General features: G+C 39.2%; 2 protein-coding genes across 5 annotated transcripts; both read right to left on the reverse strand.

Moving 5' to 3' along the window:
• Positions 1-3,020: 3,020 nt before the first annotated feature.
• Positions 3,021-45,158, reverse strand: cuedc1b (CUE domain containing 1b). Of its 3 annotated transcripts, XM_061925503.1 has the most exons (12): positions 44,908-45,158; positions 44,709-44,813; positions 39,754-40,293; positions 39,396-39,523; positions 32,095-32,221; positions 30,655-30,916; positions 28,002-28,064; positions 21,284-21,364; positions 21,083-21,176; positions 20,788-20,846; positions 12,081-12,150; positions 3,021-5,108 (listed from the first exon to the last, which is right to left on the reverse strand). In XM_061925503.1, coding segments are annotated over exons 3-12 (1,188 nt in total). In that variant the 5' UTR covers positions 40,057-40,293; positions 44,709-44,813; positions 44,908-45,158; the 3' UTR covers positions 3,021-5,107. The 3 variants fall into 3 exon arrangements, with proteins under 3 accessions (XP_061781487.1, XP_061781485.1, XP_061781486.1); XM_061925501.2 differs by lacking the exons at positions 44,709-44,813; positions 44,908-45,158 and adding an exon at positions 41,894-43,515; XM_061925502.1 differs by lacking the exons at positions 44,709-44,813; positions 44,908-45,158 and adding an exon at positions 42,184-42,207.
• A 519-nt stretch (positions 45,159-45,677) lies between these two features.
• Positions 45,678-90,896, reverse strand: akap1b (A kinase (PRKA) anchor protein 1b). Of its 2 annotated transcripts, none has more exons than XM_061925504.1 (11): positions 90,721-90,896; positions 84,066-85,531; positions 78,731-78,852; positions 73,186-73,312; positions 72,920-73,047; positions 68,091-68,268; positions 66,278-66,428; positions 61,653-61,720; positions 61,493-61,566; positions 61,350-61,415; positions 45,678-48,501 (listed from the first exon to the last, which is right to left on the reverse strand). In XM_061925504.1, exons 2-11 carry the CDS (start codon positions 85,510-85,512, stop codon positions 48,439-48,441), a joined length of 2,424 nt encoding a protein of 807 aa, XP_061781488.1. In that variant the 5' UTR covers positions 85,513-85,531; positions 90,721-90,896; the 3' UTR covers positions 45,678-48,438. The 2 variants fall into 2 exon arrangements, with proteins under 2 accessions (XP_061781488.1, XP_061781489.1); XM_061925505.1 differs by lacking the exon at positions 45,678-48,501 and adding an exon at positions 48,572-49,144.
• Positions 90,897-119,995: the final 29,099 nt, after the last annotated feature.

Here is a 119,995-nt window from a genome sequence, read left to right on the forward strand (position 1 = left end):
TAGTGCATCTGCCTCACAATACGAAGGTCCTGAGTAGTCTTGGGTTCAATTCCGGGCTCGGGATCTTTCTGTATGGAGTTTGCATGTCCTCCCCGTGACTGCGTGGGTTCCCTCCGGGTACTCCGGCTTCCTCCCACTTCCAAAGACATGCACCTGGGGATAAGTTGATTGGCAACACTAAATTGGCCCTAGTGTGTGAATGTGAGTGTGAATGTTGTCTGTCTATCTGTGTTGGCCCTGCGATGAGGTGGCGACTTGTCCAGGGTGTACCCCGCCTTCCGCCCGATTGTAGCTGAGATAGGCTCCAGCGCCCCCCGCGACCCCAAAGGGAATAAGCGGTAGAAAATGGATGGATGGATGGATATTCCATACTGCCACTTTTAAAACCTGATTATACTGACGTTTGTTTTTTATCATAATGGAAAGTTGAATACATTTAGTAAGAAAAGACGGCATATTAAATACAGGCTTTCACGGACCACATTGAGTTTGACACCTGTGCTTTTTTTTTTTGGTCTTCCCCATGATTAGCTAAATCTGTGTACTGGAGTCTTTCATACAGGTAACAAGTTGGGGAACCAAATACTTTCTTAAGTGACCACTACAACCCCTGAACAAGATTATGGAATCACTAGACTTGGATGATGTTCATTCAATTGTTTAATTTGGTAAAAAAAAAACAACCCAAAGACATCTTACAAGAGGTCTATGGAAAAAACAATCAGATGTCAACTTTCTGGCATTAAGAAACACTAAAAAAAAATCAAGAAAATAAATTGTGGTAGTCAGTAACGATTTAATTTTTAGATCAAGCAGAGGAAAAAAAAGGTTATCACTCAATTCTAAGGAAATAAATATGGAATCATCAAACCGTCTCACATTCTAGTACTTTGGTGCACCACCTCTGGCTTGTAGAACAGCTTGCATGCAGTCTCTGAGGCATAGACTTAATAGGGAACTGTACTTTAACCTGTATATGTAATGTAGTAACCGGCACATATATTTACGTTTTTTGCTCATTTTAAGTGTGTGGCGTATTAATTTCACAAACGCATCACGTTTGCTTTTCCCTTTAACAACTACTACTACTACTCATGCAGACTTCATGAAAGCAACAAAAAAAAAAAACCCGGCTAAAAATAGTGTTTGTGTTTGCGATTACAAGAACAAATATTGCAGATACTTCGTTAATATTCAGGTCCAAGATCTACAGTAAATGAGTATTGTTGGCAGTTATGAATGTTTTTTAGAGGACTGTGTGGCGGAATAGTGCACTCCCATTAGATCGTACAATGGGATTTTACGACTTAGAATGCATAACAAAAGGAAAAACATATGTGTTCTTGTCTTACAAGGGGATTGTGAATGATAGGTAAAATTAAAAAAAAAGTGCAATCCCCCTTTAAAGAGTGCCAAAGAGTACTATTCATCAATCCTGCTGCAACTTATTTTTCCTGATTGCTGTTGTCAGATCAGCTTGGCAGGTTTGAGTTTTGTCATGGACCATTTTCTTCAATTTCCATCACAGATTTTCAATTGGATTGAGATCCGGACTATATGCAGGCCATGACATTGGCCTCAAGTTTACGTTTTTGCTCCATGCATTATCAACTTGAAACTGATGTCATCACCCCCAAAGTGTCCAAAATGTCACTGTAAACTTATGTACTTATTGAAGATGTAATGACAGCCATCCCCACAGTGACTTTACGTAACATGCAGCTCCATGTAATCAATGACTGTGGAAATGTGTGTTTTCTTCAGGCAGTCGTCTTCATAAATCTTAGTAAAAAACCTAAATATGACTTTCATGCAGTCACCCATGGTCCACAATTGTGTTATGTTAGCCCAGTATAACCTTGTTTTTACTGTTTCGATATAAATGACGGCTTTTGTTGAGCTTTTCTGTAATTCAATTCCATTTCCTTTAGGCAGTTTCTTAGTTTGGTCACAGATGGTGACTCCAGTTTCTGCCTATGTGTTCTACATTTGTTTTGTTGTGCAGTGTCTGTTTTCAAGACATAATGCTTTAAGTTTTTGGTCTTGACACTTTGTTTTTCTTGGTCTACCAGTATGCTTGCTTTTGAAAGTCTCCCAATGGTGTTTGTACTTGGTCCAAATCCAGGGTTGCATTTCTGTGGTATCAGATTAATAGAAAATATTACATTTATTTCAATTCTATATCAATTCATAATTTACAAAAATAGATTTTAAATACTCACTAAGCATATATGTCATCAGCCAAAAGGGTCTTTTGTAACCTGTTTTAAAAAGGTTTTATTATAATTTTCATACCAAATAATTGCAAGAATCTGTTTCAATCGAGAATTGATTCTGAATCAAATCGCCGCCCCAAGAATCAAGAGTTTGACAGTGCAGTGCTGTCCCAAATCGAAAACTGTTGTGGCGTACTTACCCGCTGCTTCTTCTTCTGTTCACTACTTTCCGCAAGGTAGTCTCTCCTCTTCCCCGACATAGCGAAGAGAGACCCAATGGGAATGATGCCAGGAAGGCATCCCAGCTCTGCTGGAGCAGGGTCTTGGGGAGTGCTGTGACCAGAGGGCCTGGATCTCTGCGTGGTAGGTGTTCATCACTGCACACACTCACCATTTCGGTCTTTTTGAGTGCAACATCCAGCTACTGACAGTGTACGCTGCATTTTCCATACACTTAAGCACTCAAAAAGTGTAAGTATGAAAGTGTGTAAATTGAGACACAAGCTTGGAGCTTTACACATCTTCACACACCAAAAAGGACTAAACATGTTTGATAACAAAACTGTCACCTGAATCCATCATCAAGCTTAACCATAGTAGCAAGAGTAAATAATAGCAAAGAATAAAGGTTTTTTGTTTCATAGATAAGAGAGGAAATAAGTGTATAAACCAGGACATTGCCAAAAATATGTCAGCACTGTAAAACCTCATGAGCACCATACTTACAATTTATAAAGTGACACATCAACATTTGACCATTACAACATTCAAACTTTGTTAGTAAGGCTTCAATATTGATGTCTAAACAAACCAACAGAAAAAACTATTCACTAGCTTTAATTGTAAGTTAGGCTACAATATTGCTTTCCAAACAAACCATCAGAAAAACAATCAACAGGATACATTTCAACTCGGGATGGTCCAATCCGATACTCTGGGTTGGTATAATCAATTTTACTGCATTTGATATCCCCTCCAATCTGATTTTAAAAGCCCCAAATATAATATTAATGTTAAATATATGGTACGTTAAGTTGTATCTATTTTTTTTTTTTTTTGCTGTCATTAAGGTATACACCACAGTGAAGTGTGGAGTATCATTGTACACTGAAATTGTAATTACAAAATCCCACTTCAATGTTATTTTGAAAGGTGCTGCTGCACCTGGTGCCCATGTAAAAACGCTATTGAAAGATGTCTCCCTTAACTATGCAGCGCTTTATTAAAACTTAAAAATTTGAGTTTCATTTTCAATAATTTGTTTTTCTTCAGAGGAGCAGAATATTTGTTGCAGTTTGATTATAGAAATGTCTATTTAAAAAAAAGTACTGTACATGCATACAAATCTATTTATATAACAAGAAAGGAGAAACATATCGTAATCGGCATATTCTATGTTGCAATATGGATATCGAGCCATCCCTAATTTTTCAACCGCTTCGAAGATGCTTGTTCAGTTTGCAATCCACCACTAAACTTGTTGCCAAGGTTTAGGATTTACTTCTAGCCGGTTTCAGCTTCAGCGGTCACAACAATCTGATACATGAAAAATATAGTTCTGGACCCACAAATGTTGAAACAAGAAATACAATAAGGGGAACAAAACAAAAACTAAAATCCTTACACGGTTTACTACATAGATTTTCAAGTTTGGGACCATGTGAATTGCCTGGAGGACATGAAACACAATGTGGTAATTTAAGTCAGTCTTGACAGACAACACTGACATAAAAAATACAGTTTTTTTCTGCTTTCCAAGAATGCACTTATCTTACTGTAAAAACAACAACTTATCCATTAGGTTAGCAAGTTTAAAATGATACTTGTATTTATTTTGTCAACCTGATGCACAGCACAACCTCAGGGAGGTCCACCTTACACTTTGAAAACCACTGGTTTAGGATATAGAAATGGGCACTCTCCATGGTTCTGGATTTATAATGCCTTACCTGAGGATGCTTAGTCTAAAACACTCAATAATGCTACTGTACACAACTGGAAAAAATAACCAAAGTACAGTCATAGCTAGTGCTACTGCACCCCGAAAAAGAGGTTTTGAGGAAGCCATACTTGCCAACCTTGAGACCTTCGAATTCGGGAGATGGGGGGAGTGGGGGGGTTGAGGTGGGCGGCGTGTAGCCCGGAAGAGTTAGGGATGCAAGGGATTCTGGGTATTTGTTCTGTTGTGTTTATGTTGTGTTACGGCGCAAATGTTCTCCCGAAATGTGTTTGTCATTCTTGTTTGGTGTGGGTTCACAGTGTGGCGCATATTTGTAACAGTGTTAAAGTTATTTATACGGCCACCCTCAGTGTGACCTGTATGGTTGTTGATCAAGTATGTCTTGCAGTCACTTTTGTGTGCATTCAGAAGCCGTATACAACACGTGACTGGGCCGGCACGCTGTTTGTATGGTGAAAAAACGGACGCGTCCACAGTAGAGGACGCTAAAGGCAGTGCCATCACGGCACGCCCTTAATATTGTTGTCCGGGTGAAAATCGGGAGAAATTCGGGAGAATGGTTGCCCCGGGAGATTTTCGGGAGGGGTACTGAAATTCGGGAGTCTCCCAGAAAAATCGGGAGGGTTGGCAAGTATGGAGGAAGCAGATTATTAAAAAAAAAAGTAAGTCATGACTACAGGAATATATTTTCCTTTACAATTAAAATGGTAAATTGACAATTATAATACATAAATGTTGTAATCATAACAATGTATTGACAGTCCACCTAAAGAAGAAGACTCCACTTCCTGTCCTTTGAATGGAAGGAAGGGGTTCCTAACAAAATGTTGAGCTTTACATTGGCTGGTATTTGGGTGAAGACTTCAAGGCCATCACCAATGGTCATTCAGCTGTCACCAAGGTAACCATGTTAGAATGGCGTATGGCAGGATCTGAAATGCATAAAATCAATTGTTTTTCACTGGATGGCTGGTCCAAAAACAGCAAAAACAAAAACATTGAAACCTGTTTAAGTCAGCCCTCACCTGTCTTATTATAGAAAAAATGTTGACATAAAATTTGAGATCCAACGAGCTAATTCCTTTGAAAAATGTATCCATTTATGGCCCCATATGTTTAATATTGTTAACTTAATTAGCGCTAATCAGCATAAAACGACAACAGCAATTTAACTATGGTCTTGTTAAACAGCATTAAAACGTGCACATTGACTAACAGTGCAAAGTATACTTTAAAATAAAAACATGGCAAAATCAACCAGGATTCTACCACAATAACTATAAAATATGTTTTTAAATATTGATAGCTACCACGAAGAACGAGTTGGTGTATGTGCGACAGCTTTATTTTCATAGTAGTCAAGCCAATAAATTGTTGCAGCAACCTTTACAGACAATAATATAAAATGTATGAAAACAGACACATTTACTCCCCCTTTTTCGTTTTACAAATGTGGGAAAACAATGTCCACAAACTGCAGTAGGTTTATAAATCCTATATTATTCCCAATTCCACCAATATATCTGTACGAAGTCGAATGTACATGTGTAAATATATCCCTTGTTTCGGTTTCAGTTTCGGTTAAATCGCCAACCGCTTATGTTGACATCAGTAAGCCAACGCCAACGGGTTTCACTGTACTCTTAAAGGGGTCATATTATGCAAAACCAACTTTTCTTACCTTTTAGCATCTCTTTTATGTATTTTGGAACCTAATAACTACCGGAAATTTAAAATCAAACCCTGAAGTTTTGATATTTAAGATATTTTGATATTGAAGATATTTATAATACAACCTTGCCTTCAGTTATATTTCCTCCAAACGAGGAAGTGTTTAAATCAACAACAGATGGTGTACCAACGTGACTGTTAAAAGCACTCACTGCTCTCCGAACATTGAACTTACGATGTTGCTGTGCAGACCTTTTTTACTGTGTAGGGGAGTTCACATCAGTAATTATTGCTGCATCAACCAGCATTTATCTGTGCAGATAGACAGTGTAATTATAGTAGCAGGGGATTTTAACCACGCCAACCTGAAATCTGTCCTGCCCAAATTCCACAAATGTGTGAATTTACCCACCAGAGAGAAGAACACTTTAGACCAGGTCTACTGCAACATCTCCAACGCTTACAAAGCCGTCTGCCTCATCTGGGTCTCTCTGACCACCTGTCTCTCTCCCTCATCCCTGCGTATAAACCACTGATCTACCGACAAAAAACAGCTACAAAGTCTGGACTGAGGAAGCCACCTGCACAACTGTTTTGAAGTGACAGATTGGGGGGTTTTTGCAGAGGGATCAGACCTGTACAGACACACATCTGCAGTACTGGACTACAACAATTTCTGTACTGAGAAAGTGACAGAGACAAGAACTGTTGACATGTTCCCCACCAGAAACCGTGGCTTAACAGCGAAGTGAAGACCCTGCTTAAGACGCAGGATACTGCCTTCAGATCTGTGGACCCACAAAATTACAAAGAGGCACGAAAAAGTCTGAGGAAGGGCATTATGAACGCCAAGCGCAGCTACTAGCAGCGCATCAAGGCCCACTTCAATGACAACAACTGCAGAGACATCTAGCAGGGGGTTAAGATTAAGATCCTGACTGGCTACATTAACAACACCACAGCCACGATACCTTCAGACAGCAACCTCCCAGACACACTGAACCAGTTCTTTTCCCGTTTTGACCATCACAACGGGAACCCAGACACTCCCTGCTCCACCAGCGGAAAACAACCTGCTACAGCTCCAGCCACATCAGGTCAAAGCCATCCCGCGCAGGGTCTATGTAAGGAATGTAATGCCTCAGATGGCATCCAGGGGTGGGTGTTCAAGGCTTGCGCAGACCAGTTAGCAGATGTATTCACAAACATCTTCAACCTCTCGCTACAACAGTCTGTGGTTCCCACCTGCCTTAAATCAGCGGTCATCATCACCATACCCAAAAAGAACACAGTAAACTGCCTGAACGACTATCGCCCAGTTGCTCTCACTCCCATCATCACCAAATGCTATGAGAGACTCATTCTCTCCTCCAAGTCTGCCATCTTTGCTGACCTGGATTAATACTAGTTTGCCTACCAGGCAAACAGGTCAACAGAAGACTCTGTCATGATGCCGCTCCACAAAACCCTCACTCACCTGGACCAGAGTAACACCTATGTGAGGATGCTATCCGTGAATCGTTGTAGGACTGATTAAGAACAACGATGAGTCAGCTTACAGGGAGGAGGTCAAACACCTGATTAGTGCTCTCAGAACAACCTGGATCTAAACACAACCAAAACCTAAGACATAGTTGTGGACTTCAGAAAATCCAGGAAGACTGTGCTCCCGACCCTCTCTATTAAAGAAAAGGAGGTTGAGAGGGTGGAAAGCTTCTGGTTTCTTGGATTATACACATCAGTCGACTTCACCTGGTCCACCCACACATCTCATCAGATGAGGAAGGCCCATCAGCGTCTTTACTTCCTCAAAAAGTTAAAGCAGGCTGACCTCCCCCGACCACTGCTGGTCAACTTTTATAGAGATTCCATCGAGTCCATCCTGACCTACTGCTGCACAGTGTGGTTCACTAGCTGCACTGTCAAGGATAAGAAGGACCTGCGGCGGGTGGTGAGGATAGCAGAGAAAATAATCGAGACACCACTGCCCCCTTCTGTGACATTTACACCGGCCGACTCCACAAGAAGGCCAAAAAAATGAGCACTGACCCCACACACCCCAGATATGCCTTGTTCTTCCCCATCCCCTCGAGGTACACTCCCTCAAATCCAGAACCACAAGACTAACAGCTTTTTCCATCAGGCTGTGAAATCCATCCTCCCACCCAAAAACCAACACTGACACGCACGCATGCACGCACACACACACACACCCACCCCGACCCTTCCCCCTTCATTGCACTATGAACCTGAAGCGACTGATCCAGTTTACATCTCGTTGCACTACAATGCACGTTTACACTAGTTTTATTTACTGTGACTTAGTATTTTTGTATTGTTTTTATATTTCTATTGTTGTATTTTCTTGTGTGCCTTGCCTTAATGTGGAGCTGTGACAATGTGACTGTGACAAAGGATTCAATTAAATAAAAAATAAAAAACGGCACATTCTGAAGAGACAGTCAGAAAGCGGCTTAAAGATGGTCTGTATAACAAAATCTATGCAAAATTTTGACCAAAGCACCAACCACCATTAGATGTTAGGAAGTGTTTTAAATGTAAAAAAAACAAACACAATATCCATCCATCCATTTTCTACCGCTTATTCCCTTCGGGGTCGCGGGGGGCGCTGGAGCCTATCTCAGCTACAATCGGGCGGAAGGCGGGGTACACCCTGGACAAGTTGCCACCTCATCGCAGGGCCAACACAGATAGACAGACAACATTCACACTCACATTCACACACTAGGGCCAATTTAGTGTTGCCAATCAACCTATCCCCAGGTGCATGTCTTTGGAGGTGGGAGGAAGCCGGAGTACCCGGAGGGAACCCACGCAGTCACGGGGAGAACATGCAAACTCCACACAGAAAGATCCTGAGCAAACTACTCAGGACCTTCGTATTGTGAGGCAGATGCACTAACCCCTCTTCCACCGTGCTGCCCAAACACAATATGACCCCTTTAAATGTTACATAGTATATAGAGTAACAATGCATGTCTTTGTTCAGCAGGTGGTTTTTTTAAGTGAACATATGAGGTAGATGGCACACCACTCAGAAAAAAAGTTCAAAAATAAATGTGACAATTTTTTTTACGGTTAAGGGTTTTGAGAGATAATCCCAGAATTGTATAGTTAGTTTGCTTTATCCATTCCAAAACCAGTTTTGAGGTGTGTTTGGTCAGGTTGACACCTGACCAAACACACCTCAAAACTGGTTTTGGAATGGACTGTTGTTTTGCTGTTGACTTTGACAGGTTTTTCTCCTTCATGACGTCATCAACTTTATACAGTGCATCATTAGCACTGGCAGTAAAATAGCCCCAAAGAATGATGCAACAACCACCAGGCTCGACAGCTGCTGCAGTTTTCTTTCCTACTTCTTGTCAAAATAGCTCAAGCTTTGTATTGTACATACATACAATGCTTGTCCAGAAGGTATTTGGTTTGTCTGTGTGTGCAGCTGCAAACTTCAGTTGAGTATTATTGAGTTGATTTTGGAGCAGAGCTTGTTTCTTGTTTCTTTTCTTGGTTCTCCCGGAAATCTCCCGGGGCAAATACTCTCCGATTTTCACCCGGACAACAATATTGTGGGCGTGCCGTGATGGCACTGCCTTTATTACCGTCCTCTACAACCTGTCGTCGCGTCCGTTTTTACACCATACTATTTGCGTGCCGGCCCAGTCACATGTTGTATGCGGCCTCTGTTTATACACGTAAGTGACTGCAAGGCATACTTGGTCAAGAGCCATACAGGTCACACTGAGGGTGGCCGTATAAACAACTTTAACACTCTTACTAATATGCGCCACACTGTGAACCCACACCAAACAAGAATGACAAACACATTTCGGGAGAACATCCGCACCGTAACACAACATAAACACAACAGAACAAATACCCAGAATCCCTTGCATCCCTAACTCTTCCGGGCTACATTATACACCCCCGCTACCTCCAAACCCCGCCCCCCCCCAACTCAACCGACGCACGGAGAGGGGGTGGGGAGTGGCTTTGATGTGTGTGGGGCAGGGTTGGGGGGGCGGGGTTTGGTGGTAGCCGGGGTGTATAATGTAGCCCGGAAGAGTTAGGGATGCATGGGATCCTGGGTATTTGTTCTGTTGTGTTTATGTTGTGTTACGGTGCAGATGTTCTCCCGAAATGTGTTTGTCATTCTTGTTTGGTGCGTGTTCACAGTGTGGCGCATATTAGTAAGAGTGTTAAAGTTGTTTATACGGCCACCCTCAGTGTGACCTGTATGGCTGTTGACCAAGTATGCCTTGCAGTCACTCATGTGCGTCTGCAGAAGCCTCATATAACATGTGACTGGGCTGACACGCTGTATGTACAGGTTGTAGAGGGCGCTAAAGGCAGTGCCATCACGGCACGCCCTTATTATTGTTGTTTGGGTGAAAATCAGCAGACATTCGAGAGAATAGTTGCCCTGAAATTCGGTAGTCTCCCGGAAAAATTGGGAAGGTTGGAAAGTATGACGCTGTCAAGCGCCATTCATATAAAACTTGCGGGCCGCACCAACAATACATTTTCATATTAAGGTGCGGCCGGGCCGCGTGTATGAAACCCCTGGTTTATACATAGCACAAAGCAAAAAAAAAACTTTGTATGCAGTGTTATTTCATTTTAAATTTCAAAAGAGTTTTGTGGCTCCCATTGCTTTCTTTAATTTGTGAAACGGGTCAAAATGGCTCTTTGAGTGGTAAAGGTTGCCGACCCCTGTTCTAGAAGGTTCTTCTCTCCACAAAAGAATGCTCTAGCTCAGTGACCATCAGTTTAGATGCCCGGCCAGCTCTTGTAAGAGTCCTGGTGGTTCCAAACTTCTTCCATTTGTGGATGATGAAGGCCACAGGTGCTCATTGTGACTTTCAAATCAGCAGATATTTGTTTTGTGCCTCGAGACCATCCTGTCTCGGCGATCTACAGACAATTCCTTTGACTTCACGCTTGGTGTTTGCTCTGCCATGCACGTGGGACCTTCATGTATAGACAGGTGTGTGCCTTTCCAAATCATCCATCCATTTTCTACCTCTTATTCCCTTTGGGGTCGCTGGAGCCTATCTCAGCTACAATCGGGCGGAAGGCAGGGTACACCCTGGACAAGTCGCCACCTCATCGCAGGGCCAACACAGATAGACAGACAACATTCACACTCACATTCACACACTAGGGCCAATTTAGTGTTTCCAATCAACTTATCCCCAGGTACATGTCTTTGGTGGTGGGAGGAAGCCGGAGTACCCGGAGGGAACCCACGCAGTCACGGGGAGAACATGCAAACTCCACACAGAAAGATCCCGAGCCCAGGATTGAACCCAAGACTACTCAGGACCTTCGTATTGTGAGGCAGATGCACTAACCCCTCTTCCACCGTGCTGCCCCAAATCATGCCTTTCCAAATCATGTTCAATCAAATGAATTTTCCACAGGTGGACGCCAATTAAGCTGTCGGAACATTTCAAGGAGGATCAGTTGAAACAGGATGCACCTGAGCTCACTTTTGAGCTTCATGGCAAAGGCTGTGAATACTAATGTGCATATGATTTCTTAGTATTTTATTTCTAATACATTTCAAAATGCTCTAAAAAACAAAAAACATTTTACATTGTCACTATGGGGTCAAATTTTGAGGACAAAAATGAATACATGCCATTATTGGAATAGAGTTGTAACATAAAATGTGGAAAAAGTGAAGCGCTGTGAATACTTTTTGGATTCACAATTTATGGTTATGTTACCGTAGTATAAATACATTTTTTTCATGTGTTTTATACGTTCTACATTCCTATCAATAGCGCCTGTGCTTCCTCTTCATCCACCGTGTTTGAGGGTTGCAGAAAGAGTGCATAATTTTCCAAAAGTTGCTTGTATTTAGAAAAGGCAAGCACGAGAATAGCTTTCGTGGATGTGGCTATCTTGATTTCTGACCTCGTAACTGCAACGCTCATAATACAGCTGTGACGTAATTCCCAGCTCCGACTTCCAACTTCCGAGGTTAACGGAACACACTAAGTCGCAGTGTCTACGCTTTTGGACATTCCAAATTATATAATTTTGCTATATATTTTCTCCTCGGCCTCATTAAATAGAATATCTGAGAAAAATTTGAAAATGTATCCACGGTGAATTTATTTTATTAGCAACAATGTGGCACCATAGACTGTATGATATAATAAGCTCATTTGCAGCACATTGGATGAGTGGGTAAAGATTCTTACCATGAGTCAGGCTCGCTTTGCTGTTCATTCTCCGATTGAGTGACTGCTCTTCTTGATTGACATTCTTCCTCTGGGCACAGGCATATGAACATTAGGATGTCAATCTCCCATGAATAAAGTGTTATTTGTTCAAGGATGTCACATTTACAAACACAGGTAATAATGAACACAATTTTAAGCAGATGGTTTTAAAATGTTCTGCGCTAAATTTGACATATTTTGATCATTAGATGCTGCACTACAGCGGATAAAACAATGGGATAAACTTGAAATTAGCAATGAACTATTCATAATACCTGACCATTTTTAAGTCACTGATTTTCTTACCTTATTTTGGTTCAATCACAGGGCACAGGATGTGTGAGCTAATCTAATATTTACCCTCTGTGGATTAAAGACAATCCAAAACAAATGTTTGAAAATACAGTCAGGTCCATAAATATTGGGACATCAACACAATTTGAATCTTTTTGGGTCTGCACACTCACATTTAATTTGAGGATATTTACCTACAAATCAGGTGAACGGTGTAGGTCTGGGGTGTCAAACTAATTTAAGCTAAGAAAATCTACTCCCATGCGGGCCGGACTTGTAAAATCATGGCATTAAAACTTACCGGTAAAAATATATAAAGACAACTTCAGATTGTTTTTCTGTGTCTTACTTTAGCCAAAAACAGAACAAGCACATTCAGAAAAAGTACATCTTACAAATAATTCTCTTGGCAAAACACTTCAAGTTACGGTAGTTGAAAATTCTGAGGAAAAAAATTGGTGCACTTTCAAAAACACCATGAAGAGCACAATGAACTTCGACTTTGTTTCAGTGTTTTTACAATGCCAATAAAGGTGCCATATGTAATAATTTCATGTCAAGTCATTAAATGGCCCTGATATGTCAAAAGGCATTGATAAATAATGTTCTTTTCGAATTCCTTTATAACTGATAATGGTAGTTTAGCCGAGATATGCTGATACAGCCCCGAAATCTTGTTATTGTTTTCATTTCAATGTCCCGCCCTCCACAGTTTGACCAATTAGAAAGTCTGTGAGTGTGTCACATCTAGGTTGCCAGTTACGCACCGCCATCTTCGTCTAGCTACTGCCACTGGTAAAGTTACTAAACATGTCAGAACACAGTAAATCTAAAAGGCCTCGTTATGATTCTCAACTTATTTGTGACAAAGCCAGGAACAAAACCAGGATTTGTATCGGGATGCCTTTGAACGATGGAGGCGATTGAAGGCGGAGAAGATTTTTTCCATCTGAAGCCCAACTTGCTAATTTCCTCCTTGATAGGTAAGTCAGGCATTTACATTTTGTTATTACTTGTTATAAATGGAAATTGACATTTGAAATGTAAACTACAGTATATTGTCCAATACAGTCTATGATCTTGTCTAACAAAGCTAGTATGTTTGTGCAACGAATGCTTTGTGTGATGGTGCTTAGCTCCTAGTGTAATGCTTAGCATGCTAGCCTGGTCAATGACACATTGAAATACAGGCTAACGGGGGAAATATATGCCCGTATGTCAATGTGTATTTGAACTGACAGGGCAAAATATATTTTCGACAAATAAAACTGTGGATATGGGTAGAGTCAGTGCCTATTTCGTTCTTAATATGCTGAGGAAATGTGTTCTAACATCATGGCAATGTGAAACATATGGAGACAGCCAAATCACATGATAAAATAATTCTTAATTACCTTGGTAAAATGTCTCCTCTTTAGTTTTGGGCGTAGTAAGCATACTCTACTTATTTTCACCAGTATAACTATTGCTAGCGTTAGTTGTAGTTCGTTTAAGTCTTTGTTTTCTGATAGTACTGACAATACACTGACCTACTCAGTGATAGTACTGACAATACACTGACCTACTCAGTGGCCTAGTAGTTCAAGTGTCCGCCCTGAGATCAGTAGGTTGTGAATTCAAACCCCGGCCGAGTCATACCAAAGACTATAAAAATGGGACCCATTACCTCCCTGCTTGGCACTCAGCATCAAAGGTTGGAATTGGGGGTTAAATCACCAAAAATTATTCCCGGGCGCGGCCACTGCTGCTGCCCACTGCTCCCCTCACCTCCCAGGGGGTGAACAAGGGGATGGGTCAAATGCAGAGGACACATTTCACCACACCTAGTGTGTGTGACAATCATTGGTACTTCAACTTAACTTAATAACCAAATGATTGCCATTTGTTGTGATATTGTACCCAGGCATGACATACTTCTTCCTGAAAATAGCCTAATTTCTGTGTAAAATGTGTTGGTCAGAGATTTGTTATTGACAAAACGCTTGTCTATTCAACTATTATGGTCCCAGCACGTCAATCCCTAGTAAGAGGCAGTGGAAGTTTGAAGTTCCTTGAAATAGCCCAGTCAATCGAGCTGGATCCGGCTGCGTATCTGGCAACCTCATTCAAGGAGAGAGACAGGGGACTACATAATTTTGACCGTGATTGCAGTACCATTTCTGGCCACATTATTACATATAGCTCCTTTAAACTTTAAGCACCTCCTCTTTTGAATACTCATGTTGGCAGTTCATTAAAAACGTTTGGAAAAGCAATCGAGGGTTTCCTCAATCCGCCGCATTAGTGAAATTTGCATACTGCCACAACACATTCATTTATTATCATTCAGATAATACAATTATGTTAACAAATCAGTTATCAAAATGACACCATAGCTGAAACCAAGGTAACATAACTACAAACTTAACCAATGTGAACATAGTATATTGAAATAAATTAGAGCGAACACAATACATGTAGATACACATTTTTACAATGGAGTTCATGGTGCATGTGTTCAACAAATTGAAAACGCTGCATGGATCTCTAACTACAAAGATGATGGTCAGGTTAACTTAAGTCTTTGCATCTTACCGTTTTGTTATTTTATACGTTGAGTGGATAATCTACAATGAAAGAAGATATTGTGCGTCGATACTGCCACCATCTGCTGCCAACCACAACAGGAGTAGCTGATTGCACCTGTGCTGATTGGAGGAGCGGTAGCCGATCCAGAGGGCGCTTAAAGTAAGCTGACACTTCATCTTTAAACACTGTCATGTGTGACTGGGTTACTTTAATTGGTATTGCGACATCCAGTGGACACATTTAGGACAGCAGTTGTTCATAAAAAAAAATGCAATTTATTTAATATTTAGCAAACTGATCTTGCGAGCCACATTAAACCTGTTGGTGGGCCTAATATGGCCCGTGGGCTTACGTTTGACACCCCTGGTGTAGGTATCACAACAGATATGTGCCACCCAGTTTTTCAGGGACCAAAAGTATTTGGACAAATTACCAATCATAAATTAAATTTTCCCTTTTTAACACTATGTTGCAAATCGTTTGCAGTCCATTACAGCATGTAGTCTGGAATGCAAAGAAGTAACTAGACACCGGATTTTATATCTGCTGCAACGGTCTTCTGCAAATCGTTTGCAGTCCATTTACAGCCTATAGTCTAGAATGCAAAGATGTAACTAGACACCGGGTTTCATGTCTGCTGATGCTCTGTCAGACTTCTGCTGCAATGGTCTTCTGTTCTTGCTTGTTCTTGGGACATTTCCTCTTCAATTTGGTATTCAGCAAGTGAAATGCATGCTCAATTAGATGTCGGTCTGGTTAGCATTCCACTGATTTGCCTTAAAAAAACTATTTGGTATTTTCGCCATATGTGTCAGGTCATTTTCCATCTGGACTTTGAAGCACCATCATATGAGTTCTGAAACATTTGGCTGAATATGAGCAGATAATATTGCCCGAAACATTTCAGAATTCATTCTGCTGCTTTTTTCAGCAGTCACTTCATAAATACATATAATACATGGGAACCAATTCCAGTGGCAGCCATACACGCCCACACCATGACACTACCACCACCATGCTTCACATGCAAACAAGTAAATTTTTGTCTTATCTGACCATCGGCTATTGTTTCAGAACTGTAAAGTTTTTTTTAGATGTTTAGCAAACAAATCTGGCCTTCCTGTTTTTTAGGCTCACAAATGCATTAAATCGTGTGGTGAACCCTCTGTGTTCACTATGGTGTAGGGCTGAAACGACGCGTCGACGTCATCGACGTCATCGGTTACGTAAATACGTCGAGGACGTTTTTGTTCGTCGACGCGTCGCATATTTACGTCACACTACCGTCATGGCGGAGCGCAAAGCAGACGATGCGAGCGGTGCGAGCGAGGGGAAAAAAGCACGCCAAAAGTCGTCAAAAGTGTGGGAGTATTTCAATAAACGGCCTAAGAAGAAACGCTACTTTTACTCCGCTACTTTTATCTACATTCAGCTCGCTACTCGCTACTAATTTTTATCGATCTGTTAATGCACGCTTTGTTTGTTTTGGTCTGTCAGACAGACCTTCAAAGTGCCTGCCTTACTGGTGACGTTTCACTTCGTTCCACCAATCAGATGCAGTCACTGGTGACGTTGGACCAATCAAACAGAGCCAGGGGTCACATGACCTGACTTAAACAAGTTGAAACAAGTTATTCGGGTGTTACCATTTCGTGGTCAGTTGTACGGAATATGCACTGTACTGTGCAATCTACTAATAAAAGTTCCAATCAATCAATCAATCAATCAAAAGTGTGAAGGAAAAAAGACCCTTTTTTATTTCAACCGTACACCCCGTCAAAAGCCTAAAGACTGACTGCACAGTTCCTGTCTTCACAATAAAAGTCCCGCTCCATCGCGCCTGCGCTTTCAAAATAAGAGTCTCCGAAAGCCAGCGCAAACAAGCTAGCAAGCTACGGAGTTTGCCGCCAATGTATTTCCTGTAAAGGGTATAAAAACGAATATGGAAGGTGGACAAATAAGATGCCAAAAAACAACCACTTTCATGTGGTATTAGACAGAAAGGAGGAACTTTTTTTCTCCTCCATTTGAAAACGTGGACGTTACCAGCACTACTGTCTGATTACAATCAATGCAAGTTATCAGAATCAGGTAATACACCAACTTATATTCGTGTCTTCATGAAAGAAAGGAATCTATATGTTAAACATGCATGTATAATTATTAAAACACCTTTAACATGTAAACAAAAACGGCAAAATAAATAAATATAAATTATATACTGTATATATCAATGTATGTATATATAATATATATATATATATATATATATATATATATATATATATATATATATATATATATATATATATGTGATATGTGTGTGTATGTTACTCAGTACTTGAGTAGTTTTTTCACAACATACTTTTTACTTTTACTCAAGTAAATATTTGGGTGACTACTCCTTACTTTTACTTGAGTAATAAATCTCTAAAGTAACAGTACTCTTACTTGAGTACAATTTCTGGCTACTCTACCCACCTCTGCTAATAATGTTGTTGTATGCACACTGTGTCGAGCGGAAATGGCCTATCATAGCAGCACAACGGCAGCGTTCTTGCCATCACCATCAACTAGTCAATCGTCCGCGTGAGTATACGTTGTCATCATTACACAAAAACATGAATGTGTCATTTGTATCTGCGTTGTAAATTCATAAACTAAAGCACCGTTTCGCTCTGAGAGGAGCGTTTGGCGTGCCTGTTCAGTGTTTACAAAGACGCGCTCCTCTTTAACGCTAACGTTAATTAGTTGTGCAAATACCTTTTACAACATTAACAGTTACGTATACTATGTACAAACAAACAATTAACTTTCACTTTAATCATACTATCATTGTTGTGTTATTAAGCAAAATAAGCAAAAGTTTTACTTTTGTTGAAATGTTTACACTGTTGTTACAGAATATTTCGTTTTGCACTTTTTTGTATTGGATGTTTATCTTTATTTTTGCACATTTTAGCAAATAAGCAATACTTTTACTTTTGTTGAAATGTTTACACTGTTGTTACAGAATATTTCCGTTTTGCACTTTTTTGAATTGGATGTTTATCTTTATTTTTGCACATTTTAAAGCAAAATAAGCAATACTTTTACTTTTGAAATGCTTATACTATTGCAGAATATTAAGATTTGCACTGGATGTTTACTTTTATATTTGCACATTAAAAAGCAAATAAGCTACTTTTAATTTTGTTAAATGTTAAAAGTTTTAAATGTTTCCATTGTTACAGAATATTTTGTCATGTTGTTGTCAATGTTGACTGAGTGGCCATACTTTTTTTTTTGTAAATAAAAGCCATGCCTTTTGAAAAAACTGGCCTACATTTATTTTTACATCTTCATTTTAACTAAAAAAAATAATCGGTAAAAGGAAAAATAATCTATAGATTAATCGAAAAAAAAAATCTATAGATTAACCGATTAATCGAAAAAAATAATCTATAGATTAATCGATAGAAAAATAATTGTTAGCTGCAGCCTTACTATGGTGTGTTCGCTTGACTGTTGACTCTGATAGACATGCTTGATCTGACCAACTGTTGTGCAGGCTTTTTCTTCACCAGGGAATAATTATTTGCCAGTCAACTGCAGTTGTTTTCTGTGGTCTTCCAGTGTTTTTTGTGTTACTGAGTTCACTGGTGTGTTTGTTCTTTTTAAAAACGTTCCAAACAGTTATTTGGTCACACATAATGTTTTTGCTATCGCTCTGATGGGTTTGTTTTGATTTGTTTTGCCAATGACTGCTTGCTTGACAGCGAAAGCTCTTCGGATTTCATATTGAGAGTTAACAGCAACATATTCCAATTGCAAATAGCACACTTCAAATTAAACCTAGACCTATCATCTGCTCCTTGTACATGTGATACAGAGGTAAAAACACACCTAACCATGGAACAGCTGAGCAGCCAATTGTCTCATTACACATTCCACTGTTCATCTGATTTGGATGTAAATACACTTAAATTAAAGCTGAAAGTAAGCAGTGAAAGCACATCTCATTTGTTTAATTTAAAATCCACTTGGTGGTCAAACCCTGTTTCCATATGAGTTGGGAAATTGTGTTAGATGTAAATATAAACAGAATACAATGATTTGCAAATCATTTTCAACCCATATTCAGTTGAATATGCTACAAAGACAACATATTTGATGTTCAAACTGATAAACATTTTTTTTGTGCAAATAATCATTAACTTTAGAATTTGATGCCAGCAACACGTGACAAAGAAGTTGGAAAAGGTTGCAAAAAATACTGATAAAGTTGAGGAATGCTCATCAAACACTTATTTGGAACATCCCACAGGTGAACAAGCAAATTGGGAACAGGTGGGTGCCATGATTGGGTATAAAAGTAGATTCCATGAAATGCTCAGTCATTCACAAACAAGGATGGGGCGAGGGTCACTACTTTGTCAACAAATGCGTGAGCAAATTGTTGAACAGTTTAAGAAAAACCTTTCTCAACCAGCTATTGCAAGGAATTGAGGGATTTCAACATCTACGGTCCGTAATATCATCAAAGGGTTCAGAGAATCTGGAGAAATCACTGCATGTAAGCAGCTAAGCCTGTGACCTTTGATCCCTCAGGCTGTACTGCATCAACAAGCGACATCAGTGTGTAAAGGATATCACCACATGGGCTCAGGAACACTTAAGAAACCCACTGTCAGTAACTACAGTTGGTCGCTACATCTGTAAGTGCAAGTTAAAACTCTCCTATGCAAGGCAAAAACCGTTTTCAACAACACCCAGAAACGCCGTCGGCTTCGCTGGGCTTGAGCTCATCTAAGATGGACTGATACAAAGTGGAAAAGTGTTCTGTGGTCTGACGAGTCCGCATTTCAAATTGTTTTAGGAAAATGTGGACGTCGTGTCCTCCGGACCAAAGAGGAAAACAACCATCCGGATTGTTATAGACGCAAAGTTGAAAAGCCAGCATCTGTGATGGTATGGGGGTGTATTAGTGCCCAAGACATGGGTAACAAACACATCTGTGAAGGCGCCATTAATGCTGAAAGGTACATACAGGTTTTGGAGCAACATATGTTGCCATCCAAGCAACGTTACCATGGACGCCCCTGCTTATTTCAGCAAGACAATGCCAAGCCACGTGTTACATCAACGTGGCTTCATAGTAAAAGAGTGCAGGTACTAGACTGGCCTGCCTGTAGTCCAGACCTGTCTCCCATTGAAAATGTGTGGCGCATTATGAAGCCTAAAATAACACAACGGAGACCCCCGGACTGTTGAACAACGTAAGCTGTACATCAAGCAAGAATGGGAAAGAATTCCACCTGAGAAGCTTAAAAAATGTGTCTCCTCAGTTCCCAAACGTTTACTGAGTGTTGTTAAAAAGAAAGGCCATGTAACACAGTGGTGAACATGCCCTTTCCCAACTACTTTGGCACGTGTTGCAGCCATGAAATTCTAAGTTAATGATTATTTGCAAAAAAAAAAAAAGTTTATGAGTTTGAACATCAAATATCTTGTCTTTGTAGTGCATTCAATTGAATATGGGTTGAAAAGGATTTGCAAATCATTGTATACCGTTTATATTTATATCTAACACAATTTCTCAACTCATATGGAAACGGGGTTTGTATATAAAACGAAAAAGTTTTTTTTAAATGTGTCAATTTCCCAATATTTATGGAACTGACTATATGTTGCAGTTTACTAGTTCAATACATCACTATTGCTACAGCTTTCCGAATTTATAAATTAAGAGTTTTTTCCGATTATAAAAGGTGGATACCTTCACTAAAAAAATTACAGTAAGAATCACTTAAAAACTTTGTATTATGTGACTTTAATATCTTACCACACGAGTTTCCTTCAACATCGTCAAGGAGATTGGCTGTGGAATTAGCGGTCCCCAATCTGGTAGGCACCTTGATTAAGAAAAGTTAATACTGCAAGAGAAATACTGTTCTTTTATAAGAAGCTTCATTGATGTGAATTACAAAACATGAGACCTAGGCCTACTGACAGGACAGATACGTGGATAAGTAGATCGCAAAGTTTAGAAAACAAACATTTCATTTCGGTATATCAGCTATATAGATAGTATACAGTGCGCCAATATGAGAGGTTTATGTAAGTTACAACAAGGATACGAATGGTGCTTTAGAAGCATTCTCCTTTTTGACTTTCTTCTTTTGGTCTTCTCAGAGAAGGTTTTGGCAATTTCAAACAGCTTCTTTCTTGTGGCTGAAAAAAACCCAGACAAATAATTTGGTTAAATCATTTTAAAAGGCATCAAATGACCATTAAGGCCACTCCATATGTAAATATCTATGAAAAAGCTGTATACGTACATTTGCCCATATGTTTGAGTTTGTCTCTAAACAGTGCATCGTCTGACACAGCCTCCAATGAAGGTGCAGATAATGGTTCTCCTGCAGGAAAGACAACACTGACACACTGTAATCCTACTGTATATACTATAGATATGCAGGCTAGAATACACAGCTACAGATGTTTTTGTCAGAAGTTTACATACACATCATGGGAATAAATATATCTATTCTGGGTCATACATTATTTCTTTGAACTGTTTTTTGTTATTGTGGTGTCCAAGCTGTTTTTTAACAAGGCAGCATACAGAAAAATTGAACAATGCATAGGTGGAGAGATATGCTAAACTAATTGAACAAAACTTACACATTTCAGATTTATGTCATATGTGACGGAGCAAATTAGTGTAATATATCAAATTAATGAATGTATAACATTTTTAGAATATGCAGTCTAAAGAAACAAGCTGCAGGCTATAAATGGACACTGGATCGCATTTTGGACAGCCCTGGATGGAATAATGATACAACATACATTTTCAATAAGGGTGTGATTGGACCTATAGTAATCAAACCATTTAGTTATTTACCTATTTCTATTGAGAATATAAAAAAATCAACCAACTTGGCACATGAAGACAAATTACGTTAAAAAGGATATTAGCTTTGCTGTCCTGTTAAGTACAGCAATACAATTTAAAAAGAGCGTCGGACTCAGTGTGGCTCTGTCTGGATCGCTGCACGAATGTATCAAAGCATTCATTTAGCGTTGAAATGAGGCACCGATAGTTACTTCTTTTTTCAGTCTTCTTACTACTGTGTACGCAGGCACCGGTGCCCTTAAGAAACACAGTTTCAGTACCCATTCCTATTCAGGACACGTTGTTTTGAAACAAATGTTGGTAATTCCTCTAGTGTAAAAAAGCAAAAAAATGTATCTTCTTTGTATCCAAAAAATATCGAATCATAAACTTTGTGCATTGTTGCACTCCTAATATTTATGTAATAAATATTTTTAGCAACTTTATTTAGGGTAACGGGAAGCAGCGGTTACTTTTTACATGTTATCTATCATCCAATTTTGATATAAAAAGTTAGTTTAAGTGTAAAAGCTATATTGTAAATACAATATATACATACGACAGACACATACATAAAAAAAACAACTGTTTCTACGTAATCAGGATGTGCTAAGGCATCATGTCACATATTGAACCCAAGGGTTTCTGCAGGTATCAACAATATTTAAAGCAAATTATAACACATTTCTTTAATGCCCATGTCCTACTGCAGATACAACTTATATATAGTCAAAAGCTTACAATAGTCAGTATTAGGGTTGTACAGGATACCGGTTCAAACAAGGTACAGCGGTACCAAAAAATTAAAAACTGCACTATACTGCCTTTTGAAAATACCGGTACTTTTTAGCATCCAAATGCTGCCGTGCGGCGGTGACATACTGAGGAGAGACCCATGTTGAGTGTGTCAGAGCTCACACACACTAGAGCGCATACAAGCAGAAACAGTGTGGAGAGGAAGATGGCAAAAAACTGCATTTCTACTTATTAATAAAGAGGGTGGATGAGACACAATATGGGGGTGTTTGAGCTTCGAAACTAATGGTAAATGTGACGCATAAAACACAGAAGCTCCGCGCTGCTTTAAATCATGCCTCGCCTCAGTGGCAATACATTTAAACTAAGGTAAACATTTAAATAACAAGCATACAGATGTGCACAGAGTTTAAAGAGTGGCAGGTATTGTTAACAAGCTTCCCTGCTGTGCCGATATAGATACGTGGATGCGCATACAGCTGGTTGGCTTGTGGCCAAATATTAGCGCAGTCAAAACCGCCAGTAGCATAAACTATTGCAAGAAAAAAGTCAGAATTTTGTAACAAGTTCCCACAATTTAATTTGTGTTTAATCTTAAAATAATGCGTGCTTTACTTGTTACATGTGTTATCTGTGTACTTTTAGCCTTAGTATGGTTTTTAGTATTCATACTAACTATTGTATTTCTCATAAAGCACAAACCAAAATCAGCAATCATAAATTTTATAATTTATGTCAATAAAGCTTTCTATTATATTTTAAACTAATCCTAAATTCAGGCAGGCTATATGTAATATGTAAAATTGTAAATTGCTCTTTGAGCGCAGTAGGAAACTTATGTTTAATGTATCATGTGTATATATATATATACCCAAAACCAGTGAAGTTGGCAAATTGTGTAAATCGTAAAAAAAAAAAAAACAGAATACAATGACTTGCAAATCCTTTTCAACTTATATTCAATTGAATATACTGCAAAGACAAGATACTAATCGCTCGAACTGAGAAACTTTGTTATTTTTTGCAAATATTAGCTCATTTGGAATTTGATGCCTGCAACATGTTTCAAAAGGGTGAGGGTCACCACTTTGTGAACAAATGCGTGAGCAAATTATCGAACAGTTTAAGAACAACATTTCTCAACTAGCTATTGCAATAAATTTAGGGATTTCATCATCTACGGTCTGTAATATCATCAAAAGGTTCAGAGAATCTGGAGAAATCACTGCACTAAACAGCAAGGCCTTGACCTTCGATCCCTCAGGGGGTACTGCATCAAAAACCGACATCAGCATGTAAAGGATATCATCACCACATGGGCTCAGGAACACTTCAGAAAACCACTGTCAGTAACTACAGTTGGTCGCTACATCTGTAAATGCAAGTTAAAACTCTACTATGCAGAGCAAAAGCCATTTATCAACAACACCCAGAAACGCCGCCGGCTTTGCTGGGCCTGAACTCATCTAAGATGGACTGGTGCAAAGTGGAAAAGTGTTCTGTGGTCTGACAAGTCTACATTCCAATTTTTTTTTGGAAACTGTGGACTTTGTGTCCTCTGGACCGAAGAGGAAAAGAACCATCCAGACTGTTATAGGCGCAAAGTTCAAAAGACAGCATCTGTGATGGTATGGGGGTGTATTAGTGCCCAAGGCATGGGTAACTTACACATCTGTGAAGGCACCATTAATGCTGAAAGGTTCATACAGGTTTTGGATTAACATATGTTGCCATCCAAGCAACGTCTTTTTCATGGACGCCCCTGCTTATTTCAGCAAGACAATGCCAAGCCACATTCTATATGTGTTACAACAGCGTGGCTTCATAGTAAAAGAGTGTGGGTACTAGACTGGCCTGCCTGTGTAGTCCAGGCCTGTCTCCTATTGAAAATGTGTGACACAATATGAAGCCTAAAATACCACAACAGAGACCCCAGACTGTTGAACAACTTAAGCTGTGTGTATATATATATTATATATATACACACAGAAATATACATACATATATACACATATACAAATATATATACATACACATATACAAATATATATACATACACATATACAAATATATACACATACACATATATACACATACATATATACAAATATATATACATACACATATACATATATACAAATATATATACACATATACATATACCGGTACCTATATATATATATATATATATATATATATATATATATATATATATATATATATATATATATATATATATATATATATATATATATATACATATACACATATATATGTATGTATACATACACATACATATATACAAATATATATAATAATAAATGATAAATGGGTTGTACTTGTATAGCGCTTTTCTACCTTCAAGGTACTCAAAGCGCTTTGACACTACTTCCACATTTTACCCATTCACACACACATTCACACACTGATGGAGGGAGCTGCCATGCAAGGCGCTAACCAGCACCCATCAGGAGCAAGGGTGAAGTGTCTTGCTCAGGACACATACACATATACAAATATATATACATACACATATACCGGTACCTATATATATATATAGACACACACACACACACATATATATATATATATATATATATATATATACATATACACATATATATAAATGATAAATGGGTTGTACTTGTATAGCGCTTTTCTACCTTCAAGGTACTCAAAGCGCTTTGACACTACTTCCACATTTACCCATTCACACACACATTCACACACTGATGGAGGGAGCTGCCATGCAAGGCGCTAACCAGCACCCATCAGGAGCAAGGGTGAAGTGTCTTGCTCAGGACACATACACATATACAAATATATATACATACACATATACCGGTACCTATATATATATATAGACACACACACACACACATATATATATATATATATACATATACACATATATATAAATGATAAATGGGTTGTACTTGTATAGCGCTTTTCTACCTTCAAGGTACTCAAAGCGCTTTGACACTACTTCCACATTTACCCATTCACACACACATTCACACACTGATGGAGGGAGCTGCCATGCAAGGCGCTAACCAGCACCCATCAGGAGCAAGGGTGAAGTGTCTTGCTCAGGACACAACGGACATGACGAGGTTGGTACTAGGTGGGGATTGAACCAGGGACCCTCTTGTCGCGCACGGCCATTCTCCCACTGCGCCACGCCGTCCCATGTATATATACATACACATACATATATATATATATATATACACACACACATACATACATACTTGCATATATATATATATATATACATACACACATATATATACACATTATATATATATATATATATATATATATATACATACATATATACGTATATATATACATACATACATACATATATATACATACTAGAGATGCGCGGTTTGCGGACACAACCGCAGAGTCCGCGGATAAACCACGGGTCGGGCGGGTAAAAATAGATTTTAAATAGATGCGGGCGGGCGGCGGTTGAACCAATTCGGAAATATATATACATAGTTAAATGTTGTTACCCACATACGAAAAACGAGCAGCACTCTTTGAAACAGTCAATTATTCATCAGGCACTGCAGCACAACACAACAGAAGAAGAAGAAAAAAAGAAAAAGATGGCACCGCGTCCCAGCAACAAGTGGCGCAAGTGAGCGCTCCTTCAGCGCAGCAGGGCGCATTTTAGAGGCCAGGCGCTCTCGCATGAATCCTGGCACTGTAGATGCCATTTTATTCCTGCATAGTGCTAACAAAAAAAAAAGTAAGTCGACATACGGTTGGATATGTTAAACGAATTAGTCTACGTTACCTAGGCTATACCAAATAAGCCCATGTCTAACCTATATTGAGTTCGGTCAGCTGAATAATTTTGATGGTTACGTGTTGTTTGGGCGCACTACAATGCAAAGAAATTAAGGCAATTGCGTTGTTTATTGTGTTTTTTTTCTATTCGAGATATACTACTATGTGTGAATAATTATTTGGCCTCGCTTTCAAGTGAAGCGCATCTCCGATTGGCGACAATGTAAGGCTATTTAGCCTGCTCTGTTTGTCGCGACCGTCTATTTTCATTATAATTCAAGTTTGATGATAAAGTGCAGTCTGATGGGTTTGATTTTCCCCCTTCAGCTATTTGCCTTGGCCAATAAGTTGCAGGTAATTTATTATTATTATTTATTTAATTTATTTTTGTTTAAATAGAGATGACATATATATGTTATTGTATAATTTAAGTTTGTGCGCGTGATTGACAGCCTAAGGCTTATGAGGCACATTTTTTTTTTTTTTTTTTTTTCAACTTAAAAACGTATGAGCCTATGCCTACAACATAGGCTATGTGTTTATCTTTATTTTCCTGCCTGTCGTTGACAATGGAGATTGTCTGATATTTTGTCATGGCTGCAGATCAATCAATAAAGGTTCATCTTTGTCGCGAAATTGTTCACTGTTTCACTGTGCACCCCGCCCTCGTCCCTATTTGAGCATTATAACATTAACAAGTTAATATTCATTGAAATAAATTCAGAAATTTTTTTTTACCTAACGAAAATATAGACCTAGTCTTTCTAAAACATGTTTTTAACTTCTTAAAAGCATCGTTCTGCTTGCTGCAACTGCGCACACAAAGTGTGAGGAACGCACTCCTGATCTGAGGGCATTGGCAACAATAGTCAACACTTTCTTAATGGAAATGACAATAATACTATAATAATGATAAATAATATTATCACGCATTAATATCTCTTAGCCACTAATGCGTGGCCAAGAGATATTAATGCGTGGCACGCACTGAATGTCTCTGCTGCATTGGATCAGTCTCCTTTCTTTAACAGGCAAAAGCTTTCTAACCTCACTAATGCCTTGCATCGTCTATATTAGATATATAACAACGGGCGGGTGTCGGGCGGGTGTGGTTTTGATAAAATGTTGTTGGTTCGGGTGGATGGATGACGACTTTTGTGATGCGGTTGCGGATGAAATAATTGCCTATCTGCGCATCTCTAATACATACACACATACATATACACATTATATATGTATATGTATATGTATACACACACACACACACACACACACACACACACACACACACACACACACACACACACACACACACACACACACACACACACACACACACACACACACACACACACACACACACACACACACACACACACACACACACACACACACACACACACACACACACACACACACACACACACACACACACACACACACACACACACACACACACACACACACACACACACACACACACACACACACACACACACACACACACACACACACACACACACACACACTTGTTGATCTCAGAGTCCAAAGACCCAATAACACAGCTTGGCAGAGAAATGTGTGTGACCTTCAGTTCTTACCTGTGCAATTTTCCAAGCTCGATGATCCAAGCTTGATTTGTTTTGATTCGTACTTCAAGCGATCTAGCAGCAGAGAGCAGATGTTACAATCGCTGATGTGATGAACCAATCATTAACATCATTTCTATTGTACAAGGTGGATGTTACCCTTAAGAAAGGTGATCGCCTTCAGTAGTTAACACTTCCAGTTAAGGGGTGTGAACAGGTATTCGTACTAATAAAAATTTGGTTCGGCCCCTGTTTGGTATTACTAGAAACACACTTTTTTAAGCCGGAGAGACAGTGGACTGGACTATACTGATCACCAGTCCATCACAGGGCAGACAGCCTGACACTGAGGGTTAAACTCTCCTCTTGCCTCAATATGTTTTTCTGACCCACATACTACTAACCCAAACCTTGCATTCGTATAGTACAGCGGAACCCGTTCACATCAACAGCTCTCAGTTTGGCTGTTTCAGAACATCGACATAAGCGGTTGTTGACATAACCAAAAACAATCGTGACTTTCTGCCGAGACAATCCAGGGACAAAAAGCGATCCAGTGTTGAGAGTGCTTTTCTGTCGTCTCTTGGCATCCATGATTGGCAGTTCAGCGCAGGGGTGTCAAACTTGTTTTAATTCAGGGCCACATCGCAGTTATGGCTGCCTTTAAAGCCACTTGTAACAGTAAATATATATGAATATTTAAATTGTATAATCGCCTCATGGTATTATTATACAATTGCCGATGCATTTGATTATTATATTTTTCTACGTACAGATTGATAGAAAACCAAGCAGATCCATCCATCCATTTTCTACCGCTTGTCCCTTTTGGGGTCGCGGGGGGTGCTGGAGCCTATCTCAGCTGCATGTTTGGAATATATGTTAATATGATGTTTTTTTGCATGATCAGATTTAACTTTAAAATACACAAAATGTTTGCAGTACATGCAATTATTTTGTCAAAATGAAAAGAACGAATATGTTTAGTAAAATAGAGGCTTGAGTTTGACACATACGGTTGAGCAGTTTCTGCTTAGACATACACACAGGCTTTGGCTGTGGAACACAAATTAAGGACAGCGGCCGCGGGTCATCTGCACCATGTGGGAAAACCGAATTGCTCTGTTTACTGGTTCTAAGTTTGTAGTGGCGCAAAGCACTTAATGTGCCAATAATGTTACCAATACTACAAGACATCAACATATTTTAAAAATGACCCCTGTGGGGTTTCAAATGTCATACCAACACAAGTAGTTGACCATGCATGTTGGTCAGCTTAAGCGGGCACCGTTTTTTTTTTAGTAAATAAGTAAAACATGAAGGACAGGGACTTGACACGAACTGGGTTGTTTTAAACTGGTTCCACAGTAATATGGTAATTTAGTGTAACTTCGGATTGAAATGTATGTCATAGTTGCTAACTAAACTTAAATTAAAAAAAACATTACCTAATTAACAAAATGTGTTCCTAAAAACCATGAACAATATACAGAACAGCCTAGAATGTCCAGCCAGAAGTTGAGTGCCACAAAACTGTTGGTCGTAGCGCTCAGTGACCCTCACATGTCTAGTAATTAGCTTTTTAGAGCCTGAATGTATTTAGAATGTAGTTTTTGTCTTCTAGCTTGGCATTGCAGAAGTGAGCATATTAAGTCAAGGTTGGTGCATGTATCACATTTGTTTGTTGCATCACACATACAGTCGTGCAAACACCAATTTGAGAAGAAACACCCTTATTTACCTCCCCCATATTATACCACTGATTCAGAATAGAGATGTCCGATAATGGCTTTTTTGCCGATATCCGATATTGTCCAACTCTTAATTACCGATTCCAATATCAACCGATACCGATATATATAGTCGTGGAATTAACACATTATTATGCCTAATTTTGTTGTGATGCCCCGCTGGATGCATTAAACAATGTAACAAGGTTTTCCAAAATAAATCAACTGAAGTTATGGAAAAAAATGCCAACATGGCACTGCCATATTTATTATTGAAGTCTCAACGTGCATTGTTTTTTTAACATGCCTCAAAAGAGCAGCTTGGAATTTGGGACATGCTCTCCCTGAGAGAGCATGAGGAGGTTGAGGTGGGCGGGGTTGGGGGGGGCGGAGTTGAGGTGTGAGGGGTGGGGGGTAGCAGGGGGTGTATTATGCAGCGTCCCGGAAGAGTTAGTGCTGCAAGGGGTTCTGGGTATTTGTTCTGTTGTGTTTATGTTGTGTTACGGTGCGGATGTTCTCCCGAAATGTGTTTGTCATTCTTGTTTGGTGTGGGTTCTCTGTGTTGCGCATATTTGTAACAGTGTTAAAGTTGTTTATACGGCCACCCTCAGTGTGACCTGTATGGCTGTTGACCAAGTATGCATTGCATTCACTTGTGTGTGTGAAAAGCCGCAGATATTATGTGACTGGGCCGGCACGCAAAGGCAGTGCCTTTAAGGTTTATTGGCGCTCTGTACTTCTCCCTACGTCCGTGTACACGGCGGCATTTTAAAAAGTCATACATTTTACTTTTTGAAACTGATACCGATAATTCTGAAACCGATACCGATAATTTCTGATATTATATTTTAAAGCATTTATCGGTTGATAATATCGGCAGTCCGATATTATCGGACATCTCTAGTTCAGACACATGAGGCCTAATAAAATCATACCTCTCTCTAAGGCAACAAGAAAGTCCCTGTTTCGCTGCAACTCTCTCATGAACTCCTCATTCTGTAGGAATAGGGCAATGCGCTCATCTTCCAGATACTGCTTTAGTTTCTTGTCTTGCTCTGTAGCTCCTGCTGTGAGACCGAGGCCACCAGTGGTACTTGCAGCTCCAGACTGAGAACTTGACTGGCCCGTCCAGTGGTTGATTGCGACTGAAGATGAGGATGATGAACCAGGCTGGGAGAGATGGCCCCGAGTACTCTGCTATGGACACAACAAGATATACAGTTACACTCAAAATTGTTCAATCATTATAAGTACATTTAATTTGAAACAGAACAGAAATAGTGATTTTTGTCATATCAGATGTTTTAAGCTAATTACTGGGAGTGTATAGAATTTGTAAGCCAATACAATTTACAATGGGTTGAATCATTTTGACCGCAAATGTTTTGGGATCCCAGCAATTGTTAACGTCTACTAACACATACACAAAATCCTCACTCATTCGATCCTTTTTCATAAAACGATTGTCTTCTATTATTATTCAATGAATTAAACACGGGTACGAGTTGAAGAGCTGTAGTGTTGTTTTTGTTTAGATAGCAGTTTTTCACACTATTGCTGTTTAGTTTACTACACCACTGCCACACCAGTGGTGTTGGAAAATAAATAGACCACGTTTTATGAGGAAGAGAATCAATGCCAAATAATTTAGACAGCTGTGTCAGCAAACTATAATACAGACGATATGTACAACATGAGGTTTGCAGGGAGTGTACTTTGGACTTATATTAGTTATAAACAGTACTTATTAGGTGTGCAACGATTATTTAACGTTGTATACACAAATCTGTGATAAAATCAGTCGCAGACAAATATAATGTTATTAGTCAGTAACTATGGAAGTTAATTTGTGTCTTTATTACGAAAGCTTTTTTTTGACACTGAATTTATGCAAGTGATTGTTTTGCGTTTGAGTTTAGATTTTTTTTTATTTTTTTTAATCAAATTATACTGACAATTTCATTGAAAATGAATTCAATGTTTTAAAATTCAGTGTAAAAAATTAATCGGTGTATAGAAATTCAGTGTAAAAAAATGCTGTGTCGAAAAATTTGCTGATTCAAAATGCAAGACTCACTTCCGGTAAATAAAGACAGAAGCAATCAATCCTGTCTCAGAACCAGCCAATGAGGTGTCAAGTTTGAAGTCACGTGACACGGGTCTTGCAAAACATCATAGAGAAAGCAGTTACCTTGGCATAATACAAAATAATTAACATTTCAATGCGGGTCGCTGGATATTTTCAAACTATATAAAGGATTCCAATTTCAATTTCTAGCTAGCTAACAATAGGGAGAAAGAGTTGCGTGAAAAATAGCTTAACTGTGTGCAAGTTTCTAGAATCAACAACATTACCATTGTTTTTTAAAATGTACCTTTATACTTTGTAGTTGTTGAGGCAGGATCCTCAAGAATTCATCTGGGAGATTACCGAGCAAAGGAGGGTTCCAGTTTCTGAAATGTCTGACTTCTTTGTGACCTGAAGGCGACTGGGCTTCAAATCTATTAAGGAGATGAAAATAGCAGGGCACATTCTAAAAAGAACATTTGGCATAATTTAGTATCAGAACATTGAGTTTTTTTTGTGAAAATAAACTTTTTTTCTGTAGCAAATCAGGTTGCCACACTTTTTGTAAAGTTGGGAATATTGCTTTAATAGTGTTAAAGTTTGTAATTTGCACTCAAGTGGTAACATTGGATGCCAACACACCTCATCTCCCTCTCTCTCTCTGTATACATTATGTGTAAAAAATATTTGCATTATGCATTAGATGTTTGATTTGAAATAGAGTTGTTCTCCAAAAATATGAGTCCACTGTTTCTCAAACAGTGGGGTGGGGCGATGAGGTGTCAGGAGGACTTCCAGTATCAAGGATATTTATGAATGCTTGTAACATACACAAACCTCCAGCTAAGTGGCAGCTATGTTTAAATTAATCAACAGGCTGACTAGGAAATATAACAAAGTACACAAGCCTTTGGGTATACCATAAATATTTTACAGTGGAACCTCAATTCACAAACGCCTCTATTTGCGTCCTTTTCGGTTCACGCCAAATATGCCTCAGTGTGCGGACCATGTCTCAGCGTACAAACTTTTCATTCATTCATTCATTTTGCATGCTTGAAGCCATCGGGAGTTGCCAATTTGATGACATCCCTTCCTGTACACGCGAGCACAGCCATTTTGAAGAGGTGGGGCCCCCGACGTCACATCCTGTTTACATCCTGTACACACGGGCGCAGGTCATTTTGAAGATCTTTGACGGCTAGCGGCACTTCTTGAAGAGTTTATTTCCACAATTGTCGTACCTTGCGATGGTCAGAGCAGTGTCAGCCTGTCTTAAGAGATCCCTTTGTGTGATCAGAAAAACTTTAAATGTGTCAAAACTCTTACAGTCTTGCTCTATAGCTTTGGCTTGCTAAAAAGAATAATATTTTTTTAGCTAGTTAGCGTCCGGCTTCCGGCCCCTTTAGTTTGAGAATTTATCAGCAAAGGGGGCTTTGTTCTGCAGCTAAAAAAAAAAAATGCCACAGCTTACCTTTCTTACAGCAAAGGAGAAGGCACTACCCACTACCCAAGCCGATGAAGGATCGCCCCAGACTGCTAGTTTGTGCTAACGCTAACGGTGACTACATAAAGCCAGCGTTTGCTGGTCACTCCGAAACTCCTAGAGTGTTCAACAATGCCACAAATATTCCCCAACACAAGGTAAACTGAATTTCCTTTTTTTGTCCTTTGGTTTTGGGGCACAGCATCGAGGCATTTTTGTGTGTGTGTTGTATTTAAGCATTTTGTAATGTTGTGTTTGGATAAAAAAAAGACATTGTTGAGCCATTACCTCCTTGTTATATTGGTTTGATATATGTGTATATATATATATATATATATGCTAAACTATAATTTTAGAAAACGTCCGTCATCTGTGTGCAGGTTTCTAGAATCAACATTAACATTGGTTTTTTTTTAAATGTACCTATATATATATTATATATATATATATATATATATATATAAATATACACACACACACACACACACACACACAGTTTTTTCTACTAAAATAGGGACTTTTGACGAGGCTAGAACCAATTATTCATGTTTACATGTATTCTTATGGGGAACTCTACTTCACTATACAAACTTTTCGGTTAGCAAACCATGTTCAAGAACCAATGAAGTTCCAATGTAGTTAATGAGGATATAAATACAGTATACTATCCTTAAGTATATTAAGCACTTTATTTGGGGAACAACCAGCCACATACAGAAGTAAATGTTAGTTTCTCAATAGTATTTTTAATTAAGGGAGGAAGCGATTTTATTGTTCCCTTGGAGGGGAATGACAGAAAATTAGGGTTTCAATAATTATCAATTAATCAATTACTTTCATTACAAAAAGCTTCATATTATATTGCAAGGTTTCCCTCAGCGCTTTGTTGTTAAGGCAGCCGCCTTAACAACAAAGAGCCACCCCCTAAACTAACGTCTTAACAAGATCTCCAGCCACATGTGCGCATTTAAAAAACTATCTCTGTCCCCAAGCAAACGCATACACTGAGTGTCATACGCATGCAAAAATACTGGGGGCGCTGTAGCCTAGGACTTAAAACCATTTTAGCCAATCAGAAACATTCAAAACTTCATTTCCGGAGGCGGCATATAGCAAAAATGGCGGGTCACGACAAGAAATAATTATATATGTGGACTGACAGAGGAGTAGAGCTACTTTTAAGCATCGTTTTGGAGTTTAAAGTTAACAAAACTCAACAAAGTGTTGACTGGGAAACTTGCCAGTCCAAGTATGGTGACATTCTTACCCTATTTTTGAAGCGGTACAGACTTGGAGGGACACCTGAGAAATGTCCTCAGCAAAAATGGCGGGTCACGGCAAGAAAGAATTATATATGTGGACTGACAGAGGAGTAGAGCTACTTTTAAGCATCGTTTTGGAGTTTAAAGTTAACAAAACTCAACAAAGTGTTGACTGGGAAACTTGCCAGTCCAAGTATGGTGACATTCTTACCCTATTTTTGAAGCGGTACAGACTTGGAGGGACACCTGAGAAATGTCCTCAGCAAAAATGGCGGGTCACGGCAAGAAATAATTATATATGTGGACTGACAGAGGAGTAGAGCTACTTTTAAGCATCGTTTTGGAGTTTAAAGTTAACAAAACTCAACAAAGTGTTGACTGGGAAACTTGCCAGTCCAAGTATGGTGACATTCTTACCCTATTTTTGAAGCGGTACAGACTTGGAGGGACACCTGAGAAATGTCCTCAGCAAAAATGGCGGGTCACGGCAAGAAATAATTATATATGTGGACTGACAGAGGAGTAGAGCTACTTTTAAGCATCAGTTTGTAGTTTAAAGTTAACAAAACTCAACAAAGTGTTGACTGGGAAACTTGCCAGTCCAAGTATGATGACATTTTTACCCTATTTTTGGAGCGGTACGGACTTGGAGGGACATCTGAGGAATTTCCTCATCGGAAAGAGGACATCACAAAAACAACTATCGGCACTAAATTGAAAGCGATTCGTGGACAGTCAGACAGTACAGACAAGCAGTCGACGCAGGTGGAAGAAGTGGTTACGATAGGGTTGTTTTGCAGTACTTCGAACTATGCGAGCAGATCTGGGGCAGTTCTCCATCAACTACATCCCTTCAATTTGGAATAGAAACATCAGATATTGACACAAGCTCTCACAGGAGTTTGGATTCTCCATTCACCTTGACAGCCTGGTCACAGACAAAGATATGCCAAATGATGTACAAGAGCAGCAAGATTCTAATAGGAGCAATCCACAATCTTCTGTGGTGAAAGAGAGAAGAGCTCTACTTCAGGTATGTGGGCACTAACTTCATTGTTAGGAAGTAATATTGTTAAAAGGCAGATATATGTTGTATATCTGGTCATCGAAATATTTTTATATGAACTGCACTGCAATTACAAATGCTCTCAGCAAAAATACTTGCTTTGGAATCAGAAGTCAAGATGGCAAGCATATATTAACGTTCAGCGGTTTTAGATGTATTTAAATAGGGTTGTATTAAAAATGCTTTGAGTAGTTTCTTGTAAAAAATAATATCGAGCTAAGTAAAACTGCAGTTGCATTAAATATTTATTTCTGTCAAAATTAAAATACCTCGATGAAGTGCTTTATTGACACACATTGTTTCCCGACGATGTTGAGGGCCATTCGACATGTTGTACATAACATGTCACTATCTTACACCTGTGCTAAAGTGGGTTTATCCCAAATAATGTATTCATGATTATTGAATGTTATTTTGTAAAAATCCTTATAAAAATGATTTTTTTTTCACTAGGCAAAACTCAACAGCCACAAGCAGGACAGACTAAAACGAAAACTTCCAATCGAGACAATGTTGCTGGATGCAGTAGAAGAAGACACCCAGATAAAGAAGAGACTTCTGGACATGATGGAGACATCAGAGAAGCGATCGTCTGACAATTTAGACAAACTAACATCAAGCGATGAGGTGGAGACGTGATGGCGATAGGCCTAGTAACACTGTTCCTTACACCCACCCACCCACCCACCCCCTTCCCCGTCCTGCCGCCTGTCCCGGGAGACGCACCCTCCCCCTGAAGAGACACCACCTTAGCTAACAAATTTTCTGGGGGAAACACTATATTATGTTGCTTTTATTATTTCTTTAATGAGTGTAACTAATAAAAATGTATCAAATTTGGACCACACATTTGCTGCAATAGAGCATGTGAGCGGTGGGGTGTGGGGGCTGCAATACAACTATACTGAACAAAAATATCAACGCAACACTTTTGTTTTTGCTCCCATTTTTCATGAATTGAACTCAAAGATCTAAAATGTTTACTATATACAAAGATACCTATTCCTCTCAAATATTGTTCACAAATCTGTCTGAATCTGTGTTTGTGAGCACTTCTTCTTTACCAAGATAATCCATCCCACCTCACAGGTGTGGCAACTCAAGATACTGATTAAATAGCATGATTATTGCACAGGTGTGCCTTAGGCTGCCCACAATAACAGGCCTCGTTGAAATGCGCAGTTTTGCTTTATTGGAGTTCTGGGGGGGTCAGAAGCAGTCAGTAACCGCCATTTGCCTCACACAGTGCAACACATCTCCTTCGCCTAGAGTTAATCAGGTTGTTGATTGTGGCCTGTGGAATGTTGGTCCACTCCTCTTCAATGGTTGTGCGAAGTTGCTGGATGATAGCAGGAACTGAAACGCGCTGTCGTATACGCCGATCCACAGCACCCATAACATGCTCAACATGCTGGGGTGACATGTCCGGTGAGTATGCTGACCAAGCAAAAACTGAGATGTTTTCAGCTTACAGGAATTGTGCACAGATCCTTGCAACATGGGGCCATGCATTGTCATGCTGCAACATTAGGCAATGGTCTCGGCTGAATGGCACAACAATGGGCCTCAGGATCTTGTCACGGTATCTCTGTGCATTCAAAATGTCATCCAAAAAATGCATTTGAGTTCATTATCCATAACATATGCCTGCCCATACCATAACCCCACCATGGGCCACTCGATTCACAACTTTGACTTCAGCAAACTGCTCTCAGACATGATGCCACACACGCTGTCTGCCATCCGCCCTGAACAGTGAAAACTTTGATTCATCCGTGAAGATAACACCTCTCTAATGTGCCAGATGCCATCGAATGTAAGCATTTGCCCACTCAAATCGACCGTATTTTCCGCACTATAAGGCGCACCGGATTATAAGGCGCACCTTCAATGAATGGCATATTTCAAAACTTTGTTCATATATAAGGCGCACAGAATAGACCCTACAGTATAGGCTGGGGTTACGTTATGCATCCATTAGATGGAGCTGCGCTAAAGGGAATGTCAACAAAACAGTCAGATAGGTCAGTCAAACTTTATTAATAGATTACAAACCAGCGTTCTGACAACTCCGTTCACTCCCAAAATGAATAAACAGCTGTTACCCCTGAGGTAAAGTCAGTGACGTGGTATTTAAACATGTAAAGCTCACATTATGAAGATATTCCTCATCCACGAATCCCTCGAATTCTTCTTCTTTAGTGTCCGAATTAAACAGTTGGGCGAATATTGCTGCTCTCTGTTCAACAACCCACTGTTCGAGTTTGTCCTTCAACTGTAGCCATCTCGCTTTGTTCCCTCGGAAACTCTGTTTAGTCTTCTTTACTTGGAGCAGGTCATCTTGTTGCTTCCTCCACTTCCGCACCGTTGATTCGTTTGTTAAATTATCTCGCTGCTGCTCTATTCCCGTGTTCTACTGCGTGACTGATCGTCTTAAGTTTAAACTCTGCGTCGTAAGCGTGTCTCTTAATAAGAGCCATTTTTGGGTTAGAAGCGCTTCTTCTTCTACGGGGGAAAATGAAGTCGGCGGCTGCTTACCATAGAAGAACTTCTTCTACAGGGGAAAATGAAGTCGGCGGCTGCTTACCATAGAAGCGCTTCTTCTACGGGGGAAAATGAAGTCGGCGGCTGCTTACCGTAGAAGAACTTCTTTTTCTACGGTAGAAGAAGAACTTCTTCTTCTACGGGGGAAAATGAAGTCGGCGGCTGCTGACTATAGAAGAAGAACTTCTTCTACGGGGGAAAATGAAGTCGGCGGCTGCTTACCATAGAAGAACTTCTTCTACTACGGGGGAAAATGAAGTTGGCGGCTGCTTACCGTAGTTGCGAGACCTAAACTTTATGAAAATGAAGTTTAGGTTTGTTGTGGTTCAATATTGGTCCATATATAAGGCGCACCGGATTATAAGGCGCACTGTCAGCTTTTGAGAAAATTGGAGGTTTTTAGGTGCGCCTTATAGTGCGGAAAATACGGTACAACAAACTGCAGTCAGGTCGAGACCCTGATGAGGATGACGAGCATGCAGATGAGCTTCCCTGAGACGGTTTCTCACAGGTTGTGCAGAAATTATTCGGTTATGCAAACCAATTGTTACAGCAGCTGTCCGAGTGGCCGGTCCCAGATGATCATGGAGGTGCACCTGCTGGATTTGGAGGTCCTGGGCTAGTGAGGTGACATGTGGTCTGCGGTTGTGAGGCCGGTTGGATGTACTGCCAAATTCTCTGAAACAACTTTGAAGACTGCTTATGGTAGGTAAATGAACATTAAATTCACAGGAAACAGCTCTGGTGGACATTCATGTAGTCAGCATGCCAACTGCACGCTCCCTCAAAACTTGCGACATCTGTGCTGTGTGATAAAACTGCACATTTCAGTGTGGCCTTTTATTGTGGGCAGCCTTAGGCACACCTGTGCAATAATCATGCTGTTTAATCAGCATCTTGATATGCATATTAATTTGTCTACGTCTAATAACCTGGAGGTTGCAATACACATTTTCAACACCTAACACTAGGTTACCGCTTCCCTTTCTTTGTTACAATATTTATTGATCACTCCCTGGTCATAGAAAACCATGGTCAAAATATAACAGTTTTTTTATGAACAGGAAAATACTTAGTTAGAACACAATCCATAAACCCTGTATAATCACTAGTGTAATGTTTTTGTTTGTTTTGTTTTTGGTGTCAACAGTAGCCAGTAACATTTCATACTTCTGTGTCTCTAATTAAAAGCCAAAAATAGCAAGGTATCTATTTCCTTGATGAGAATTAGGCCAGCTCTTCCTCGTTACCTTGGTGGAGGTGTTGGTGTGGCTTCTGGATATTTTCTGTCATAAATGTGGGCATCATATGTGGGTGGGGAGTAGATTGGAGGTGGTTCCTCATCTGAACTGTCGGGTTCAAGAGTCCTCTCCAGAATCTGTGGGGGAAAACTAATATTACCATTGAAATATTGAAATCTATCCCATTTAATAAATATTTTCACGCTGATGTATATATGTATAATTGCACTCAAAATTATTTAAATAGATGGCAGTTTAAGGACTCTAATATTAGATTTATTGAGCTACTGTATTAACATTGCTTTTGTTGAAGATTTCAAAGAAAAAGTATTGTGATGATTGATGATCTCAGACACTTTCCACTGACCTCTGGTGGGATGCTGTCATCAGAGTCTGAGCTGTCATTTGAAAGTTGTCCATCAATGCTCATCTGTAGAAGCTGATCAATAGTTGCATCCACAGCTCCGTTGTTGGAACGTAGCACACACTCGATTACTTCATAGTCCATTGTTGGAAACATAGTCTTAAAGTCCTGCATTGCCTGGTTGAACTCCAGGCGGCGGACCTGTCGGTTGGGCCTGCTGTTATTAAGCTCACCATGTTCTTCATTGCCACCACCACTACTTCTGGATCCTCCATTACTATTGCTGCGCCTAAACAGGCTGGTCATTTTCAAGTTCTGGCCAACCTACAGCTTGGATGGCCCCTATGTGTTGACAGTAACACAGTATGTCAGGTCTTCCAGCCTTCCTTGAGCTCCCACTTTATAAGGTAACCAAGTTAAACCTTTTTGGGTCATTAGATAAGCATGGGTAGATAGTGCAAACCGTAGTATTACAGTAATCTAGACTGATTGAATTACAGGTTGTGAAAAGTACAGGCACAGTCATTTGAAGGTTATGAGGACCTACAATTGGAGAGAAAAGGAAAAGACAATGAATACATAAAAAGGTAGATATTAATGTTGCATATTGTATATTATATTCATCTTTAAAGGACATGAGCAAGATATCTGGGGGAAAGTTCAGGGGAAAAGTACTTTTTTTTTCAATCTTTGTTAAACACTTGGCTGTAAAAATATGTTGCTCTATAATATCGTAACATATTAGGTCTTAAGTATATACTCATCTGGTAGCCTGGCAAACTTTCAAACGCATTTTCTTTTCTTTTTCTTTTTGAAGCAAATATCAACAAATGCAAAAAAGTATTTCTGGTCTTACTGGAGACTTTTGGAGATTCCAAGCGGTAAAAGGGCTATCTAAGCACACCATGCCCTGTCACTTCTGCTCTCAAAATAGGGTTGGGCATTGTTTTAATTTGGATGATTCCAGTTTAGATTGCAATTCTTTGGTTTGAATCCAGTTCCCAATGATTGTCCCTTGCAATTCCTTTAGGAGGCAGGGTAATTTTTTTGTTTTATAATAACACATTTATCACAGGGTTATTTTCAACCTGTATATAAACATCACATCTTTGAAATTGAATTTGTAAAAATCAGCATGTAATCAAGTCTTTTCATGGTCTCGTGCCATGGTAGAACCACGTGAACTGTCTCAGGCTCTGAGAACCCCAGGGGAGGGGTCTCTTGCTGGTGCCCAGAGTCATAACCAAACACGGTAAGGCTGCGTTTGAGATTTATGGTCCTAAAATCTGGAATAGACTTCCAGAAGATGTGCCAATGTTTGAATGCAGTCTAAAATAACTTTTATTTAATTGTGCATATGACAAATGAAAATATGTTATCGACAATATTTGATTAATTTTGATTCTGATGTTTATGATTATTTTATTTTGAATGTTTGCCTTCTTGCAATTTTCTGTAAAGCACTTTGAATTGCCTTGTGAATTGAATTGTGCTCTATAAATAAAATTGCATTGTCTTTTTTTGTATTTTATAATGAAAATTAAAAAATATATATTTTTATTTTTCAACTTCATGAAATGATTAGTTAAATTGCCTGAACGTTCACCAACCTTAATGGCATGGCAAATTGATCATATTAAAATGAAAATGAAGTAAATGCACTTACACACACAAATATGCATGCAATGTCTTTGACCCAAATAAAATCAATACTAAACCACTGTCAATAAATTAATTAGTAAACGACTCACGGAGTGGACATGGAAGTTGTATAAGTATTTTTCATAAAAAGAAATATTTGAGCCATTTAATGCATCTGACTGTTTTTGCATTCACGGTTGGTCGGCTTCCCTCTGCTTTTGTTGTGAGCTTCTACTCGCTGCTACGTAGCCTGCCATCGAATCTCCACACATGCGCCATATTATTAGTCTTCTTATGGTAAATGTGTAATATTCAAGTTTTATCAATCTGTTTTATTTCGTAAATATTAAAAGAAGGCTGAGGCTAGTGACCGCAGCTAACGGACGTTGAAACATAATGAAAAAGCTCCGAACAAATGGATCACCTACAAGGCCTCGGCCCCGTTATAACAAATACAACAAACTAATAGTCTTCATGATGTGGTAGGAATACTGGTACTCACTGACAAATTGGCCAAGTCTCAGGTAGGATATAAAACATCCAAAGAAGAGATAAGTCACGATAGATCAGACATGATAGTGGACATTTTCATGAAGTATAACTGTCCCTTCACGATCTTAGCAATAAGCTCGCTCGGCTAGCAACCGGATGTGTCACTTTAGTTCAGCAGTCACGTACTAATAGTAAAAAAAATACATAACAGCCATCCCAACTTGAGTGAACTTGCTATAAAAAATAGCAAAAATGAGATACACCCACACAAAAAATAAATTATAAGTAAAATCTGGACACCTCAAAAACTTAGCTCAGTCGCTGCATCAAATACGATCCACACACCAACCGCGTCGATATTAAAGGTAGTATCAGTAACGGATCGATACTACCGTGATGAGACTGCTATCCTCGCTCGTTGTTTGGGGAAATAATTGTGTTTTTGTTGTGTTGACACGTTTGTGATATTACTGGTCAGTGGGGCTTTGGAGGCAACACATTTAAAGATTTGTTTTTGTTTAACTATATTTGTATGTCATTTTAAAAAATGTCACCGAAAATAATTGCATTTGTCTGATTATAATGATGATCAACAAGTTAAAGGGAAACATCATTAATTGATCTGGACCTTTAAGTACAATATATTGATCTGTATTAACAATACTATCCTTATTACACTATAACAGAAGTAAGTACCAACTTTACCGTATATCTATGCCCTACAGCAGGGATTCTCAAACTGCGTACGCCAAACAAATAAATACAAACATTGAAAAAAATACAATATTTTTGGTGGATGTTTTCGATTAATATTTTTTGTACAATTTTATTATTTGTGTTTGTATCAAATGTTGTTATGATCGCTTCTCTTGTTTACGATTTCGTTTCTTTTTTTCCCAGTTTCGCTTCTTTTTCTCTACGGTATGAAAATAATGGCAGCGTTTTAGCGTGAGGGGCGGGGCATATAACAATTTTACCCGAAAGCAGTTTTTCTGGACTTGAGCATGCAAGTAAAACACCGTAGAAGAAAGGAGGACCAAGGGCGTCTAGTTACGTTTAAAAAAGCTTCAAATTATGAAATTATGAAGCAAAAGTTGTATTTTACATGTATCTTGAGCAGGCCCGGCCCTAACCAATCTGGCGCCCTAGGCAAGATTTTAGGTGGCGCCCCCCCACATCGGCAGTGAAGTGTATATACTCACAAGAAACCGAATAGCTTTGTCTTTGACCTTTTTTTTTTTACTTACAACTATACCTAATATATAAAGGGGTGGAAAAGTGACTATTACCTGCAGGGCAAACATTAGCTAACCAGAAGGCAATAACAATGTAAACAAAAAACACCTGCTTAAAATATCTAATACAAATGTCCCAGAGGAATGTAGGTGGGAGTACTGTAATTACCTAACGTTACATTATTATTTTCCATAACAATTTAGCCCCCTCCACAATATTAACCCGACGTTAAAACAGAACTAGCTATTTATTGATTAGCAATTGCCGACTCATGTAACATTAGCTTAATGCTAAAAAGCCAGGTTACTATCACATTCTGTAACAGACAAATAATTTCATGTAGGCTAACGTTACCTACTTGCTACCTCTGTCTTTTCTCGTTTCTCCTCCTCTTCTTTTCTCTTTTTTCTTCCCTGGGCACCTGACAGTTTTGGCCGTTTTGACATCTTGTGTTGATTTTTTGATGTGGTGACGTCCAAAAAGAGTCATGATACGGGAAGGGAGGGGGCGCACCGTGCGGGGGGGGGGGGGGGGGCGGGGGGGGGGGGGGGGGGGGGCGGTGTTGTAACAAATAATAATTCTATTTGCATTTTAATTAACGTGGGATTATTTTTTGTATTTAGAAATAATAGTACCAACTTTTTTTCTCTTTTTTTTTCTTTCTCTCCAACATTTGTGGCACTTGCGTGGCGCCCCCTGATGGACGGCGCCCTTAGCATTTGCCTATACGGCCTATGCCACGGGCCGGCCCTGATCTTGAGTATACCTGTATGTGCTGCTGTCAGCAGATTCATCTCCTGCTCGGAGATAAATCTTGTATTTGTAAACATGTACAGTGACCTACTTCATTACTATTTGACTACTTCTTAAGGCACTCTGGTCAACTTCGTTACTTTCACAAATGTTTTTTTTTATATGTAGTTAAGAGTTTACTAGGATATATTTCTGTAATTTATTAAATGTTAATTTTATTACCATGTATACATTCTCTTTAAAAAGTAAATAAAATAACGCTAAAGCAATTACTCATATTTATTAGTTATGATAGTTTATAGAGTATTTATTATACGATTATTCTTCAATAAAATGTAACATGGCAGTCACCCATCAAGCTTCGCTCACTTGATGCTTTGTAGTTTGATGTCCTCTCAGAAACACGCCTTAGAAGGAAGTCCAGATGTCTCACAAAGGCACAACACAAAGTACTTCTCAGATATTATTTTTTAAATATGTTTAATGTAATTGTTAATAGAAATGTCTCCTATAAAAGTCCAGCCTATTTATTTTAAAATTAATTTTAAAATAATCCGTCAGCTCTATAGCTGTTGTTTTAAAAATATTTTGTAGTTGGTACTTTCAAATGTACTTGTAAATATAATGTGCAATATCATTTAGGACATTCGAATGTATCCCCCTATTTTGTAATATTTGCAATTAAGGTAGGAAATTAATCACAATAGCGGTAGTTTCAGCACATTGTTTATACAAGTCAAAATAATACTTGACAATACAACACACAACAGGACATGAGTCTACCTATTTAGGTGTAAACACAAAGAAAAGGAGATCAGATGTAAGGTTTTACTTACAAACGCTGAAAAAAGTTTCGTGTATGAAGTTGTGTCCATGCACAGCCTGGATATGATAGGCTCCCTCCCGGGGGAACAAGAGGATCAACCACCGGAGGTCGAAGTCTCGTATTTTAACACAAATTGGTTACTCATGTCACATCAAGCTTTACATGTCTGGTGTTAAGTGTTTTAAATAAATAAATACAGCTACACTTACATTTTAAAGTCGCTATTTTCTCTCTGCGTGGAAATGTAACAATGTATTGCTCCATGTGGAGTTTCGCTTCACGGCTATATCGAGACAAACATGGATAATTTAAAAATACGTAATCAATTTCTGGACCGCTTTTACTACACCCTTTAAGTATGGCTAGGTTAACACGAATACATCATTTTACTTTTATACTTGATTTAGACGCCATCGGTCCTTTATTCTTCAACTGTGTTTTTACAGTTGAGTAAAACGGTTTCCGGGTAAACTTATTAGCCCCGCCCACAGGCGCCCGCCTCTCGCGCTAAAACACTGCCATTATATTGATACAGTAAAAAAAAAAAAAAATTGTAAGAAAGAGAAGCGATCATAAAATCATTTGAAACAAAACATATGCATATTGGCATTGAAATCATATACCAAAAGTATAGTATTTTTTCAATGTTTATTTATTTGTTGCCAAAACTTGTTTCAGTGCCAATACAACTTTTTCTATAATGCCAATTTTTATTTTTTTGATACAAACTCTTACTGGCATTGTTCTGGCTCTAAAACTACGCTACTGCATTTTAATGTTGGTCATTATGTTGGTACTTGGAGAGCCAATGTTCTTAAGTGGTACTTAGGGAAACGTTTGTGAACCACTGCCCTACAGTGCAGCATCGCATTTGTAAAACCTGACATATTCAAACTGGTGATTGGTTAAATGTTGAAAAAATAAATGTTTTTAATGCAAAATACCCACAATAAAGACAACTTTGAAAAGACAGAACATATACACTTCAACACACTTTATTGTTTCCCCTCCTTATAATTCTGTACAATCCAAATTAACATTAGTCTAGCAAAAAATCATCTGTACATGTCAAATCTTTTGGGCACAGCAAAACTAGTTTAAAAAATAATCCAATAATAACGTGTCTAGCTATGCAAACACAAAAACAGTCCCACATCTTAAAAAAATAACATTGATGACAGAGATTGAGGCAGGATGAAGATAGGAAAAAAAAACATTTCCCTTTCGATCAGTGTTATATAAAAGTAGAGTAATATATCTTATTTACAGAGAAATGGAGAAACTACTGTAGGTATGGTGGGAGTTAACATAATTACATTGCAGAAGAGCATATTTATTACTTCAATTGAAAGAACAAAAATACAGGACAGTTCCTGTGTGCCAGCAACAATATGGCTAGTGCTCCACTTTTATTTAGGAAATCCCTCTATCGCTTGCCTGCATGTACTCACGCCAGATTAATGCAACGGCATCCAAACGGATTCTGAGGTCCGCAAACAGAACATTTTGACAGTTCTTTTAATACATTTTGTACTTTAAAGTCAATATACACTAAGTTTTGAACAACATATAAGTCACAAAGCAAATTAGTGAAATATCTAATATATCTCATTACAAATCCATTTTATTTTAACAATATGCCAAAATCCTATTAAAGAAAACGAGCAGCAGGTCGCATTGTGGACATCCCTGCCGAATTAAGTTTTGGGCATTGATTAATGAATAAATAAATACTCAGTACATATAACACTGTTGTGTCCCCCCTGAAAAAAAAAGTTGACTTGGACAAGAGGGTGATTTGGTAAAATAGGACATTATCGTTTAAGTACTTATTCACATTTACCATCCTGGCTCAAGACAACAATGTAGGTTTGACTACACAGAAGTTGACTCATTAAGGTTGGTCAAATGTAGGCAGTTAAGTGTTTGATACACAATGTGAAATGTTTGTTAAAGCAAGTTATTAAAATTGTTACCATTTCAATTTAAACATCCAAGACACATTAAGACAGAAGGATGTGGGGGGCTATACTTACTAATAAATTTATAGAATATGCAAAGGGCCAATGCAAAATGAGTGGGCAAAAACGGGCCCCTCGCTGCACTTTGGATATTAATGTATTAAGAAATTGGCAGCAGTTAAATGCATTCGTAAAATATTTTCCCCGATTGTTAACCTTGCATTAGGATAATGGGGGTATCAGATTTGTGCTGGATTACTTTTAGCAGGTTTATAAATATTAGCATAAAAATAATACAATGACAGCACAGATGCTTTCCCAATATTGCACCATTTTACAGAGGCCACAACAAACATTTTTTTAAAAAAGATCAGACTTGTCAATGTCATGTAGCGTTCTGTCATGTAGCGTTCTTTCATATCCAATGTTACATTGAATTGGTATTTTGTTGGTTAACAAAACCAAGTAGTGTATGTTGAGGAGCTTTATTTCCCTTTAGGTTTAGCGGTTAGTTTTTTTAAACAATATTGATCATTTAAATAGTCAGAAAAGCACTCCCTACTTTGAATAGAACCGCACAATCGAACTGCAAAATAAGCCACCATGGGGCCAAATAAAGTAGCAAGTGCCAGCACTTTAAAAAAGAAGGTGAGAAACACTACTGAATTCAAGAAAGAACTCAAAGTACAAAGGTGGCATCTGTGTGGCCCTTCAAGCGCCTTCAACAATATTGGTGAAGTTATGTAAATGTTTATTCATCCATTTCAGTCATTGTGGTTCTCATTGTTTTCTGTATGGAAAGCTATATTTCTATAAAATGTGTTTTGTATGTCTACAATTGAATTGGATTTACATAATTTCTAATGGGAAACATGGATTCGTTTTTTGTCCGACCTTTTGGTACTGATCACTAACGAAAACTAAGGGTCCTCAGTAGTCTTAAAAACATGCGTATTGGAAAGTTGGCAGGGTCTAAAAGTCAAATCATTTGATGCTTCCCCCTAAACAGTATTTGGTGGCGACAAAGACAACCATTCAGTTTTGTCAAAGTTGCAGACTCGACTGTTGCTTAGCCCGGTGATTCCCAACCACAGCCCCATGAGCTGACCAGGTCTACCTAATTGGTCCCAAAAGGATAATTTATTACAAATATATTTGTTTAGCTATGCCTGTGTGCCAGTATAGTGGAAGGCATAACAACATTATCATCATCCAGATGGCATGTATAATTAGTGATTCATAAAACAATAAGTCATGGCATGCTTGGTGGTGTGCCCTGAATTTTTGTCACGAAAAATATGTGGAGTGTCTCAAACTATGGTAAACACTGGTCTAAACAGGCACATTTTTTGTGAGGCTTTTTGTAGCATTTGTTTAACACAAACTGGCTGAAATGTAAACCCAGTTGTCAGTGAATTAGTAATTAAAGGTCTACAGCATGATGATTTTCAAACAGTGAAAAAACGTATAGTTGAATAAATAACATTGGGTTACCCTTTATTCACTTACATTTTATACTTTAAAAAATAATGTATATATATATATATATATATATATATACATATATATATATATAAATACATTTTAAAAAAGTACTTATTTTGTTTGTTTTTTAGTGCATTTGGAAAAGAATGGTCGTCCTAAATACAATTTTGGAACAGTGCTGTTCTTGCAGACTATGCCTGAAAACTAATTTTATTTTATTTTTTTAAGAAAGGAAAAGGACATCAAAGAAAAAAAAAAGAACTTCATCCAGTGATGTGTCTTAACGATGATGGTTCAAAATCCATCCAACCAGACCCCCAGGCCCCTCTCTGCCAACGAACGGTTTATTGAGAAAACCTGAAGAAGACAAATGAAACTTATTGCTCAACAACACATTAAACACATAAGTTAATACTTATTAAAACACATCATACACATAGAAGGGGTAAAAATTGTTCACTTCCGATTTGATAGATATTGGGGCCTTGTATATTCCCCGATACCGGTATTGATCTGATACGAGTACGAGCCATAGATACATACATGTATTTTGCATAGCAGATGCAGCGGCTGCAACACACTGTAGCAGAGTAGCTAACAGCAGCCAGAGTGTGAATCAATTCGAAAAAGAACAAAACGAGAGAAAATAGGTCGTACAAACTGCATTTGGCTGAGTGTTTCAAGCGGCAGCTGTTTTGGAAGATCAACCAACCTGGACTGCACTCCTTGGCAGAAACAGTGGAAAACAAAATGCTCTTCAGTACACTTGCTATTTGTTATCGGTGTTTAAAATTCATATGGAAACCAGCAACAGCAGTATTGCAAAACTTGAGTCATATTGTGGGCAATTTAATTTCTTCCTTTAAAAGGGGAAAAACAATTTTATTTGCGAATGCACAGTGGCCTAGTGTTTAGCATGTAGCAGTCTGGAGATCTGGGTGGAGTTGGTTTACATGTTCTCTCCGTGTTTGCGTGGATTTCTTCCAGGTTCTCTGGTTTCCTATCACATTCCCAAAATATGCATGTTTGGTTAAATGAAGACTACATTTTCAATAGGTATGAATGTGAGTGTGAATGGTTGTGTGTGCCCTGCAATTGGCTGGCACCCAGTATTGGGTGTACACCTCCTCTAGCTTGAAAAAAGCTGGGATAGGCTCCAGCTTACACCCGACCCTAATAAGCATTCCCAAGACATATTGAACTATTGTGCTCCATGGATATGTTTTAAGTGTGGCACACAAACAGATCATTTACCCATCAGTAATATTTACTTATTTCACTAATATTTATTGTAAGTTTTAAGACCACGCCCAACGCTAATAAAAAGTAAGGTATGGGCCAAAAATGGCCCCAAGGTCACCCCAGTGCTAAGCAGTTAATCACTACATACTCTCCTCTTGTTTTCATGTGTTTTTTGCCTTTCGATTTGGGACTGCGCAACAAAGGTGTGGCACTTTCGTGGCTTTTGCGGTTCTTTTTTGTGAACTTTTGGACCCACCTTGGGGGAGACTTTTGGCTATGGCCATATTTGTACTGGAAATTAGCTGCTGGCTCTCTGCCCACCAGAGTCCGCATGGAGTGACCGGAGGAGACGCGGAGAAAGACGGGGCTACGGAGCTAGCGTTGCGTGTCGGGATGGACGACCTTCACGAGCCCTGGATGAATGACCAGGTGTCAGCCGCTTCAATCTCGCTGGACAGATTCTCGGTCATCCATGCAGACCGGGCATTGGCCGAGAGCTAGTGGGCTCTCTTGGTCGCTTTGCTGGGTCTGTTCTTGTCTCTGGCCTTGCGGCCACCCACCCAAACAGACAATGGGGTGGAGCACTGCAGAAGCCACTGTGGTGTATGGGGGTGTTGAAATTGTGGATTTGTCATGTTTATGTATGGCGCAGGGCTGGGCGAATTGCGATACACGAGATTGCTTGTATTCCGACATGTTACTTCTTCCGGGAAGTGAAAACCAGTGGTGGTCAACCAAGCTAAAATGGCTCTTGTACAGCAAGCAGCACACAAACTGAGTACAAGAGGCTTAAATCTTCCTGCAAAAAGCAGATACAAATACAATATTTAACTATGCAATGGAATAGATCCCTATACTTAATCAAAAAAGATTTTTCAAGTGATATCAAGTATTATACATCGGTCGCATCCCCAGACATATTGAACTATTGTGCTCCAGATGCCAGTCTACATGACAAAACAGATGGAAACTTGGAAAAGCATGGAGGTCTACAACTTATTTGTGTGTGGCTGGGTCAAGGAAATTGGTATAAAGACTCTCCCGGATAAATATGCATTGTTTTTGCTCAGGTAAGGTTGCATTTCATGATTTAACTTTGCGTCTAAGCTGCCATGTTTGTTGCTGTTGAATACGCCGTTTACAAGTAGAATGTATTTCCACTTGATTTTGTATCGAAGATCTGAGATATAAAACTGGGAAAAAAATAGTTTCATATTGCATCACCTCCCTGTTCACCTGTATTCCAACCCAAGATGCAGTGCAGACTGTGAGACAACACTTTGACAGTAGGATTGTTTGTTTGCATTTCAACAATTTTTCTCACTACGAGAGGGCAAAGCCATCCTTGCCAAGGCACGCCATCCTTGCCAAGGCACACCATCCTAGTATTTGGGGTATAAATATTTGGGGTTTTGGCACTTGCCGCTAGGCTAGATCTGAACAATCCAAGTCTATGAGCATGAACTGATGAAGGGGCGAAACGTCTTCTAAGACAAACCAATCATTCCAGTTGCGATCGATTGAATCCCTGAGATTACAAATGACCTGGATGAATGAGAACATTCAAAGACACGTTTTTCCCCATATTTATCAAAATATTACTATGTCAACATTGCGTATGTGCTGAAAGCTTTATATAGTATTGCTGCTTTTGGTAAAAGCTTAACTCTTTTAGGCTTTGCTCACATTTGCTCTCTTTTATTTGGACACGCCGAGTTGGTGCTTTTCAAAACACTCGTAGCAATCGTGTTTAAGATATAAATAATATCAAGATAATACTTAAATGGGAATAAAACATTCAGTATATCAAACAAACCTTTAACAAAGTGATCACCGCAAACTCATGCATTCTTTAAACTCTGCTCCCTTGGACTGGAGTGTGACCTGCATGTGTTTCTCATCGTTTCGTTAAATCTTGCACTCTTCTGCCCTTTTTAAATTACATCTCGAAGAACCCTGAAGAAACGTTTCCTTTCCCCGATTTGTACGATTTGTACAGTCAAAAACACAAAGGGCATTTTTTCTTCGAGAAAGCCTAAAAGGCGCTGAGTACCCATTGCGATAGCTGTGGTCTTACACAAATAAATGAACTAACTAAGGGTGTAACGGTACGTGTATTTGTATTGAACCGTTTCAGTACGGGGGGTTCGGTTCGGTACCCAACGAGTTTCCACACAAACATATTAAGTAGCGCACTGCACGGACGGACATAAGATGCGTACCGCAAGTTGTGTAAACAATGCACACCGAGGCACAACACACGGCATGCTGGTGTAACGCAGGTGTCAAATATATACTTTTGCAGAGACTATTAGGCTCTTGCTATTGCTCTTTGTCACGTGACTAGGGAGAGCGCGCAGCTCTCCCTAGTCACGTGACCGCCGCGGTCCAAACAGCTATGCTTATAAGCCGGTAGCAGGAAGTGGCCGGTAGACCGGACGTGAGGGGAGACAGATTGTGTTTCTGCTCGAGGTAGGTTTTTATTCTCATTTTCACCCGAAATATTGTGCTGACGGGATTCTAAACTAAATGCCTATTTGTTAACGTTATAGAGCGCCGGATTTTTTGTCATTAAGCTGTGTGTGACTGTAGAAGCGGAGTTGGTGAGTCCATGTTTATGAAAATATACTAGTCTTTCTGCTATTGTTTCATTGCAACAGTCTTTGTGGCATATTTCTCAATCGTCCATATACAAGGTTTATGACTTGAACCAATGATAACTATTGTGTATTGAATGCACTTTTGAATGTGTTTGATAATAAGCACGTTTAGTACACTGATCGAATTGTATAGGTCATATTAAAGCTGCTAATGGTTATTTTAGCACTTTATTGCATATTGTGATTCTGACATGTATGTTGATTTATATTGTACAATATTGAGGAAAAAACTAGAACCTGTTCTGAATACTTTATAATGCAATTAGTGTTATTTAATGAAGATATTTGATTTGTGTACACATTGATTTATAAGGATGGTCCTGGTTCTTACACAGGCCAGGCTTCTCTTTATGATGGTGAGCTAAGGAAAAAAAGCATCTAGTCCAAGAGTCGTTTTTGGGAGATTGCAGCCAGGAACCCCACCACCTGTTCTGTCTGGGCTGGTAGGAGGCTCACACATTTTCACCCTTAACCGCAGCACATGGACTGTACTGCTTTACTCTCCAAGAACTGTATTATCTGAGCTGAGATTTAAACAAGATCCAGAGACACTAAATAATTGAATTGGAACACACACACACACACACACACACACACACACACACACACAGAGCTATTTCTATTTTTGGGCAGACTTATTATAGTGTTCCCAATGTTAAAAGGATAAAGCCATTGTTTACAAATTTGGTAAATAAATAACCCAAAAAATTATATTTTGTTGATTTCTTACTGAACCGAAAATGAACCGAACCGTGACCTCTAAACGTACGTACCGAACCAAAATTTTTGTGTACCGTTACACCCTTAGAACTAACGCATCGCAACAGTAATTCAGTTGATCTAGTACTTGTCCAGGGTGTCACCATCTCCAGAGTTATGGTACTCCCGTACACTAAAGTAATGTCCGATCACTACCTTGTATTGTCAACAAACTAATAACCAATGCTTTAGCAGCCGCCACATTAATGCTGCCACAACTACAACTCTTGCTGGCCTATTGCTCTTATTATTGGCACCATTCCCAAATTTTGCTGTCTTTCTTGATAACCTCACTAAACTGTAACAATGCCCTGCACAACGCCATTGATAGTATAGCACCGCGAAAGCTTGAACACCCTGGCTCACAGAAGAAACCAGAGTTCTTAAACTATCGTGTAGAAAGCTATAACGCAAATGGCATGCGAATAAACTTGGTTTTCCATCAAGCATGGAGTGATAGTTTAATAACTTATGAATACGCTTTTACCACAGCTAAAAGTAATTACTACCCAAATCTCATCCGCCTCAAAAACGATCCTAAATATTTGTTTAATAAAGTAGCGTCACTAACCCAACAAGGAACTTCTCCCAGTTGCTCCACCCACCCACTTGACTGATGACTTTATGCAAGTCTTTACTAAGAAAATTGCACCCATTATAAAAGGAGATTAGGTAGTGCGTGCCAGCTTCAATTGGGTTCTATTAGCGCAGATACAAATGTACGTACGACGGATATTGAGCTCCAAAATAACCTCTCTTTTTGAAACGAGGAACTCCTGCAACGTGTAAATGAGACAAAACAAAAATGTTTACTTGACCCCACTTCCTGGTAAACTTATCAAGGAGTTGTTTCTAATATTAGGACCATCAGTCCTAAATATTATAAACGTATCACTTTCCTCTGGCACTGTTATCCAAGCATTTAAAAAAGCGGTTATTCATCCTCTGCTCAAAAGACTTAACCTTAATCCTGACATGATAAACTACCGGCCGGTGTCCCACCTTCCCTTTATCTCGAAAATCCTAGAAAAAATTGTTGCACAGCAGCTAAATGAACACTTGGCGTCCAACAATCTCTGTGAACCCTTTCAGTCCGGTTTCAGGGCAAATCACTCTACATAGACAGACCTCGCAAAAATGACTAATGATCTATTGCTAACTATGGATGCTGATGAGTCATCCATGTTTCTGCTACTTGATCTTAGCGCTGCTTTCAATACAGTCGAACATAACATTTTATTAGAACATATCAAAACACCTATTGGTATGACAGACTTAGCCCTTTCTTTGCTATCTTACTGACAGGATGCAGTGCGTTTCCCATAACACTGTGACCCTTAGAGTATGTTAAGGTAACTTGTGGAGTTCCACAGGGTTCGGTTCTTGGCCGTGCACTCTTCAGCATCTACATGCTGCTGCTAGGTGACATCATACGCAAATACGGTGTTAGCTTTCACTGTTATTCTGATGACACCCAACTTTACATGCCCCTAAAGCTGACCAACATGCCAGATTGTAGTCATCTGGAGGCGTGTCTAAATTAAATCAAACAATGGATGTCCACTAACCTTTTGCAACTCAACGCTAAGAAAACAGAAATGCTGATTATCGGTCCTGCTAGACGCCGGCACTTGTTTAATAAAACCACCTTAACATTTTACTACTACACAATTACACAAAGCGACTCGGTACAGTATCTCTGTATCATCTTCGACCAAACTCTCTCATTTGAGTCCCACATTAAGAGTTTTACTAAAACAGCCTTCTTTCATCTCCGTAATATCGCTAAAATTCGTTAAATTTTTTTCACCACCAACGTTAAGATCATTATTCTTGTGTTCATTACGTCTCATCTCTATTACTGTAACGTATTATTTTCAGGTCTCTCTATGTCTAGCATTAAAAGATTACAGTTGTTACAAAATGCGGCTGCTAGACTTTTGACAAGAACAAGAAAGTTTGATCATATTACGACTATACTGGCTCACATGGACTGGCTTCCTGTGCACTCAAGATGTAACTTTAAGGTTTCACTACTTACGTATAAAATACTAAAGAATCTAGCTCCGTCCTACCTTGCTGATTGTATTGTACCATATGTTCCGGCCAGAAATCTGCGTTTTAATAACTCTGGCTTATTAGTGACTCCCAGAGCCCCAAAAAAAGTCTGCGGGCTTTAGAGCGTTTCCTATTCGGGCTCCAGTACTTTGGAATGCCCTCCCGGTAACAGTTAGAGATGCTACCTCAGTAGAAGCATTTAAGTCCCATCTTAAAACTCATTTGTATACTCCAGCCTTTAAATAGACCCCCTTTTTAGACCAGTTCATCTGTCTTTTCTTTTCTGCTCTGCACCCCTCTCCTGCATGGAGAGGTCATCAGTTGACCACAGTTGAGGCACTAACTGGTCAAAGTAGGGGCCACTTCTTATGCATCAGTTGGTGACGTCTCTGCGCTGCCGACTTGTCTCCATTCAAGATGATCCCCTGCTGGCCCCACTATGGACTGGACTCACATTATTAACCGTATTCACTGCACCGGTCGCCCATTGGGTTGAGTTTTTTCTTGCCCTGATGTGGGATCTGAGCCGAGGATGGCATTGTGGCTTGTGCAGCCCCCTTTGAGACACTTGTGATTAAGGGCTATATAAATAAACTTTGATTGATTGATATAAAAGAAGACAACATCCATCCATCCATCTTCTTCCGCTTATCCGAGGTCGGGTCGCGGGGGCAGCATCCTAAGCAGGGAAGCCCAGACTTTCCTCTCCCCAGCCACTTTGTCCAGCTCTCCCCGGGGGATCCCGAGGCGTTCCCAGGACAGCCGGGAGACAGTCTTCTCAATGTGTCCTGGGTCTTCACCGTGGCCTCCTACCGGTTGGACGTGCCCTAAACACCTCCCTAGGGAGACGTTCGGGTGGCATCCTGACCAGATGCCCGAACCACCTCATCTGGCTCCTCACGATGTGGAGGAGCAGCGGCTTTATTTTGAGCTCCCCCCGAATGACAGAGCTTCTCACCCTCTCTCTAAGGGAGAGCCCCGCGACCCGGCGGAGGAAACTCATTTCGGCCGCTTGTACCCGTGATCTTGTCCTTTCGGTCATAACCCAAAGCTCATGACCATAGGTGAGGATGGGAACATAGATCGAACGGTAAATTGAGAGCTTTGCCTTCCGGCTCAGCTCCTTCTTCACCACAACGGATCAATACAGCCTCCACATTACTGAAGACGCCGCACCGATCCGCCTGTCGATCTCACGATCCACTCTTCCCTCACTCGTGAACAAGACTACTAGGTACTTGAACTCCTCTACTTGGGGCAGGGTCTCCTCCGCAACCCGGAGATGGCACTCCACCCTTTTCCGGACAAGAACCATGGACTCGGACTTGGAAGTGCTGATTCTCATCCCAGTCGCTTCACACTCAGCTGCGAACCGATCCAGTGAGAGCTGAAGATCCTGGCCAGATGAAGTCATCAGGACCACATCATCTGCAAAAAGCAGAGACCTAATCCTGCAGCCACCAAACCGGATCCCCTCAACGCCTTGACTGCCTTGAGGCTTGTCAGTGACCACTGTCTCGCTCAGACATACACACAGGGAGCATGTGAACATACACAAAAAGGAGTCCAAGAGAAGCAACTATTAGCAGTCATGTTATTACGATAAGCTATCATTGAATGATAGCTAACATTATTGGCTAATCTTTGCTAAGTCACTACTAGCTAAAAACAAAGCTAATGCGCTTGTGTTAAGACAGTTTATAGGGTTGCGAATCTTTGGGTGTCCCACGACTCGATTCAATATCGATTCTTGGGGGTCACGATTCGATTATAAATCGATTCAACGTGATTCTCGATTCAAAAACGATATTTTTCCGATTCAAAACAATTCTCTATATTCATTCAATACATAGGATTTCAGCAGGATCTACCCCAGTCTGCTGACATGCAAGCAGAGTAGTAGACTTTTGTAAAAAGCTTTTATAATTGTAAAGGAAAACGTTTTATCAACTGATATGCAATAATGTAAATTAGTTTTAACTATTAAATGAACCAAAAATATGACTTATTTTATCTTTGTGAAAATATTGAACACAGTGTGTTGTTAAGCTTATGAGATGGGATGCAAGTGTAAGCCACTGTGACACTTTTTTTTATTTTATTTTTTATAAATGTCTAATGATAATGTCAATGAGGGATTTTTAATCACCGCTATGTTGAAATTGTTACTAATATTGATACTGTTGATAATATTCATTTTTGTTTCACTACTTATGGATTGTTCTGTCGTGTTTGTGTCTCCTCTCAATTGCTCTGTTTATTGCTGTTCTGAGTGTTGCTGGGTCGGGTTTGGTTTTGGATCGCATTCTTATGGTATTGCTTTATATTATTTTGTTGGATTGATTAATAAAAAAATGAAAAATAAAAATCGATTTTTGGAAAAATGAGAATCGATACTGAATCGTACAACGTGAGAATCGCGATTTGAATTTGAATCGATTTTTTTTCCCACACCCCTAATAGTTTACATCATTACATCTGAAAATCAGTAAAAGGGCGGGATATAATGTGCTGCTACGTTTTTTAATATTACTTGGGATCTCAAGTAATGCATTAAGAGATACAGGTACATTTTAAAGAGCGATCCTCAGATGAGTCATGTATTTCAGGAGTTCCCCATTTTTGCTCATAAACGTGCTCCTAATTTAAGAGACAAATTAGTCAGAGCAGATTGTTTTATTCGTCCACAACATTTTCTATCATCTCTTCCCAATGGTAATTTCTCGTGTCGTAACTGTGTTCAATGTAATGCTATGATTAAAGGTGAATATTTCTCCCCTTCAGGTCGTAAATTCCCTTTAAAAAGCAGAATTTCCTGTAGAACTAAATTTGTTGTGTATCTTCTCAAGTGTCCATGTGGCCTTTGTAATGTTGGAAAGACTAAGAGTTTAAAATTCGCATTTCAGAACATAAAAGTAGCATTAGGAATTGTGATATAAAATCCTCTGTAGCAAGACACTAATAGTGCTGGACATGATATATGTTCATTGAGGTTTCAAGGTTTGGAAGAAGTGAAACCTTTGAGGAAAGAGAAAATGTTTTACTGCAACGTGAAGCATTTTGGATACACACATTACAGACTACCCTGAAGGGACGAACGAGGAGTTGCTTTTGGGATGTTTTCTATAATCGTTTTCTACAATGGTGTTCTATGAAGTTGTCTATATGCATATCATGTACTTCATATAGCTTTTTTGTGGCTTGATGTAGGGCTTCAGGTTGGTGCTTCATTTTCATACTTCAAGTATTATATTATACACAGAGGGAGCGATAGCTATTCTACCACTTAATTTTGTTTTCACTGTGCTGATGAGCTATGTCTCCTTTTATTATAATGGTTGTCCACACATTTTTTAATTACTTTATTTTCCTATGACACTAAGCTCAGTCTGATTTATTTTGTACAATTTTGCATTTTGTCTATTTGTGCACTTTCATTTTTGAAGCTGTTCTTGATTGATTATGTCAATTGATTAACCACAGCTGTGACTAAGTGCATCACTTCCTGTTTAAAAATTGCACGCTGACGAAGACCTTGTCGAAACCGATATTTGTTTTGGTAGCGCCTGTGCAGTTTATATTAAAATTAAAGGGAGGACACGAGTGTTGCTGGCCTTGCTTTTTCTTTAGGGATATAATGCTTAACAGACATTGGAAAGCTAAAGCCCTCTCAGCATCCGCGTAGAGGTTGCAAACAGCCTTTTTCAGTAATGAAATCTACAATTTAAAAATATTTAAATGTTTTGGCAAAGGAAAGGCAATTGTGATTGTAGATAGACTGCTACTTAGAAAATATATACACTATATTGCCAAAAGTATTTGGCCACCTGCCTTGACTCACATATGAACTTTAAGTGCCATCCCATTCCTAACCCATAGGGTTCAATATGATGTTGGTCCACTTTTAGCAGCTATTACAGCTTCAACTCTTCTGGGAAGGCTGTCCACAAGGTTGCGGAGTGTGTTTATAGGAATTTTCGAACATTCTTCCAAAAGCGCATTGGTGAGGTCACACACTGATGTTGGTCGAGAAAGCCTGGCTCTCAGTCTCCGTTCTAATTCATCCCGAAGGTGTTCTATCGGGTTCAGGTCAGGACTCTGTGCTGGGCAGTCAAGTTCATCCACACCAGACTCTGTCATCCATGTCTCTATGGACCTTTTTATGTGCACTGGTGCACAATCAAGTTGGAAGAGGAAGGGGCCCGCTCCAAACTGTTCCCACAAGGTTGGGAACATGTAATTGTCCAAAATGTTTTGGTATCCTGGAGCATTCAAAGTTCCTTTCACTGGAACTAAGGGGCCAAGCCAAACTCCTGAAAAACAACCCCACACCATAATCCCTCCTCCACCAAATTCCACACTCTGCACAATGCAGTCCGAAATGTACTATTCTCCTGGCAACCTCCAAACCCAGACTCGTCACTCAGATTGCCATATGGAAAAGCGTGATTGATCACTCCAGAGAACGCGTCTCCACTGCTCTAGAGTCCAGTGGCGACATGCTTTACACCACTGCATCAGACGCTTTGCATTGGACTGTGTGATGTATGGCGTAAATGCAGCTGCTCGGCCATGGAAACCCATTCCATGAAGCTCTCTGCGTGCTGGGCTATTTGGAAGGTCACATAAAGTTTGGAGCTCTGTAGCAGCTGACTGTGCAGAAAGTCGGTGTGCTTCAGCATCCGCTGACCCCTCTGTCAGTTGACGTGGCCTACCACTTCGTGGCTGAGTTGCTGTTCCCAAATTCTTCCATTTTCTTATAATAATGCCGACAGTTGACTTTAGAATATTTAGGAGCGAGGAAATTTCACGACTGGATTTGTTGCACAGGTGGCATCCTATGACAGTTCCACGCTGGAAATCACTGAGCTCCTGCCCATTCTTTCACAAATGTTTGTAGAAACAGTCTCCATGCCCAAGTGCTTGATTTTATACACCTGTGGCCGGGCCAAGTGATTAAAACACCTGATTTTGATCATTTGGATGGGTGGCCAAATACTTTTGGCAATATAGTGTATGTACCGTATTTATCTTATTTACATTTTTCTTAAATTTCCAAATCGAGGTGAATTTCTTGTTACCATTTAATAATTTTATTTTTAGTGTGGCTCTAATCGCCTTATGTAATTTCACGATGCAGGCCGTTTAAATTTTATTTTTTAAAACAAAATTTCGCTGGCCAATAAAAAAAATGAGCTGAGGGCTGCAAATAGCACCTCAGAAGAGCTTTTGTTCCACATTTTGTTTAAATGTATTACTTTAAGTGCTTACAATTAATTCCATTACAATGCAACTTTTTTCCCCCAAATGTTAAAGGAAAACTCCTTTTTTTTTTTTAATTTGCCCAAATTCTACAATCCCTATGTGAGACAAGAACCCACATCTTTCCCTTTTCTGTGCAAACTAAATAGTAAAAAAAAACTTCGAAGGCAGCTAACAAGCACATTCTTAATAACATGCAATATTTATAGTATGTTAGCAATTTTAAGCATTACCGTAACTTCTTTCCCTGGCGCATTGATTTCACAGAGCACATTGCAACTAATGCTACTTCCGTCAACGACAGCATAGAGAGCACATGTATTCTAGCCTTCGTGAGAGCTTTGGAGTGTCACGTTGCATTAGTGCTGAACAAAATATATACAAAAAATAAGAACTTAAACAGTCAACATCTGCTCTCACTGGGATGCTGACTGATGGGGTGGTTATATTTTTCAGCAGAAGACCTTTGCTTTCCTTGAGCTGGTAAATTCAGCATAACCGTCACTACTCCGATGGAAAACGCTGGAAGTAAATGCACATTTGCAGAGTCTTCCGAGCGATGTTGTCGGGTCTCATGCTGCATTCAATTTGTTGATAGCCAAGTTGAGAGCAAGTTTTGAACAAGTATGTACTGCTTGAGCCGGTTTGGATTTTATGTAGCGTGTGAAATTTCAAAGTTGACCAACTTCTCGGCTTGGTGGCCCAACCTTTTATTATGCAGGCATAACTTATAATCAATTGAGTTTTATAAATTCAAAGGCGATAAAGCAGCAGCGCAAGAAGCACAAGTACCTAGGATTACTTTTTAGATTAACTGTGAGCAGGGCGCTGTATTACTACACCAGAGAAGTAGTTCCTCTGCATTAGCTCTCACACTAAATCCTCTGCATTAGCTCTCACACTAACAGGCTATATATAGCTTGGTTAATATGTAGGTCACTGTATGTAAATGGAAAGTTGTTGGCAGTTTCTGGATGTTTGTTTTAGATGGTTATATAAGCGGAATAGATGACGCCCCATTACTTGCATTATACGGTAAGCAGCATCAAAGCAGCATTCACTATTTAAACCGCACAGAAAAGTGACAGACATGTGTTCTTGTCTCACATATGGATTGTGGTTGAAGAAAAAAGGTGCTATTTTCCTTAAGGGCAGGTAAAATATCAGTAATACAAGTGTAGCAAAATCAAGTAATTACAAAACATCACTTTCACTTTGCCTTACCTCCTCCCCTACCATGTTCCACAGATGAACCAGAGGAAGACCAGTATTATCATCGTAGTTTGAGACCTTAAAAGTCAGACAAGGCCAAATGGTAATCGACAAATCAACTTCAACAGTCAAGAAATGTAAGGCTTAAAGTTTACTTGTGCAAGCAGTGCGGCACCCCGTGTCATCTCCTCTAAAGCTGATGTGGCCTCAGAAGAAAAACAATCTTCTCCTGATAGAATATTCATATTAGACAAAAGGAACACAAAGAAAAACAGACGTCATCAATTTGTGTTTCAACACCAGCAAATAGTGTACCTGGTAAGGGAGCGATGTTGTCAAGCAATACTTCAGCCCCTTGAAACGGCAACGTTACAAAATCAGACCTAAAAAACAAAATAAGGCATTAAAAAGGTGTTGGCGACATAACTTAATTGAGTGGAAGCATTACAAATAGCAAAGTCATCTGTTATGTTATTGCCCTGCTAAACCATAGCCCATGTAGTTGTAATAATGGGTTATACTTGTATAACGCTTTTCTACTTTCAAGGTACCGGTACTCAAGGCGCTTTGACACTATTTCCACATTCACATGTGGCACACCATTTAATAAATGCAGGTGTAAATAGCAGTTTTTTTTGTAGTATCTGTCCATCAATTTTCTACTGCTTGTCCCTCTCGGGGTTGCGAGGGTGGCTGCAGCCTATCCCAGCTGCATTCAGGGGGAAGGCGGGGTACAATTTGGAAAAGTCGCCACCTCATCGCAGGGCCAACACAGATAGGCAGACAACATTCAGTCTTTTTTTAATTGTATTTATATAAAGTGCTAATAAAAACAGATGGGAAGTGCAAAGTGTGCCTTCGGGGCCATTTGCAGCTCAATGTGCGGCATCAACAAAATAAAAGGCCTTTAAATAAACATGCAATCAAATAACAAAATACCATTAAATAATTTAAAAGAAAATTAAATATCTACACTTTTTAGGAAATACCTTTATTTTGGCTAAAAACAAAAAAGTCAGCAATTGTGAAACTGCCATTGAACCCTTTGGAGTAGAAGCATGGATTCAAGCTATTTTGAAAGTGAATACAGGGCCTGCAGGTAGTAAATCAAATTTAAGACTTTTTTTTTTGGACTAATAACATTTAAAACCTTTTCTCATCCAAATGAACAGAAAAGTACAATGACATGAAGGAAAATCTAAGGCAACGTACATACACGTAGAATTCAATCTGATGTATATGAATTCATTCAATCACAGCTCTTTAACAATATGGTTTGATTAAAAACTCCAAAAGCCGCCGTATTATAAACCAATTGGAAAATATCGGCATACAACAGCCATTTTTCAGATTTGACATAGACTTGTTTTACTGCAGAACTCGCATTGTGCTTCATATCAAGTGTCTCATGTAACAACCAGAAAATTGAGCTATGGTAGAGGAAGGCAGAAAAATATATGGTCTGTGAAAGGAACTGTTAGCACTTCTGATAAAGCTAAATGGTTACTTTTTGCACTGTTTTCAGCCGACCGACTTGACCAAAGAGAGAAAAACATCTCTCTACAGAAAGAAAGGGAGTGCAGTCAGAGCGCAATTGTCCAAAAAGAAAGAAGGCAATTATGCATTACAAGCCTCAGAGTTTGGATGTAAATAATGTGGATAACATTCAAATTTGCTCAGCTCATTTTGTTGCTTTCTTGCTTACTGGCTCCTCTTCTGTTAGAAGATAGGGGTCCATCGTCCCTAAGAATGATGTGCTCTGTAGTGACTGTACAAGCCAATACGAGCTTTGAAGTTTCTGCCTGATATGGGACAGATCAGATGGTAATATACATTTTGGCATGACTCTTCTTTCCAGTCTCCTCCTCCTTTTTTCAATTATCATAGATTTTTGTTTCTCCTCATACTTTTGTCACTCCTTCACTGACTGCAGGTCTCCATGTTATTCTGTCTTTTTCTAGGTCTTCCCAGTATGTAGTATCTATTTCACATTGTTTCAGAGACTTCTTTAAGCAATCCTTGTAGCATTTTCTCTGCCCACCAACATTTCTTTTCCCTTCATTTAGCTGACAGTACAACATCTGTTTTGGCAGTCTGTCATTTATCCGTACGACATGCCCTGTCCATTGTAGTTGGTATTTAACAATTGTACTCTCTACACTGGGAAGCATGGCCTATTCAAGTACACTGATGTTTGTTCTCATATCTTGCCACTTAATATTCATCATCTGGTGTAGACATCGCTGTTGAAACCTTTCAAGTGCTGTGATATGTCTTTGATATGCTGTCCATGCCTCCCGAACCATATAGCAAAGTTGTTATAACAATTGCTCTAAACACTTTGATTTTTGTATCTGGCCTGATGTCATGATTTTGGAACACTCGAGTCTTAAGCTTTCCAAAGGCTGCAGCAGCTTGCCTGATTTTGTGATTGACTTCTGCATCAATGTTAGCATTTGAAGACATACTACCAAGGTATGTGAAGCTTTCTACATTTTCAAGAGCCACTTCTTCTATCTTTTTTGCTGGTGGTTGCAGGATGATGTCCTTAGGCGATGGTTGGTAGAGTACGAGTGTTTTCTTTGCATTTATTTTTAGTCCAAGTTGTGCGTATGCATAATTAAATGCATCCAGTATTACTTGCAAATTTTCTGCACTCTGGGCTGCTATTGCATTATCATCGGCATATTGAAATTCTACCACTGTTGACCTTGAAACTTTTGTTCTGGCTTGCAGCTTCCTCAGGTTGAACAGTTTTCTATCTAGCCGAAATGCAATTTGAAATAGCTCAGCTGGTATTCGTGAATATGCAATGTAGATCACAACAGAGATTTGCAAGCCTCAAACGGAGTTTGGATGTAAATAATGTGGATAACATTCATATTTGCTCAGCTCATTTTGTATCTGGCATGAATTTCACGTTGAATTCATTTTCACCTGTTTTGGTGAATTCTTTGAAAATATATTGCTTAAAAACTAGGACTAGGTATTACTTTAGCATGACGAGATGACATTCGCATATTTTCCTTCCTTTCCTCACCCAAACAAACTGAGCATAACCAGACAACCTGTATAGCTTTTAAATGTCAGTTGCTGTGTAAACTTGGAGAAAAGTTTAGGTATAAGAAGCTGACCTGAAATTGGAATAAATAATGGAAATATTTAGGGCTGTCACAATATAATTAATTTTTTTTTTTTTTAAACAAGATCACATTTACGAATTTGGGTTAATCGTAATTACATGATTAATCACACTTGCATAAATAACATTTTTCTTAAAGTGTAACCACTTTTTTAATGCAACTACATATTAAATGCGATCAAAAGTCCGCTTACAATGGAGCCTATGGGAATCGCTCTATTCTGCCTATTAAGCTGTAAAAACAACAACCAAACACCTCTATTAAGGTTTTATATACATGATTTAAGTATGTATGTCATGTAGTAACAGGCACATTTATAACATTTAAATGGGAACTGCACTTTTTGGAATTTTGCCTCTTTCGCAATCATTATGAAAGAGATGACTGATTAATTTGTTTTTATGCATTTTAACTTGTAAATAAACCATTTTTTGCGCTGAATGAGGCATTTCCCCCAAACTATACGAATGCGCATATTGTCCATCCCCTTAAAAGGGGTGGGAGGGTCGCACTAATATACAATGAAAACCTAAACCTTACCCCCAACCTAAGTAATAAATATAAATCGTTTGAGGCGCAGTGGAAGAATGGCCGTGCGCGACCCGAGGGTCCCTGGTTCAATCCCCACCTCGTACCAACCTCGTCATGTCCGTTGTGTCCTGAGCAAGACACTTCACCCTTGCTCCTGATGGGTGCTGGTTAGCGCCTTGCATGGCAGCTCCCTCCATCAGTGTGTGAATGTGTGTGTGAATGGGTAAATGTGGAAGTAGTGTCAAAGCGCTTTGAGTACCTTGAAGGTAGAAAAGCGCTATACAAGTACAACCCATTTATCATTTATTTACTTACTATGAGGTTTGTCGCACCGCTGCCTCTCTACCTGGCTGTTATCTACCGCCCCCTAGGGGCCTACTCGGACATTATCAGTGAATTCTCAAGAGTTCGTCGCTGATCTAGCTTCAACTCTGAGCAACCACAACTGGTGACTATGCAGATTGTTTTAACTTAGTCACAAGCAAAATATGGTCATTAAAGAGGGGAGTGACATTATTGCACATGGAACTAATTGATGCGTTAATTTTTATAGGAAGTGCACGATAAATATTGAACTAATAAATGCAGCTGAGATAGGCTCCAGCGACCCCAAAAAGGGACAAGTGGTAGAAAATGGATGGATGGATAATTGTCCCCATTGCCGTGGCATTTGAAAAGTACAAAAAGTTTGTCAGAGACAATCCAAGGGATAAAGTGATCAAGCGCCAATTTTCAATGATGAAATGGTATTTGATTAAATGTTATTTCACCATTGAAAAGATGAAGAAATGGTATTTGATGGCATGTTATTTCATCATTGAAAAGATGGTGCTGGGTGACCATCCCTTTAACATCGTTGGAAGATACTGGATTTTGTCATGACAAATATTCAGGTGCAGTTAACCAAATTCAGCTTTGTTTAGTCTCTTACCTCCAGGTGTGCACAAACTGCATCTGAATCCATATTTCAAAATTATATACATATAGGTCTTGAAAAAACATCAAGCAGCCATATCTTTTTGCAAAGGTAGATCCAAAATTATAACAGAATGTTTGTGGAGGAAGGTTTTATAAAAGCATACCAATCACAGCCTTAAGGGTCAAAATGCATGCAGAGTACAAAAATGTGTCTATGGCTTGCAGGTTTGTTACTGTATATTGGAATACATTACTAACTTAAATTACTTCAATTTTGGTGTAAAACAACCTCCAGAGAATTTTGCTGCTGTGATGCCAAAATGACCGTAATCATTACCCCAACCATACCTTATTTGCCGTAGTAAGTCAATCTTGACTCGATCATAGCCACCGTAATCAACATATCTTATTTCCGCCTCATTTGATTCCTTATAGAAAGTGATGACCTGAGCTCTCCACCATGCTCCTTCCACTGCTGGAGCAGCACATATTACTCCAACTAGAGGACAAAGACAAGAGACAAAAGTGCAAAAATGAGAGGGCTTCCCTTTCTAGGTTTAAAGGTCACAATTTTTTCTAATATACGGTGGCACTTAAGTCAACACCCCTCGAACTGGCTTACTCGCGTCGTCAAGCAGCAGTTGACAATCGAAACAGAAAATAGAGGTCACTTGCACGTTTACAAAGTAGAAAGTTCGACATACTTTATTGTACAAACAGCAGTCTGCTGAAATGGTTTTCTCCCCTTTGTGCAGATTTTTTTTTAATTTAGATTATTCTGTGTTCATATACCATATACCAACAATCTGAAAAAAATAATACAATGGGTTATTTTGTTAGTTGCTCTAGTGGAATCCAAGTTAATACAGACAGGGTTTTATTTAGAGCTTACTTTACACTGAACAGGAAGTTGCTTTGAGGATAATTTAATGTGCAACGAAACCGTAGTTACATCGTGGTTGTCTTTCAACGACTACTTTAACAATACTACATACGTTTTTCAAATAAGTTACCCCCTGGGTCTCAGTTTATGTTGGTATATGCGGTCGATCATGTATGTTGATTTTAACTTACCGGTAAGCGGGCATTCCCTAGAAAAACACTTGTGGACCAGTGCGTGTGTTGGTCTACAGACAGGACCCACTTAAACAATTTAATGTATATTCCAGAGTATTTGGTATGGAAAAGTATATTAAATATTTGCAAGCTAGTGGTAAGAAAGAAAACAAATTTTTGGGCGTAATAGATGAAAAATTTAACTGGAAATCTCATTTAAAAATATACAACATAAAGTAACAGGAAACACATCAACGAATAAAGGAAAAATGTGTTCTGGACCAAAAATCACTCCATATTATCTCCTGCTTGCGAATGTTACTATATCTGAGTTATTGTGTAGAAAAATGGGAAAATAACTACAAAACGTATGTTTCGTTCACTGTGTTACAAAAATGATAGAATACATAATGTTGGATATAGAGAACATACAAACCCTGTATTTATTGAATAAAAAATGTTGAAACTCAACGACTTGGTGCATTTGCAAACAGCTAAAATTATGTACAAAGCTAACTATAATCTGCTACCCAAGAATGTACAACAAATCTTAAAAAAAAACAAAAAAACAAAAACCTTAGGACAACTATAACCAGAGGAAAAGCTAATTTAAAACATCTGTATGCACGTACAACACTTAAAACATTTAGCATATTAGTATGTGGAATTAAATTATGGAATGGATTAAGCACGGAAATCAAACGAAGTACTAATATGCTTCAGTTTAGGAAACAAGTGTTCACAAAGTACAAAGAAGAATTGTTAAACATCTTGACCACATTTATTTCCAAAGTTAACCATCCAATATTTATTAATGCCTTTAATTTGTTCACTTTATTTTATATACATTTATATACTGTTATAAAATAGAACAAACAAATGCGATAAAACTTATGATTGGAAAAAGGGTAGGGATAAATAAGATCTGATTCTTCCTACTCCTTTTCAGACATGCTGTAATGAAACTGAAAATATGTGATGTATTACATTGTAATTGTATTGTATGCATGATCGAAATAAACTGAAAATGACTGCCTGACGATATATAATGTTGTTCTGACCATACAAATAGATGCAATTGTCCTATTTTTCCAAGTTTGTTTACCTTCCGCAGGTGAGGGAAGGGTGGGTATGCCTGGCTGGGAGTAGCACAAGAACATCTGCTGGTCGAGGCTCCTCAAGGCATGGTAAGTAGGATGGGTGTGCTGCTGGACAAAGATGTGCCCGGCTGACACAATATTCACCACGATCACTTCCACAGTCACGCCACTGGGCATAAGAAGCTAGACACCAATGATAAGAACACAAATGAGCACACTTTTAAGACTGAAAGAAACTTTAAATTTTACGAGTGCTCCTTGATATTTTTTGATTAAAAAAAGTGAAGTAAATCATATTTATATAGCGCTTTTTCCTCTAAAGACTCAAAAGTGCTTTACATAGTGAAAACCATTATCTACATCTTTAAGCGACATTTAAACCAGTGTGGGAAGCACTGGGAGCAGGTGGGTAAAGTGTCTTGACCAAGGACACAAATACAGTTTTTGGGGATACAAGCCATCTCTTGGTTAATTGTTCTTTAAGTTGAAAGCTTTATCTTACTCGCAAGCATTAACTACTAATAGATGATAATGGGTTATACTTGTACAGTGCTTTTCTACCTTCCAGGTACTCAGGGGTGCTTTGACATTATTTCCACATTCACCCATCCACACACGGAGTGACCACGACCCAGCAGGAGCAAGGGTGAAGTGTCTTGCTCAAAGACACAACGGACATGACTAGGATGGCGGAAGCCGGTGATCAAACCAGAAACCCTCAGGTTGCTGGCATGGCCGCTTTACCAACCGATCCACAACGTCCCCAGGGTGACGAAGAAAGTGAGCGTGAAGGAGAATGCTAAGAGGAAGCGAATGATATAAATTGATTTAAAAAAAGAAACAAAAAAACACGATCAAGGTTTGCGTTTCAGCTTGGCAAAGCTGTACAAGCATTGGCCTGCTACAATAATCAACACCATACTGAATCAGAATGAGTTTGAATAATTTCTAATTGAGGGAGATTTACCCACAAAACTATGGAGAAGCTGCTAATGGTGTGTTTGACAGAATAACTTGCAGGAAATACCATAGACGTCTGTTTTCCTAGGTAAATGCTGTACATTTCTATAACATTACTTAAAACTACAGTACCGGTAGTAGTTTATAGCACATTGTATTGTTTTTGGGACAATATTTGTCCTCTTGATCATTTCTCTTTTTAAAAAGCATTTTACATGTTAAAATGGTGGTGTTTTTGGGTGACAGAGCAAAGATTTGAGTATCAATTAATTTCAACACAGAGCATTGATTTAAAATAAGCCTTGGTCCAACTGAGTGTGTGTGTAATTAAAAAAAATAAAAAAATATATATACATACACAGCTTTGTGTAATTAGTAGTAACAATATTTCACCTTTTCTTGTTTCTTTATGCATTTTAGTCAATTTTTGCAGGTTCCGTTTTGGTTTACTTTATTTCCACATAAGTGCCTCAGGAAAATAAAACAACTTGAGGGACGCAAAAGGCCCCCAAAAGGATACACCTGCTTTTATAGCTCTTTGTCAAGGTTAAGTGCTTTCTGTGAATTAAACGCTAACTTTTGACTGTTTGGCTTGTTAACTTCCTTTGTTTCGAGTGAACAATAGTAAACTGTAAACCGAAGGGGAGTGTTATTGCAGCTGGAACACATTGATGCTGTAAATTCCATTTTCATTGCAGATGTTAATTATGGATCATATACATACAGTGCATCCAGAAGATAATCATAGCGCTTCGCTTTGATCACATTTTGTTGTTTTACAGCCCTATTCCAAAATGGAATACATCCATTTTTGCCCTCAAAACTACACACATAATGACAATGTGAAAGTTTTTATTTTGAGAATTTATTTTAAAAATGACATGTACATTTAGGTATTCACAGCTTTTGCTCAATACTTTGATGCATCTTTGGCAGCAAATATAGCCCTTTGAGTACAATGCCACAAGCTTGGCACACCTATCTTTGGGCAGTTTCGCCCATTCCTCTTTGCAGCACCTCTCAAGCTCCATCCGGTAGGATGTTACAGGATGTCTCTGTACACTGCTGCATTCATCTTAATTAAGTCAGGTAGGTTACTATAAATCCAATGGTCACTCGGTCAAAGCCACAGCATTCCTCTGTGGAGAGAGAACCTTCCAGAAGGACAACCATCTCTGCAGCAATCCACCAATCAGGCCTGTATGGTATAGTGGCCAGACAGAAACCATTTCTTAGTAAAAAGGTTTGCCAAAATGCACCTGAAAGACTCAGACCATGAGAAACAAAATTCTCTGGTCTGATGAGACAAAGATTAAACTCTTCGCCGTTAATGCCAGGCGTCATGTTCGGAGGAAACAAGGCACTGTTCATCACCAGGCCAATAACTTCCCTACAGTGAAGCATGGTGGTGGCAGAGTCATGTTGTAGGGATGTTTTTCAGCGGCAGGAACTGGGATACTAGTCAGGATAAAGGGCAACATGAATGCAGCAATGTACACCTAAACAAACGCTTCCCATCCAACTTGATGGAGCTTGAGAGTTGCTGCAAAAAGGAATGGGCGAAACTGCCCAAATACAGATGTGCCAAGCTTGTGGCATCGTATTCAAAGGTGCATCAACAAAGTATTGAACAAAGCCGTAAATACTTACCTCCATGAGTTATTTTTCATAAACTTGCAATTTAAAAAAAAAAAAAAACTTTTAAAAAAACTTTTCACATTGTCATTATGGGGTGTAGAAGTCTATGGAATTTTGAGGAGAATAATACATTTATAAATGTATTCCTGTTTGGAATAAGGCTTTAACATACAAACCCCGTTTCCATATGAGTTGGGAAATTGTGTTAGATGTAAATATAAACGGAATACAATGATTTGCAAATCATTTTCAACCCATATTCAGTTGAATATGCTACAAAGACAACATATTTGATGTTCAAAACTGATACATTTTTTTTGCAAGTAATCATTAACTTTAGAATTTGATGGCAGCAACACGTAACAAAGAAATTGGGAAAGGTGGCAATAAATACTGATAAAGTTGAGGAATGCTCATCAAACACTTATTTGGAACATCCCACAGGTGTGCAGGCTAATTGGGAACAGGTGGGTGCCATGATTGGGTATAAAAACAGCTTCCCAAAAAATGCTCAGTCTTTCACAAGAAAGGAAGGGGCGAGGTACACCCCTTTGTTCACAACTGCGTGAGCAAATAGTCAAACAGTTTAAGAACAACTTTTCTCAAAGTGCAATTGCAAGAAATTTAGGGATTTCAACATCTACGGTCCATAATATCATCAAAAGGTTCAGAGAATCTGGAGAAATCACTCCACGTAAGCGGCATGGCCGGAAACCAACATTGAATGACCGTGACCTTCGATCCCTCAGACGGCACTGTATCAAAAACCGACTTCAATCTCTAAAGGATATCACCACATGGACTCAGGAACACTTCAGAAAACCACTGTGCAAGTTAAAGCTCTACTATGCAAGGCGAAAGCCATTTATCAACAACATCCAGAAACACCGCCGGCTTCTCTGGGCCCGAGATCATCTAAGATGAACTCGTGCAAAGTGGAAAAGTGTTCTGTGGTCTGACGAGTCCACATTTCAAATTGCTTTTGGAAATATTCGACATTGTGTCATCCGGACCAAAGGGGAAGTGAACCATCCAGACAGTTATCGACGCAAAGTTCAAAAGCCAGCATCTGTGATGGTATGTGGGTGCATTAATGTCCAAGGCATGGGTAACTTACACATCTGTGAAGGTACCATTAATGCTGAAAGGTACATACAGGTTTTGGAACAACATATGCTGCCATCTAAGCGCTGTCTTTTTCATGGACGCCCCTGCTTATTTCAACAAGACAATGCCAAGCCACATTCAGCACGTGTTACAACAGCGTGGCTTCGTAAAAAAAGAGTGCGGGTACTTTCCTGTGTGGCACATTATGAAGCGTAAAATACGACAGCGGTGACCCCGGACTGTTGAACGACTGAAGCTTTACATAAAACAAGAATGGGAAAGAATTGCATGCCCTTTCCCAACTACTTTGGCACGTGTTGCAGCCATGAAATTATAAGTTAATTCTTTGCAAAAAAATAATAAAGTTTATGTGTTTGAACATCAAATATCTTGTCTTTGTAGTGCATTCAATTGAATATGGGTTGAAAAGGATTTGCAAATCATTGTATTCCGTTTATATTTACATCTAACACAAATTCCCAACTCATATGGAAACGGGGTTTGTAAATTGTGGAAAAAGTGAAGCACTGTGAATACTTTCCGGATGCACTGTACATACAATAATGTTCTACAAGCCAGTCAATTACAACCTTTACGCTCCATAAGATATTTTTTTGAAGATGCACATCATGCCTTGCAATAGGGTTTTGCTGGCGGAAAACTGATACATTGTAGCCTGTGTTAAGCAGCAAACTACGTACCTGAAGCCTGAACGAGAAGGCTTGCGTATGCTCAAAACAGTGCCGAAGAGGCGCGTACCGTGTTTTCCATGCAAAGTATGTGATGGACGCAAATAAAGCCAACAAAATAAAATAAAAACACTGGTGTCGAACCTTCGTTTACTTAGTGTTTTTCCTAAATTCTTAATCATTGCATTAACAGTCATGTGGTTTATACTAAAGCGCACACCAGATGTTTTATTTTTACAGGGATTTTTGACCAATGCCGAAAAACTCGCAGCCTAGCCAAATCACAGAATTTTAATGTGATCACGCCTCCCTTTCTTTTTTTTTATAGCGACCCCCAGTTGAAAAACTTTGCACACTCGGATAGCTTATTAGATATCAATATAATGCAATGAAGAGTACTGTGTGTAAAGACCACTGATTAGCCAAAGATCCAGTTTTACCCAGGAAGTAATGGGGAGTGATGGCAATGTCAGGGGTGGCGGTGGAGGTGCATAAATGTTGGTCAACTCCAGATCTTTAAATTTCTTCCCAATCAGGGATAGGGCTTTGTCCACTTGCTGCTGCATACCTAGTAGGGTAGATGTCAAACATGAGGTTGACTTGACTGCAGTCAAACAGTAGCAATAAATTCATAAAATGTGTAATATTAGCCTATTCTCTCTTCAAAACACCATGTAGTAAGTGGACATGCAGCTCAACAACTCACCTTCTATGTGACATATTTGGAACTCCTGTGTGTAAGGCAAGGCTGAGATGTAGATCTTTGCGCCTGAGGTCTGCTTCAGGAAACTCACATATCTTCCTTGCCTACCAATTAAGCGCCCAACAAGACCCTTGACAAAAAAAGACAGCATAAATGATGTGGACCACAAACTGACTCCAATTACATCGTTTGAAAAGGACGAAAATGTCCTTTTCAGAAATCTGTTAGGTTGTCCCAAGGAAATATTATACTGTTAAGACATGGGGATGAAACAATACTTAATTACATGAAAGCCTGAGCTCAACAGTCTTTTTACTCACGTTACACACCATCCATCCATTTCCTACCGCTTGTTCCTTTCGACGGGTATTAGCAATAATAATGAAGTTGATAAAACTACAAGATAGGGTTACACGATTACGGCCAAAATAATTCCGATTATCTTTATCAAGTGAAATCATAATTAATAATCACAATTATTCATTATGTTGTGTACAACATTTGTATTGTACTTTTCTATTTTAAACAATGAGAACTTAGGTTTCATTTCAAAACGAAACTTCAAGTAAAAGTAATTCATAAATAACATTTAATTTGTAAAAGACTAGGAATGTTACAATATCAAAATCTCACGGTACGATATCACGGTATTGTGGTATATGCAAAAAAAATTAAGATCGGAATGTTTATGATCAACACTTAAACACAAATACTAAAATGTTTTAATCATATTACTACAGGCACATATTTTTAAAGGGGAACATAATCACAATTTCAGAAGGGTTAAAACCATTAAAAATCAGTTCCCAGTGGCTTATTTTATTTTTCAAAGTTTTTTTCAAAATTTTACCCATCACGCAATATCCCTAAAAAAAGCTTCAAAGTGCCTGATTTTAACCATCGTTATATACACCCGTCCATTTTCCTGTGACGTCACATAGTGATGCCAATACAAACAAACATGGCGGATAGAACAGCAAGGAATAGCGACATTAGCTCGGATTCAAACTCTGATTTCAGCGGCTTAAGCGATTCAACAGATTACGCATGTATTGAAACGGATGGTTGTAGTGTGGCGGCAGGTAGCGAAAACGAAATTGAAGAAGAAACTGAAGCTATTGAGCCATATCGGTTTGAACCGTATGCAAGCGAAACCGACGAAAACGACACGAAAGCCAGCGACACGGGAGAAAGCGAGGACGAATTCGGCAATCGCCTTCTAACCAACGATTGGTATGTGTTTGTTTGGCATTAAAAAGAAAACTAACAACTATGAACTAGGTTTACAGCATATGAAATACATTTGGCAACAACATGCACTTTGAGAGTGCAGACAGCCCAGTTTTCATCAATTAATATATTCTGTAGACATACCCTCATCCGCTCTCTTTTCCTGGGGGTCTGGCGGCAGATTTCTTTGACTTTATCGTTGGAAATGCATCTGCTTTGAGTGTCGCAGGATATCCACACATTCTTGCCATCTCTGTCGTAGCATAGCTTTCGTCGGTAAAGTGTGCGGAACAAACGTCCAATTTCTTGCCACTTTCGCATCTTTGGGCCACTGGTGCAACTTGAATCCGTCCCTGTTCGTGTTGTTACACCCTCCGACAACACACCAACGAGGCATGATGTCTCCAAGGTTCGGGAAACAGTCGAAAAAACGGAAAATAACAGAGCTGATTTAACTCGGTGTTTGAGAAAATGGCGGATTGCTTCCCGATGTGACGTCATCGCTCCGAGAGCGAATAATAGAAAGGCGTTTAATTCGCCAAAATTCACCCATTTAGAGTTCTGAAATCGGTTAAAAAAATATATGGTCTTTTCTGCAACATCAAGGTATATATTGACGCTTACATAGGTCTGGTGATAATGTTCCCCTTTAAGTGCAAAAAATTGTGCAATTTCTTCCTGAGAAGCAGTGTCCTATACAGTTTGGAAAATGCAGTTTCTCAGAGAAGTTAATTCAGATTTGAACTTTTAATAATTTAAATAACTCACAAATTGACGTTTAGCTCTGCTGGCTTCATCTTTTCCGGGTGATGATAGCTTATCAAGTAGTTTCCTTGTGCAGCAAATGCTTCAGCTTGGCACTGCGTGCCTTGACTAAGTCTGTTTTGACTTGGAATACTCAAGACGAACGTGGCGCTCTTTATTACCGCCACCACAGAGGGTATGTTTTCGCCAGGGTTTGTTTGTCTGTTTGTTTAACATAACAGTTATTAGGATTTGGAAAAAAAATAAAATAAAAATCTACAAAGTGGAAAATACTTCACTTTGCGGCGCTCCAGGCCCCCACATTGCTGTCCGCGGTGCGCAGAGGATTCTGGGAGATGCAGTTTATTTTCAGAATAGTCAAAGCAAAAGTGCCAGAAAAAAACTACACTTACCAAGTTTTGATTTGATAACGTCCCCACATTGATAACATTTTAAAACCACAATACTGTAATATGTACAATACTGTTACATCCCTACAAAAGGCCAAATAAAAATAAATACGACATTGAGTCAGTTTATACATTGCCAACTAGTGAAAAAACAAGACCATGCACAAAAGACACATACTACAAGCCGAAACACTGCTGCTCACAGTATTTATAGGACATATGTATTTGGGAAAAAAAAAAACATTCGTCCAATATTTTGGTATGTCTTTGAAAGGTAGATGGATAAGGGGTCTCTCGGTTGTTTGTACTTTGGACACCTCTGCATGATGGTCTGCTTCACGTTGCAGAGCATAAGTGTTGGTGCTTAATGTGTCGCCGCAACTCGGGTTAGTTTGGATGTGCAACACAGCTTTGCAGCTTGAGTGTTGAAAATCGTGATCTGATTAAAATTTAATTGTGCAGTTTTCTCTCGACTATATATTGACCTACAAATTATTACCGATAAAAAATGAGAATATCATTTGAGACCAAATCAACCACTGATGCAATAACACAATGCAAATATAACCTTATAATAAGTATAACCTTATTAATAAGTATAACCTTTCAAATTCCATAAACTTGTATTTTTGTATATTTTAACATTGTAATTGAAATGTAAACTTTTAAATACCAAGTTAAATAAAATAGACTGCGCATAAATTTTGCATGTCACAATATCACAACCAAAAGTAATAAAATAGGTTTTCTCTGTTAAAGAGGGTGGGAGACCCTCAAATACACATCCAACACAATATATAAAATGGCTAAATAATGGTATTTTTTAATGTGCTTTAAAAAGTTTATTTTTTAACCAAACTGATTTTTTAAATAACCAAAATAAATAGTCACACAATATACTTTCTTGGCAGAGGAAACTCATTTTGTTCAGTCTTTAAAAGACTCAGTTTTATTTGTGTGTTTAAATAAGTTTATTTTCTTCCTTCCATTTTAATTTGTAAACTTTTAGAATGTGTTTTAAACAAAGTAAATTGCATGATCCGTTATATCACTTCCAGTTTATGTGACGTCACTCGAGTTCACTTTCTGTTGAACGGAGTACGTGTCCATCTGTTTAAACTTGACACTAGAGACTGGTCACTTTCTGCATGCATAGCCTTTCTGTTTAATGTGAACAGTGTAGCTTAGTTGTTTGGACAGTTATGTCTTTATACAAGTTTAGATTGGGAAAAGACAATGCCTCATTTATTACATGTTGGCACATAAGCTAGCTAGCAAGCTAACGCTAGTTGGTCTCCATAATTTTATTAACATGTGGTTATTAATCACGATTTTTTGGTAATTTTAATTTATTACGATAATACTAATCACCAAGGGTTTTACAGCGGTTACTAGAGATGCGCGAATAGGCAATTATTTCATCCGCATCACAAAAGTCGTCATCCACCCGTCATCCACCCGAACTAACATTTTATCAAATCCACACCCGCCCGCTGTTATATATCTAATATAGACGATGCAAGGCATTAGTGAGGTTAGAAAGCTTTTGCCTGTTAAAGAAAGGAGACTGATCCAATGCAGCAGAGACATTCAATGTGTGCCACGCATTAATATCTCTTGGCCACGCATTAGTGGCTAAGAGATATTATGTGATAATATTTTTTTATCATTATTATAGTATTATTGTCATTTTCATTAAGAAAGTGTTGACTATTGTTGCCAATGCCCTCAGATCAGGAGTGCGTTCCTCACACTTTGTGTGTGCAGTTGCAGCAAGCAGAACGATGCTTTTAAGAAGTTAAAAAAATGTTTTAGAAAGACTAGGCCTATATTTTCGTTAGATAAAAAAAAATTTCTGAATTTATTTCAATGAATATTAACTTGTTAACGTTATAATGCTCAAATAGGGACGAGGGCGGGGTGCACAGTGAAACAGTGAACAATTTTGCGACAAAGATGAACCTTTATTGATTGATCTGCAGCCATGACAAAATATCAGACAATCTCCATTGCCAACGACAGGCAGGAAAATAAAGATAAACACATAGCCTATGTTGTAGGCATAGGCTCATACGTTTTTAAGTTGAAAAAAAAAAAAAAAAAAAAATGTGCCTCATAAGCCTTAGGCTGTCAATCACACGCACAAACTTAAATTATACAATAACATATGTATGTCATTCCTATTTAAACAAAAATAAATTAAATAAATAATAATAATAAATTACCTGCAACTTATTGGCCAAGGCAAATCACGTAGCCAGCATTGCTATCATCCTGATTTACAACCTCATAAAAACGAGTCCACGCTGAACTTTTCTGGGTTTTTTTCCCCCTGGTCTTTAGTATTCCCTTTTTTAGTTTGTCGCGTACCACGTTTGCTGCCGGCGTTGCCATCTTTTTTTTTTTCTTGTGTTGTGTTGTGGTGTGCTGCAGTGCCTGATGAATATTTGCCTGTTTCAAAGAGTGCTGCTCGTTTTTCGTATGTGGGTAACAACATTTAACTATGTATATATATTTCCGAATTGGTTCAACCGCCACCCGCCCGAATCTATTTAAAATCTATTTTTTTCGTCATGTCACCCGCCCGACCCGCGGTTGTGTCCGCAAACCACGCATCTCTAGCGGTTACCATTACTACCACTTATTTGTAGTACAAACGGCCACAGCTGCTAAAACTGATGAAGAGTGATCGCTCCTGTAATCCGTAACAACGCATACAAATGGAACTTACCGAAGTGAAGTAAAGGGAATTTTATTTATATAGCGCTTTTTCTCAAGAGACCCAAAGAGCTTTACATAGTGAAACCCATTATCTACATCTTTAAATTTAAACCAGTGTGGGTGGCACTGGGAGCAGGTAGGTAGAGTGCAAGGACATAACGGAAATGACTAGGATGTCAAAACCTGGAATCGAAACTGGAATCCTTAAGCTGCCGGCACGGCCGCTCTCCCAATTGAGCCATGCTGCCATTATCTTTTTTTTTTTTTTTTTTTTTTTTTTTTAAAGAGAGACATTTGTGACAAATGGCATCCCCGTGACCCCGACAGGGTTAGTAAATTAAAAAAAAAAATTATGGTTTTAAAACTTTTGCACTGAAAAAGTGTGGTTTCTGCACAATCGTAATGTACAGTAGCCTACATGTGTGAGACCTGTTCTGTCTCACCTTTGGAATTTCTATCTCCCAGATGACAAGCTCTAAACTTGAAGTAGCAAGGTTACTTTGACTTTCCCCAGCGCCCATCGTGCAGCCGCTGTCACCAGAGTCCATGCTGTTCACATCAGAGCCTGGACAAGAGGACAAGTAGTTTTACAAAAGCATGTTTTTACAGCAAAACAATCATTCAGGAAATGCTTAGGAGGGGAATACAGGCTTATTCAAATATGTGATATCATGTAAAATGTATTTGATTTTAAGAGTTCACTTAAGACGGTCTGTGGTTGTCTAACAAAATCACCTGATGACTGACTTCTCAAGACAATATAGTGCAGCTGGCAGCAACACAAATCTTGCCACCAGCGGACGCCGGACCGCTTGGTTGCAGAAGTAGCCCCCAAGAAGTGGGGCAGTGATTAATCACAAAAATGACGAAGTTGGGAACAACAAGCTGGACAAAGTTGGGTTTTCCACAGATTGCCAACATACTCGTGGGGTGGGGGCTATGCCACACCTTCTGGACGACTTCAATCACTGCGGATGCTGCAAATTGAACATCTACAGTATTTTCCTCAGTTTAGAGCCTTGAAGCGTAAGTATCTGTCTACTAGTCATCTATAACATTTCTACTCGCATGGTGTCTTCATTCATCACTCCAAGCAACAATTGCAAGTTTAACATTATAACTTAAACATTTCATACTTAGAGGTACTAAACCATCACTTGTTTTTGATAGTGTTTTCATTTGTCCGTGTTATCGTAATGTAATGAAGCTAGCGTTGTTAACATTAGCTAACACGTTTCCAAACGTCTGTTAGTATTAACTTACAATGGCATTCTTTTTGTACTGTTTCAGTTTCACAAATTCTTAGGCTGATTGAAAAGCTGGCTTCTGCAGCTAGTAGGTCCATGACAATGAATTCAGTTTTGTTTTATCAGGCGTTTTACTGCCGTGTTACAGGCAACATTTGTTAACAATTAGGGTATGTAAATAAACAATTACAAAATCTCTGTGTAAACCAATTTCACAACATATACATATGTGAACTACATTTAGATACCGCTTTTCTGTAGAGACTTAAAGCGCTTTACATAGTGAAATATATACATACAAACCCCGTTTCCATATGAGTTGGGAAATTGTGTTAGATGTAAATATAAACGGAATACAATGATTTGCAAATCCTTTTCAACCCATATTCAATTGAAAGCACTACAAAGACAAGATATTTGATGTTCAAACTCATAAATTTGATTTTTTTTTGCAAATAATTAACTTAGAATTTCATGGCTGCAACACGTGCCAAAGTAGTTGGGAAAGGGCATGTTCACCACTGTGTTACATCACCTTTCTTTTAACAACACAATAAACGATTAGGAACTGAGGGAACTAGTTGTTGAAGCTTTGAAAGTGGAATTCTTTCCCATTCTTGTTTTATGTAGAGCTTCAGTCGTTCGACAGTCCGGGGTCTCCGCTGTCGTATTTTAATGCGCCACACATTTTCGATGGGAGACAGGTCTGGACTGCAGGAGAACCAGGAAAGTACCCGCACTCTTTTTTTACGAAGCCACGCTGTTGTAACACGTGCTGAATGTGGCTTGGCATTGTCTTGCTGAAATAAGCAGGGGCGTCCATGAAAAAGACGGCGCTTAGATGGGAGCATATGTTGTTCCAAAACCTGTATGTACCTTTCAGCATTAATGGTGCCTTCACAGATGTGTAAGTTACCCATGCCTTGGGCATTAATGCACCCCATACCATCACAGATGCTGGCTTTTGAACTTTGCGTCGATAACTGTCTGGATGGTTCGCTTCCCCTTTGGTCCGGATGACACAATGTCGAATATTTCCAAAAGCCATTTGAAATGTGGACTCGTCAGACCACAGAACACTTTTCCACTTTGCACGAGTCCATCGTAGATGATCTCGGGCCCAGAGAAGCCGGCGGTGTTTCTGGATGTTGTTGATAAATGGCTTTCGCTTTGCAAAGTAGAGCTTTAACTTGCACTTACAGATGTAGCGACCAACTGTATTTAGTGACAGTGGTTTTCTGAAGTGTTCCTGAGCCCATGTGGTGATTAACTTTAGAGATTGTCGGTTTTTGATACAGTGCCGTCTGAGGGATCGAAGGTCACGGTCATTCAATGTTGGTTTCCGGCCATGCCGCTTACGTGGAGTGATTTTTCCAGATTCTCTGAACCTTTTGATGATATTATGGACTGTACATGTTGAAATCCCCCAATTTCTCGCAATTGCACTTTGAGAAAAGTTGTTCTTAAACTGTTTGACTATTTGCTCACGCAGTTGTGGACAAAGGGGTGTACCTCGCCCCATCCTTTCTTGTGAAAGACTGAGCATTTTTTGGGAAGCTGTTTTTATACCCAATCATGGCACCCACCTGTTCCCAATTAGCCTGCACACCTGTGGAATGTTCCAAATAAGTGTTTGATGAGCATTCCTCAACTTTATCAGTATTTATTGCCACCTTTCCCAACTTCTTTGTCACGTGTTGCTGGCATCAAATTATAAAGTTAATGATTTGCAAAAAAAAAAAATGTTTATCAGTTTGAACATCAAATATGTTGTCTTTGTAGCATATTCAACTCAATATGGGTTGAAAATGATTTGCAAATCATTGTATTCTGTTTATATTTACATCTAACACAATTTCCCAACTCATATGGAAATGGGGTTTGTATATACACAGTGTTTTCACTTAATGTAACTGAATGTGGCGCAGTGCCACGACAAATTCATCGCCGCCACATCTTGGGAAAAAAAAAGGTGTTTTTTTTAACGCAATAAATTACATTTAATGTATTGTAGCCTTCAGAAAAGTAAAAGTCTGACTCTATTTTTAACTTGTATTGTAAATCTTATAACAACTTGCCCCATTCTAACAGATTCTACCTCCTTTGCAAACACTTTCGTCTCCGTGCTTCCCCGGACACAACACTTCATCATCCATCGGTTCGCTTACAGGAAAGGACAGTGTATTTGTGATCAGAAAAATCAACATCAAATCAAAACCACACCAACATAAAACATTACCACCAGCTGATTGTTACAGTATGAATGAATGGATATATATATATATATATATATATATATATATATATATATATATATCTCCTGTTCTAACTACCCAAAGGAGAAAGATTAGCTAACATGATTTTAATGTTATGTAATTATGTATTAGCTTGGTTAGCGCGGACACACAACGTAAGAAGAAGTAGGGGACAAGTACCGTATTTTCCGCACTATAAGGCGCACCTAAAAACCACAAATTTTCTCAAAAGCTGACAGTGCGCCTTATAACCCGGTGCGCTTTATATATGGATAAATATTAAGATTCATTTTCATAAAGTTTCGGTCTCGCAACTTCGGTAAACAGCCGCCATCTTTTTTCCCGGTAGAACAGGAAGCGCTTCTTCTTCTTCTACGCAAGCAACCGCCAAGGTAAGCACCCGCCCCCATAGAACAGGAAGCGCTTCTTCTTCTACTGTAAGCAACCACCCGCCCGCGTAGAAGAAGAAAAAGCGCGCGTTTCATTTCCTTTGTGTGTTTACATCTGTAAAGACCACAAAATGGCTCCTACTAAGCGACAGGTATCCGGTTCATGAAAAGACGCAATCTCTCCATCCGCACACGGATTACTATTTCACAGCAACTGATATTCCTGTGAACCGCACTGTTGATACAACGGGAGCACGTACGGTGAATATTCGCACCACAGGGAATGAGAAGTCATCCTTCACTGTGGTTCTAGCTTGCCATGCTAATGGCCAGAAACTTCCACCCATGGTGATATTCAAAAGGAAGACCTTGCCAAAAGAGACCTTTCCAGCCGGCGTCATCATAAAAGCTAACTCGAAGGGATGGATGAAGAAAAGATGAGCGAGTGGTTAAGGTAAGTTTAAGTTTACGCGAAGAGGCCGGGTGGCTTTTTTCACACAGCTCTGTCCATGTTGATATACGACTCCGTGCGCGCCCACATCACGCTGGTTTTAATATATTATTAAAGTTTGACTGACCTATCTGACTGTTTTTTTGACATTCCTTCAGCGCAGTTAGATGCGGCTTACAACACGGGGCGGCTTATAGGTGGACAAAGTTTTGAAATATGCCGTTCATTAAAGGCGCGGCTTATAACCCAGGGCGCCTTATGGTGCGGAAAATACGGTAATGCTAGCTGCATCGCTAAGCTAGTTTGAATGTGAAGGAGTGAAAAAAAAAAAGCTTTGTACTGTACATTTCAACAGAAGGCTAATATGAACTGTGTTACAGAAGAGCGTAACCAGCTAAGAAGAGGATATTAGCAAATAGACTAATAAATTAGGAAAGACAATAATATCCACATAGTACGGCAACGCGTCTGTCAGCCATAGATGGTGTAGCGGCTGGCTACGGCTTCTAGCCAATGACTTTGACTGGGGGTGGGTCTTCTGGGACAAGGATGGGAAGTGACGTTCTGAGGGTGAAAAGTTGTGAGTTTCAGCAGGGATAGCAAGACACTGAGATTGAGCTTGTTGTAATGGTTCACTGCATTTTGTGAATAAAATCTGTCTGAGCCTTCATTCCTTGGAATGTTACAACATGATGCAGATTGATAAAACATCTTTAAAAAGCCGAATACTTATGGCAACTCGGGCCAAAGTGTGAACATTTGTCGTAGAAGGCCCAAATATTAAATAAAAGATGCCTGTTTCCAAGTAGGGACTTTTATTTATTTGTTCACTTAGCAGGCTACTACAGTTCTCACACATCTAGTGTTTCATATTTATTTCTGTTGTGCATATTAATCTAAAAACGGAAATGGCGCAATACTGCAAATGCAGTAGCCAAAAAAAATATTTAAATTTAGTACAATATATAATATAATAGATGTTTAAATCTATTTATAATCGAATCGTAGCCTCTGATTCGTAATCGAATCGTAAGATGTCCAAAGATTCTCACCTCTTTTTTTGATCGAATTGTGATAATCTATTTAGAACCGAATGAACACAAATCAAATTGACTTGGATATATACCAAAACACTGAATCATACTAAAACAAGGGCTTATGGAAACCGAGGTATCACTTTATTTAGAAATGTAAGTTGTTCTGTTAGTGCTCATAGTAGTTTGTCTAAGCGGTGTTTCCGTATGACTTGCGCTGATCGATTAAAACTGACTGCAAATCAGTGTCTGTCTCATGTTAATTGGCCTACCAGCAATTATATGAGGAAAAGTTGTCTGAACAGTGAAAGCCCCTTTTAAGGGATGTTGTAAAATTGTCTATACCCTTATGGTTGCGATTGTTAGTCTGGAAGAGATTCTTAAGATGTGTACTCGACTTACCTCCAGACTGGTCTGTTTCCACTTCACATGTACCATGAGCTCCATTCCTCAAGTTCATTCCATCAAGTCTATTTACATTCGCTGAATTTTCTTCAGTCAAAGCCAAAATCATCACCTCTGTTGTTGTCTCAGCCAGTGATTGGGATTGTGTGTCTTCTCTTTCTGACAAGTCTGTAACCTGGAAGATATCCCTCTTGTCGAACATTCTGTGGTCCTCGCTGCTAATGCCATCCTCAGAGTGGCATGTGCTACAAGCAGAGTCTTCAGCCTGTGTAGCCGATTCAACACCTTTCTGTTCAATACCTGGCAGAGGCGTACTCATTGCTGCTTGGTAAGACAGTTTTGGCAAAGGGTCTACCTGCATATTATCCGACTGATAAACCAATCCACTGATATTAACAGACTCCCATTCAGACACTGCAGAACAGCCATTCAGCATCACTTGCTCTTTGCTCTGTTGAGGGGCATCAGACAAACTGTGGTGGCACAGCTTGCTTTTGTCAGGAGCCTGGCAGCTGGTGACACCAAGGACCTGCTGGGTGGCTGCCGAGATTACCTCAGTTATGAGCCCAGCTGCCAGAACCTCCAAATCTTGTTTTTCACCATTATTGCAGTGAACCAGGATTTCCTGTGAAGTCAATGACTTGGTCTGGGCTTTAAAGGTCAGAAGAGTGGAGGTAGGAGTGCTGGTTAGGATGTGTTGATTGAAATCATGCAGGGTTGTAGGTGTTTCTAGAGAATCAAACTGTGATGAGATCCCTCTCTGCACTTTAGCGGGGGTGACCACACAGGCATCACTTTGTGTCATAATGTTGTAGTTTTTTGCAACCTCACCCTCTGGCTCAGGCCTCTCTGCATCTGAAAGGCACGTCGACGAGGAGGTCGAGTGCATAACTTTGGTGGATTGGCAGGGCAAGTCAATCTCTTTAACAGTGGCTTCCGCAGCACAAGTTAGTTCACTCTTAAGGTAGATTTCTGCCTCTGTAGCCAAGGCAGTTGCTGGGCTTTTCTTCTTGAATCCATGTTCTTTTAGTGACACTTTGTGACTGTCGCCCTGCTCATAGGGTGGCAGAGTTCTATCAATATTCAGTCTCCTTCCACAAGTTTCAGATGCTGCCTCTTTGGAAGATTGTCCCACTGAACATGCTGCATATGCATCCTGAACAAGAGTTTGGGAGATATTTTCCTGCTCCTTGTCTTGATTAGTTACTTGTCTGCAAATGAGGTGATGTTCTGTGTCGTTTGTAGAAGATTCAGTCCCTTTTTCACAAACACCATTGCTACCCACTGCTACAGATGTTCTAAGGGGTGCGATTTTTGAAGCTTCATCTGGTTCGTCATGGCTAATGAGACGCTCTTTCTTGCGGGAGATGTACCACCACCATCCAATCAGTGCCAGAACTCCAGGCAGTGTGTAGGGCACAACCGAGCGAAACCTCAGCGGCATCTCAGGACACTAGCTACACCTGCAGGGGGGAAAGAAAAACGTTTAGTTCATTTGTGATACAGGAAGGCATGTCATAGAATGCTAACCACATTTCTGTAGTATGCCTTCCTTCCACCATTAATATTCATACCATTAATGCTCCAGTTAACCCCTATTCAATTAACAGCTACATCTCCAATTGTCGCCAGGTGTGTAGTCTCCAAAATCAATTAACCACCAGACTCTAGTTAGTGAAGGGTAGGAATGAGCGATAAGGCCCATAATCTACACAGCAGCCTCCTGCATCAAAGATATACATCACATCACAATATACTATTTGACATGTGAATAATATAATTTTAAAACGTGTTAAAAAGACTCCTAATTTGGCTGCTTACGTATGGGGAAGATATTACGTAATTTCCAATTGTATTACTTTCAGAAAACTATTATTAATGTACTTTCTGATTTACTGTTAATAGCTGGTTACTTTATGCTGTAACATGGTTCTATCTACACTTCCGTAAAATGTAATAAGCACTTATTATTCTATTTGATATTTTACATTAGTTTTTGACAACACTAAAAATTTGGGTTTAGATCCAACACCAAGTAGTAACAAGGGTAGTATTGGTCAATTCAATGCTGATACTTCAAGTTTTCAAGATCATTGAATGATTCTCATTTTTGATCACAATTTCATACATTTTTGGGTTTTGCCCTTAAAACTCTGCCCAGTGACTTATTTGCTGAGATGGTAAACAATAGACATTTTTTTGATAAAAAATATTGATCTAACAACTTTGGTGTCAACTATATATTGATATTCTTGGTATCGTTACGGCCAATGTTTTCATTGATCCGCCCACCTCTATTTACATTCAGAAGCTCCAGCTTTCCATTAGCATATCCTCCAATGATGTGTAGTGTAGCATGGTTAGCTATTCCTAATCCTCCAGGGAGCCATCCATCCATTTTCTACCGCTTGTACATTATGGGGTCGCAGGGGGTGCTGGAGCCTATGATACTTGTAAAAAACAATTTATTTGCTACCATGGAGGAAATGATTGCTGACTTAAAAGTTGCTTTGCACTGTGGAAGGACATTAGCTGCTAGCAAGGACAATACATTGCGTTTGCTTGTCGCTGTCAAATTTGCGGCACAACTAGAATGTGTCATCAACATGCATTATCACGATATAACGATAGAATTAAAAGCTCTACCATCTCCCAAATGCATATAATTTATAGCGTATATCTTCTATATCGCACAGGGTTAAAGTAACATTGGTGGTAATAGTTGGAGCTGTAGGCAACAGTCTTTGTAGTTTTAATTTACTCCACAAGCAGCCAAAATATTTGCATCTAAAAAAGTGATGGGTTGCTGTTTGCTTAAAAATGAATACAGCTGGGAGTTACTTGTAATCATTGAATGTTATTTGTATCAAAATGTCAGCTTGTTCTCATTACGTTAGGACTGCAGAATTTTGGACAAAAATAAAATCCATGTTTTTTTCTGAAAAATCGATTTTTGGGTAAAAAACTACGAATGACAAGGGGAGTTATTACAAAACTAAATGTCCCGTTGTAGTAATATTTTAGCTTCAAATTGGATGGGCAAAATAAACCCATCCACACAAACGAGAATGACGTGACCATGTATGGCAATAAACAAAAAGACAACGTCTGACCAAGTTTTTCCACCTGGGGTAAAATAAATGCACTTAATGTTCATAATTTAAGTACAATTCTTTGCTTACAGGATACAAAAATGACAGTCTTATTTGTTAATTAGAATCAAGTTATTTACCTTGCAGTTACAGTACAAGGAATAAGTTTGTATCCTTTTAAATGGTTACTTGCATTATATATTATGATTACATTCCATTATAATCACTGAATAGTAGGGGTGTAACGATACACAAAAATTTCGGTTCGGTACGTACCTCGGTTCAGAGGTCACGGTTCGGTTCATTTTCAGTACAGTAAAAAAAACAACAAAATATACATTTTTTGGTTCTTTACCAAATTTGTGAACAATGGCTTTATCCTTTTAACATTGGTAACATTATAATAATTCTGCACACGTTAATCCACATTAAACTGCCTCAAATTGTTGCTCAGATTAAATAAAATGACAAAACTTTTCTTCTACATATAAAAAGTGCAACATTAAACAGTTTCAAGTCAACTCATCATGCTTAATTTATTAAAGCATTTGGGAAGGCTGTAGTTGATTTTTATTATGTAAATGTTATATTTTTATCAACATGTGATAGCAGGGACCCTGCCATTCAAAACTAGGCTGCTCCATTACTAATGTATAATGTAACTATAGCTGAAAAAATAGTACAATAGCAATAGGAGAGACTATTCATCCCTGAACACCATGGAGTTCATGTAGGCTTAGTGATGCAGTTACATTATTATTTCAACTATCAGTTAACATAATGTCCTTTTTTGCTGCTTCAACACAGAAAAAGCTCAAGTGAAATAACAGACAGGGCTTTGCTGTCCGTCTCACACACACACACACACACAAACCGTGCAGCTCATGGTTACTCTGCACTTTTGTTTTGATTGTCAGTTAGGTAATGTGCAATCTACAATGTGCAATCTACGTACATGCTCAATATTGAAGTGCAACTTTGTCAATACTTTATTTAACCATTTTATTCATTGCTTTGGTTGTGTATATTTGAGGGCCCCCAACCCCCTCAACACAGACAGAACCTATTATATTGCTTCAGGTTTTGATTTTTATTCATGTGCAAAATATGCCAGACAGTATTATTTTGTTGTTTGTTTCATCTAACTTGGAGATTTAAGTTTACACTCCAATTACAATGTTAAAATATAAGAAAAATACATATTTATTGCATTTGAAATGGTATATTAATATTTGTACTATTACATTAGTACCATATTTTTCGGATTATAAGTCGCAGTTTGTTTGCTTTTTTCATAGTTTGGCCGTGGGTGCGACATATACTCCGGAGCGACTTATGTGTGAAATTATTAACACATTACCGTAAAATATCAAATAATATTTATCTCATTCGCGTAAGAGACGAAGCAAATGGCAGCAATCGTTACTCACACGTCAACCAATGAGAATTCGGCAGAAGTGCATTGTGGGTCATGGGATGCTAACTGCTATATGCTACTGCCGTAGCTATTAAAATGAATCATATCAACATTGGCGGTAACTTATAAAAACTGAGAAGGACTGAACAAAAATGGCACCGAAAAGGAAATCATATACTGCAGATTACAAGCTGGACGTAGTGAAATATGCAGCCGAGAACGGCAATTGAGCAGCAGAAAGAAAGGACATACCAGAGGCGACACCGGGGAGGAAGATTTCATCGGATTTAGCGATGGAGTGACACATTGTTTGGTAAACGTATAGCATGTTCTATATGTTATAGTTATTTGAATGACTCTTGCCATGATGTGTTGCGTTAACATACCAGGCACGTTCTCAGTTGGTTATTTGCGCGTCATATGGCATACACTTATTCAGCCTGTTGTTCAATATTCTTTATTTATTTATTTTAAATTGCCTTTCAAATGTCTATTCTTGGTGTTGGATTTTATCAAATACATTTCCCCCAAAAATGCGACTTATACTCCAGTGCGACTTATATGTTTTTTTCCTTATTTATTGTGCATTTTCGGCTGGTGCGACGTATACTCCGGAGCGACGAAAAATACGGTAGTTAATTTAGTCTCCAAATATTGTTGAAAATATCGATTACCGGCAAAAATGTGTAGGTCAATATATCCATCCATCCATTTTCAATCGTCGAGCTAAATGTGTTATTGGCCCAAGCCTAGTTATGAATAGTATCACACAGTTGGATTGTAAATTGTGTTTTGTTAGTCCACAGGTTTAGTGCCATCAGCTCCTTTGACAATGGTGTAACTATGTATTTCAAATTAAAACCAATATGCTAACAGTAGTGTGACATTTCCATAGCACTTTGATGGTGCCCTTATAGTACACTAAAAGGTCATAACACCAACTTCTAAGGTCACTCTTAACACCAGTTAAACCTAAAATCATCCAATGGACATTCGTATTTGATAATGAATACAACGTATAGTACTGGTTGAGGGCTTAAAAAAAACAAAAAACCTTATTGCTTGCTAGCGGAGTAAGTTAGCCGACAAGTTAGCTTTATGGACCACGGCGTGAAACGGAAGCTACAACAGGGACGCGTGTCCCCTTGAAATGACACGAGAGGACGAATGCATTATTAAACATCGTGATATTTCTTTCCCGACTGTAAAAGCATGCACTTTGCATACCACGTTACAAAAGCAGAGAATACAACCTACCAACGTAGGAAAAACGAAGCTATTTGGTAACAACCGGGAATATTTAAGTTAGGACCACTGAATTATATACATCCAAATACAAGAATGCATTACGATAATTTTTATATGATGCATACATTTTAATAATTGTAATGTTTGACAAACTGTACTGTCATATGGCAACATGCGCCTACCAGACTAATACAACGGGTCGCTGATAGCATTGAGCTAACAAACCCTGCTGGGGCTAAAACATGGTTCGATAAGTGAGATATTATTGTGGCTTATATGATTTCTACAAGTCAGTTGGTAAATGTGTATAAAAGTTACAGAACGTGTACAACAATGACATTCTGTCGTGTTGGCCCAGACAGACACCCTGACGAGATAATGGTGTGTAGAAACACCACTTTTCATAACTTGAACACATTCATCGGCGAAACTGAAAGGTAATATAAGGCTCTTCTAACATGCCGGCTGATGTCACGTTGAGGACATTTAGCTCCCCACAGTCGAGCTTTACAGGACGGGCCTCAGACCTTGACGTTAGCGAGCTAACCGGCCTCACCAAAATGAAAGCGTAACCGCTTCTTGTAACTTGTAATTGCTTGGAACGTGCTCATGTTGATGCTATATACGTTTAACGAACACAGAGAAACACATTTATATCGTTATATAAAACATAAGAAGCTAGCGTGTGTACACAAGTTGGGTAACGCTACACAAGCTAGTTGCTCAATGACATGAGCCTTCAATCGACTTTGTAAGAAATGCAAGACAATAATCAAGACAAGTAGAACAGGTTGTGTTATATCATATTAAAGTGTCTGACCCACGCCACGCCGTTTAGTTAACTACACAGCAGCCTGCCCTTACCACCAGTTGTACATATATCGGTTTGACTCACAGTAATTTAGCGTCCTTAATGCCGCCACGATGAGAGCAAGACCGGTCAAGCAAGGTGTAAATGGAGCGTCCCTTTTTCGACCATAAAAAGTGTTCCGTACAAAGTCAATCTCTTCTCCCCACGTGTTGGCCGACGAGAACTGGTCTAAAAAAAACACACACTCAACAGCTGCTCAAATCTCGCGATGCGCAGATCAAAAGTGCCGCTTTGTAGTCTCGCGGTAAGTGAGGCTGCGGTAATGGCACAACCGCTCACAGCCGTGTTTTCCCCGACCATCTGCGATACTGCAAATTTTGGTGTCGATGCGATATCAAGCATTGATTGATTGATTGATTGATTGATTGATTGATTGATTGATTGATTGATTGAAACTTTTATTAGTAGATTGCACAGTGAAGTACATATTCCGTACAATTGACCACTAAATGGTAACACTCAAATAAGTTTTTCAACTTGTTTAAGTCGGGGTTCATGATACAGATATATACTATCAAATATATAATAACATCATAATACAGTCATCACACAAGATAATCATCAGAGTACATACATTGAATTATTTACATTATTTACAATCCGGGGTGTGGGATATGGAGGGGGGGGGGGGGGGGGGTTAGGTTTGGTTGGTATTAACACTTCAGTCATCAACAATCAGCATCAACAATTGCATCATCAGAGAAATGGATATTGAAACAGTGTAGGACTGACTTGGTAGGAGATGTACACAGCAAGTAGTGGACGTAGAGAGAGAGAGAGATCAGAAAGTATAAGAAAAAGTGTCTACATTTGATTGTTTGATTGTTTACATTTGATTATTTACAATCCGAAGAGGTATTATGTGGAAGGGAGGGTGTTAGTTTAGGGTTGTAGTTGCCTGGAGGTGTTCTTTTAGTGCGGTTTTGAAGGAGGATAGAGATGCTGATGATTCGGTATCAGGGAGGTGTAGCGGATTTTATAGACTAGGCTCAGTGCAAGTTGTTTTACTCTGTCCTCCACCCTGAGCCAGCCCACTTTAAAAAAGTGGGTAGGAGTGAGGTGTGATCTGGGGTGGAGGTCTAGAAGTAATCTGACTAGCTTGTTCTGGGATGTTTGGAGTTTAGATTTGAGGGTTTTGGAGGTGCTGGGGTACCAGGAGGTGCATGCGTAATCGAAAAAGGGTTGAACGAAAGTTCCCGCTAGAATCTTCATGGTGCTTTTGTTGACCAGAGAGGAGATTCTGTAGAGAAATCTTGTTCGTTGGTTGACCTTTTTGATTACCTTGGTTGCCATTTTATCACAGGAAATATTAGCCTCTAGAATGGAACCTAAGTAGGTGACCTGTAGCAAATACAGGGCCAGTATTGCCAATATATAAACAAATATCAATATTTTTTGTTTCAAGATCATTCAATGAGTTTTCGTTTAAGTTGGTGATCATGCATGATACTGATATTTTTACTTAAAATTGTCAAGTTTTTTGTGATTTTGCTTTTATTTGTCAATTATTACGGTAATCACATTTGAACATATAACAATATTTTATGAAAGCAACAACGATTTTTTATCATCACATAAACAAAAAGCCTGCTCAGTGGCCTTGTGGTTAGAGTGTCCGCCCTGAGATCGGTAGGTCATGATTTCAAACCAAAGTCATACCAAAGACTATGAAAATGGGACCCATTACCTCCCTGCTTGGAACTCTGTATCAAGGGTTGGAATTGGGGGTTAAATCACCAAAATGATTCCCGAGTGCGGCCACCGCTGCTGCTCAGTGCTCTCCTCAACTCCCAAGGGGTGGAACAAGGGGATGGGTCAAATGCGGAGGTTAATTTCACCACACCTAGTGTGTGGTTGACTATCAGTGGTACTTTAACTTTACCTGTATATATGAATGCCTTACAACAATATAAGACAATGTAGCAAAATTCACAAAACTTCCCATTGCCGACTCAATTCTGGACCTGAGGTTTCTCTACAGTTCTTATTTTAAAGCACAATCTGTATTTCGTTTTTCTTTTCTAATTTTATTTTTGGTGACTGTTGTGACCTTTGAGATCCTACACGTCTGTTTTATATACATTCTGTCTATGTGTAGCTGAGATAGGCTCCAGCGCCCCCCGCGACCCCGAAGGGAATAAGCGGTAGAGAATGGATGGATGGATGTCTATGTGTGTACATTTGCCGTAAAGAACTGAATAATCATAAATTTAATAAATTGTACAGTGATGAAATTCCACCAGGTGCTGCTGTTGCACTACAAAACAAATACCTCACACATCTCTTTACCACAGCGGGTTTGTACTACTGCGCATCGTACGTGCTGCTGAAAAGGTGATTGGCTGCAAGCTACCATCCCTCCAGGACTTGTTCTCCTCCAGGACCAGGAGGCGTGTGGGTCGGATCACGGCTGACTCTTCTCACCCTGGACACAAACTATTCTCCCATCTCCCCTCAGGCAGGAGACTACTGTCCATCCAGACCCACACCTCCCGCCACCTGAACAGTTTTTTCCCTACGGCCATCAGGCACATGAACAATAACTCCTAACAGTAGCTCCTTTGAATTCCTTCTAAGTCTATAACAAGATCTGATAGCTCAGTTACAGCTCTTGTTATTACCAAATCTGTGTTATATGTGTTTTATGTTGCACGATTGCACCAAGGAAAATTCCTAGTTTGTGAACCCGTTCTCAAACAACAGCAATAAAACTATTCTGATAAAACATATATATATATATATATATATATATATATATATATATATATATATATATATATATATATATATATACAAACCCCGTTTCCATATGAGTTGGGAAATTGTGTTATGGATGTAAATATAAACGGAATACAATGATTTGCAAATCCTTTTCAACCCATATTCAATTGAATGCTCTACAAAGACAAGATATTTGATGTTCAAACTCATAAACTTAATTTTTTTTTTGCAAATAATAATTAACTTAGAATTTCATGGCTGCAACACGTGCCAAAGTAGTTGGGAAAGGGCATGTTCACCACTGTGTTACATGGTCTTTCCTTTTAACAACACTCAGTAAATGTTTGGGAACTGAGGAGACACATTTTTTAAGCTTCTCAGGTGGAATTCTTTCCCATTCTTGCTTGATGTACAGCTTAAGTTGTTCAACAGTCCGGGGGTCTCCGTTGCGGTATTTTAGACTTCATAATGCGCCACACATTTTCAATGGGAGACAGGTCTGGACTACAGACAGGCCAGTCTAGTACGCGCACTCTTTTACTATGAAGCCACGTTGATGTAACACGTGGCTTGGCATTGTCTTGCTGAAATAAGCAGGGGCGTCCATGGTAACGTTGCTTGGATGGCAACATATGTTGCTCCAAAACCTGTATGTACCTTTCAGCATTAATGGCGCCTTCACAGATGTGTAAGTTACCCATGTCTTGGCCACTAATACACCCCCATACCATCACAGATGCTGGCTTTTCAACTTTGCGCCTTTAACAATCCGGATGGTTGTTTTCCTCTTTGGTCCGGAGGACACAACGTCCACAGTTTCCAAAAACAATTTGAAATGTGGACTCGTCAGACCACAGAACACTTTTCCACTTTGTATCAGTCCATCTTTGACGGCGTTTCTGGGTGTTGTTGATAAATGGTTTTCGCCTTGCATAGGAGAGTTTTAACTCGCACTTACAGATGTAGCGACCAACCGACGTCTGCTGTTTCCATGCCTGCCTTGCCGATGATGTCGTCCTCCCCGCCTGCCACGCTGATGACGTCTGCTGCTTCCACGCCGATGTCGTCTGCTGCTTTCACGCCGATGACGTGTGCTGCTTCCACGCCGAGGACGTCTGCTGCTTCCACGCTGAGGACGTCTGCTGCTTCCACGCCGAGGACGTCTGCTGCTTCCACGCCGCCGCCGACGTCTTCTTCTTCGTCTCAGACGACAACGTGCCCTCCTCCTCGTGTCCGGCGGGCCGTACCACGGCGCCACCCTCCTCTTCGTGTCCGGCGAGCCGTACCACGGCACGACCCTCCTCTTCGTTTCCGGCGGGCCGTACCACGGTGCCGCCATCCTCTTCGTTGCCGGCGGGCTGCGCCACGGCGCCGCCCTCCTCTTTTTTCCGGCGGGACGCACCACGGCGCCATTCGCGTCTGCCTTACCGACGGCCAAGAAGTCGACCTTTCCTCGGTCGTCCACCTCGCCGACCGCAGCAGCGATCTACTCGCCGCCGCCACCAGACTTGTCCCCGATGGCTTCTGAGACGCTTGGGCCGGCGACCCACCACCAGTTCTCCCCTCCGCCCTCCCTTACTTTTTGAGTTTGTTGTTTATTTTTTATACCGTGCCTATCCTGATGCTCCCCGGCGCTCGTCGGGTGCCTCGTCTAAGGGGGGGGTACTGTCACGGCGCGGATTCGAACCCGCTTCCCTCCTGCAACTGAGTGTCACAGTTCCTCCTCTTGCTGCTCGCCCGGACACGCCCCCGCTCACGCTGAGCGCAGCACGCCCACGCAGCGACAAGCCTGCACACAATCGCAAATCTGCACACCTGGGACTGATGAGTATGAGCTGTATGGTGGACCCAAGGATCCAGGCGGGAACTTAGTTTACCTCTTTGGATACCGTAAGGCTTATGCTCTCTCTCCCTGCGTTTTTCCCTCGTGTCTAACATCCTTGTTTGTTCTCCCGTAGTTTCTCTATGGTGCTACCCTCCGTCGCCCTGAAAGTGAGATGTGCGTCTCACTTCTCCCTTGATCTCCCTCTGGACTCTGACTTCCTCCCTCGTTCCTCGACTACTCGCTCTCCCCGGACTCTGATGCCTCTCTCTTGCCCTCTTTGGTTTTGTCTGCTTCCTCATTCAACATTTACGGTAACACTCAACAGCTAATCTACACACATAGTCACACACATACACTCTTGGATTTTCTCACACAATATTCTATAGTTTATTAGTATTGTTAATTATTTTATATATATATATATATATATATATATATATATATATATATATATATATATATATATATATGTTAACTATATATATAATAAATCATTGAACATTACCGCCCCCTGGTGTCTGAGCTGTCATTTCCCCTTAGTCAAAACACAACACTAAACTGTCAATAAAATTAAAGTGCAAATGAAAAAATAGCTTTATCACTTTAGTCATAATTTTTGCGCTTAAGAAATTTCTCTTTGACATCAGCACTAGACTTTTTGTGTTTGTTTTATCCATCCATCCATCCATCTTCTTCCGCTTATCCGAGGTCTGGTCGCGAGGGAAGCAGCCTAAACAGGGAAGCCCAGACTTTCCTCTCCCCAGCCACTTCGTCCAGCTCTTCCCGGGGGATCCCGAGGTGTTCCCAGGCCAGCCGGGAGAAAAAAGTCTTCCCAACGTTTCCTGGGTCTTTCCTGTGGCCTCCTACCGGTCGGACATGCCCTAAACACCTCGCTAGGGAGGCGTTCGGGTGGCATCCTGACCAGATACCCGAACCACCTCATCTGGCTCCTCTCGATGTGGAGGAGCAGCAGCTTTACTTTGAGCTCCTCCCAGATGGCAGAGCTTCTCACCCTATCTCTAAGGGAGATCCCCGCAACCCGGCAGAGGAAACTCATTTCGGCCACTTGTACCCATGATCTTGTCCTTTCGGTCATAACCCAAAGCTCATGACCATAGGTGAGGATTGGAACGTAGATCGACCGGTAAATTGAGATCTTTGCCTTCCGGCTCAGCTCCTTCTTCACCACAATGGATCGATACAGCGTCTGCATTATTGAAGACGCTGCACCTGTCGATCTCACGATCCACTATTCCCTCACTCGTGAACAAGACTCTGAGGTACTTGAACTCCTTCACTTGGGGCAGGGTCTCCTCCCCAACCCGGAGATGTTTCTCCATCCTTTTCCAGGCAAGACATATGGACTCGGACTTGGAGGTGCTGATTTTCATCCCAGTTACTTCACACTCGGCTGCGAACCGATCCAGTGAGAGCTGAAGATCCTGGCCGGATGACGCCATCAGGACCACATAATCTGCAAAAAGCAGGGACCTAATCCTGCAGCCACCAAACCGGATCCCCTGACTGCGCCTAGAAATTTTGTCCATAAAAGTTATAACAGAATCAGTGACAAAGGGCAGCCTAGGCGGGGTCCAACCCTAAGTGGAAACGTGTCCGACTTACTGCCGGCAATTCGGACCAAGCTCTGACACTGATCGTACATGGAGCAGGCCGCCACAATAAGACAGTCCGATACCTCATACTCTCTGAGCACTCCCTACAGGACTTCCCGAGGGACACGGTTGAATGCCTTCTCCAAGTCCACAAAGCACATGTAGACTGGTTGGGCAAACTCCCATGCACCCTCAAGGACCCTGCCAAGAGTATAGAGCTGGTCTACAGTTCAACGACCAGGACGAAAACTACACTGTTCCTTCTGAATCCGAGGTTAGACTATCCGGCGTAGCCTCCTCTCCAGTACACCTGAATAGACCTTACCGGGAAGGCTGAGGAGTGTGATACCACGATAGTTGGAACACACCCTCCGGTTCCCCTTCTTAAAGAGAGGAACCACCACCCGGGTCTGGCAATCCAGAGGTACCGCCCCCGATGTCCACGCGATACTGCAGAGTCTTGTCAACCAAGACAGCTCCAAAGCATCCAGAGCCTTAAGGAACTCCGGGCGGATATCATTCACCCCAGGGGCCTTGCCACCAAGGAGCTTTTTAACTATCTCAGCAACCTCAGCTCCAGAAATAGGAGAACCCATCACAGATTCCCCAGGCACCGCTTCGTCATGGAAAGACGTGTTGGTGGGATTGAGGAGGTCTTTGAAGTATTCCCTCCACCGACCCACAACATCCGCAGTCGAGGTCAGCAGAACACCATCATCACCATACACGGTGTTGACAGTGCACTGCTTCCCCTTCTTGAGGTGGCGGATGGTGGTCCAGAATCGTTTTAAAGCCGTCCGGAAGTCGTTTTCCATGACTTCCCCGAACTCCTCCCATGTCCGAGTTTTTGCCTCCGCGACTGCTGAAGCCGCACACCGCTTGGCCTGTCGGTACCTGTCCGCACCTGTCCGCTGCCTCCGGAGTCGTATGAGCCAAAAGAACCCGATAGGACTCTTTCTTCGGCTTGACGCATCCCTCACCGCTGGTGTCCACCAACGGGTTCTAGGATTACCGCCATGACAGGCACCAATTACTATGCAGCCACAGCTCCAATCAGCCGCCTCGACAATAGAGGTGCGGAACATGGTCCACTCGGACTTAATGTCTAGCACCTCCCTCGATCATAAAACTGCGGCCTAGGGTGTCCTGGTGCCAAGTGCATATATAGACACCCTTATGTTTGAACATGATGAGCACAAAAGTCCAATAACAAAACACCACTCAGATCTGGGCGGCCATTCTTCCCAATCACGCCTCTCCAGGTTTCACTGTCATTGCCAACATGAGCGTTGAAGTCCCCCAGTAGGACAAGGTACTCACCCGGGGGAGCACTTTCCAGTACTCCCTCGAGTGTATCCAAAAAGGGTGGGTACTCTGAACTGCTGTTTGGTGCGTAAGCACAAACAACAGTCAGGACCCATCCCCCCACCCGAAGGCGGAGGGAAGCTACCCTCTCGTCCACTGGGTTGAACCTGGGGGCAACAAGAATTGCTACCCCAGCCCGTCGCCTCTCACAGCGTGCAACTCCAATGTGGAAGACAGTCTAGCCCCTCTCGAGAGAACTGGTTCCAGAGCCCTTGCTGTGTGTTGAAGTGAGTCCGACTATATCCAGCAGGAACTTCTCCACCTCGCGCACTAGCTCAGGCTCCTTCCCCCCCAGCGAGGTGACATTCCACGTCCCAAGAGCTAGCTTATGTAGCCGAGGATCGGCCCGCCAAGTGCCCTGCCTTCGGTTGCCGCCCAGCTCACATCGCACCCGACCTCTATGGCCCCTCCCATGAGTGTTGAGGCGGGAGTTTGTTTTATATTATCATTAATGCCAGAAGTGGTGGAAAAGTGTATTACAACTGAGTACCGCTGCTGCCTATAAAGACCACAGCTGAAAAACACATATATTACATTCTAGGGGGCGCTCGCGGACAACACTGGGCCCTAGCCCTATGGTTAAGAAACACTGGTATATAGTATATGCCATCAATGTGCCAGGGACAATGTCTTCGCAAAGGATCATGCTCAGAGCTCCTACAACTTCAGCGTAGTGAGTTAATTTGTCATGTTTCATTTTTTTGCTGTTTTTATCTGCCACATGTGGAAAGCCGGTCCGTAAAAATAATGCATACATTACTGGTGGAAGGTTGGGGACCCCTGCTCTAAGGTATATGTTTGAATAAGATGAAAAAAAGCAGCTAAATAACAGTTTACTATCAAAACACATTCCTTTGATAAAATGTGCAAATATATAAAAAGAAAACCAACATACAACCGGTAAATTAGTCCATATTATGATACAAAGAATACCTCAGTTATTCTTTCGTAAATTAGATATTTTGGACTTCATTTGGAATAAAAAGACTCACAGATTACATAAACAATATTTACAGAGACCCAAATCATTGGGAAGATTTGCACTTTACTTTACAATTAAGTTTTTACTACTGGGCCACCAACATTAGAATTCTTAAATATTGGGTGCAATATGAAGCATTTGATTCCGCTCCGTTATGGCTGGTTATGGTGGCTAACTTGGGGCAGCTGGGTGGCACAGGGGTTAGTGCGTGGATAGGCTGATTGGTAACACTAAATTGGCCCCAAGTGTGAATGTTGTCTGTCTATCTGTGTTGGCCCTGCGATGAGGTGGCGACTTGTCCAGGGTGTACCGCATCCAGTGTTGGGACTAACGCGTTACTTAATAACAATGTTAGTTTTGGCGGTAACTAATAATCTAACACGTTATTTTTTATATTCAGTAACTTAGTTACCGTTACTACATGATGCGTTACTGCGTTATTTTACGTTATTTTTTATGTAGTATCGACTAGAAACAGAAGATCTGAGTTTGTTTTATTGAAGAGTTGCGGTGTCGTCCTTCTGAATCTTCCTCTGTCACAAGGGAGAGAAGAAAAGAGGCGCGCTTTGGGTGTGGGTGTGGGGAGGGTAGGGGAGGGGCGGGGCGTGTCTGTGTTTACTAGTGGTGCAACGGATCAACATTGATCCGTGATCCGTTCGGATCAATATCTTCGGTTCGGCACACACGTGATCCGCGGTTTGATGTATGAAACAAAAAAAAAAGTTGTTGCACGTTCAGTCCACACACAGCGTGGTCATGGCGAGCGGAGTAACGGAGGAGCTTCAACGCACCGCGCCATTTAATCGGTGTGTTTATAGGTGCAGACTCGGTTGTGCAAAACGAGGGTTTTAAACAAATGCTGAACGTGCTTGAGCCACGTTACGACATCCCGCCGCGCACCCACTTCAGCGATAAGATTGTGCCAGATCTTCATTAGCAGGAGAAGAAACAAGTTGTGGATGAACTACGTATCCCGAGCATCATCTGTTGCGCTCATGACAGACTGGTGGACGTCCAGGGGAACTATGTGACGATAAGCGCTCACTTCATCACAGCAGACTGGGAGATGAGAAGACATGCCCCCTCTACGAGAGTCACCTTGCACAGGTACTGACACAAGCAGTGGAGGAATGGAAGATAAAGATATCCCAGTCACACGTGATCAGTGTTGGGTTAGTTACTGAAAAACAGTAACTAGTTACAGTTACTAGTTACTTTATTTCAAAAGTAACTCAGTTACTAACTCAGTTACTTCCACCAAAAAGTAATGCGTTACTGTGAAAAGTAACTATTTAGTTACTTCTTCTACTTTTTTTTTTTTAAAGCTCCCATTAATGCCATTTTAGCCTTCATTTCAGTACTGTTATTGCACTGGAGAATAATACAATCTGTTGATCAACTTGACATACATTTGCATCACTGAACTCTGCTAAGCAATGTGCTCTACATACAACACACAAAGACAAAGATATGTTTCAAAGGGCCAATTTATTTCAGGCCAGAACAAATTGACAAAACTATTTTAAATAGTTGCAACATAACATACATAAGCAGGGCCGGCCCGTGGCATAGGCCGTATAGGCAAATGCTAAGGGCGCCGTCCATCAGGGGGCGCCACGCCAGTGCCACAAATGTTGGGAGAAAAAAAAAAAAAAAAAAAAGTTGGTACTATTATTTCTAAATACAAAAAATAATCCCACGTTAATTAAAATGCAAAGTAAAGCCTATTTAATAGAAATATTATTTGTTACAACATTACGCCCCCCCATCCTCCCCCGCATGGTGCGCCCCCTCCCTTTCCGTATCGTGACTCTTTTTGGACGTCCCCACATCAAAAAATCAACACAAGATGCCAAAACTGTCAGGTGCCCAGGGAAGAAAAAAGAGAAAAGAAGAAGAGGAGAAACGAGAAAAGACAGAGGTAGCAGGTAGGTAACGTCAGCCTACATGAAATTATTTGTCTGTTACAGAATGTGATAGTAACCTGGCTTTTTAGCATTAAGCTAATGTTACATGATTCGGCAATTGCTAATCAATAAATAGCTAGTTCTGTTTTAAAGTCGGGTTAATATTGTGGAGGGGGCTAAATTGTTATGGAAAATAATAATGTAACGTTAGGTAATTACAGTACTCCCACTTTACATTCCTCAGGGACATTTCTTTCTTTCTTTAGTTTATTTGGAACATGAACACACTTACATCATAATACATCACACAATTTCATATCATTTCATTTTACATCATGCCCGAAAAGGAGTAGGAAGAAGCAAAGCTTATTTAATCCTACCTCTTTCCCACTTCAAAGCGTTTACAAATATATAGAATCATTTACTGACCTTTTTATATAATAAAATAACATCTATGAGTTAGTATACAACAGTTTTGTACTAAGTAATTAATTAATTAATTTAGTCATTATTAACATATTGAGATGAAGAATATCTTATTTTCAATAAGGTTGAAAGTATTTCTCATAATTCTTCTTCTTTGTACTCTGTAAGCACTATTATTTTGAACAACCTCTTAAACTGGATCATATCAGTACAATTTTTAACTTTTTTACTTAATCCATTCCATAATTTAATTCCACATACTGATATGCTAAAAGTTCTAAGTGTTGTACGTGCATATAAATGTTTGTATTAGATCTTTTAAGCAGGTGTTTTTTGTTTACATTGTTATTGCCTTCTGGTTAGCTAATGTTTGCCCTGCAGGTAATAGTCACTTTTCCACCCCTTTATATATTAGGTATAGTTGTAAGTAAAAAAAAAAGGTCAGAGGACAAAGCTATTCGGGTTCTTGTGAGTATATACACTTCACTGCCGATGTGGGGGGGCACCACCTAAAATCTTGCCTAGGGCGCCAGATTGGTTAGGGCCGGGCCTGTACATAAGTAACAAACAGCATAATAACACTAACACTAACACTAACACTAACCACGTTAAACCCAGATTCCGAACTAATAAAGGTCTTAACTCATTCTCTTTCTATGCCACTTCAATATGGAATGCACTCCCAACAGGTGTAAAAGAAAGGGCATCTCTATCCTCCTTCAAAACCGCACTAAAAGAACACCTCCAGGCAACTACAACCCTAAACTAACACCCTTCCTTCCACATAATACCTCTTCGGATTGTAAATAATCAAATGTAGACACTTTTTCTTATACTTTCTGATCTCTCTCTCTGTGTCCACTACTTGCTGTACATATCCTACCAAGTCAGTCCTACACTGTTCCAATGTCTATTTCTCTGATGATGCAATTGATGACTGAAGTGTTGATACCAACCAAACCTAACCCCCCCCCCCCTCCATATCCCACACCCCGGATTGTAAATAATGTAAATAATTCAATGTATATACCCTGATGATTATCTTGTGTGATGACTGTATTATGATGTTAGTATATATTTGATAGTATATATCTGTATCTGGACCCCGACTTAAACAAGTTAAAAAACTTATTTGGGTGTTACCATTTAGTGGTCAATTGTACGGAACATGTACTGTACTGTGCAATCTACTAATAAAAGTTTCAATCAATCAATCAATCAATCAACAACATAGCTGTAAAGCTGGCTTCACCCAAGGAAGGCACACGTGACATACACAGAGCCTAACCAGGCAGATTTGAATTGTTGTTTTGGGCAGTAGACGGGATCTTTGATCCAAGACACAACTTACATTTAACTAAATTGTGCTCGACAAAAGAAAAGAAGTGAGAATATCTCATACTTGCCAACCCTCCCGAATTTCACTGCCTCTCCCTGGGACAACCATTCTACAAATTTCTGCCGATTTCCAGCCGGACTTAAGGCACGCCCCCTCCCGGTCTGTGCGGATCTGAGTGAGGACAGCCTGTCGTCACGTCCGCTTGGCCAACCAAAAAGTAACCACAGAACACTATACCGTATAGTCGTATAGTGTTCTGTGGTTACTTTTTTGTTGGCCAACGGTTGTATTGCGCACCCCCCTCCCCCTCCCCTCCCCTCACCTCCCCTCCCCTTCCCACACTCAGACACACAGTCACACGCACACACAGAGAGCGCAGAGGAAGAATCAGAAGCACGTCTCTGCTTCGCTGGAATAAAACACACTCAGATCCTCAGTTTCGAGCCGATACTACATAAAAAATAACGTAAAATAACGCAGTAACGCATCATGTAGTAACGGTAACTGAGTTACTGACTATAAAAAAAAATAACGCGTTAGATTACTAGTTACCGCCGAAACTAACGGCGTTACAGTAACGCGTTACTTTGTAACGCGTTAGTCCCAACACTGCACGTGATAATGCCAAAAATCAAATAAATGCAGTGAATGAGGCAGGACTGGGACCACAGGTAGGGTGCTTTGCACATGTAGTGAATTTGGCATCACAGAAGGGAATCTCAATCAATAGGATGGAGCGCCTCATTGGGAGGATCAGGAAGGAGGTTACCTACATCCACCCAAGCACAACAGCTGCTCATGTGCTTAAGACAAAGCAAGAAATGCTAAAGCTGCCTACTCATAAGCTCATACATGATGTCCCAACGAGGTGGAACTCCACTTATGATATGTTGGAGCAGCAGGCAGCTATATACTCTGCATTGACCCACAAGACCCTGAAGACAAATGTCAAAGACATCATCAACCTGTCTGATGATGATGTGAGAGTGGCAGAGGAGGTCCTCCAGGTGCTTAAACCCCTCAAAACTGTTACATCTCTACTGAGCACTGAAACTTCACCATCTGTGTCAATGATCCTGCCACTGAAAACAAGGATTCTACAATCCATGGCTCCAAGTATGGAAGACAGCAGCATCACTCCAGATGTCAGGCTTTATTTCACTACCTATGTTTCAAGGAAATGATGTGCCTACTTATGTTGCACTTGAAGTTGTTTTTTTATTAATGGTCATTGGTCCAAGTTTAAAAAAAGGAGAAATGCCTTTTTATGTTGCACTGTTTTTCATTAATTATGTTAAAAGGAAAATAAAAATGCATGTCAAGTTGATCAACAGATTGTATTATTCTCCAGTGCAATAACAGTACTGAAATGAAGGCTAAAAGGGCATTAATGGGAGCTTTAAAAAAAAAAAGAAGAAAAAAAGAAGTAACTAAATAGTTACTTTTCACAGTAATGCATTACTTTTTGGTGTAAGTAACTGAGTTAGTAACTGAGTTACTTCTGAAATAAAGTAACTAATAACTGTAACTAGTTACTGGTTTTCAGTAACCAACCCAACACTGACCGCACCTTCCGTCTGAGTGCAGCTGGGATAAGCTCCAGCACCCCCCGCAACCCTGAAATTAGGGCTATCAAACGATTATAATTTGTAATCACAATTAATCGTATTTTTGTCCAAAGTTAATTAATCGCGATAATCGCAGAAAGATATAATTTTTCATCATTAATAAGTGGACTCTATACAGATCATTTGTAAAGTTTTTAATACAATGACTGGACAATTAATTTGCTTTAATAAAATATTTTTTTTAAAACATTATGCTTTTTGAAACAGCTCAACACGTTTTTAAAGAGAATTAAAAAAATACTTGCAGTAAGTTGGTGTCTTGCCAGATTTTCTATTTTGTAGGTATGTAGAATGTGTATTCTTGATTTACAGTAGGAGCACTTGCATTTAGATGAGAGGAGCTACACTTCCATGTTTAGATAGCAATTTAACGCATTAATAACACAAAATGTGGATTGTTACGATCATGCTTAGATTGTCAAAGATGTTAGGTGATATCTTTTTCTACATGATTAAATGTTTCTAATATTCTGTACTTTACATGTTGTACAAGTTAGTAGTAGTAGTTTATTTTGGACATTTTGAAAACAAAGCAAAATATAAAATAATGGAAAAAAGGAAATAATATTGATAACATGACAGTAAGGTACAGAAATACAAACAAATATTTCACAATGAAAACACATAACAAATTAAAACAATAGTTGTAATATAATGTTTAGGTTTTTTTCATATCCAAAAAGGAGTGGGAAGAAGTGAAACATTTTTACTGCCAACCCTTATTTTATGAATCAAATAACTAGCTTTTTTATCATCATTTTTATTATATACAATGATACATTTAAATTGTCTTGAGGACATAAAAGCATCGTTTGCGGTAAACTTCCTCAATTTAAATGAGAAAAAAGACGGAAATAATTGTATTTGGCTCAAATATAAACAGAACGCTAACCCCAGTCACCTGGAGTTTGGACCCACTGATGCCTTATTTTAAACCCCCAGTCACAAATCTCTTAAGGATTTTAAATGGGAATAGCAAGTTAACTTTGTTGTTTTTATCATCTGAGACTTTGAGCAAAAATTAAATCAGTTTTATCTTTTAACGACTTTGAGCGGAAATCATGCTATTTTTTGTTCTTAATCACTTTTGGACTACTGCAACTCACTTTATGTTGGAATGAACCAGGCCTCACTCGCGTGATCTCAGTTAGTCCAAAATGCTGCTGCTTGCCTTTTAACTGGCACAAAAAACGTGAGCACGTTACCTCTAAATGGGATTGGTATTCAAAATTGTAAATGGAAGTTTGCCCGAAATGCTCCCTTTACCTGCAGTTCTGTCTAACTACCTTAAAAAAATTAGCAACACCGACAGTCACAAAACTAGAGGGAGAGTGAACAACGACCCTTAAAACAGACATGGGCAAATTCTCATTCTATAGCACAGCAACCCGGGTTTACAATAGTCGACCCCATCCCTCAAAAAAGTAGTTTGCTCAGCTCTTTCAAAACAGCTCTGAAAATTCACTTAACAGGAGGCCAAAAAAGGAGGTAATACCATTTTCTCCTATCAGACAGAGAAGCCTAAACGTCAGTGCCACTATATATGTCATTGAATTGAATTGAATAGGACCCCCACGGAAACAAGACAGCAATTACTTTTTTGGACATACCTCTTAGACATAGTATTTTAAATGTAAATGTGCTGTTTTACACTTTTGACCTAATAAAATATTCAGTCAATCAATTTACTGGCAGTTCATTTTAGAATTCAATTTAAAATGGTATTTTTTAAATCTTGCAATGGATTAGCACCACAACATATGTCAGATCTTTTCAAAATCTAAAAAAATAAATGGATGGACGATATGCTGACCTGGTTACAGAGTGTAAGGAATGTAAATCTTTACCCAGTGGAGGTGTGTGACAAAGGCTTCCTTGGAGAGTCAACGAAACAGCTGCTCAGGGACAGACACAAATGTTTTCAGTCACAAGCTCAGTCAATTGAGCCAATTGAGCTCGTAAATTGAGGTACCACTGTAATTGTAATATTTGGTTGCTATTCTTACACAGTCTTATCTTGTTGTGTTTATATATTGTTGAATTTGTAGATTAAAAAACATTTGTCTAAAATATTTGTCCTGTTATTTATTCCTGTAATTGTTATTAACAAATTAAAGGCAAAATCTTTCAATGATCATTAAACATCTCAAGTAAAACGTATCAACATTTACAGTATCGTCTACTCCTAGAGAATGTGTGGAAAGCTTTAGGAAAATACATCATCTGATCAACACATTCCTGTCATATATCAACATGCACTGCAACAGGTTTACAATGCATCTTAATCCGACCAATGATTGGTGGTGTGGCAGCAAATACCAAGTGTTAAATATCATTGACATTCATCATTGATCTTTATTTATTGGGAAGAAGGAAAACAGACATGATGAACAAGTCATACGAGACATTCAAGTCACACAAGACTTACAAGATTTACAAGACATACCTGTACGAGTTGCTCTGCATCTGTATGAGGTCCAGTTGCATTTTCTGTCTTTTAAGATGCTCGATGATTCAACAAAATTACATCAGTTTTATCTTTTAACGACTTTGAGCGGGTAATCCATGCTATTTTTTTTAATTTTTTTAATCACTTTTGGACTACTGCAACTCACTTTATGTTGGAATTAACCAGGCTTCACTCGCTTAATCTCAGTTAGTCCAAAATGCTGCTGCTTGCCTTTCAACTGGCACAAAAAAACGTGAGCACGTTACCTCTAAATGGGATTGGTATTGATATTCAAAATTGTAAATGCAACTTTGCCCGAAATGCTCCTTTTACCTGCATATCTGTCTAACTACCTTCAAAAAGTTAGCAACGCTGACAGTCACAAAACTAGAGGGAGAGTGAACAACGATCTGGAACCACCCACTCATAAAACAAAGATGGACAATATTTAATTCTATAGCACTGCAACCCTGGTTTGCAACAGTCTACCCCATCAGAGAGAACAAGTCCACACCTTATGTCAAAAATGATTTACGACCTAGCTGTCAAAAATGATTTACGACTTAGGTGTCAAAAGGTCAAATGATTAATGACATTAGGGTCAAAAGGTCAAATGATTAATGACCTTGGGGTCAAAAAGGTCAAATGATTAATGACCTTGGGGTCAAATGTCAAAGGGGGGTGGGGTTATGGAAAGGTCAGAGGGAGGGGGGATACACCTTGTGTCAGAAATGATTAATGACCGGGATACACCTTATGTCATAACGAGATTTATGACCCTAGAAGAGGAGGTGGGGTTATGGAAAGGTCAGAGGGAGGGGGGTATGAGGAGTCCCACGAGTCCCGCAGCCGGCCTTGTGAGCCCAGACAGAGACATATACACAACAGTTTTGTAATATGTAATTAATTTAGTCATTATTAACATACTGAGATGAAGAATATCTTATTTTTAATAAGGTTGAAAGTATTTCTCGTCATTATTTTTCTTTGTACTCTGTAAGCACTAATATTTTGAACAATCTCTTAAACAGGATCATATCAGTTCAATTTTTAACTTCTTTACTTAATCCATCTGCGATGAGGTGGCGACTTGTCCAGGGTGTACCCCGCCTTCCGCCCGATTGTAGCTGAGATAGGCTCCAGCGCCCCCCGCGACCCCAAAGGGAATAAGCGGTAGAAAATGGATGGATGGATGGATACTTAATCCATTCCGTAATTTTTATTTTACATACTGATATGCTAAAAGTTTTAAGTGTTGTATGTGCATTTAAATGTTTAAAATTATTTTTCAAGGTTATATTTTTCCTTTTTTTTTGTTGAGAAGAATTGTTGTACGTTCTCGGGTGGCAGGTTATAGTTTGCTTTGTACATTATTTTAGGTGTTTGCAATTTTACCAAAAAATAGAACTTTAATATTTTTGACTTAATAAATAAAGGGTTTGTATGTTTTTTATATCCAACATGATGTATTATTTTAACCGGTCTTCTTTTTTTTTTTTGTAACACGGTTAGTGAATGTAGCACACACACACACACACACACACACACACACACACACACACACACACACACACACACACACACACACACACACACACAAACACACAGAAAATAGTCGGAATGTGCACGGATTGAAATTTATACATTTACGATCGTCAGAAAGAGACAGACAGAGACAGATTTAATGGCAGAGGTCATTCCATCCAGAAACCAGATCCTTTGAGTACACAAGCACATACACACACACACACACACACACACACACACACACACACACACACACACACACACACACACACACACACACACACACACACACACACAGCAAATGGTTGGTATACGGTTTAATTGTTGTTGTTTGAAACATTATACGTTTACGATTTTTACTGACAAAAACCAAATGTTATTTTCTTGAGAAAGCAAAAGGTCTTTTAGATTAGGTGCCCAGCCCAGGCAGAGACATATACACAACAGTTTTGTAATATGTAATTAATTTAGTCATTATTAACATACTGAGATGAAGAATATCTTATTTTTAATAAGGTTGAAAGTATTTCTCATCATTATTTTTCTTTGTACTCTGTAAGCACTAATATTTTGAACAATCTCTTAAACAGGATCATATCAGTTCAATTTTTTAACTTCTTTACTTAATCCATTCCGTGATTTAATTTTACATACTGATATGCTAAAAGTTTTAAGTGTTGTATGTGCATATAAATGTTTAAAATTATTTTTTAAGGTTATATTTTTCCTTTTTTTTTTGTTTTTTTTTGTTGAGAATAATTGTTGTACGTTCTTGGGTAGTAGGTTATAGTTTGCTTTGTACATAATTTTAGCTGTTTGCAATTTTAACAAATTATAGAACTTTAATATTTTTGACTTAATAAATAAGGGGTTTGTATGTTTTTTATATCCAACATGATGTATTATTTTAACCGGTCTTTTTTTTTTTTTTTTTTGTAACACGGTTAGTGAATGTAACACACACATTTGTAGTTATTTCCCCATCGCTCGTACCTGGTTATTTTTTACATTGTTTTATTACCTCTGTTTTACAACGTTATTGGTATATTTTATTAGACGATGATCTAGTCGACGCAGAAGTAAGAGACGACGAGCTTTGTTTGATTGATCTTACAAAGTTGGAAAACGACTCTAGCGGTGAGTTTAAACTATTGATTTGTTTGATATTATTTGTAATCATTATTTTGTTTTATAGAGGGGATGTGGGAAGATTCCAAAGAGATCTATTTTTCACAATCACAGTTTGGTGAGTCAAATGATTTTCAATTTACAAGAAAAAACATACATTATACAATATATATATTTACTTACAGATGTTTCTTTTATGCCTCTGGCACGCTGGTTGGTCTTAACCGAGCGTTCGACGGCATCACACCTCCCGCCAAAACGTTCCGAAGAAGTCTACATCGAAGACCAGCTTGCGGAGGAAGAGGAGGAGGAAGTTTTAACCCCGCAAAAGAGTCCTGCCATTGAAGAATTGTTCCTGGACAAAATTGTCAAAAAAGACGTCGAATGTCCCTCCGTTGAAGGCTCGCTTGCTGTGGATGAGAAGGCTTTTCTCCCGGCAAAGACTCCCGACAACGAAGGCTTGCTCACGGACAACATCATCGAAAAAGACGGCGAGGGTCTTACATGCTCCCGCTGTAAGTTCTTTTTGCTTTCTGTACGTTCTTCCTTAAAGCTCCGGAGTTTTGAGGAGATCCTCACACTAACCCGTCTTTCGCACAAATGAATTTCGCGCGCTGAGAAGTAGGCGGGGTCTGATTCCAGAGGTGGGGGTTGTTTCCAGGTGTGAGCGTGAGAGTGGCGTGCGAAAACGAGAGCGCCACATGCGGTTAAAGTCCTTCATATTTTTCCACACTTTATTGTTACATCCCTAATGCCAACGAACAATAAAGATGGTAACTTTGTTTAGAAATATTTATTCATACCGTAAATGTGTTGTTTATTACGCTGTTACATGAATACTAATAACTCTTAAAGTTTTGTCCATTTTATAGCAATGAAAAGTGCTGATAAAAAAACAACTAGTAATCAATGTTTTGAGGACGGTCAAAATAGCGGCAATAAATACAAACAAAACAACACCAAAGCTTTCCTGATGTGTTAAGAAAGCCGCACATATGTATATAAACAAAATTAGCCGGCAGACTTTGACTAAAGGCTTTTTTTTTTTTTCTTTTTTTTTTTTTCTTTTTTTTTTTTCTGACTCAACATTTTCTCACTGTAGTTAGACAGCTCCAGGAATCCATTAGGAATACAAAACACATTAACGTCTTACAAACAACAAGCGTTTTGCCTCTAACAATAAACGCTCTAAAACATTTACAAATTAAAACATATAAAGAAAAAACATATTTTAAAACTCATATAATAGTAGAACAATATTTATAATGTTTGTTTTGCTAAAGAAAGTATATTATATAGGTGTGTTACTAATGTTTTATACATGTGTTTATTTCAAATAACACTTTGTTAAAATATTTTAAGGTATTAGTTATTTTTGAGCACATTTGACAATTGATGATAACCGTGATATTTTGGTCACAATAACTGTGATATGATTTTATTTTTTAACATTTCTAATTTACATAAACTTGTTGTAATGCCTCCATGTTTGTCTCGTGTTTTAACATTAAGGAAAGTTTGTATTGTTTATTATTGTTGTTTGGCACAGTTTATTTTTAATAAGCTAAGCGTTTTATTAAAGTACATCACAGATTAACACTCGGACATGTCCGAGAAGAAGTATGAAGAAGCGGAGCTAATTTACTGTTTTTGACCAAATTGCAAGATTTTGTGCCATTCCCTCCCCACTGCGACAGACCCGTGATGAGCTGACATGGGCTACATTCCATATGTCAATGTGCATGGTGTGTCCATCATCCTGTGTAGTAATTTGGCCCATAATATTTTGGGGTGGATGTAAAATTGACAGAAAATAATTAAGAACCACGGCACTACAATAGGAAAATTCAATAAGACATAAAGGAATGCTGAATAAATGTAGAATTTATTTTAATTCATATGTTGAGAAAGTTGATGGAGTACGGGAGTTGGGGGGAATCCAACAGTTATGTTTATTGTGCAGAAAATCTTTTTTTTTCTACCAGTAACACATTAATGACATCCTACGGTATTCTCTACCATCCCCCTTCGCGCGCACACACACACAAACCATTTAGTCATGACATGCGGTAGCTAGAAACACTCCAACGTCCGTGTATTTTACTCATTAAACAAATCATCGTAGAAACAAAATACAAATGGATGCTTTTTTTAAATCGAATGAATCAATTTAATCGACGAATCGTTGCAGTCCTTGAGTTTTTTATTATTTTTGTGTTAGAACAATACACAATACTGCGGCTATGTGGTAACATCTGTCAATATAATCAACAGTTTGCCTGTTTCTCCCCTGGGATACTTTTCCCAGGGAGCTTCAGTATATATTACTTACATCAAAAAGAAAAAGTTAAAAAAATAAATAAAAAAAAACCCTGGGGAACCAGATGCACATGAATCAGGTAATAGATACTGTTCAACTTTATTGTCCCCGCGGGGAAATTTGTCTTGGGCACGGTGCATTATTGCTTTCTTAACATACCCAAAAACAACAGAACAAAAACACAAGCACAGACACAACCACAACCAGACAACTAACATTTAAACATCAGAACATGGAGCTTGATAGATACAGGTGTCACTTTGATGTAGGCATACAATCTACAGTATGGAGATAAAGATAAAGTACCAGTGTGCATTGCACTAGAGCTCATGGATAAAGTGCTATGTGCTAAAAGTGCTAACCTATGTATTAACATTCTATTGCACATTGTTGGTCAGCCTAATGGAGGCTGGGACAAATGATAATTTAAGACGGTAAGATTTGCATAGTGGGACCCGGAGTCTTCTCCCTGATGGCAGGGTTCCAAATTCAGGGAAGAGTGGGTGTTGTGAGTTGGAAATAATTTTCTTAGCTTTTTTCCTAACTGCCTGCTCATAGATGCTCTGTATAGACTCATATTCTTTCCTCCCTACGATTTTCATTGCCGTTTTATGCATGCCGGCCAGTTTGCTTTTTTTTTAGCTTAACGGTTAGGTTGCCAAACCATGAGGTGATCGCGTATCTAATGATGCTCTCTACAATGGCACGGTAGAAAATCATCATGATGTGGCATGCTTACGCCGTACAATCTTAATCTTCGCAAAAAATATAGCCTCTGTTGCAGTCTATTGCACAGTTTGTCAATATGTGTCTTCCAGCGGAGAAGATTGTCAATATGAACCCCTACATATTTATATGAGGATACCTGGGTAATTTCCTGATTTTTGATGACCAGTGGTAAGTACACGGGAGCTAACATAGGCAAAGAAATGAAGAATGAAAAGAAAAAAGGAGTTGTCGTCAGCAGAAAACAAAACAATTGACGATAACCAGAATGAAAAGACCCGGACGTACGACAAAGCATACATAGCCTTTTGGATTCACCGTAGGTAAGTAGGAAATGAGGAAAGGCGGGTGTGTGTTTTATGCCATCTACTAATTGAGATGCCTTTTTCTGCTGTTGCTCCAATAGAAAACAGTATAGATCTAATCTTAATACAGAGGACGATACAACGGCGTTTCGTTCAGGAGAGAACATCACAGAAGCTAATACAAAAATTAAGAGAAGAAATACCACTAGTTTGACAAAAACAGACTATCCTTAAACCTCGGTAAAACTAAAATAATCTTATTTGGTAACAGTATAAGGAAAGTAAAACACAAATACAAATAGACGGAATAGACGTTGAAAGACTAAATGAAATAACATTGTAGGTGTAATGATTGATGATAAAATGAACCGAAAATCTCATATACATCTCATATACAACATAAGGTGGCAAGACATACATCCATAATGAATAAAGCAAAATATGGTTTGGACCAGAAATTACTTTATATTCTTTACGGCTCCCTAGTCTTACCATATCTGCGTTGTGCAGAAATATGGGGAAATAACTACAAAAGTATGCTTCAGTTATTAACCGTGTTACAAAAAACATTGATTAGAATAATACATCATGTTGGATTTAGAGAAGTCTCAAACCCATTATTTACTGAATCAAAAAATTTTTATATTCCCCGACATATTGAATTTGCAAACAGCTAAAAGTATGCACAAAGTCAACTATAACTTGCTACCCAAGAACGTCCAACAATTATTCTCAACAAAAAAGGAGAAATAAAACTTCTGAGAAAAATTGTATTTAAAACCTTTGTATGCACATACAACACTTAAAACTTTTAGCATATCGGTATGTGAAATTTAATTATGGAATGGATTAAGCAAATAATATAAACAATGTACTAATATGATCCAATTTTAATGAATGTGCATCATTGCATTTACTTTCCCTGAACATTTAATTTTTCCAAAATACAATTTTAAAAAGCTTGACCCATGAACATTTCAAACAGGCACTGCATTCGTTTGAGCATTTTTTTAATGAAACCCAAATTACAATTTAATTAATTATGAATGCAATTTTCCATTAAAATTATGATTTTGCTTGTATTTAGTTCAGTCTACAGTGAACCTTTTTTTTGCACTGCACATGTTTTCAAATCTGGGCTTTCAAACTTAATATTGAAACTCCTAAGTCTTGCTATGTTTATGGTTAGAGTTTGTTTCGAACATGCGTACAATTAAAGTTAAAGTCCCAATGAGTGTCATAAACACACTAGGTGTGGTGAAATTTGTCCTCTGCATTTGACCCATCCCCTTGATCACCCCCGGGGAGGTGAGGGGAGCAGTGGGCAGCAGCTGTACAACATGATACATCACAATTTTTAGTTTCCCTTTACAACATGCTCCAAAAGGAGTAGGAAGAAGCAGAGCTTATATAATCCTATATTTTCCATTACATAGCAATTGCTAACATTTTTGTTCACTTCCTGTTCTCAATGTATTCACAACATATTCTATAAATAATAACATTTAAAAAAATATATATATACAATAAATAGTCAAGTAAGTTGTATTTCATAAGGTGAGATGAATAAGATTATCAATAAATTCAGAATGTTTATCATGGTTATTCTTCCATGTACTTTGTAAACACTGAGTTTGAAAAGTTTTTTTATTGTATTCTTTTAATTTTATTGTATTTTTTTTAATTTTTTTAATTTTTTTTATTTTTTTTAGGGAGCCGTAAAGAATATAAAGTAATTTCTGGTCCAAACCATATTTTGCTTTATTCATTATGGATGTATGTCTTGCCACCTTATGTTGTATATGAGATGTATATGAGATTTTCGGTTCATTTTATCATCAATCATTACACCTACAATGTTATTTCATTTAGTCTTTCAACGTCTATTCCGTCTATTTGTATTTGTGTTTTACTTTCCTTATACTGTTACCAAATAAGATTATTTTAGTTTTACCGAGGTTTAAGGATAGTCTGTTTTTGTCAAACTAGTGGTATTTCTTCTCTTAATTTTTGTATTAGCTTCTGTGTGTTCTCTCCTGAACGAAACGCCGTTGTATCGTTCTCTGTATTAAGATTAGATCTATACTGTTTTTTATTGGAGCAACAGCAGAAAAAGGAATCTCAATTAGTAGATGGCATAAAACACACACCCGCCTTTCCTCATTTCCTACTTACCTACGGTGAATCCAAAAGGCTATGTATGCTTTGTCGTACGTCCGGGTCTTTTCATTCTGGTTATCGTCAATTGTTTTGTTTTCTGCTGACGACAACTCCTTTTTTCTTTTCATTCTTCATTTCTTTGCCTATGTTAGCTCCCGTGTACTTACCACTGGTCATCAAAAATCAGGAAATTACCCAGGTATCCTCATATAAATATGTAGGGGTTCATATTGACAATCTTCTCCGCTGGAAGACACATATTGACAAACTGTGTAATAGACTGCAACAGAGGCTATATTTTTTGCGAAGATTAAGATTGTACGGCGTAAGCATGCCACATCATGATGATTTTCTACCGTGCCATTGCAGAGAGCATCATTAGATACGCGATCACCTCATGGTTTGGCAACCTAACCGTTAAGCTAAAAAAAAGCAAACTGGCCGGCATGCATAAAACGGCAATGAAAATCGTAGGGAGGAAAGAATATGAGTCTATACAGAGCATCTATGAGCAGGCAGTTAGGAAAAAAGCTAAGAAAATTATTTCCAACTCACAACACCCACTCTTCCCTGAATTTGGAACCCTGCCATCAGGGAGAAGACTCCGGGTCCCACTATGCAAATCTTACCGTCTTAAATTATCATTTGTCCCAGCCTCCATTAAGCTGACCAACAATGTGCAATAGAATGTTAAAACATAGGTTAGCACTTTTAGCACATAGCACTTTAGCACATAGCACTTTAGCCAGTGCCGGCCCAAGCCTCCATGGGGACCTAAGCAAAATTAGATTTTGGGGCCCTCTATTTCTGCCAATAATATTGATTGATCATTCACACACCTACTATAAACTCATTGCGGCTCTGGCAGTGTTGTTTACATTATCCTATTGTCAGCCTGGCATGTCTTTACAAATGACATGTCATTTATAAAGATATGGGGGTGGCCCAGTTTATAACATAAATAATACCAATGAATGAACGAATGATGTCCAGAGTGCCACATATGGTTCCTAATCTTAAAATGTAGAAAACATTCAGCTACAAGGGTGGCCTGGGGTTGAACAGTCCAAGTGATAAAGCTTTGCATTTACGGTAAAAGTGTCATCTTGTCTCATCAGTCTTGTACATATTAGTCTTTAATTACTAGTTTATATTTTTAGTTAATTGTTTATATTTAATGTTTACTTTGTACAAAGAGAGCGCAGTCTACTGAAGTTAAATTCTCAATAGTTTTCCCCTTTGAAAGACGCAAGGGAAATTCCTTCCATTTCACCATGTTGCTACAATGATCTTCACTGTTTTCATGCTGTTTCAGCAGTGCACCTATGTTGACCCAATCCAGCTGTCCCTCGGCTGCCAGTTTTTAGGACTTTTTGGAAAATAATTTGCAGCAAAAGCAATAGACTGCATCTTTACTTCTTGAATAAGTCAGCCAGCTACGCTTGACTTTTTCTCCATTGACTAGCTGTCTGTAGGTATAATGATAATGAAAACTTCGGCCATCATGCCGTTTGGGGAATGAAAAGTTCTCCTTAATAGACAGTGGTCCTCTGATCACCTGCTCAGTCCTGTCTGAATCTGAGAGGAAAGAAGGCCACTCAGCTGGGTCAACTGGCGGAGCTGATGATGGTCCATGGTGTGAAGGGGACGTTGTGGTGGAAGTTGCTGAGGAAGTGACCAAAGAAAGACAATGACTAAAAAAGAAGGACATATAAGGTCATTAAATTGCACTGTTGGACATAATTATTAATCTCAGAATGTTCTGCAGTACAATGAGCAATTACAAAGGGTGTTTTGCAGTTAACTTACTAGATAAATCAGCTGTGGTTTCAGACATGGAGGGGACAGTGGGCACAGAGGGTGGAGGTGTGTGAGAGAGCACTGTAGAGGATGGAGATGGACCTAAGATGAAATACATACATACATACATATAGGCACACATATTAATGAGATACTTTGACTATATTAATTTCCCTTCAAGTGTAATGTTTATACTAAGAAATTAAATGTATACCGTGACAGTCTTTTCCTCACCTGATTCATCACTCACAGTTGAGCCTGAGGATGTGGACTGGCTCTGGGCTGATTCTGTGCCTCCAAAGTATTTTAACAATGCTCCTGGGGAAGTTTCACATAACTTATGAGTTGATGTAAAAAATAATGTTTATTTTACTCAAATAAATTACCGTGCTCTGCTGCAAACAATTTGTGCAAACAACATATCTCACTAGTAACCTGATGCTAAAAACATATTGCTAGCACCTGATGCTAAAAACATATTGCTAGCTAGCTAACGTCACCTAGCTAAAGCTAATTACAGCTACAAATCTCTTTGATAAACTTTTTATTACCAAGTCATGCAAACATACCTTTATCATGGCATTTTTTCTCCTCTTCCACTTTCTTCTTCTTCCTTTTTTCTGCACCTGAAGGATATGTCCTTTTTTGTGACATTGTTTTGCCTCTATCTGCGCTTTTGATGCCCAGTGCGCACTGGCATTGCACGGCGGGCGGCAAACGTCACAGGTGCAGCAGAGGCAGTTTTACATTTAAAGAGAGGCAGGAAGAATCACTAGGCCTAGATCAGCAGCAGCACTCTGTTGACCTAAAATTGTGTTTTTGTACAATAATATATCTTTGATCATTTAGAAATCATCAGTCAGACTCGTACATGCAAAAAATAAAAAATAAGACATTTTTGTTAATTGCTTTTGGGGGCCCCCTGGTGGCCGCGGGGCCCTAAGCAAGCGCTTAGTACGCTTATGCCTTGGGCCGGCTCTGACTTGAGCACATAGCACTTTATCCATGAGCTCTAGTGCAATGCACACTGGTACTTTATCTTCATCTCCATACTGTAGATTGTATGCCTACATCAAAGTGACACCTATGTCTATCAAGCTCCATGTTCTGATGTTTAAATGTTAGTTGTCTGGTTGTGGTTGTGTCTGTGCTTGTGTTTTTGTTCTGTTGTTTTTGGGTATGTTAAGAAAGCAATAATGCACCGTGCCCAAGACAAATTTCCCCGCGGGGACAATAAAGTTGAACAGTATCTATTACCTGATTCATGTGCATCTGGTTCCCCAGGGTTTTTTTTTTTTAAATTTTTAACTTTTTATTTTTGATGTAAGTAATATATAGTGAAGCTCCCTGGGAAAAGTATCCCAGGGGAGAAACAGGCAAACTGTTGATTATATTGACAGATGTTACCACATAGCCGCAGTCTTGTGTATTGTTCTAACACAAAAATAATAAAAAACTCTAGGACTGCAACGATTCGTCGATTAAATTGATTCATTCGATTTAAAAAAAGCATCCATTTGTATTTTGTTTCTACGATGATTTGTTTAATGAGTAAAATACACGGACGTTGGAGTGTTTCTAGCTACCGCATGTCATGACTAAATGGTTTGTGTGTGTGTGTGTGCGCGAAGGGGGATGGTAGAGAATACCGTAGGATGTCATTAATGTGTTACTGGTAGAAAAAAAAAGATTTTCTGCACAATAAACATAACTGTTGGATTCCCCCCAACTCCCGTACTCCATCAACTCTCTCAACATATGAATTAAAATAAATTCTACATTTATTCAGCATTCCTTTATGTCTTATTGAATTTTCCTATTGTAGTGCCGTGGTTCTTAATTATTTTCTGTCAATTTTACATCTACCCCAAAATATTATGGGCCAAATTACTACACAGGATGATGGACACACCATGCACATTGACATATGGAATGTAGCCCATGTCAGCTCATCACGGGTCTGTCGCAGTGGGGAGGGAATGGCACAAAATCTTGCAATTTGGTCAAAAACAGTAAATTAGCTCCGCTTCTTCATACTTCTTCTCGGACATGTCCGAGTGTTAATCTGTGATGTACTTTAATAAAACGCTTAGCTTATTAAAAATAAACTGTGCCAAACAACAATAATAAACAATACAAACTTTCCTTAATGTTAAAACACGAGACAAACATGGAGGCATTACAACAAGTTTATGTAAATTAGAAATGTTAAAAAATAAAATCATATCACAGTTATTGTGACCAAAATATCACGGTTATCATCAATTGTCAAATGTGCTCAAAAATAACTAATACCTTAAAATATTTTAACAAAGTGTTATTTGAAATAAACACATGTATAAAACATTAGTAACACACCTATATAATATACTTTCTTTAGCAAAACAAACATTATAAATATTGTTCTACTATTATATGAGTTTTAAAATATGTTTTTTCTTTATATGTTTTAATTTGTAAATGTTTTAGAGCGTTTATTGTTAGAGGCAAAACGCTTGTTGTTTGTAAGACGTTAATGTGTTTTGTATTCCTAATGGATTCCTGGAGCTGTCTAACTACAGTGAGAAAATGTTGAGTCAGAAAAAAAAAAAAAGCCTTTAGTCAAAGTCTGCCGGCTAATTTTGTCTATATACATATGTGCGGCTTTCTTAACACATCAAGAAAGCTTTGGTGTTGTTTTGTTTGTATTTATTGCCGCTATTTTGACCGTCCTCAAAACATTGATTACTAGTTGTTTTTTTTATCAGCACTTTTCATTGCTATAAAATGGACACAACTTTAAGAGTTATTAGTATTCATGTAACAGCGTAATAAACAACACATTTACGGTATGAATAAATATTTCTAAACAAAGTTACCATCTTTATTGTTCGTTGGCATTAGGGATGTAACAATAAAGTGTGGAAAAATATGAAGGACTTTAACCGCATGTGGTGCTCTCGTTTTCGCACGCCACTCTCACGCTCACACCCGGAAACAACCCCCACCTCTGGAATCAGACCCCGCCTACTTCTCAGCGCGCGAAATTCATTTGTGCGAAAGACGGGTTAGTGTGAGGATCTCCTCAAAACTCCGGAG

The sequence above is a fragment of the Nerophis lumbriciformis genome, linkage group LG30 (genome assembly GCF_033978685.3).
Source record: "Nerophis lumbriciformis linkage group LG30, RoL_Nlum_v2.1, whole genome shotgun sequence".
NCBI lineage: Eukaryota > Metazoa > Chordata > Actinopteri > Syngnathiformes > Syngnathidae > Nerophis > Nerophis lumbriciformis.

Excerpts from the sequence above, each read along its gene's own strand:
- cuedc1b (XM_061925503.1), bottom strand. The coding sequence starts at position 40,056 with ATGACCAGCCTGTTTAGGCGCAGCAATAGTAATGGAGGATCCAGAAGT. Across the intron at positions 39,524-39,753 it reads ATGACAGCATCCCACCAGAG|ATTCTGGAGAGGACTCTTGA; the intron begins GTCAGTGGAAAG and ends TTTCCCCCACAG. Across the intron at positions 28,065-30,654 it reads TCTTGTTGCCTTAGAGAGAG|ATCGCTTGAAGTACGAATCA; the intron begins GTATGATTTTAT and ends CTCTGCTGCTAG.
- akap1b (XM_061925504.1), bottom strand. The coding sequence starts at position 85,512 with ATGCCGCTGAGGTTTCGCTCGGTTGTGCCCTACACACTGCCTGGAGTT. Across the intron at positions 73,048-73,185 it reads CCAAATATGTCACATAGAAG|GTATGCAGCAGCAAGTGGAC; the intron begins GTGAGTTGTTGA and ends CTACCCTACTAG. Across the intron at positions 68,269-72,919 it reads CACTCCCCATTACTTCCTGG|CTTCTTATGCCCAGTGGCGT; the intron begins GTAAAACTGGAT and ends ATTGGTGTCTAG.